The sequence below is a fragment of the Lissotriton vulgaris genome, chromosome 9, assembly GCF_964263255.1.
Source record: "Lissotriton vulgaris chromosome 9, aLisVul1.2, whole genome shotgun sequence".
Classification (NCBI taxonomy): domain Eukaryota; kingdom Metazoa; phylum Chordata; class Amphibia; order Caudata; family Salamandridae; genus Lissotriton; species Lissotriton vulgaris.
In genome coordinates, this window is record NC_141697.1 from 1,108,691,431 (window position 1) to 1,108,835,609 (window position 144,179).

The window sequence follows — 144,179 nt, forward strand, 5'->3', positions numbered from 1 at the left end:
TTGCCTGCTTGTGCCTCTGTGTGCCCCTGCTTGTGCCTCTGTGTGCCCCTGTTGTCTGCTTGTGCCTCTGTGTGCCCCTGTTGTCTGCTTGTGCCTCTGTGTGCCCCTGTTGCCTGCTTGTGCCTCTGTGTGCCCCTGTTGCCTGCTTGTGCCTCTGTGTGCCCCTGTTGCCTGCTTGTGCCTCTGTGTGCCCCTGTTGCCTGCTTGTGCCTCTGTGTGCCCCTGTTGCCTGCTTGTGCCTCCGTCTGCCCCTGTTGCCTGCTTGTGCCTCCGTCTGCCCCTGTTGCCTGCTTGTGCTGTGTTGGTGTGTGTGGAGGGCTCTGTGTGGCTGTGTGTGTAGGAAGCTTTGTGTGGCTGTGTGTGTGGAGGGCTCTGTGTGGCTGTGTGTGTGGGGGGCTCTGTGTGGCTGTGTGTGCGGGGCTCTGTGTGGGGGTGTGTGTGGGGCGGCTCTGTGTGTGAGAGAGAGAGATTTGTTTAAATACCAGGATAATTGCCGGCAGCAGCACCCTTGCCGTGTAATGCCTTGTACTACATCTGTGTTAGCAGTCGCCTCAGGCTGTTGTTTTTTTTTATGCAGGGGACGGGATTTGATCATGCCCATTACGCCGTATTGCTTTTCAAAGGCAACTGTTGCAGAGCCAAGTGGGCTGTTGAAAATTGTGTTTTCTCCACCTGCCCCTGTTGCCTGCTTGTGCCTCCGTTTTCGTGCCCCTGTTGCCTGCTTGTGCCCCTGTTGCCCGCTTGTGCCTCCTTGTGCCCCTGTTGCCCGCTTGTGCCTCTCTGTGCCCCTGTTGTCTGCTTGTGCCTCTGTGTGCCCCTGTTGCCTGCTTGTGCCTCTGTGGGCCCCTGTTGCCTGCTTGTGCCTCTGTGGGCCCCTGTTGCCTGCTTGTGCCTCTGTGTGCCCCTGTTGCCTGCTTGTGCCTCCGTCTGCCCCTGTTGCCTGCTTGTGCCTCCGTCTGCCCCTGTTGCCTGCTTGTGCTGTGTTGGTGTGTGTGGAGGGCTCTGTGTGGCTGTGTGTGTAGGAAGCTTTGTGTGGCTGTGTGTGTGGAGGGCTCTGTGTGGCTGTGTGTGTGGGGGGCTCTGTGTGGCTGTGTGTGTGGGGGGCTGTGTGTGCGGGGCTCTGTGTGGGGGTGTGTGTGGGGCGGCTCTGTGTGTGTTTGTGTGTGTCATTTGCGATAGATAAAGCTAGTGGCATTGTAAATGACAATGCCATTTATTTATGTTAAAAAAACATAAATAAAAATAATGTCAAGAGCAATGCCAATAGCTCTAACTTTAACAAAGGCAAAACCATTGCATTGTAAATGCTTGTTATGTATGCTACCCCGGAATTCGCGTCCGGTGACCCGGAAGTGTATGGGGAGTGCCCACAGAAGGTTGTATCCACAATAGTTATACCAGGCATCCATCTTGGAAGTACTCCGTACACGGAAAAAAGTTTCCTAATTGTCTATAGATGTGGGAAATATGGTTTTATTTAGGACAAAAGCGGCTATAGTGTTAAAGCCCATCATTTATTCATATCGCCAAGCCCATTTAAAAAACATCCGTCCCAATGCCATTTAAACGGTTTGAACTGTTTATTTTCTCATTATATTTGCTGCTCCTATGTGTGTTGCCTTATGCGGTACACATGGCAACAGCAAAAGTCCATTGATTGTTCATGTGCAGGAAGGTGAGCATTCCAGCACATAAAAAATATTCCGCTCAATGCAGACACCCTTGCACAAGGGTGCTTGCGTTGGTGTTAGCCTGATGAGTTTTGCATCCGCACAGAGGCAAATGCAGTGCTGCACCAATATGATGTACATATGATGCAGCTCTGCATTTCTGTAGTTGCAGAGCACTGCATGATGCCTAGCAGGCTGACACTGCGCTCTACCGCTTCCTGGTATATATGCACCATTGTCTTAACGCATGTAGGGTGTTCTGAAAAGATGATGGTAGAGTTGGCTTAGAGCCAGCCTACGTAAGTGGTTTTATCCTTGTCTCTTAGAGACAGGATAGGAGCCCCCCTCCCTTTTTTTTCACTTTCGCCCTGATGAGTACTATCGACCCTCCTGGCCGTAGTTGCAGAAACGTATTGGCAATGCAGATGGAGATGGGGTACTAGACCCCCTAGTCTCCACCATTACTTTTAATATCGAGCACAGCCTGCAATTATTAAAATTTCACGCAAGACTGTGCATTGATTTTTAAACATCACTCACTCACTTTTTCAGCACGGGCCCCCACTTAGTTATAGAAGTGCCTCCCTGTCACCAGGTGTAGGCCCACCCTTTATCAAACACAGTTTTTAAAGGGCGAGGACAGACGATGATGAAGCATGACACCTGGTGGTGTGTGAGGCCAGTCCATACATTTTTTGAGATATCCAGCACCACCTAAATCATCGGCAAAATGTGCCTCAATTAATTGTGAGAATCAGACACTGAGTCAGGGTAGCTTCTTGTTGTGTGATCTAAGCAAAAAGTTGCCATTTGACAGAGATGAAGGCTACTGCAGGGCTTTCCTTGGAAAAGATGAACCCTCCACATCTTCTTCCTCTGATGTGTCTGGTGCCTCCTGTGAGGGTGATGGTGGACACATGGAGACACAGACACATTAGGGGCAGAAGAGGTGGATGCTGTAGGTGCAGCAGCATTCATCTGTGCCACCAGATGAGGCATCACTGCACCGAGGATAAGCTGTAGGGCTTGCAGGACTCCAACAACGTCATAGTAGTAGTCAGCCATGTCAGCCAGGTGGGAATCCTTTCTTCAGCTGCTTGTTCTCCAGAATATTGCACATTGCCCCCAAGTCTTTGGCCACATTACTGGTGCCACTGTGACAAGACAGGTGTTGTTGTCTCTGAGTCAGGATACTAGCAATGTCACCCATGGACTGTTGGAGGGCACAGAGGAAATTCTAATATACAGGCAACTAAAATGATATCATGGGGGTTTAGGTACTTCTTCAATTCGGGGATTATGGATTTGTGCTGTATTTGCAGAGATATCTATAAAAAGAGTAAAAGGTGACCATATGTATTCTGATTTCAATGCAAGGGAAATGGGGTGGACATACCCTCTATCTAGCCTGTGGTTATAACAAACCCCATACCACCAGGCTTGATAAGAAATATTGGTGGCATTCTTCCATGGCCTGGTAATCTGTTGGAAAGCAATTGCAAGGTGTAGGTCAATAATATGAAAATGATTTGAGGAGGAGTCCCATTCAGAAGATACACTACCTAGAAATATATTAACAAAGGTGAAGGGGATTTGTGTGTGAAAGAGATTATTGATTTGTCTCCAAACTTATTTCCCAGAAGTTATGAACATGGGGACATGTAAATAACATATGTTGTAAATCTGTTGGGGGTGCATTACAGGACCAGCATGAGGGAGAGAGAGTAGGGTTTATTTTATGTAATGAGGCAGGAGTCAGTAAGAGTCTGTTATAGATGTAAAATAAAGTTTGGGTAGTATTATCAGCCATGGAAGATTTCTTAATTTTAATCGATACCCTATTCCAAGTAGGAATAGAGAGGGACAGTTGAAGATCAGTTTCACACGAGAGTTCCACCTCTGTTTTATCTCGGATAACTAGAGAAGAAGATAAATGTTTATAAACTTGAGACGCGGACGGGGAGGGAGGTAAGATGGAAAGGATAGTAGGAGGTGAGGATGACAAGGTATTAATGAGTGCCAAACGATTGTAATATGACTGAATCAACGAAATTAAGGATGCGTATTCAGATGCACACGAGGTAGGTAGAAAAAATCAACTTGAGCAACTGAAAAGGTTAAACATGCACTATCTTGATAACGTTGATGTACCCAGTGAAGCCCTTAGACATGCCAATCCTTCAAAATAAAATCTGTTATTGGTTTTAAGATGTTTATTGTACCAAATTGAACAATGCAAACATTTATCTTTGTGAGACAGGTGATTTGTAAGTAAGGGTTGGAGAATTATGTAGGTGTTATTAAAAATGGGAAGAGAAAGTGACAAAGGGCGGTGTGTAAAGGATAAAAATTCTTGAAAGGAGAACGGTTGAAGAAAATTGTTTTCAATGGTAGTCCATAATGGTAATGATGAATCCACATTACCATCTTGTAGTAATAGAAAGGATTGTTTAAGAGAGAAAGTGGTATGATAGGTTTGAAAATCTGGGAAATTGACATCCCCCAACTGTTTTGGTCATTTAAGTTTATGTAAATACATATGAGGTTTCTTATTATTCTACAGAAATTTCAATAGAATAGATTGTTTTAAAATGTGACTTAGGCGTATTTACAGGAATAGTAGAGATATAAAAAAGTGGAATCAACATCATTTTTAAAGTGTCAAGATTGCCCCACCCAGATAAAAACATGGGATTTCATCTGGACATGGTAGTTCTCAAGAGCATTTGTAATTCTCTTAAATTTGTTAACATGGATTATTTGTTGGAAGATTTAAACCATGAACCCAAGTAATTGATTTTCTCTGCTGCCCAACGAAAACCCGAAGAGGTATAGTCCACAGAGAAGCATAATTTGTTTAATGGGATGATTTCACATTTGTCGCCATTTAATTTATAACTAGAAACAGAGGCAAAAGATTGTACTCCAGAGAAGAAATCTGGCAAAGAGGTCTGAGGTTGTGATGGAAAAAGCAAGATATCATCAGCATAAACAGAAAGTTTTAATTGGTTGATGCCATATGTAAAGTTTGTAATGTGAGAGTTTGAACGAACCTTAATCAGGAAGGGCTCGAGAACAAGTATAAAAAGAAGAGTAGAAAGAGGACAGCCTCGCCTTACCCCACAATATAAAGGCAAAGAGGAAGAGATAAGACCATTAGATAAAATGTAGGAGACAGGTGAAGAATATAATAAGGAGATATAATTTATAAATGTGTGACCAAAACCAAACCAGGACAAACCGACTCTATCAAAACCTTTCTCAGCATCCAAAGATATGGCTGATATAGAATCTTTATAGGATTTGGCCTTGGTAAGGACATTAAAGAAAAGTCTAGTGTTGTCTCAGATAAGTCTACCTTTAATAAAACAACATTGCTCTCGCCCAATTTATAAGGGTAAAAGTTTCTCTAAGCGCAAAGCTTGAATTTTTGCAAACATTTTATAGTCTAAATTAATTAAAGAACTGGGTCTGTAATTTTTACAAACTTCTTTATGGGAAGAAGGCATATCAAAGCCTCTTTAAAAGAGCCGCTGGACTTTTTGGAGGACATAAAGAATTGAAATAATTGATACAATTTAGGAATAAGAGCTCGAGACAAATAGGAATAAAATTCAATTGTGAAACCCTCTGGTCCTGGGGCTTTACCGTGTTTAATAGAGCGACTAGCAGTAAAGAGATCTAGTTCTCGGCTATCCTCATCTAACACTGAAAAATCCAGATCGGAAGAAGAAGGTGGATTAATAGAGGATAAGTACTGAAGTATATCCTGCTGTGGTACCGATGACTCAGGAGTGTATAGAGTTTTAAAAAGTTGAGTGAATTCTGATAAACTATCTTCATTTCTGTAAACTAGGTGATTGTTAGTAGAAAGGATAGAACTAATCATGGTGTGTTCTTTTTGAACTTTAAGATAATTGGCTAATAGTTTCCCTGCTTTAATTTGACCTCCACAGTATTTGGCTGAGGATTGGAGCAGAAATGAGTTTGCGTTTTCAGTAGATATTTTGTTGAATTTGAATTTGATAAGCTCATCCAAGCAAGTTTTAGAATTTGTGTGGAAAAAGGAATGTTCTAATTGTTTAATGCAAGCCGTAAGTGATTGCAAAGTAAGTAAAGAAGATTTCTTCCACTGGGATACAAAGGAAATTATAAAGTCTCTGCAGGCTGCTTTAAAGGCATAAAAACAAGTGTAAAATCCTTGGGTCTACTTTAAACAGGAAAAAATAGAAAATGTTTTGTTGGTAAAGAAATACAAAAAAAACAGAGACTATAAAACACAGATCTAGCTGTGGGAAATTCCCTTCTAAGGCCGAAATCCCTCACTCACCAGAGGTGACATGCTTCATGATTTGGGATTCTCCTCTCCTCTGAAGCAGATGAACCATGAACATTATTGGTTCCCCTATCCTTTTTTGCTTATTCACTTGAGCACTCAAGCAGTAATATCTGTAAAGGTTCTGACGAAAGCCATGTCTGATTGAGGGCCATTCCGGCTGAAACATGTTGACCACTATTTTCCACCACACAAATGCGGTTTAAATCCATACCGCTGGTGCACTGTTTTTAATCCTGGCAGTGAGTGCACCTGAATAAATGTTACATTCTGTGCTCCCTAGCTAGTTTTATTCTCACATTCCTCACGTTACACATACTATTTTTCTTTGCGCTGTGCCCTTGCTCACACAGTATTTCTCATCACTGGTGGATTTAGAATATACCGATAGAGTAGATACCGAAAACATCCCTGAGCTCCTCCCTCTCAGAGAGGGAGTTGTAGCCCTCAAAGGAAATTAGTTTTTCCTTTGAGAGGAGAATCTCAAATGATGAAGCATGTCACCTCTGGTGAGTGCAGGATTTTGCCCTTAAAAGGGAATTTCCCATACTAGGTCTGTGTGTTATAGTCTGTGGTTTTTTTGTATTTCTTCACTAACAAAACCTTCCCTCTTATTTCCTGTTTAAAGTAGACCCAAGGATTTTACATTTGTTTTTGTCTGATACTATTGGGGATATAATCCTTTGCAGGTCTTTAAAATTTCCCTAGGACCCTCCTGCTTTAAATCTTTTCGTTGTGTTATTATACTTTAAAAGCATCCCAGATAATCTGTGGAGACATGAGTGGAGTTTCATTTTCAAGAAAAAAAGCGGTGATAAAGGCTTCAAATTGTTAGGTAAATTTGGAGACTATGAAGAGGGAATTGTTGAATCTCCATCTTCGTGTACCCTGAACATGAGGAAGAAGGTCGAAATCTAAAGTAACTGGGGCATGATCAGAAATTAATATGGAACCAATATCACAATGAGTAATATGATGTGTGATGCTTTTGAAGTGAATAGATAAACTAAGCCAGAATGGAAAGAGTGTACTGGAGAAAAGAAAGAGTATTCTCGAAGTGTAGGATTGCATTATTGCCCAGCATTCACTAGTGTTCTTTGTTGAATAGTGGATGTGAATTGAGAGTGCATAGGGGAGGGAATAAATTTAGACTGAGAATTACGGTCAATAATAGGGTCCATAACCAAATTGCATGTATTCATCATGAAAAGACATCAATTTAGATAATATTGTAGGTCAAAAAGCATCATCTGGGGCAGTAGGTGCATACAGATTCAAAAGAGTCAAGGGGATATTATTCAATAACATTGAAACAGAAACCCACCTACCCACATCATAAGCAGCTTGTGAAAGAATCTGTAAGTCAAGACATATATGACATAAAATGACCACACCATTACGATTACCCAGACCGGAGGAGGCAAAAAAATGACCAACCCATAGCCTTTTTAAGTTTAGGAATTTCTTTTTCTAAAACATGAATTTCCTCTAATAAAGCTATATCACATTTTAAATCAGATAAATGAGCGAATACATGTTGATGCTTTATAGGAGAACCCAAACCTTCAACGTTCCATGAAACAACCTTTAAAGCCATTTATGCTAATCAATAAGACAAAGATTATGTAACAATAATTAAAACAATTGGTATAAGTACTATTATTTAGCAAAAAAATTGCAAAACCATACCAGCAAAGATGAATAGCATAGAGGAGGAAATGAGTAGCTATGAAAATCAAGAAAATAAGAGAGAAAGGTACAAGCTGGGAGGAAGGAGAAAGTGTAAAGAAAGAAGAGGAAAAAGGAAAAATCATTAGGTAATGAAAAGGGTATCTGAAAAAAGACAGAGAAATTGGAGAAAAGAAGAAGAGACAAATACAACAAACAAAAAAATATACCATAAATCCCAAAAACATAATAACCTACTACAAAAAACATGAACAAGATGAGGGTGGTGAAGCCATGTGAGAAAAATGGCACAGCTAACCAGATGACTCAGGGCGGACTGGGGAGGGAGGACATCATCCAAGCAGACCAGGGATAACAGAAAATATGTATGAAGGGAATACCGCACCTAATAAAAGAGAAAAACATAGCAGGTAAGTATTACATAGGGAAATCTGAGAAACTTAAGTAGACGAGAACAAAAACTACAATGTCTGAACAACAGAGTATATTAGCCCAATAACATCACAAGATTAAACAGTAGCTTGTCTGGATATATCCATATCTTCTTCTCTGCACTGCTCCAAGTACCGTTGTAGTAAAGCAGGTTCTATTCTTATATATCACTTTGAAAAGGCATGGGTGGCAGAGACCAAATCTGGCATTGACAGTACGAAGTCCCAGTCTCATATTCAGGAATTTAATTCTTCGATCCGCTGCTTCCTTGGTATAATATTGAGCAAAGAAGAGATTAGAGCCTTACCATGAACTACGGGCTTTGGGATTAGCTGCCTCTACGATCTTAAATAAATCTGTATATTCCAAGAAGTATATGATTACTCCTCTAGGTTTAGCTGAAGAGGCTGCCATGGTTGGGATACGACCTAAACGATGTGATCTTTGAATGTTCAAGACAGGAGAGCTAGGTAGACCAAGCACTAGTGGAAGGAATAATTTGAAAAATGAAATGGCATCTGAGCCTTCCAAGCCTTTTGCCAGACCATAAATGCGGAAGTTATTAGTCCTGTACGGTTTTCCAAATTTTCCACGTGTTTTTTAAGTAGTAAAATGTCGGATTTCATTGAAGGAACTTGCTTCACCACAACCTGAACAGAATCTACTTGCTGTTCAATCTGAATAACCTTATTCTCCATTGTAGACCACTTGTCGTCTAAATCTTGAAACCTTTTATTTATTTCCTTCATGTAGGGACTAAGAGCCCATACCTCTTCAAGAAGCACATCCATACTACTTGGTGGAGGAGAGGTAGTAGATGAAGCAGTATCCTTTTTGATGCACTTTCCAAAGGTCAATACAGACGAAGTGGTCAATTTAGGAGTACGTTTGTTGGTGGGAGGCAAAATACTAGATGATGCTACCAATAGTTCCTTATTGGAAAGAGATGAATTGCTTTCAGAGCTCTCTACATTCGTTGAAAGAATAGAGTAAGGATTGTGGTCGGCCAAAGATGAGAATGGTAGAGAAGAACCAGTAACATGGCAAGTAGATTTTGTTCTCCCCATAAAATGCTGAGCGGGATTTGAAAATACTGAAAATACTAAGACAGCGTGTAAAATATGACGTAAAAGCACAGACTCAGTGTCGGAACACAAAGGTGATGTGTTGTAGCAGCCAAAAGAAAACCGTTGTCGAAATAACAGCAGGAATCCCCTTGAAAGTAGAGAAATTAGGACCAGTGAACTAGATAACATTTGTAAGCCATAATTAACTCAACTCATTTATAGTCCATTCCTGCTTGACATAAGACTATAGTGAAACATATGACAAGCATCGAAACCCATGTGGAGAAATAGCGCATTATCTACATCTACCTGGTACCGTCCAAACAATTAAATCTAGTTTATTTGCCAAAACAAAACCAGAGACTCATCGTGGTGGAAAATTCATCTTATGTGATTCACCGTAGCTCTGCATGCAATTGAGGCAGTCTAAAACCGAATGGAAATTCATATTTAATTGTAACATAGACTTTCATGCTCCTTGTCCTACAATTAATCATGAAATTGCCCTTTAATACTGAGGATATAAGGCACTGAAGTATGGTTAGGTGCTAAAACAGTGTGAGAGCTCCTGTTTCTGTCTCTCCTTGAATGCGGGCCGTTTCAGGAAAAAACAAAATGGCGGGCGCAATTCCTGTGAGGGAAATGCTCAGGCCACAATTGAAAGGGAGAAACGCTCACCCAGACTGTGAAAACAGCAAAAAGGACATCCAGTGTCTTTCATCCGATGAAGGAATCGATCAATATGTGACAAAGCGGTGTAGGTCCGCAGGAAAAGCTGCCACTCCGTCCGAGCCGCCACGGAGCTCCCTCAGTGAGCGGCCATTATCTATTGGTATCAAGCCACTCCCCCAGCTATGTCCATGTTGATAAGACAAAAAGATGTGCTTGGATTCCCCTAATATGAGATTAAAATATGTGTTTCAAGTTGGCCAACGCAGATTGACACAGGTCAATCCCATGAATGGGATTTTATATTTAGGGAAGAGCACCCTCCTGTTCATTAACTATCATTGCCTCAATCCAGACACCGTTGCACTTTTGAGAAAAAAGGTTGCCTGTATTGATGCAATGTAGCTTCAAAACTCACAGGCACAGTGGCAAAAAAACCAAGGGTGCATTTCTTTTGTATTTAGTACAGGAGCATGATTTGTCAACAAAGTGAAGCATGATGTTTGCTATTTGAACTTGAACACACACTTCACCTTTCTGTGGTACAACTACTCCAGAGTCACTACATGATAGCCAACTTTCTATATGTATGTCACTGACATCCTTTGTGTAGTATTGTTTTTGTTGTGGGTGTGAAGCATGATGTGAGTTGGCTTAGATATGTCTACTCACACACGTGTGTGTCCAGTGATCCCTCTGTGTGTTTAAGACTGAGGCCAGGACAAAAAACTGACTGCCACACAGTTATGTGACCATGCTGCCAATTTTATTTCTTTTGGCTACAACTCTTGCTTATTTGGTCGCTTGCTATAACCGAAATATTTTGCAATGTGTTAGATGGTAACTCGTATCATGTAGCACAACAGAGAATGCCTTTCTTGTCTTGATGGTGTGAGTTCAGTACATATACTCCTTACACCAGATTTTGAATGGACATGGTGCAGCAACAACTTAAAGTGTTCATGGCAGCATGTGTCTACAGCCAGAGTTCAGATGTGGGTGCCCTCCCATTGTGTTTTCCACAGCAGTGACAATGATCAGTTAATGTAAGCAGGAAGACTTTGGACATTGAGGCAGGCTTCTGCGATTGGTGCATTGTTGCACAGCAGACCTTTGTTGGACATCACAGGGATGGGAACATAGATGATACATACTTTTGTGGTCAAGTTAATTTGATGCATTTGTTACTGGAAGGATGTTTTCAGACATCAATTGCTATGCACTTTCTTACTGCCACTGTTGACGTTACCTTAGGCCCAGTTTCCATGCAGGTCAATATGTGTCTTTTCCATGTCCTCCAAAACCAGGACCATGCTGACAATGACATACTGCCAAAGAAACATTACAATAAGATACTATTATGTGGATAACTGCATTTTGAGTTATTAAAATGCGGACAACGGACATGCATTATTGCAACCTTGTGAATGAGGTCCATTCTCACCCTTCACTTACCATGGACGGAACAGGAAATGTGTGGTTCAAGGAACATTGCAACCAGAACAGGCATGTAGATATTTTCTGATACACATTTCTACAATGCTGGGGCCTTACACTATACTTAGAAATGCAGAACCCTGTTACAAAAGTAGACAGCTCCTTGCCCCTCCAGGAGGCATATTTTGCTCATTATTGGATGTGCCCAACATCAACGCACAGTGCTGGCAAGAGTTTTGCAGCTATTCATGTTTACAACAAGGGTGATTTAAATTGAAAACGTTCTCTCCAACATTTTTAGATGTGGTTATGTGTGCTGCATTCGACTGCACACATGTAAGCAGCAGCTAAGCTATTACAATTACTTGTGGCATTTTTCAAAGGCACTATCGCAACAGAGCCATCACTATTTTTGTTTCAAGCCATTTTTATTGTATTTTCAAGGAAAATAACATTATAATGATAATAACAATAATAATATTATCAATAATAATGGCAATTATAACAACATGGAAAGAAAGAAAGAATTACAAAAGAAGAAGAAGGAAATACTCAGAGGTTATAAATTAAGTGGCAGTTGGAGTTGCAGCTAGGTTAGAGAGAAACAGGTGGTCTTTATATATGACATTCTTCTGTCATTAAGTTACATTGCAGGTGTTCAATTGAGGACATAAAAGTTTGTATATGATGTACAATAAGTACATCATGTTGGTACATCAATTACAGTAGTACAGTAATCACAGTCACATATCTGAAGTATAAACCTAATGTAACAACAGCGATTAACAAGAAATTAGAACAAAACTACCCACATAGAATCCGACTATATAATATAAAGTCATAATGAGGTAGCGTGAGTCTAGTCCTATGAAGAAAGATCCTTATGTGGAGGGACATGCGAAAGGACTCATGTTACATACCCATAGGGAGGGTGGTTGTGCAATGGCAGTCATCGAGAGGTACAGTAGAATGTATGTATTCGTTCATTGGAAGTTATGTGTTTCAAGGAGGGTCATATTTAAAGAAAAGGGCAGCAAGAGACCTCCATAACTTTGTTGTAATTATTCTCAGAGAAAGAAAAACTGTGGGCACACAGAAATACCCCTGACAGTGTTTCCGGTGTGTCTCCTTTTAAAAGACTTAGAGGTAGATTAGCTGGAACTAAACACACACCTCTATAGTTATGTGGAAATAAAAGCTTAGGGCCATATGTATCAAGGCTTTTGTGATTCGCAAAGGCCAAAATTCGCAGAATTTCGGCCTTAGCGAATCACAAAAGGCCTTTTTAGCATTTTTGCAATGTATCAAAAAATAGCATCATAAGGAATCGCAAAAATGTGCGATTCCTTATTTTGCTATAGCATTTAAGGAATCGCAATTTTGCGATTCCTTAAATGCTATGTAAGAAGCATTTTAAAAATGCAAAATCAGGTTTAGGAATCGCAAATTACCACCAACCTGTAGTTGATGGTAATTTGCGATTTCTTGTAAATATGCACAATTGTGCATTTGTGAGGGTGGCATATGACGCACATACATGCCCTTAGAGCATGTATGTGCGCCATATGCGCACACATGTCATTTTCAGGGGTGCAGCAGGGTGTTCTTGAGACACCCCCTGCACCCTTGAAAATTCGCACAATTTGCGATCAGCAAATTGCGATTAGCAAATTTCCCATTCATTTCTATGGACCTCCTGGCCCATAGAAATGAATGGGAAGTATTCATTATTTGCGAATTCGCAATTTGCAAATTCGCAAATAATATATATGCAGGAATCGCTAAAATTCCTAGATTACCTACATACATACCGTTTTGCGAATTCCAAATAGCGATTCCTTAAGATTCGCTATTTTAAATTCGCAAAACGGAAGTATGATACATATGCCCCTTAGTTTCTAACAAGAAAATAAAAAATGATCAAACTATGTACAAACACAAATATGATACTAAGCCTGGTGTGAAAGAGAATTCATGGAATGTAGGGGATTTTGTCTTTGTAAAAAAAGAAACTTGGTGTCCCAAAGGTATGTCAAAATTTGTTGGTCCCAAACGCATTATCAAAGTAATGAAACATTTTGTAATGTTAGAGGGTGGTGATGTTTGGAGCTTGTCAAGACTGTCTAAATGCAATGTTGGAAATTCAAGGAAGGACATTACAGCTCCTGACTAAGGAGGAGGAATTACCCTTCAAATTTGAATGATTATATTTTGACTTGATGTCTTTGTGGGTATTAGGTTGTGATCTCGAGTGCACCTCATGTTGATGTGATGAACTCATTTTACAAGTTACCTTGTTGTTCACTATTGTTCTCTTAATGTAATTAGGTTCATGTTTCATTTTGTTGTTTTAGATTTTAGCTCTTTTATTTATTTTCATTTTCTTGTCATTATTATCATTCCTGTTTCCTTTCTTTGCTGTTCAGTGAAGGGAAGATGTGTTGTAAATATCCCTTTAAGTACTGATGATACATCCAATAGAATGTGGGGTACATCATCAGAACTCAGGGATAGTACTACTGGGTGACCTTAATGCGATCGGTTGCCTGCCCATGTCCTCTGGTAGTTCCCAATAAAAGAGACATTCCTGTTAATTCATGTGGTCTCTATCTTATTTTAATAAACTTCTTATGTGGGGGATGCCAGGGCGAAAAGTGTAAAGAGAGATTATAAGCCCTTCTGAGAAAGGACAACCATTCCTGCCATTTTCTGAAGGTGACTTCTTTGAAATTCTTCCATTTGTTAAGTACTATTTTGCAGGCAAGTGTAAGCATTAGGTCTAACAGATAGCAGTAATTCTCATACGGTAACGTTGGATCTAGAAATCCCAGAAGGATGTAGGAGAATTCCTTGATACTGAATGTTTTGTTTATACACTTGTATATTTTATCCCAGTATGTTTGTGGGATGGGGCAGTGAAAGAGCATGTGAGCTAGATCACCAGCATGTGCATTGCAATTCCAGAATGTAGGGCTGTGGCTGAGTTTCAGCTTCAAGATCCTTTCAGGGGTCCAATATGTTCTGTTTATAAGCATGAGTTTCGTTTGTGAAAGTACTGGAGAGATTTTTTATGAGAAGGGAGTTTTATGTATTTTGTCCCAGTCGAAGGGGATGTTTCTAGTGTTATATTCAGATTCCCATTTTATCTCGTTTCTCAAGTGTAATTTGGGTGGTTTTGGGGACAAACGTTTGTAAATTTTAGATACAGTGTAATGCAGTGTGCCCTGACTTTAATAGGTGGAGTATCCTTGGAAGGATTGACGAGTCGGTGGGTAGTACTGAACGTAACGTGAGCTGTGTTTTTAGTCTCAGAGAAGGAAAGGGGAGTAGCCCTGTAAAGAGGTCTTTGAGTAGGTTTATGCCATTTCTTGACCAATTTTCCCAGAATAACATTTCTTTATCAACTTTCAGGAAAGGGTTGCGCCATAGAGAGGCTAGGTTGGATTTGTACATTTTTACCGCTGACGATTAGTCCAGGCGCAGTAGGGCTCTTTTTATATTCTGAATAATATATTTAGATCGAGGGTTGGAGGAGATATCCAAGGTTAGGAGAGCAGGTAGAGGGATTTTGTCGATGATTGACCTTTCTATGTCAACCCATACGGGGTGTAGTCGGGGTCATTTAATAGCCAGTTAGATCCTTGCTTGCAATGATACGCAGAATGATAGTTCCTAAGGTTTGGAAGGGCCAAACCCCTTTTTCTTTGGAGAGTTGAAGTATCTTCAGGGAAATTCTAGGCCTCTTCCCTTGCCAGAGGAATGTGTTGAAAATCTTGTCAATCTTGGTCAAGAACTCGTTAGAGAGTGACATAGACAACATACTGGCCAAATAGTTTACTAATGGGGTGATCATCATTTTTAGTGTCTCTGCTTGTCCCCACCAGGATTAAAATGTTGGTGACCAACCCTTTAGAAACATGGAAATTGTTTTGATGAGGGCATTCTCATTGGCCTGTAGGGTGGTGATTAAGTCCCTGGTAAAGTCTAAGCTTAGTATTTGATATTATTTGGTTGCCATGTAAGGCTCGAAATTCCAAGTATTTCTTTGTCGCCAAGATTGTTGAGCAGCTCAGTCTTATATTTATTGAGCTTATAGCCAGATACTGCAGAGAAGTCTTCTATTGAGGTCATTAGGGTAGTTATGGCAGACTCCGCTGTCTCAGAGATGACTAACACGTCGTCTGCATAAGCTGTTATTTCAACCGTGTTGCTATTGAAGCTTATTCCAGTGATCTCATTGTTGTTACGTAGCGGATAAAGGAACTGATCTATTGCTAAAAGGAACACGGAAGGTGAAAGTGGGCATCCTTGCCTGTTTCCCTGCTCTAGTTTAAAGGATGAGGAGAGGCTCCCACCTGCTCTTACCTTGGCGGACAGGTTAAAATACAATGCCATTACCATTCAAATAAAATTGTCTCCCTGTAACGAGGTGCCCGAGTTGACCAGTGTACAGGGGGACGGCAAGGACATGGACTGGTGGACATGTACTGATTCCCTTCATCCTTCCCCACAGGACGAACAGTGCTCGTGGGACGCACTTGCGGAAGAAAAGCAGACCGGCCCCTTTAACAGGCCATGTGTCTCGGACGATGGCCCCTCCCACAATGACGTGTACTTCACAGGATTGGTTAAGAAGTCGGATGTCCAGGTAGAGGCGTGTGACATCACCGGAGGAGGAGAGAGCAGGACGGAGGAGTCGAGGAAGACGAACCGGCGAGACCACGGAGCTTTGGACGCCGAGCCAGGACGAGAAGCAGACGTGCCCCAGGAAGAAGCAGACGTACTACGGACTGAAGCAGACGTGCCAGGAGGCCAACGGGACCGCGTTGCGCCGTGCCACACTCCCGAGGGAGGAGTGTGGCTCCGACAGGTAAGGGACAAGTTTAAGAGCTGGGTGGGGAGAAGGGGACTGTTCCCGCGTACAATACCCTCAGCTTCTAGTGAACCCGCACTCCCCTGAACCCTGTAAATACCCTTTCCTCACTACGTTTCACTAAGTCGGCAAGGCTGAGCACTAAAGGTGTCCCTCACTTCCCCGGTGTCCCCAAGTATAAGAACAAGGACAGAAAGTAATTTGTCCTTTCTTTGTTTTGTTCTCTTTCCGGTCATCCCGAGAATTGCCTCCCTCGAAAAGCCCCGACCCCGGGCAAGACGGTCCTTGGATAAGCGGCTGACCCAGTAGGCACCACGGACCCAGCAGAGAAAGACTGACTTTACGGAAAAAGAAACTGTACATGAAAATAAAACCCGCTTTGCCCAAACCTCGTGTCCAGCCCATTACTGACTCCCCTTTTCAAGTGGTGTCAGAAGTGGGATTACCAGACCCCCACCAGCAAACCCTGATGGAACAAGTAATCCAGCATTTAATGGAGGGACAAGATACGTTGGAATGGGCTGTAAAAAACCAGATTACTATAGCTGATGCAGACAGAGAGCTCTTTAAAAATGCCATCAGTGCTCAAATAGATAGCCTCCAGAAGGTGGCACAAGTACCTGGTTCTAGCACTGACCGCAGAGCTAGCGTTCCCCATCCCTCAGGTGTAGCACTTCAAAAATACATTGCCGGAGAAGACCCGGATGCTTTCCTATCCAATTTCGAGAGAGCTGCACAGGTCTGTGGCCGGCCAATAGAGAAATGGCCATTTTTTCTAGCGCCATTATTGAGTGGAGAGGCTCAAGCAGCCTACCAAGTAGCAAATCATGCAGGTAACACTCCTTATGCAGAAATTATGCAAAAGTTATCCTTGACCATCTCGGGTTAGACCCTGAGGCGTACCGTGTACGACTTAGAAAGGAAAGAGGGGTAACAGGTGAAAACCCCAAAACTTTATACTTGAGATTAAAGATGGCAGCCGAGAAATGGTTAAAACCCAATCAAAGAAGTAAAGAAGAGATAATGGATCAAATAGTCCTTGAACAATTCATGGAAGCATTACCCTATGGAACGCAAAGATGGCTCCGCCAGCATTCTGGACTGGCAGTGGCGCAAGCCATAGAAATGGCCACGAACTACTCTAGAGCCCAACCTAGAACTTTTGCATGGGACTCAGAAAAAAACACCAAGCCCACTGTATCCCACAAGACCGAAAGAAAGAAACCAGAACCGCTTCCACCCCTGAAACCGCGACCATTTCGGATGGACAATGTGCCATTTAAGGGACCCCAGTGTTTTGACTGTGGGGATTGGGGACATATAGCCCGGATGTGCCCAAAACGGAAACCTCCAGAAGAACCAATGGAGGTTGGATACGTCCCCAGAGCTGTCATGTACACTGCAGAGATGGGACCTTCCTTCTATGTACGTATCTTGATAAACGGGAATTATATCATGGGTTTGATGGACTCGGGATGACGCCAGTCCGTAGTCCAAGAAAAGTTAGTACCACCTTCTCAAATTATACCGAAAGAACAGGTGCATATCCGGTGCGTACATGGGGATGTAAAACCATATCCTGTGGCCCAGATGATCATAAAACCACAAAACCGAGCCCCTGTAGAAATCAAAGTTGGAGTAATAGACTCATTGCCAGAAGATATCATACTAGGCGTAGATAACCCCGACTTTATGTCACTGTTCAGAGACAGATTTCCCTCCCCCTCTAAACAGGGCGCTGCTTATCTAGCAAAAGAATCTTGGGTACTGGATAGAAGTTTTAGATTCCCGCAGGCCAATGACACGTCCCTCTTTAATGCCTGGGAATCTGCACACGCTGGTAAGACCATCCCCTCCCTGACATATCCGAGGTTTGTGATAAAAAACGAACTTCTCTATAGGGAAGGCAAGGCAGGAGATTCCCCTCAATTGGTGGTACCATCTGCTTTCAGGGAACAGATCCTATATTATGCTCATTCCCATCTAAGCGCAGGACACTCAGGAGCAGAAAAAACCACCCAAAACATAACCAGACACTTTTACTGGCCTGGCATCTATAAAGAGGCTGAGTTGTACTGCAAGAAATGTGAGGTCTGTCAAAAGAAAAACATGACACGTCCCCAAGCTGTACCAGTACAATCCATGCCCCTCATAGGAAAACCCTTCGAAAGAGTTGGGATGGATCTTATAGGCCCCTTACCACGGTCCTCGAGCGGACATACGTACGCCTTGGTAATAGTGGATTACCACACCAGGTTTCCCGAGGCTTTTGCCCTTAAGGCCCCCACTACGAAAAATGTAGCTGACAAAATGGTCGAGTTGTTTTCAAGAGTAGGATTCCCAAAGGAGATCCTTACCGACCAAGGTACTCCTTTTGTTTCAAAATTAATGAAGGAAGTATGTAAAATGCTAGACTTACACCAGATCAGAACATCAGCGTACCACCCGCAAACGGATGGTCTCGTTGAGAGATACAACCGCACCCTGAAATCCACACTAAAAAAAATGCTAACCGTAGAAAATAAAGATTGGGATAAGGTTCTCCCCCTGGCCCTGTATGTTTTACGGGCCCAAGTACAGAGTAGCCTAGGTTGCTCTCCTTTTGAGTTATTGTATGGTAGACAACCCAGGTCACTTCTGGAGATAACCAAAGATGCATGGGAACAGGAAGAGTCTGAGGAACAACGGTCTCTGTTAGATTATACTCAACAACTTAAGTCCAAGTTGGGAAAACTAAGAGATTGGGCGTATTCCCACTTAGAACAGAGCCAACGTAAACAAAAGTTCCATTATGACAAAGGGAAGAGATGGCGAAGACTGGATAAAGGAGATTTGGTATTGGTCTTACTTCCCTCTTCTTCCCAAAAGTTCAAAAGTGAATGGTTAGGTCCATATCCTGTTGTAGAAACCATAGGCAACACCACCTACAGAGTACAACTGTCTCCATCTAGAAGTCAGACGTTTCACATCAATCTCCTAAAAAAGTGGATAGGACCCCCTCCTAAATCAACACACTTCGGTCTGCCTGTAAACAGAAAAACAAGCACTCTAGAGCAGTTGCCTCTAAACCCTGACTTATCGACAAAAGAAAAAGAGGACCTGATGAAAACAATAACTCCTTATTCTCACATATTTTCTGATACCCCCGGTCTGACTCATTTGACCGAACACAGAATACAGACAGAGGAAGGGCAAATAGTCAAACAACGACCTTACATGATTCCTGCAGCTAGAAGAGGGGATGTGAAAAGGGAAGTACAGGACATACTCCAGTTAGGGGTAATCCGACCCTCCCACAGCCTATGGTCTTCCCCCATAGTTATGATTCCAAAAGCAGACGGGTCCACCCGTTTTTGCATGGATTTCAGTGCCCTGAATGCCATATCAGCCTTTGACGCTTACCCTATACCAAGGGTAGACGAGCTTGTAGAGAGAATAGGGGAGGCAAAATACATAACCACACTAGACCTCACAAAAGGTTATTGGCAGGTGCCTTTAAGAGAAGAGGATAAAAAAAGACAGCGTTCGCCACAGAAGAGGGACTATATGAGTTCAATGTTCTTCCATTTGGACTACATGGGGCCCCCGCCACCTTTCAAAGATTAATGAACAATGTGCTGGCCAAACACACTAAATATTGTTCCGTTTATCTGGACGATATTGTAATTTTCAGTCGAACATGGGAAGAACACCTAACCCACGTACTGAACATTATACAGGAACTAGATAAAGCAGGCCTGCATATCAACTCAAAAAAATCTAGGGCAGCCTTTCCCAGGGTTAAATATCTCGGTTTCCTATTAGGGGAGGGGGTAATAGCTCCGCAGGAAGACAAAGTAAAAGCCATTGTGCAAACCCCTTTTCCCTCTACAAAAAAAGAACTGCGGGGATTCCTGGGCCTAATAGGATACTATAGACGATTTATTGAGAACTTTGCGGCAACAGCAAGTCCCTTGACTGACCTACTAAGTAAGTCATCAAAGCCCTCCCACTTGAGTCATCCGTCCATCGAAGCCAAGGAGGCATTTGAATCTCTAAAAAGGGCTATAACAACAAGTCCTGTTCTAATACCTCCCAATTTTGAAAAACCTTTTTCGTTGGCTACGGATGCCTCTAATATTGGTATAGGGGCCGTATTATCACAGGAAGAAGATGATGGAAAGGAGCACCCTATTTTGTTCCTTAGTCGCAAATTGCATCCACGAGAAAGAAAATACCCAACTATAGAGCGGGAATGCCTAGCTATTAGATGGGCCATTGACAAACTGCGATATTATTTGGAAGGTCGTCCTTTTGGGCTGTTTACGGACCACGCTTCTTTACAATGGATGCAAAGAAACTCCTCCCAAAATCCTAGAGTACTCAGATGGTTCTTGTTCCTCTAGCCCTTTTCCTTTATTGTAAAACACCGTAAGGGACGTGACAGCGGCAACGCAGACTTTTTGTCTCGATCGCCTCTTCTCCCCGAACGGGTGAATCCAGGGGGGGAGGAGTGTAACGAGGTGCCCGAGTTGACCAGTGTACAGGGGACAGCAAGGACATGGACTGGTGGACATGTACTGATTCCCTTCATCCTTCCCCACAGGACGAACAGTGCTCGTGGGACGCACTTGCGGAAGAAAAGCAGACTGGCCCCTTTAACTGGCCATGTGTCTCGGACGATGGCCCCTCCCACAATGACGTGTACTTCACAGGATTGGTTAAGAAGCCGGATGTCCAGGTAGAGGCGTGTGACATCACCGGAGGAGGAGAGAGCAGGACGGAGGAGTCGAGGAAGACGAACCGGCGAGACCACGGAGCTTTGGACGCCGAGCTAGGACGAGAAGCAGACGTGCCCCAGGAAGAAGCAGACGTACTACGGACTGAAGCAGACATGCCAGGAGGCCAACGGGACCGCGTTGCGCCGTGCCACACTCCCGAGGGAGGAGTGTGGCTCCGACAGGTACGGGACAAGTTTAGGAGCTGGGTGGAGAGAAGGGGACTGTTCCCGCGTACAATACCCTCAGCTTCTAGTGAACCCGAACCCCCCTGAACCCTGTAAATACCCTTTCCTCACTACGTTTCACTAAGTCAGCAAGGCTGAGCACTACAGGTGTCCCTCACTTCCCCGGTGTCCCCAAGTATAAGAACGAGGACAGAAAGTAATTTGTCCTTTCTTTGTTTTGTTCTCTTTCCGGTCATCCCGAGAATTGCCTCCCTCGAAAAGCCCTGACCCCGGGCAAGACGGTCCTTGGATAAGCGGGTGACCCAGTAGGCACCACGGACCCAGCAGAGTTCGCCAAAGAAAGACTGACTTTACGGAAAAAGAAACTGTACATGAAAATAAAACCCGCTTTGCCCAAACCTCGTGTCCAGCCCATTACTGACTCCCCTTTACACTCCCAGATTGAATTTTTCGAGTGTCGCTTTAAGGTAAGACCTATCTATTTTATCGAAAGCCTTTTCAGCATCCAACGTGATTGCTACTGTGGGTTAGTATGTTAGTTTGGCTTTCTCCAAGGCGTGATATAGAGTTCGTGTATTATTACTAGAAAGCCTATTCTTTAGAAATCCCACTTGTGAAGGGTGGATAAGGTTGGATATGTATTTTTGGAGAATCCTATCAAGGACCATGGCATACATTTTGCAATCTATATTAATCAGGGATGTAGGCCTGTAATTTTTAGGTTGTGATGGGTCCTTCCCTTCCTTGGGTATCACTGCTATGATATCCTCTGCAGGTGTCCCAATTATCTGGCGGAATTCACTTAATTGGTTGAACATGTTTAGAAGAGGGGGAATCAGAACCCGTCAGGTCCAGGCGCTTTTCCTAATTTAAGGGATTTAATATTGTTACCAATTTCGATAGCATTATTGGGCCATTGATTTCATCCTTGTCTTATTCTGAGAGAGCAGGTAGGTCACATTTGCTTAAATAGTTTTGGGCTTTAGCGGTGCATAGGTCATGGTTTTTGCTATATAGTGCACTATAACAATTCAATTCTGTAAAATGTCTGCTATTTTGTCGGGATCAGAGTGAGTGTAGCCCTTACGGTCCAGTATAGAGATCTCTTTTTCTAGTTTTTGAAGCTCGCTGTTGGAGTCCCTATTCATGGCGGACCTCATTTTAATGATCTCACCCCAAAGAGTGCTTTTTAGTGCTTCCCATCTCGTGAGGTCCGAGGTGTCTCCAATTTTATTTACAATAAGGTAGTTATGGATCGCACTTTCAATACTTTGACTGTTTGAATCTATATCTAGTACCTCACTGTTGAATCTCCATAGGGCTTGTTTTTTAAAAGGTTACGGGTCAGTAATTGATAAACTGATGAATGAGTGATCAGAGATCACTCTTGACTCAATGGAAGTTTGATCTATTGTGTTTACAGCATTGTCAGAAATAAGCAGATAATCAATGCGTGAATAAGAATTATGGGGAGATGAATAAAAGGTGTACTCCCTACCTGTGGGATTCTGTAATCTCCAAGTGTCAATCATATTAAAATATTTACATAGATTGTTAATAGCTTTGTGTGACTTGTTGACACGAAAGAAACAGCATGAGTTCCTATCTAAGGCTGGGTCCAAAGGAAGATTAAAGTCTCCCGCAAGTATGTGCATGGAAGTGTCTGAGATAGTTTAAATTTGTTTATTAAGAGCTTCCCAGAAGGCTGAGTCGTCCTTGTTGAGGGCATAAATGTTAGTGATGTAGAATTCCGTGTTATGTTTTGCCAATTTCGTGGCGACCCACCTACCCTGTGTGTCCGTTGTGCTTGAGACTAGGTCTATGTTGGCTTTTTTGGCTACCAAAGTCCGGACACCATTTTCTTTTACCTATTGCATCTGAGCCTGCAACATCACTGTATGACTTATTCGTAAGTGAGTTAAATTGTCTGAAGTCAATTTTAGTCTCTTGTAACGACCTGAAGCAAATGTTTGGTGTTTTTGTGCTGTGCCATCAAATCAGACTGTGTGCTGTGCCATCGATTTCAACAGTGCTAAAGTGACACTAAAGTGATACTATCGCTGATAACTAATAATAATAGTTACTAGTGTTCTCTGTACTATCTGTGCTATACCTCGTACTGTACTAGCATATCCATCTCCATCCTCCAGCACAGCACAGCACAGCACAACAAATGGACCAACAAGTGGACCCTTCTAATAATTGCTGTCCTCTGTCCTATCTGTGCTGTACCTACTGTACTTGCATACCGTTCCCACAGTACAGCACAGCAACAGTGCATCCTTGTATCAGCCAACCAAACCCGTCCCATATCACAGCACATCTCTATTAAACCATCATATTGCCAGCCAACCAACCATTGTGAGGGCACTGCTGTACTGAGGTCATTGAGGTCATTGTGAGGGCATCGCTGCAAACAGTTGTTTAATATGACAGCATTAAGGACACCTCTTCGGTGTCAACAGGTGCACCGGTACCCTGAAGAAGCACAGCTCCTACACAAAAATGACAGACAAAGAGATTAAGACAAACCTCAAAAGAGTCAAGGTGGGCCCACCTAATCCGGACTCACCCGCTAAAGGCAAACAGGACATCAGCACCACTACGGAAACCTTAAGTAAACTTGCAGAAGTCCACAAACTCGCTAAATCAACAAAGGAAAATACTGATAAGATGTAGACCGAGATTTCCGCAATCCGACAAGACATAAGAGACACCAACGTTAGAATAACAGAAACAAAAAGCAAAATTAGACAATTGGAGGATGCGGGGAACATAATGAGTAAATCTTTCCAGTGCCTACCATTACTACGGACTCGCTCACGAAACCGCAATCAGGCCTGGAAGACAGAAACGGAAAGGGGAATCTGCGAATCTTCGGAATTCCAGGAGAGGAAGACCCATCTGGATCGTGCCTCTCTTTTCTGGAAAAATAGTTTATACAATCCACAAACCTGACTTTCAGTAAACCCCTGGAGTTTGACAGAGCTCACAGGGTTCCAGAAAGAATACTCACAAATCAGAAATCTCCGAGACCTATAGTGTGCAAACCTCTCCGTTATCAACATGTGGTGGTGATCCTTGCCTTCATGTGGAAATACAACCACATCCTCTGGAAAAACAATAAAATCTATATCTCGCAGGATTATAGTACAGAAACTGTTGACACAAGTAAGGGCTTCTCGGCGCTTCGCCCCAGATTAGGGGCCATGAACTACCAGTTCGCCTTTGCAGGCCCAGCCAAATATCGCGTCACGATTCAGCGTTCACCACACTTCTTCACCTAGCACTGAAAAAATTCCACGATGGAAAAGATGAAACTCTTATGGACATCTCGGCTCCTGGTTCTTCTGGTTCTTCTGCTGCAAGATCTTGAATTACCATTGTATTGACAAATGCACATCTTTGAATCTTCTGTTTTCTCTCTAAATTGTAAGGTGTACATAATGTAAGCTATACATCTTGGTATGCATCTTGGTATGCAGGTTGTGCAGGTTATGCAGGTTTTCTTGCCACGTGAAATTCTTTGATGAAACCCAGTCGGTGTAACCCAGTCAAGAAATCCATGACGTTATCCAGTTAAGTTAATATTTGCTAAATTGCTTAGTGTCCAGTTAGTGTCCAGTAGCCAAACTAGGTTTCTAGGTTGCAATCCTAGGCTCCTCAACAATCATTGTTGGAGCTGTGTGTATTTCCTGAGTTGTAAGGTAGATAAATCAAATTCCTCTTGTAATTGTGCAAACATCTTAAGATCACCATCAATGAAGAGTTGATCTAAAGTTTGAATACCTGCTGCCTTCCAGAGGGGCCAAGATATTGTTCGTATAATAATGGGTATGCTCTCATTAACCCATAAAGGGGCTTTTCTATGAATACGGAGATGTGAACCCATTAATCAGTGTGCTTGTTGCCAGGACACACGCATAGTTGATAAAATCGGATCAGTGGGATCATTGCGACTAGTCCCTGTTCCATATAAAGCGGAGAGACCCGTTTCTGCTGATAAAAGAATGACGTTCTATATGCACCCATTGCGGCACGTCAGGAGCTTGTGACATCAAATAGGTTATTTGGGATAACTGTAACGCAAGGGCCTAATGTTCCACTGAGGGTAGGCTCATTCCTCCATAAGAACGATGAGCCTTTGATTTCAGTACTGCTAAACGAGGTCTAGCTGAGTTCCATAAAAAGGTTTTCATCTTGGAATCTATTGAACAAAGTGTTGTCTGAGGAATCTGAATAGGGAGCATACCAAGAATATATAGAAAATTTGGGAGAGTAACCATCTTTATGGCCTGTACTCTACACCACATTGAGAGCCCTAATACTTTCCATTTTTCAAAGTTGCGTTGCATTTGTGTGATGAGGGGATTTAGGTTATTCATAATCATCCCTTCTTAACCTTTGTTCACTAAAATACCTAAATACTTGCGGCGCAAGGGTTGCCAGTGAAAAAGGAACCCATGTATGAATGTTTTTATGGTCCCTTCTTAGATGGGTAGTGCTTCACTCTTGTCCCAATTAATTTTGTAACCAGAGAAGGAGGCAATATCATCTATGATTTGGAGTATGGACAGTAAGGAATTGGACAAGTCAGTAAGTTTAAGTAAAATGTCTTCTGCGTACAAATTCTCCAGTCGGAAGTGATATACCAGTAACATTAGTAGCTTGGCATATTGTTGCTGCCAAATGCTCCATAGCTAAAGGGAAAAGGAGTGGAGAGAGGGGGCAGCCTTGACGGGTGCCTCTACGGATTGGAAAAGATTCATTCATAAAGCCCCTGCAGTTTATCTGTGCAGTAGGATTATCATATAGTAGACACATTTTGGCTATAAATTGTTCACCCAATCCAAATTTTTGCAGCACTTTGAAAAGATATTTCCACTCAATATGGTCAAATGACTTTTCCTTTATTGCATAAAGTTACAAAGATAGTGCATCATTTTGGAGGCGTTGGGCAGACCATACCGTGTGGGCTAGAGTGTGAAGATGGTCCCTTGAAGAACGCCCTGGAACAAACCCGACTTGTGTATGATGTATCAAAGAAGGTAAGACTTTATGTTAAAATGAGAGGATAGGATGCTTGGCAAAATTTTGATATCACAATTTAAGATATGGGACGATAACTGCTACAAAGTAAGGGGTCTTTTCCAGGTTTGGGTAATACAGCAATTATAGCTTTATTGGATAATAGACCTAAGGAGGCCTCACGTTCTGCTTCCTGAAACACGGAATGAAGTGAATTAATTACCTCCATTCCCACTCATCGATAACATTCTGAGGGGAAGCAATCTTCACCCTGAGCCTTATGATAAGGTAGGTTGGTTATTGCATACAAGATCTCTTCTTTAGTAATTTCTCCTTTAGTAATTTTCTACCTTTGTCTGATAAACAGGGTAGGTTTGCTTTTGTAAGAAAGGCATCTAATTTATCACCTTCAACTTGATTCTCAACCTTATAGAGAGATTTATAAAACATAGCAAATTGATTAACAATATCCTGAGGCCTAGTTAATGTGGAACCTCCAGCTGGTTTGATAGCCGGAATGGCCATGGCTGCTTCTCTTTGTTGCAGCTGTGCTGCCAATAACCACCCTGCTTTTTCTCCCTTTTCATAATGCCTCCCTTTCATTCTTTGCAGGGCATATTCTGACTTAGAGGTAAAAAGATTATTTACGGCCATACGCGCTTGTTCCAATAACTTACGGTTCGAAATTATAGGATTGGCTGTCTATAAGTGAGTAAAAGATGCATTATCTTGTTCTAGTTCTTTCTGTTGGGTAGCATTTTGTCTATTAGCTTGTGCAGCATCTCGCATGAGCTGGCCACTTATCGTAACGTTTGCAGCGGCTCATAAGATTCTGCCCGAGCCAACGGATCCTTCATTAAGAGAAATGTAGTCGTGAAGATGAGATTTTAAGAAGACTTTACCCTTATGGGTTCTATATCATTGGATATTCATACGCCAGAGCTTGCGTCCTGGTCTGGCTAACCCAATTTCCAGTGAAAGTAGAACAAGGGAAATATCAGAAAGTGCTGCTTCTAAAATATGGGATTCTTGTGTCAACTGCACCACATTTTGAGAAACCAAAAAGTAATCAAGACGAGAAAGTGTACCATGAGTTGGTGAGATAAAGGTATATTCTACATCTGTTGGATGAGAAAGACACCAGTGATCTACCAAGCCATTGTCTGCCATTATATCATTCATCAGAGCTCTATCTGCAGTGTTAGTCTTATTCACAGGACCTGTTTTATCCAGAACTGGATCTTTCACCAGGTTCCAATCTCCGCCAATAAGGAATTGTGAAGCGCCTATCTCCATTAGAAGACGGTTCAGCTGAAGAAAGAATTACCTTTTCGTTCCAGTTAGACAGTAAATTGAGCCTATGCAAATATGAGACCCACCAATTCGTAATTTGGTAAAAACGTACCGCCCGTCCAGATCTGTCCACGTTATTAACACTGTTATCTGGAGAGATTTAGGAATAAGAATCGCTACTCCGCATTTACGAGGTGACTTCGGTTCTGGGTCTTATCCTCCACGAATGCTGCAATGAATCACCTTTCCCACCAATTCCCTACGTAGTTTTTCAGATTCTTTATTGACAAGGTGCGTTTCTTAAAGGACAGCTATATCCATCTGTTTTGATTGTAAATGGGAAAGTATTTTTTTCCTTCTACTATAATGTGTGAATCCATGAACATTCCATGTTACTACATGAAGGGCATGTGAAATAATCATGACAGACAGAAAGGGAAAACAATCAACAATAAGTGTTCACTATAAATGTCAGAGTGTATCAAAATGTGTCAAAAGAATTTGAAAAATGTGTTAGATCTGTTAAAAAAGTATAAAAGGGAAAAGAGAGAGAAAGAAGGAGTAAAGATAAAGGAGAAAAAGAGAAGAAAAAACAATGAATGGTATAGGAGACCCTGGTCAGCAACAGTAACAATATGATCAATGAATTAGCCGAAGAGAGTAATATTAAGTGTTAACTGAGAGAGATAAAAGGTATTTAGAGCTGAATTTGTGTCAAAAAGAAAATATTACGCAATGAGAAGAGATGGGAAGATAAGATAGGGAGGGAAGTGCCAAGTATTAAATGGCACAGGGGATCTCAAACTTTCAGCCGCGGGTCCAAACACACTGGAACACCACTGCAAGGAGGGGCTCCATCAAGAGGACGGGACAATGATTAAGAAAACAAGTCAAAAGGGCAAAACGATGTGTATATCTGAGCAGTCGCTGGTATTGACAAAAGGAAGCGTTATGTTGTAATATCAGAATATCAAAACATATTAGAGATCTAGTAAATTAAAAGGATTATATATATAGTTAATAGAGTTAAAAGATAAAATGAAATTAGATTATCAGTAACAACAATTGATTACTTCATATCAATCTATAATAACAATAGTGATCTTAATACTCATTAATACAGATTAATACAGAAGGCACTTATCATGCGTGTTACCATTAAAATAGAATAAACGAGACAGTCAACATGCTTATCAAAGTTAATACAATTAATATAGTAAGAATAGTTCAACATGTATGATACTCAGCTATCTGATGGTTGGACATCTTCATTCTTCTCAATATCTTGAGTCTAATAAATGTTTCAGTTACCTAGAAGGAAATCAATGTAATCATAGCTATGCCTGCAATCAAAAATGTAAGTAGGAACTATTTCATCCACAGTCTGCATTTGAAGTAGATTTTAGGGGGGAGCGGGATTTTTCCCTATGCTGCTCCTGGGTGAAGGTGGATACAGTTTGAAGAGCGGAAGCTTTATCCTCATGTCTTCGAATAGTCCTTTCAAGATCTCTGCCACGCTGTCGAGGGCTGTTAATAATCCGACGTGCCGTGCCCATTGCTGGGTTGTGTGAGATCTGGGGTCAGAATGCCGAGTCTCCAAGTCTTGTGGCTTCCAACGATCTATAAATAGACGGAGGTCTTCAGGATCATAAAAATCTTTAGAGATTCCATCTTTGGTGATGGGAAAGTGAGCAGGGTCAAAGAGACTATATTTGATGTCCAAATGACATAGTTGAAGTCTTAATGAAAGGAATGACTTACGGCGGTCGTTAGTCTCTCTGGAGAAGTCAGCTGCCATATGAATTTCATGACCATCATATGTGACTGGACCATGGGTTCGTGCAGAGACTAATAGTTGCCTTGTCTGATCATGTCTTAGAAAACAGGCAATAAGTTGTCGACAATGAGATAAAGATGGTTTATGTAGAGGTCCAATACGATGTGCACGTTGTATCTCCAGTGGGGGATCAAAAGCAATGTCCACTAAGCTTGGAAGAATATTAAGGAGGAATGCTCTAGCATTTGGGCCTTCAATTTGGTCTGGAAAGCCGCAAAAATGAATATTATCCCTCCAATTGTGATCTTCCAAGTCAATCAATTTGCAGCCGAGGAATAGCATCCCTTGATCTCTGTTTTGCACAGATTCTATAAATTTCTCCACAACTGTCAACCTATGATCAAGTCCTTCTGCTTTTGCATGAAACCCTGCCATGTCTACTCGAATTGATTTAGCTTCAGCCGCTAAGAAAGATATATTTGAGTCCATTCCTTCAAGTCGTCGACTGACAGCAGAGATTTCTTGCAATATGCGATCCATGGTTTCCCCTTGCGTTGTTAAGTTAGTTTGTGGTAAACCCTCTGTTGTAGAAGGGGTACTTTTTGTAGACATGTTACTGGATTGCTTGAGAAAATCCGCAATAAGGGGCTGCTTAGAAGGTTTGTTTCCATGTTTGGTAATAGACATTTGGCTTATTTTTATCAAGTAGTGCTCTGAATCAATGAATTAATGCAGGGACATAAATCGATTACAGATCTGTGCAATGATCTAATTAAGGAACTATGTTAATTGATAAGTTTTAGTTGAGGGTATCTCTTGCTTCAAAATGTGAGAAATTACCACCCTGCTATGTACTGGAGGAAGAGTTTAATTGTACTTGCCACAATAAACTTGTCCTTTGAAAGAATCAATCCCTGAATATGTCAGTATTTCAGTTTCTATTTCAATGCTTTTATTTCAATATGATTGACAAGTTTTCAGGTCATGATTCATGAAAAAAAAATATTGAGGAAGTGACAACAGGTATTTATGACAATTGGCTTAGAGGAGGGTGGGAAGCGACTTTAATGCCTCCTGAAGAAGTGCAACCACTTAAACAATAGTTATGTGTATGAATCCAGTGTTTTCTTGAGCACTTCAATAAGGTTATTGAGTTCAAATTGAAAACAAGAGTTTAAAATTGTGTGGTATTTGTATATGTCATCCAAGACATAACATTAAATATTCATTCAGTTAGACGAGAACTATGAGCGCTGTATACAAGAGTGAAGCTGTGATTTATTCACTTCATCAAAAGATCCAGCCTGCCTGTGTTGAAACAAGAATTTCTTATTGCCATTTATAAAGCACAATAGTGAAGAAAATATGCTATTTTAAGTCTTTTGTAACAAAGAATGTAATTATATAACGTTTCTTCACAAGCGGTATATCGTTCTTGCTGCCGGTCAAAGTGTTAATCTATATAGCGGTCATAATAGCGATCATAACACTCAGAGCTGCTAACACTATTGAAATAAGAAGACTCCACAAAGTCGTTTTCAAAAACAGTGTCGCCTTCGACCATTAAGTTTAACCGGCATACAGGCCTGTTTGCGTCATACAGAGACCGGGGACTCAATTATGCAGATTGGAATCCTGGAAAGCTGAGGGTGGGAACATCTGGTGCTCAAGAGCTAGGGCTGCAGACAGACCCCCCCAGGCCTGACGTGTCAGTCAACACTCAGTTCTTTGTGTCCACGAACCGCGTCAAAGCCGCCCAGGAAATTCGGCCCATCTGATTCCCAGGCTCCCTGCAACACCTGAGACGACAAAATGCCGATTTAAGCCATACAGAAGAGGTCAACGTCTCCGTCTGAATCCCCCTCACAGCAGAGTTTGGAGATTAGGCGACCAACCGACCATCGTAATCCGCGGCCAGACCACGCCCCCCGCAGAATGGGATTTTGGCAGGCACATGTGCTAAATGTTGCTGCCTAGCTCCAATGTAGACACTCTTGCACCTTTGTGCAAGAGTGCCTGTGTTGGTGCTAGGCTGCTACATTTATCTCCAGTGCATGTTGTGACACACAATTGAGCCGTCTTGCTGTACATACAGTGCAGTGCTGCATTTCTAAAGTGGCAGAGCGCTGCGTTGAGCCAAGTAGGCTAATGCAACGCTCATTCACTATGCTTGTTAATATAGGCCAGAGTTAGGAGACACATGGTCAGTCATTTGTCTTAGTATATATGCATGTGTGCTGGATTAGCAGTCCCTTACAACACTATTATGTGTCTGTCCATGTATTTGTTAATGATGCCAGGAGCTTAAGGGACGTTTGAATTTACACCAAAGTACCTATGTAGCTGGCATTTGTTCTGCACACAGTGTGGGTGGGCACTGAGATATAGTTAGATGGACAGAAGCAACATTACTCCCCCAATTGCCAACACCCGCCCATGTCCCTGGTTGTTACTTACCCTGTTGCTGATTTAGCTGGTCATATTCAGCACTATCCTGCCCTTCTACTCGAACCACCGACTCCTCAAAAATGACTGCGGACACCTATTCCTCGAAGGCATCGAGCTCCTCCTGTAGTACTGGACTCCCACCTCTGGTCTGCAGTGCTGCCTGTCGATTGCTGGCCATTTTCCGCTTAGTCTTGCGCTTGGCATTATGTCAGCTCTTCTTACGGTTGCTCACTGTCCTCTTGACTTTTGCTATTGCATTCACCTTACTGACAATGGACTGCCAAATGGCATTTTTGGTCCCCAACAAAGGTGTTCGACAGGGATCAATTCTGAGTCCCACACTTTTCAATCCTTACATGTCACCTTTAGCAAAAATAATCAGAGCACATGGTTTTGACACAGTGTCGTACGCCGACAACACACAATTACTGATCACTCTGGGCCCAGACCATATCAACACACAGCAGAAATTCATACAGTGTATGATAACTGTAAATGATTGGATGTCCAAAAACCACCTTCTGTTAAATGCGAGCAAGGCCGAAATTCTGCTCTTCGGTAATGCTCAAAATATCTGGTCCCCTGACTGGTGGCAACCCTCACTGGGGCCCTGCCCCTAACCTAAGTTAGCTGTCCGCAACCTAGGAGTCATAATGGACAACAAACTCTCAATGAAACAAGCATTGGAAATGCAATAGTTCTCGCAATAGTAAAGTTGGAGCTATTGGTTTTGTAATTGACAAATTAATTTTAATGTGTGGGTCTTGAAACGTGCAAAAGTAATAGCTTTGTCATTTACAATGGCAATACTTTATACTTTTTCAAATGTAACACCTATAGCATTTGTAATGTCAATGATACATACAATTCAGACCCTACTGCCTTTGACAGCGCTCATCATTTGCCGAGAGGTACAATGGCAGGCAGGGTGGGTGTCTGTAAAGGTGGAGCAGCCAAGGAACTGAGTTAAGGAGCCACCGTGCTAAGAGAGAAGAGCTGTGTGACAACAGTCAAAGCAGCAGAGATAAATGGGTTTTTTCTCTCCCCAAAAAGTTATATATAATAATTCATAGATGTGTGCCTTTTTAGATCCTATTACAATAGAGATATAACACATACTATCACCACGACTGTTCTTTAGGGGAAACATTAAAACACTGACTCAAAAGTGTGTCTAACTACAGCTTCCGTGTTATTACAGTGAGAGGGGAATAATGTAACAGAACATAAGTAATTTCGGTTTTCACACGATCTCTGACCTGATATTTATGAGGAAGATTTAAATCGTTGTATTGGCGAACCGGAGATAACGACGCTAAATGAAACAAGACGGAGGGCGTTGCTGTGGGGAGGGAGGAGGAGAAACGCAACATGGCCGCAGCAGGGGGCGGAGCGGGGAGAGCGGCGATGAGGGAGAGACACGGCCTGGCGGCCGTGAATAGTGTGAAGCAGCAGGGGCCTTTGAAGTGAAGCTAAGCTTCACTTCAAAGGTGTGGGAGGAGTGCGGCTGAGGCAGAGCGCACGCTGGGGGAAGCTTGTGGGGCGGAGCGGGAAGAGCTGCTAGGGAACAGATGGCTGGCGATTTGATGCTGTGCACGTGCATTTTAGGTCAATGCGCTTGTGCATTGACCTAAAAGCGCACGGGCACAGCATCAAATCGCCATTCTAGTTAAACCTCTGTTTAAGCCCCTATAGTCTCGCTCCGCTCAATGCGCATGCGCATTGAGAAGCGAGACCTAACCATGTAAATACTGTGACCCGAACCTGCTATGGCATAATGCGAGTCCTTAGAAAAATCTTTAAATGGATCCCATTGTATTCTCGCTTGCCCCTGGTGCAGGGCCTAATCATAAACCATTTGGATTATGGAAACGCACTATTTGCATCGATAAACGAGAAACTAATATCCAAACTCCAAGTACTGCAGAACACAGCAGCAAGATTAGTGCTGAATCTCCCCCTGCGATCACCTTTGGCTCCCAGCCTAAAAACAATTCACTGGCTTCCAATTAGAAAGAGGATTACATTTAAGATATGCTGCATGGTACATAAAACAATCAACAATAATAGCCCAACATATCTGGCAAAGAAGTTAAGCCACTATCAGCCAACAAGAACACTTCACTTGACTAACAAACACCTCCTGGTAGTTCCTAAGGTCCGCACGGTGAAAAACTGTAACAGATCCTTTTCCAGAATAGCACCAGAGACATGGAATACCTTTCCGCTGCAGCTGTGTCTCGAAACTAACAACAAAATGTTTCGTAAATCCCTAAAAACATGGCTTTTCTAGGAAAGAAAGGAAAAACTTAAAAAAGCCATTCTGTTCTGACCTGTGCCCTCTTTTTCAGCTAGCGCTATGAGACCTACGGGTGAGATAGGCGCTTAATAAAAACCCATACATACATACACACAATGACACCCTGGCGCTGACGAAGAGCTGGTGTTGATTCTCCGTCACCTCCTGAATCAGGATCTCATTTTCCTCCTGACTGAATCGTATTGCCCTCTTCCCCTGAGACTCTGGCTGGTCATCCTGGCTGTTAGGGGTTTAGGGGGGTTGTTGTCTGATGCTGAACTGGGTCCTGCTGCTCCATTTTGCTTTCAGGTAGTTTTTCTTTTTTTTCGTATTTTTCTGGCTTTTTCTTCTTTTTTTTCTCGGTGAAACAGGAAAAAATGATGTTCGACTGACTAACGTGAGTTTTCTTGTTACTAATTGGCCAGCCGTCACTTTTTTCACGTTAGCGTCAAGATGTTTATAGCGGTGACCATAGTGTTTGCGGCAACAGTCTCCGATGCTAGGTGATCCGATCGCTATGTACCGACGTATTGTAGATACGTCACTAACATGGCGCTATGCTGCGGTCAAAAAATTCTTGTAAATATACCCCATAGATTTCTTGCTCCTTTTGATTAAATCTGTTATTTAAATAGATTCCTAAATATATATAGCTTGTAACTTCTTCTAGCATCTTACCATCCAACCAGATTTTATGTTGGCAGTCAAGTCGATTTTGAATTGCATCATCATGGTTTTGGACTTAGTTGTATTGATTTCCAGTTTGTTGGTTGTGACATAATCTTGCATTTCTGTTAGCAGCCTCTGGAAGCCTACTTGTGATAGGCTCATTAATACCACAGGGTTATTTGGCATAGTCGTGCTGGTGAGAATTGATCTGGTCGAGCCTTTGTGCAAGACCAGGCATAAACAATTTAAATAGATGGGGGGCAAGCACACATCCTTGCTTAAATCCCTTATTTGTTCAAATCTTTCTGGAAACCATAGTGCCATCCCCAAGCCTAACTCTTATCCAGGCTGCCTTTAGATCTATTAAGCAAAGGTGTCAGTTTGGCTTTTTCCTTTTGCATTTGTCCGCAGCTAGCGGTAGTGCTAGTATATTTGTTTGTTGCTTCAGTCCCTTTCCTAAACCCGGTCTGAATGAACAGGATCAGGTTTAGCTTATTTTAACACTCGATCAAGTCTGCCAGGATCATGGATGAGGAATATTTTGCTTCAACATCAAGCAGCGCTATAAGTCTATAGTTTGCCGGGTTTGATCTACCACCCCCTTCCATAGTAAATTGGATTTATTTTAGAACCTGACCAGTTTGGTGGAGTGCAGCCAAGTTGTTCCACTTCCCTGAATAACATAGAGAGAATAGTGCCCCAGAATTTTGTGTTGCCTTCGAAAATGGCTTGAGGAATGCCATTTGGTCCTGGTCTCCGTCACTTCTTCCTCTGCTTTTTGTGATTATGGCATCTTCAGTTAGGAAGGTATGGTCGGGAGCATTGTCTACGAGACGGCTACTTTTACTTACTATGCCCAGAGTTGCATTTGTTGCTGTTCCTGTGTCGTTGCCATAGTTAGTCCTTTTGTGGTGTATTCATTTTGTTACTCTGTGTGTGTGTGTTACACAAATACATGACACATTGCTTTTATAGATACGCCTAACTACTCTGTGCCATGCTATTAGAGTGTGAGCACAGGTTATCGTATTATGGACCTAGCTCACCTTGACTAGAGTGGTGGTTCCTGCCCGGCGTGGGTGCATAATTCAGCCAACCAGGAATCCCATTTCTAACAATCTAGCCATGAATAATGCAGACAGCACAAGTCAGAAGCAGTGAGCAGAGGTAACCTCTCTGTTTCTCACCTATATAAAATTCATGTATTAACTCTGAGAAATTGTGAATAATATGTATCAACTTCAGACACCTCGGAAGCAAAAAACACAGGCACTCTACACTGTGTTGAGCTTGCACAGCTGGCCAAGCTGGTGCATCTTGTAATAAAAGAACATTCTGACATCAGAAAGCACCTGTAAAAAGAAAATAACTGACAAGCTTTGAACTAGAGACAACACTCTGAACCATTGTAAATAAAAAATCTACCTCAGTGCTAAGTTTCACAGATTATATATTTGCTCTCAGTGGCAGCCCCTCCATTAGGGTAAAGGAGCACCGACCCATACCACCCTCAAATCAAACGGCTTTTAAACCTGTTTTATTTGGGGGCGGATCCAGGGAGAAGATACTGCTGGTAAGGGAGTGGTAGGCACTGTTACAGTGTGGTTGATGATTTGGATGGCCGTCTCAGGCTGACCGAATTGTCATGCGCACTGAAGCTCTCTCCAGGCACGTTGCTAGGGCTGGAGAGAGCAGACACAGACTCACAGTCTGCCTGGGAGCGCAAGTTGACAGCGCTCAGGCCAATCCTGATACTACTTTCAAGCAGTGTCCGGAATGGCCGCAGTGCAGCCTAGGAGCCTGTAACCAGAAAAGTCTGGAAGAGATCAATGCGGCGGGCGGCGGGGGCATTCAGGTAAGTTATTTTTATTTTTGTCCCCTCCACACTTAGCTCCTCCAGCCCACCCCTCCACTGTGGCAGGGGATGGGCAGCTTCTCTGTACTATGAAAGTAAATTGTCTGACAAATGTAAGCATTCCATATTCTATATTTTTCATACAGAATCCAGCATGCGCTTAGTTCAGCACACGGATGTTTGCATATATTGACGTGTTTTAATTTAGACACGTTTTCCGTTAGCACAGAACATTTGCTTTCTGAAAACAGGCAAATGATGACGCATCTGCTTTGCAGCGATCATGACATAAGGAAGAGTTTCCCACACTTGCTAACACAGTCCTTGGTGCCAATTTTACTTCAAATTCGGATGAATAATGAGTACTGTCTGGAAGTGGCATTGTGACTTTTCTTGGAACTAGCAAAGAATAATTATACTAATTTATAAATCCTTGTATCTCACAAAAAAATTCCATCGTAGCACATCTTGCTAATTAAGGTAAAGCCCTTTCTGGATAAATTGCAGCTACACTTTGACCTTGAATCACTGTTACTGAGTTTAGTCTGATTCAGCAAGCTTTCACATGCCTCTCCCAGGTAGATATTGACTAAGGAGAGTTAAAGGGACCTACTTAACCTCCAGGTTACTATTGTTTACATAATATCATTAATAACTCTCAGACCACTGACATTTCGAGTGTATTTTCATTTTTATGTGCTGTCATGATTCTTTTTTAGGTGGAAGGTTATATGCTGGATACTCATAAATGGCACCTGTAGCCATTGTGACAAAACCTTTTGATGATATAAAATAAAGATCAGAAGTGGGTTATATGGAACTTGTTGACTCTGTGTTTCGGGTGAATATAAAGATGCATGCAGGTATAACGTTTGAGAAATGGAGCTTAGAATTATCTTTATGATCACCATGCCAATTTTGACTCTGATATATTCATCGGTGCACTGTTGGAAGAAACCGAGGGGCATATTTACAAGGAGTTAACGTCACCAGAACTTCACTTTTTGCAACAGAACTTAACGTGGCTTAACGCTGCCTTGCAAATAATGCCCCAATTCATGCAACACTTAGGGTAAAAGGGACGTGCAAGGGGTGTTGCAGTGGGCGTTCCACCACAACGCCCATTGTATTTTGACTCTGCCCCATATTTACAAGGTATGGGGCAGCACCAAAAATAAGACCAGGAAATACCTGGTCTTAAACAGGGGATACAAGGAGAAATGTTTTATTTCTCCTCGCATATTGCTCTTTCCACATGTGCTGCATTTTGCAGCACACATGGATAGAGCAAATCACCTGTTAAGATTCTTTATGTGTAGGAAGGTGGCCCTTCCTGAACATAAACAATCGTCCCTGCAGCACAAGTACCAAAGCCAAATGGTGCTAGATTGCCTGCGCCGGCACTAGGCAGCTTTTTAGCACCAGCACTAGGAGAAATGCAGGGATGCGCCGTATTTTTGTGAATAAGGGGGCGTCACTAATTTTGGAGTAACACCACACTCTGTCAGTTTATTGTTAACCCCTTCCCTGCTGGGCACATTCCCCCGTTGTGCTGGAGGGAGGGGGCACGCACAGCTCCCCGGTGCTCATGACGAGCTCAGCTCGTCATGCAGCACAGTGCTCGTGTGCTATTGACAAGCTGAGCTCGTCATGACCACACCCGTTTCTTTAGAACGTTCACAGAGCAGGAGAATTTGCCCAGCGTGCGAGCGTTCTAAAGGTCATGACGAGCTCAGCTCGTCATGAGCACACGAGAACCGTGACTCATGACGAGCTGAGCTCATCATGGTCTCAGAATCTCCATGGAAAACACTATAGCTTGGTAATTAATTGGTTTATTAAGCCTCCAACTTTTCTACCAATCCATGCACTGTACCCTTTATCACTGGTCTGAAATATGAACACTAGCTACGAAAAGATTGATAGAGCCATTTAAATGAGAATATGTTGAATTATTACCTACGGTATACCTTTTCAGTGCAACAGCCCATAAACAAGCTAAAATTTGAACAGTAAATGCTTGTTTTATTTTATATTTCCAATCCATCCATTGATGCATAGCTGCTGTCCTGTGGTCTGTTCTGCATCACATTTAAAACCAGTTTTAGGTTATCAATCAACAGGAATTTACATTCTGAGACTTGTAGATTTGGTTTTATCATTAAAGGTGTGGTGATACATTTTTATTTAGATATTTCAGAATATGGCATGGGATGGGCATTCTAGATCCCTTGCCCCTAAGGACTTTGTTAATGTTCCAAACCAAGACAGAAAACAAGTTGAACTGCAACCCACTTTGCAATATTTAAGATTCAGGTAACAATCAATACTGAAAGAAACCACAGGGATCATTAATGGAAACCAAATTCTCTTTCATATTCAAAAGGCACACCCAAAAAAACTAGGAAAAAAATGATATATTTTAATGATTCATTTGTAAAATCAAAATCCTATCCTACCACATGTGATGTGAATAGTACTTAATACAAATATCAGCAGAATAGTAGTCACAACGTTTACCAGGAGTGGGAACAAAAAGATATTGCAACAATCCTCTTAAAGTCATAAAGATTATTCTATATCAATTTTAAAAATCCCGCCCTCACTCATTTAGCTCACTCAACTAACCTTAGCACCAAACAGAGGCCTAATTTGAGTTTCAAAGATGAATAGCACCCGCATACTTCCTCTGAACAATTGAGCCAGTAAACGTCTATTATTCTTGCGCGAGTTGAATGGAGAGCTGTTAAAACCGCAGTGTGAAGGCTAAATGTGCCTCCTTGCAGGATAAGGAATACAATACAATTCTGCTTGAGATCTGTCTTGAGGCTCTGTAACAAAGTCCCCTGAATCTTTTCACATTCCGTTCTTAACTTATTTAACAGGTCTATTCATTATTGAATCTTTCAGAATTAACAGTTAGCAGAATAAGGCCTTTGCACCCTTTCAATTACTATACATTCTCTGAAACCTTGCATTCGTATTAAAAATAATAACTTAGCAGTTTCCAATGAAACTTACATCTATTATACAAAACAATCTTTGGAACAGTAGATTTTAGTCAACTAATATGAATACATTCAAGCAGACCTGTTTATCATGTGATAAGAGTTCATAACATGAATAAATGTTCATTCTATGTCAGGACCAGAGGCGAGGATTATGCTGATCGTTCCTCATTTTTATTTCTCCAGCAGCCTAACACAATTAGGGAAAAAAATACCTTTCCCATGAACACTTGGGAAAAGCTGAAACAAATGTCAACCAATCACAGCTCATGCTAGTCCCAAAAGTCTTCTGTCTGCCATTACGCTTCTTCTTTCTTTGCTGCTCCAGTCAGCCAAGCTAAGTGCTCTCAGGGCTTTCACTTTAGGCCTGTGAGGGGGGTTTTGTGGCATGTATTTGTAATTACTGTAAATGTAAACAGGTTTTTCTTCCATAGCTAGACGCAGGTGCACTGTTGCTCTCATCTGCACTCTTTACAAGCGTTATCACTTGCTTCTCTCCTCATGGATGGTGCACTGCCAGGTCTAACAATCTGAAAGTAACTGGAGCAGCATACCAGTGCATGAGTGAGTGTGACAGAGGCTCTATTACCTGTTCGATCCTCTTAATTAAAGTATTCCCTGACCACCGCCTCGAGTCTGAACACCCTCAGGGGTCAATATCTCCTCTACTGTTGCTTGTGGTGAGCTGAGAAGCACTACCCTTCTCCTAATGACATCCCTTAGTGCCAAGTCGACTCAGATCCATGTGGTTGAACGTGTGTAATCCCTGCTTGTAAGGAGGGTGTCTGGTGAGATATAGTGGGCCGCTTGGTGTCCGGGGCATTCACACCTATTGAGTCTAGTAGACTTTATACCATCTTTCACAGGGCATATCACGCAGCCATACCTAGCCCTTTTTCATCCACCAGTATGTAGCATATGTAAGAGTCCAATGAAATTTCACTTGATGAGGAATACACCTCATATTTCCCCTTCGATGATGAGCTTTGTGAGGCGGTTGATGCTTCCATTCACAAAGCAGTGTCAGCTGCCATGGCCCCCCTTGAGAAGAAATTAATGGCATGGTCACCGCAGTGCTTCAACCCTCTATCTGGGAGGGACGAATTACCAAGACCCTCAGGGTCTCACAAGCTCGGGTTGGCCTGGCTCAGCGCCTCCTAAAGTGGGAGAAAAATGGTGTCACATGCCAGGAGTTGACCTAGATGCCTTTGATTTTCTGAAAAAATCTTTCCTTTCCTCCCCTCTAGGGGACACCCCTACCAAGCCCCATCCCAGGAGGTGCTGGTACTCAAGTGGAACATTAGATTAAGGGTCATTGTCCCTCGGCATGATTTCCACGGAAACTCAGATGGGCGCCCATCTTCAGGAACCCCGGTGGTTCCTCCTCACCAGAGATCAGTCACAGACTCGTGGTCGGATATGTTAGCCCCAGAGGACATCCCACACCATCGCTCATCCGAATGGGTCCATAGGGACAAAGTGGCCACCTATGTGGCCAGACGGCTTTGCAAACCCCTAGATAAGGAGATTCACAATAGCCTACGGGCAGAATACCCCCCTGTCCGTCGCTATACAGCAAAGTGGCATGTGCACCTGCAATAGATGCTACAATGGCCACATTCCTGGAGAAATATGTGTTCGACCTGAAGGGTATTGACTGGACCTGGCACTCATGCCAGAATAAACGTCTGGATGTCATTGGTCCCCCCAAAGAGTATGGTTCTCCCATTTCCCCTGAGTTACTCTCCGGCTGGGAAAAGAGGGCTGAAATTTTCCTAGGAAATGCCAACTGTGCTATCTCTACCAAGAGGCGCAGATCCTAATAATCAAAGTGGACCTTAAGCTGGGGGACCCGGCCACATCCAAAGCAGGTCCAATTGCACAAGGGTCCTCTTTGTCGAGCCATTTATCAAAAGGCTTGGTAAGTTTGTGGCTACTTTAATCTCCTTGGACAAAGCCCAGGCATCTAGGAGGAAAATCTTCACCAATAAAATTTTCTTTGGGGCCGGCATAGTCAGGGGGCACTCAACCGGCCACATCCACTTCCATGCCTTCTCCAGAGGGCAAGCATCCAGATGCAGGCACTGGTAAGACCCTAACAGATTTTGTGGTTTCTTACTCTCCAGAGGCTATAACCAGTGCTGTGGGTGAAAAGGCACCTTCAGAGGCACTGGCTCCACTGGATTCGGTAACGGTAATTATTTGACCTTCTTCCTAATTAAGTTTAGGGGGCAAGTTTATTGGCAGACTTTCTAGCCAATTGGAAACTCCTGACTTTGGACGCCTGGGTGCTTCAGATGTTGACGGGTTTTCCATATCGAGTTCTACGGCTCCCCAGTCCAACTTTTACTTCCTCGCGCCATTGCCATGTCTGCTCCGGACGCCTCTCTGGTGGATGACAGGTTATCAGAACTCCTCACAAAAGGGGCAATTATTTCAACACAGGTGCACTTCTGCAGTTTAATGAGCAATGTTTTCCTGGTGGAAAAGAGGGAGGAAGGTCATCACAATATAATAAAGCTAGGGCAGTTTAATGATAGGCTGGTGTTCCGCCACTTCAAGATGGAGGTGATTTACCTCCTCTGGGACATCTTGAGGTCAAACGACTGGCTTGTCCACCTGGACCTCAAGGATGCTTACCTTACGATACCTATTTTTGCCCCTTACTCGGGTTTCCTTTAGTTCCAATGGCGTTCCCTGGCATACAAGTTGACAACTCTCCACTTGGCCTGTTGTCAGTCCCATGGTGCTTTACCAAGGTGCTGAAACCAGTCATGGAGCATCTTCTGGACAGGGGGATCCGTATGATAATCTAGCTGGATGACATGCTTCTAATGGAGCAGTGCCTGACGAAACTGTCAGAACAACGGCAACTCTCCATTGACTACTTGAAATCCCAAGGCTTTACAATCAATATCAAGACATCTACCTTGATACCTACTCACTGGATCAGAATTCTGGGTTTTATGATAGATTCAGTAGCATGACCCTAAGCCTGCCATCCAGACAAGTTACCAAGATTGAACATGCTCTGCAATAGGCTCTCCGCTGACCAGGATTCCTGTTGAGACAGATCACTTGCTTAGTGGGTCCGCTTTCATCTTCCGTCTGGGGTATTTTTCCTGGCCCACTGTATTACAGGGCGTTGCAACACCTAAAGGCTTCCCATCTTTGCCAGAGGCTTACATATTTTCAAGTGTACTGAACTCGGAGGAAGCAAAGACAGAGATTGACTGGTGGTTATCCCACATGTAAGCCTGGAATCAGAGAGCAATTATCAGCTCTCAGCCTTACTTCGTCATAGAATCAGATACCAGCAGGATCAGCTGCAATGCAAGATGTGGATGGTTTTTCAGAGGAGAAGAGTGGTCTGCACAAGAACAGCAGTTGCACATCAACTGTCTAGCGTTGCTGGGGGGGTCATTTGTGGTCCAGTGCTGGACAAAGGACAAGGCCCAATTCTCTGTGCTCCGCAAGATGGACAACAAGGCTGCAGTTCATTACATCAACTACTAGGGAGGCATAAGGTCTGGTATATGTGCCATCAGGGTATGTTGTGCAGCGGATGGTGTCCCTGTAGATGATAGCTATTAAGCATGGGCGAATTTTGCGAATCTCGCGTTCACGAATTTTGCGGATTTGCGAACTCGCAATCCGCAAAATCCGCGAATTCTCGCGAATTTGCGGATTTTTTTTTGTGTGTTCGCGCGGGTTTCTGCCAGGTCGCGAGGGTTTTTGTACAATTTCGCAAACGCGAACTTACCTGTCGGGTCGCAAGTTTTGCGAACTTGTTGTTTCTACGTGTCCAGCTTGTTTGGGACACTCTTCTTCATCACTGCCGCCCTCTGTCACCACTGCCACTCTCTGGTTTTCCCATGCCACCCTCTGGCTCACCCATGCCACCCTCTGTTTCATCACAGCACCCTCTGGTTGTCCAGTGTACATTATTGTGGCAAAGCAAAGCACACCTTCCCTGCCTCAAGTGACCTGAATTAATTTGGGGCTGATTAATGTGTCACAGAATATTTTTTTAGCTGGCACCTGCTTCCTTAGTGCTTCCTGATTAGTGATCTTTTGCACTTGCTAAGTGCTTTCATTGTTGCAAAATTAGTTACAACACCTGCCCTGCCCCAACTGACAATAATGAATTAGGGGCTGATTAATGTGTCACTGGATTTGAACTTCCAGCCTGGCTCCTGCTTGTCTCCCTTAGCTGTAATTCAGGACCTTTGTGGCATATGTGTAACTATTCTGAGGGTCAGAGCAGGGTCACATAATAGTTGCAAGTAGGCAACTGAACTCTGGAGGGGCCCCTCAGGAAGCACTACAGGAAATGGCTACTAATGATGAGCTTGAACTTTTGAACCTGGTAAGTAGTTTCAGTTTTGCTAAGATCATATTTCTGCAATTTAGCGCTTATTCGCGGGGCGCGAAGTTGAACTGGGAAGCCGCGAACTCACGCGAACAGTGCGAGCAAGCCATAAAATCTGCTGCTCGCGGATTTGCGGATTTTGCGGGAAATTCGCGAATCTCGCGGATTGCGAATTTACCGAAAATCCGCAAAATCCGCGAGCAGAACGGATTTTCCGCCCATACTTAATAGCTATATCACCTCTGTACTTGCTGGTTTGGTCCTCGTGAGTTCTTTTGTACCCTTCAGGGATGGCGTTGGTGATGTCTGGTGTTTGGCCAAATTTCTGCAAGTAAGATGATGTTCAGTATGAGAGAAGAGATCGTGTCCCAGACCTCCGTGGTGTGTTTCCCGAGTGAACATATGTTGAGTAGGATGCACTGGCGTTGTGACATGGTGGTCTCGGATCATGTAGCGGGTGCAGCTCAGTGTCGCTGGTGTCGTTGACTGCTTTGGTGCTGAAGATCAGGCAGGAGAATGGTATTCTAGCGGTGGGCAGGGATGTGCAGCAACAGTGGTTGTTGGTGCGTCCTGGTCCCAGTCCTCGAAGGTCAGCTGCAGTGAATCGTCGTAGGGAAGAAAAGCCAGTGGACTGGCGCTGGGCACGGTCCAGGCGCGGTCGTTTGGATTATAGACTACTGAAATGGTCAACTCACAATCTGTGACTGAATGATATAATCTATTTTCATCTGATTGTAGCGGCTACCATGTGCCACTATATGCCAAAGCATTTTAATGTCCCTGTCCATAGTCGCTTTAGTAAGGCCTGGCCAACTGTTATTGCCACATTTTCTTTTTGAAAGCATTAACGTTTTCTTACATATATTTCTTGCAGTATGGATAGTATCACTGTTCTTGGCTTTAATAGCAGTCATTAGAGCCCCTTTGGCCTCTTTATATTCTATATTGTACCATGAAATGTTCCTGAGAACGCAACCAGATTAATTTGTTTCCTTTCGAAAATAAGTTATTCGGGAACTGAAGAGATGTTCGTGAATGCTAAAAAATATTCAGGACTAAGATGGTTAATTGGTGTTTGCAACATTGGTTACCTTCCTTCAGCTAAATACCTATACTAACTAGCTAATAATTCCTGATGTGACATGAAGGTAGCCAGTTTTGCAGCAAGTTTATTATTCGAGAGAATTAATTCTGTCCTAGCCAATGGGTTGGGTGGGGCTATCGTAGAAAGCAATGAGCACTATCTTGGCATTCAACAATTATCATGTCTATCAAATCCTTACATAACCTTATATTTAGCAAAATGTAAACAATCCGACTTGTGTGATTTGGCCTATTCTTAGTGTGCCGCCAATACATAGAGAAAATTCTTCAATCGCATACCCTGAGGCATAGTGGCAAAGTTTGTGCATACAAGTGGATTGAACTGGTAGATCAATATATTATGGGTAGTATAGCCCACAATTCATCTTATGCCTCAATTACAGAGCATTTAAAAGAATCCAAAAGTTCAACAAAAAAATTAAGGATTTAACCCAAACATTTTCAAGGTGAATTTCTAAGTGGCAACGTGTTTCGGAGCCTGTGTTCCTTCTAGCAGTTTGATTATAGACATTGGAAATATAACATATTTGTCCCACTACAGGTTTTCTACAGGTCTTACGAAGACAGATAGAGTTGTTTTGAAGCAAAGGCTTAAGCCCCCACCCAGTTCCATACCCTTTGAAAGTGCATCTATGCATAGTTAGCAAACCCTGAATGGAACACAGTCTTCATACACCATGGCCCGGATTATGAACCACAGCATTATTTATTATCCCTGATAAATAACAATACCACGGGGAATGTTATTTATCAGGTGCATACATAATAGGTTTATGGTGAATAACATGTAGATTTTGATTGTAAATGCACTAAAATCTGCATGATACAGTAAATATTATATGTTTTCTCCTGCTAAATTTTGGCTGGGCTGACCTGCCGAAATGTAATGAAGGTTGAGTTATTTAGCATGTCCAAAAATTATTGCGTGTGTTAAATACCTTCACATTTGTATTTGCAACCCATATGTAAACAGGAGTTTATGCATGGGTCGTAAAATTACCAGGAGCTTGTAATCAGACCCTAAGGGGTCCATTACTATGTTGGGCGGATTTCCTCTGCCAGGCTGGCGGTGGCCACTGCCAGCCTGGCGGAGGAAATCCGCCCGACATCTATTGCCCAATTCCCCCCCGCCATATTAAGATGGCGGAGGGGACCGTGGCGGTGTGAAACACCGCCCGCCTGTTTTCCGCCCGGTCGCCTTGCGGCCGGGGCGGAAAATGATTAATATGGAGGCGTGTCTGTTAGACCCCGCCCGCCATATTACAATGGGCTTTTGCTGATGCTTTTCCGTGGCGGCAATGCCGCCATGGAAAGGCATGTGGAGACTCCCTGCGGGGGCCCCTTGCGGGCCCCCTGGGAGTCCATGGCTTGGGGGGTGCACATGGGGGGTACCTATAGTACCCCCCCCCGCATTTCTAAGTGTGACATGGCAGGCACCGCGCGGTGCCTGTCATGTCGCGCTTAGAAAAATACAACTTGCACTTTTACCATTGCGACGGGCGGAGATTTCTGCTCCACCCGCCGCAATGGTACATATACAGGATGCGCCCGCCTGTGTGGCGGGCGCATCCTAATGCCTTGATCGGAACCCCCGCCCTTATGGCGGGCGGTCCTGGGTCCCGGTATGATGGCGGGCAGACTAAGTCCGCCCGTCATAATAATGACCCCCTAAGTCTCTTGAAAGATACAGATGTCAAACTAATCTACATAAGCACCCCAGTCAGGATCATCTGATTGGGATTGCATTCCAGCTGTGTACCAAAATTAAATGATGATTGTGCTCGCTATAGAAGATATAGTGTTCATAGTATTGTTCTACTTGACACTTGTTAATGTATTCTGTTCTATAGTGTACATGTAGAGGACAGATAATGTAATTTACACACTTTACTTCACAATTTAACGTAGGAAGTCCCTGTGTCATGCATAGTATCTTTGTTCAGTCCTTCTACCCCAGCGTACACCGAATCCCCATCCCACAAGGATACACCAGAAGGGGCAGTGTCAAGCGATTGGTTGAACTCGCTCTTAGGTAGCTAGATTTAAACTGGATCGAACTATTGCCAATAGGGGTAGATGAAGCTCTAGGGCCTGCAAACCATCAACTAACTTCACACCAGATGGTGTTAACTCAATGCAATCATACTCAGCTGGCCAATAGTGTGGCATTTTGCTATTAAAATCTCTCACCTGGTAGCAATGGCCAATACTCCTGGCATAGTGTACAGATTAGTTGATCAAGAAGTCTTCATCCTCTCTCTACCATCGAGTTGTTAGCCATAAACACAGATCATCTTCTTGCGTTACATTAGTAGGTAGCTATACCTTTACTTGAGGCTCCAGCATGTTGAGAGCCTACATGTATCACCCAACTATGTCCTCTTCTTCCTAGATTGAGGGTTTATGGGAGCGGATGTTTTTTTTGTTACTTGAAGGCGGCACATTATATCTGAATCTTTGATCCCCATCCATGCACCTAAAGTGATGAAAACTGTTATGGTTGTCAACTGGGCTTGACTCCATTGTGTCTGTGCCTCCGCTCCTAGAAGGCGAATGTTCAATTAAACTATTTCCACGTTTGGTCCCACCAATTACTGATCTTTCAGTCTGTGCAATGGAGACCGCTTTATGTGTAGCTGAGACCCTATTAGGGCTTGCAAGGATCCTTTTCACCATTTTAACAGCGTAAAATATCTTTTATTTTTTGTAGCAAATTATTGGTAAGATCAAACATCATTGCTTTTACATTCTTGCTTTCTTCTTTAAGCTTAGTGTGAGGTCAAACAAGGAGCCCTCTGTTTCATTGCTGCGTCCTAGGATTGGGTTTTTCCTTGAATATTTGAAAGGACTGATCGGCAGGTGTCATGGAGTCAACCTGGTTTTACAATTTACATTTACTTCAAAAGGGACATATGGCTGCGGAGGTTGTATTTGCGGGCCCTCGGTTCCCAGCCGCCCCATTTCCTCATGGATTTTTGCCACAGCTATAGTTAAATTATGAGAACCAGAATGCACTAGAAGCCTCACTTTTTGTTTGAATAATTTTGATACTGTCATTTGATTTTTAGATTGCCGTGTGTTTAGAGCCTTATCAGAATTAATGGTCGACTCATCTTCCTCAAATAAATCGTATATATTTCATCAAAGTGCAATGATGTAGTATTGTATTTGTCAGGGTTTTTTTTTTTTACTTCGCCCTCTCCAACTGTAACTTAGCTGCCGCCCTTTCCCCCATTATGGTAGTTCATCAAATTCAATTACGGTACAAAATAGTGTATTAGAAGTCCCACAGATAGTTTACCTAAGAAAAACATAATACTATAGCAGAAAATGATACGTCTCAGCCAAAACAACAAAGTAGGTCATGATTCGAGTCATAATTAGATTTAGCAAGCAGTCCTTAAAACATTGAATTTTATGTTTACACTCGGCCTTTCTCACCTTTAGTTAACAATCAAAACTGAGCCAAAGGAAGAAAACAAAACCAAGGGGGTTCCAGCCAGGCCTCATCCAGGTGATGATGGGCAGAAGGGATCACCTTTCACTCCCAAGCAGCCTGAAAGAGTCAAGCTCTTTAGCGTCAAGTCAAGTCAAGTCAAGTCAAAGAATTTATATAGCGCACTACATACCCAGAGGGTCTCAAGGCGCTAGGGGAGGGGAGAAGGATTACTTGTCAAATATCCACGTTTTAAGTTGCTTTCTGAATGCTAGGTGGTTCTGGGTAAGGCGAAGGTAAGTGGGGAGTGAGTTCCATGTTTTAGATGCCAGGTATGAGAAGGATCTTCCTCCCATGGTGGTCTTGTTGATGTGAGGTACGGTGGCGAGGGCTTGGCTGGAAGAACGTAGTTGGCGGGAGGGGGTGTAGAAGGACAGACGTGAGTTGAGGCATTCTGGTCCGATGTCGTAGAGTGATTTGTGTGCGTGGGTTAGCAGTCGGAAAGTGATCCTTTTATTGACGGGTAGCCAGTGGAGGTCTTTCAGGTGACCAGAGATGTGTTCGTTACGCGGGATGTCTAATATGATCCTGGCTGAGGCGTTTTGGATTCGTTGGAGTTTCTTCTGGAGTTTAGCAGTAGTACCTGCGTAAAGGGTGTTTCCGTAGTCCAGTCGGCTCGTGACCAGAGCATGGGTGACTGTTTTTCTGGTTTCGGTGGGGATCCAGCGAAATGTTTTTTTGAACATGCGAAGAATGTTGAAGCAGGATGAGGATACGGCGCTGACTTGTCTGTTCATTGAAAGTGAAGAGTCCAGGATGACGCCTAGGTTCCGTGCGTGGTCTGTCGGGATGGGTGCTTTTCCAAGGGCTTCCGGCCACCAAGAGTCGTCCCATGCCGAGGGGGATGTACCTAAGATGAGGGCTTCTGTTTTATCTGAGTTCAGTTTCAGACGGCTGTGTTTCATCCATTCGGCAACTTCTTTCATTCCTTCATGTAGGTTAGTTTTGGCGGTGCTGGGGTCATTGGTGAGAGAAAGGATCAGTTGAGTGTCATCCGCGTAAGAGATGATGTTGAGGTTGTGTTGGCGAGCGATGGCCGCGAGGGGGCTCATGTATACGTTGAAGAGGGTGGGACTGAGTGAGGATCCTTGTGCTACTCCGCAGATGACTTCAGTGGCCTCGGACTTGAATGGTGGAAGGCGGACTCTCTGGGTTCTACCGGTGAGGAACGAGGTGATCCATTCAAGAGCTTTTCCTTGTATTCCGATGTTTCTGAGGCGTTGTAAGAGGGTGCTGTGGCAGACTGTGTCGAAGGCTGCAGAGAGGTCGAGGAGGATGAGGGCGACTGTGTCTCCATTGTCCAGTAGAGTTCGAATGTCGTCTGTTGCTGCGATGAGGGCGGTCTCAGTGCTGTGTTTTGCTCGGAAGCCAGATTGAGAGGAGTCGAGGGATTTGTTGGCTTCGAGGAAGGTGGCGAGCTGGTTGTTGACAGCTTTCTCGATGACTTTGGCCGGGAAAGGGAGGAGCGATATGGGGCGGTAATTTTTGAGTTCGGTGGGGTCCGCTGTGGGTTTTTTCAGAAGGGCGGTGAGTTCAACGTGTTTCCAGCTTTCCGGGAAGGTGGCGGAGTTGAAGGAGCAGTTGATGACGTCTCGGAGGTGCGGCGCTATGACGGAGTCTGCTTTGTTGAAGATGTGGTGAGGACATGGGTCTGTGGGGGATCCTGAGTGGATGGAGTTCATCAGGCGGATGGTGTCCTCAGTGGAGATTGGGTTCCAGTCGTTAAGGGTGTTTAAGGGGGAAGAATGTTCAGCATATGGTTGGGTGGGTTGTTCTCCTGGTTGGTTGTCGAAGCTGTTGTGGATGTCTGCAATTTTGTTGTGGAAGAATAGAGCCAGGGAGTCGCAGAGGGCTTGAGAGGGGGTGATGTCGTTGGAGTTGGCCGAGGGATTGGTAAATTCCTTGACGATGTTGAAAAGTTCCTTGCTGTTGTGGGCGTTGTTGTCTAGTCGATCCTTGAATGCTGTTTTCTTGGCCTTCCGGATTAGTTGGTGGTGTGTGCGGGTGGCGTTTTTGAATGCGTCCTTGGTGGTAGTGGTTGGGTCTTTTTTCCAGGCCTTTTCCAGTGAGCGGCAGAGTTTCTTGGACTTCTTAAGATCATGGTTGAACCATGAGGCCTTCTTGCTGCCAGGTTTGCTTTGACGTTTTTTCAGTGGTGCTAGAATGTCGGCGGTGTTGGATAACCATAGGGTGAAGTTGGCGGCGGCTTGGTCTGGGTTGGAAGAGTGGGCTGGGGTGTTTTGAAGAAGCGATGAGGAGATCTGGTCGATGGTGATTTTGTTCCAGTTTCTTTGCAGAGTTGGTTGGAGGTGGTTGATGGGTTTAGGTTTGTTGTAGGTGAAGTGAACGCAGCTGTGGTCAGTCCAGAGGAGATCCGTAGTGTGGCTGAAGGAGACATGATTGCTGGAGGTGAAGATGGGGTCGAGTGTGTGACCTGCGATGTGGGTGGGGGAAGTGACCAGTTGTTTAAGTCCGAGGTTGGCGAGGTTGTCCAAGAGGGTGGTGGTGTTGCGGTCGTTGTTCTTTTCAAGGTGAAAGTTGAGGTCTCCCAGAAGGATGTAGTCTTTGGAGGGGAGCGCGTGTGGAGTGATGAAGTCCGTGATGTCTTCACTGAATTTAGCGCGGGGTCCAGGTGGTCTGTAGAGGAGGGTGCCTCTGAGTGTGGTCTTGGGGTCGATGTGGATCTGGAAGTGGAGGTGTTCAGAGTTGGCGAAATTGACGTCTGAGCTGGTTGAGATGTGGATGGATTTCTTATGGACGATAGCGATTCCTCCTCCTGTGTGGCCGGTACGGTCCTTGCGTGTGATCTTATAATCTTCAGGGATGGCAATGGTGATGTCTGGGGCAGAGGAAGCGTTCATCCATGTTTCTGTTAGGAAGGCGATGTCTGGAGAGATGGTGTCTAGTAGATTCCAGAGGTCAATGGCGTGTCTGTGGACCGATCGGGTGTTGAGAAGGATGCATTGTAGGTGGTTGGGGTCGGGTATCTGTGGTGTGGTCGTTGTGGAGATGTTGTCGGTGCCGATGAATTTGCAGGAGTAGCAAGAGAAAGGTCCATGGGTGTGTCCAGGAGCGGCTTGGACGCAGTTGGGGGCGTGACCGGGGTTAAGAGCTAGGAGGGTGGCGGCATCGTAGGTAATGCGGGAGGGCTGGGCAGTGCGAGGGGCAGGGGGTCTGGAGCTGGGCGCTGTCCTGGCGCGGACGGGCGTAGACGGGCTTACCTTTGGCGCACCTTCGGCGCGGGTTGGGCGCGGTCGCTGCGCGTAAACGCTGCGCGCGGGGACTCCTGTCATATATGGATAGAGGAGGGGGAGGGGCGAGGGCGTCTCAGCTGGGAGGCGGGGCGGGCACACGAGGACCACAACAACAATCAAAATGGAGGCGGAGGGGGGAGCACAGCGGAGCGCTACAGGCAGACGCGCGACCAAGGTGAAAACAGCAGTGAATATAAATAAAAATGCAAGTCAAGCAAAGCGGCAGGCAGCAGGCAATGACAATTGGCAGTTTCACCGGCAAAGCAGCGCTACGATACCAGTACCAGCAGGGGAGCACAGGGAGCGACCACTCAGCTCGAAGAGAGGAGTGAGTCACTGCGCTCTAAGGCAGGGAAGCGCTATTTCAGGTCAGTGGGAGGGCGTCTCAGCTGGGAGGCGGGGCGGGCACACGAGGACCACAACAACAATCAAAATGGAGGCGGAGGGGGGAGCACAGCGGAGCGCTACAGGCAGACGCGCGACCAAGGTGAAAACAGCAGTGAATATAAATAAAAATGCAAGTCAAGCAAAGCGGCAGGCAGCAGGCAATGACAATTGGCAGTTTCACAGGCAAAGCAGCGCTACGATACCAGTACCAGCAGGGGAGCACAGGGAGCGACCACTCAGCTCGAAGAGAGGAGTGAGTCACGGCGCTCTAAGGCAGGGAAGCGCTATTTCAGGTCAGTGGGAGTGCGTCTCAGCTGGGAGGCGGGGCAGGCGTGTGAGTAGCAGGTGAGAGGGTCCCACCTCCTCTGCCACCTCCAGACAGACAAAGTGATCCAGATGACTTCTGGCCTTGGGGTCCCTAGATGTAGCGGTCTAGTTGCAGCTAGGGTTCCACCTTGGGACCCTTAGCCCAGAAGGGCTGACACACATTGTATCACTCTCTGGTCAGACGTGGCCAGAGGATCTAAATAAACGGGCGGAGGTCGCTCGGGACTTCCAGCCCACTGTAGCCTTCTAGTTGTCTGTGTGTGTTACTGGGCTCCATGTCCACGAGCCCTGCATGCCCTGCGTAGCAATACCACACTAACCAAAGGTCTGTGCGTCCCACCTAACGGGAGTGAGTCAAGAGCTTTATGGCATGAGTAGCAGACGGGAGTGGCCCGTCTCCTCGATCCCCTTCTGCCATCCAAAATAGTTTTTATGAATTTTGGAGCTTGTAGTCCCCAGCCCAAGGCCTGAGTGTCCTGTGCAGGGGGAATGAGTCCAGCGTTTTGCACATGGGAGCTTAGATGTGAGGAAAGATCTTTCTTGTATCTAGCCACCTTGGCTTCATGTGTTTCCCATAGAGAATGGAACAACTTTTCTTTTTAAATGTTCTCCTGAAGGAGAATGTATTAATGATTCAAAATGCATTTAGTTCCAGAATAAAATTAATTGTAGTGGGTTGGAATTCGACCTACCTCATGCATATGAATGAGGAACATATTAGAAATTTCATCTCACTATGATTTGTTGCCATCACAAGTGAGGTGGCTTGCTGCTGTCATCAGACCACCAAGTCTGTGATGGCTTTGAAATAAAGCAACTATTTTTTAATGTAGATCATTTTCCTTAAAAGAAAACGGGATGAGTTAAAATAAATAATAATTTTTAAGTTTTAAAAACGTAACTTGTCTAGTAGCAAGCTGTGGTCCCATGGATCACAGCCTACTTCTTAATGGTTGATTTTTCAACATTCATAAAGGGGAGGGGGGTTCCCTTGGGGACCCCTTTATATTTGCAAATGTGTTACCACTACCTTTGTGTAGTCAGTAAAATACTAATGTTAGCGACCAGTTGTAATCACAAAACATTAATACCTACCGCAACAAATCGGTATTTAGAAGGGACGCCCTACTTCCAAATATCAATTCAGTACGGTTTTCCAAGCCTGTTTAATGATTCAAAAAACCTTTTCTGAATCGTTAAATGGCTAAGCAAATTTAGAAAAAGGTTTCAGCGTTCACAAACCTTGACTTATCGCACCAGAGGATTTGCGAATGCTAAAACCCATTGTACTTCTGGCCAATAGCTTTTCTGATATATCTAATATGTCTCAGAATTGAAAAGATTGAGCCACCCACGTACATATCATTATGTTTTGCTGCAAGGTGGCAATTAGGTATATTGCAGATGCTACAAAACGATGATGTGCGTATGCCACAACGGGTTTACTGTGTCTAAGTTGAGCTCTTGAACTAGGTTCTACATTTAGGATATGTTCTCCCTCATAGATGGCTTGATAAACAATTTAGCACATTATCAGCCTGATTCATCAAGCTGATTTGCGCTCGCAAAGGGCCAGATTCTGAGAATCTGGCCCTTCGCGAGTGCGATTTTTGCATTTGGGATTCATCATCCCAAATGCAAAAATCGGTAATTGCGAATTCGCAATTTAGCGAGGAATTACATTTAAGGAATCTCTATTTGAGATTCCTTAAATGAAATTCATCATCCATTTTAAAATTGCGAATTCGCAATTTCGGCCCGCTATTTACCGCGAGGTCAAACCTCGTGGTAAATAGCAAAAACTTAGAAAAATGCTTTTAAAAGCATTTTTCTAAGTTGCATGTTGCACACACACATGTCCTTTGGACATGTGTGTGAGCAACACCTGTTCAAATTTTCATTTAAGGGGTGCTACAGGGTGTCCTTTGGACACCCCTGGCACCCTTTAAATCGCTATCTTATTTGCGATTAGCAAATTGCTAATCGCAAATAAGGAATACTCCCCATTCATTCCTATGGGCCTTTTGGCATAGGGCACCCCCGAGCCTTGCTGGAGCCGCGTCGCGCTTGGGCCGCGACTCCAGCAATGCGCCGCCTTTCCGCCGGGGATGCGACACGCATCTGCCCATTTGTGCACCACGGTGTGCTGCATTGTAAATGCGATGCATCATTGGTGGCGCACGGGTGGTTTGACCTGTCTCAACATTTCTGACCCATCCCTGCTGATTAGCAGAGATGCACCAGAAGTTGTAAATCTGCCCCATAGTATTCTACATATTGTTTGCAAAAACGTTGCCTCACTGGAGTTGATAACAGAAAACCTACAGACAACGGAGCAATATTTTCCCACAAGACATGTAGCCCAAAATATTTAAGTCATAAAATACTTTTGCTTTTGAAATTCTGACATTCACCTTTTGCCAATGACGCCAAGCCCTCCAGCCAGGAGTCGGGGTAGTATTGGTCTGCGAGAGTTTGTGAGGTACCTTCACCTCTCTTGCACATTTGAGGAAAGTTCTGGAGTTGACAAGGACTTATTAAAAATTGTCATCTCACTGAGAGATATTATTACACACAGAGGACCAAGGAAACACATTATTTTCTGAATCACGAACTTGTGGATGTCGTATGGTTTGTTTTTTTGTGAGCCATGATTGGGGGTCTTGGGGCTTCTGGTGACAGTTTTTAGTGCGCGCTGCAGTGAATAAATTTGACTATCCTGTTTACTTCTTTCTCTCCCCGTTTCCTCAGAACCGCCACCTTACTTTTCCAAAACTTTTGATGGCTTGTTTGATTACTACTTGTATAAAAGTTAACTATGTTTACCTCATCTCTTAGTAATAAATCGAGCATCAAGTTTGCCTGGCAGGCGTGTTGCCAGTGTCGTTTCATGGAGGGCGATCTGATGAGATCCACTGTCCCTCGTTCTTTCGGTCTCTATACCTAAAAATGATTTAAATCTAATATAAGATGGAAGATACTGAGAAAAAATAAATGGATGCAGTGGCAATTGATGTGGTAGTAAAGAACATTGATTTTATGTGTAAAGTTGTGAAAAGACAGATAGGAAATTCACTGCAGGATTCTTTCTGTAAGCTTACATTAATCTTTTAATCAGGGTTGTAATGAAGGGGCGCTTTGAAAACTTGTTTTTAGAGCAATGGGTAGATGTGTTTCTTTTCGGTGTGGCTCATCTGGAGGTAGTCGAAAACGCTAAATAAAACATTTGCATTGTCATGGTTCAGTCAATGCAAACAAAATGAAAGAAACGTCTTGCCATATTTTAATGTTTTCTTTTATTAAATGGTTACTTCGCGATCCATGCACTATAAAATAAAAATTAAACTGTTTTCCTTTTAAATAAAAAGCTGGTTTCCATGTTTACAGCACTTGGGCCAGTAGAGAAATTGTTTGTGGTCGTGGATCCCAAAATCGCAGTGGGAGCAAATATGAAGTAGACCAGGAATAGCCAACAGAGACCGCTTATTGCATACAGGCCACGCCCTATTTATAGCACAAGGAGCTCAGTACCTCCAAGGGCATTTTGCAAAAAGGCCATGGCACATAAAGAGGCATAGCATACTTATTCATTCAGAAACATGGACAGAAACGTGTACATCCTCAATTCCTGCACTAAAACATAGCATAACTTGTCATTGACTATCAAGTGCATCTTTGATTGGCTGCTTGAAACAAGATTCACAGGAGTTCTGCTGCTGGTCCTGTGTGCGAGGATGCTTCCTAGAGTTCTGGGAATGTGAGGTGATAGCAAAAAAAGTATAAAGAACAATATGCTCCTTCCTAAGGAGGATGGACTGCTTTCTTAGAGTCCTGCCTATCGCCTGCTTCATCCCAAATTGAGCATACTAGGAATAGATAACCACGAAGTCCACCAGGAGCTGAATATCCTTGCTCTTAATAACATATTGATACCCCTACCATCCAGCCAATACTTTTACTCATTAAATCAATATGCAAAACACCAAATGCAATTACCGGAGCACTAAGCTGACAGTCCTACAAGATGGACATTCTTAGAATAATACTGCAAGTAGTTTCCCACATAGTAGCTAAAGGCAGGAAGAGGGAGATTGTGCGAGATGTATTAGCCAAAACCATGCTTAATCAATTCATTAGCTCAAATAGCTGCACCTGCTCCTCAATTCTAGCAAAATTGGAAAAAGTACTAGAAGTCATTCAAACATTAATTTCCAGTTGCAAAACCAACAAGCATACATCTCTGGGTGACACAAGCCCCAGAGCAGCAGGGGGTGTGGCCAGCAGCATGGCCGGCTAGGACGTGCCTCGCCGGAGCTCCGGCCGGGCTGCTTAATAATCCAACGACAATCGATACCCCGGAGAGCACACCCTTCAACATGCGGTGTGTGAAAGCTGCAGGCACCTGGAGAGCGCACTGAGGAGGCGACATCATATCGGGGCTGCCTGAAACTTGGAGGACCGGCAGCCGAGCCGGGAGCGATCGTTGGGAGCAAAATGGCGGCAGTGGTGTAGGCGGCCGCGGAGATGGAGCGGAGCGAGCCCGTGACCCAGACGAAGCAGCGGGGCAAGGTCGGAGCTTAAACACCACCCGGGCCTGGCCTGAGTCCCAGTAGAACCGCGACTGTGGTGCCTGGTTTGTAGCCGGAGGTGCTTTTTGAGGTCCGGCTGCCTTTACCAAGATGGCGGCCGGCTGACTTTGGCCCGGTACCTAGGAAGCGGAGGCAGAGTGCGGCCGTCCCCAACACTGCGGAGCGGTGGGAAACAGCGGCTGACGAGAGCGGTGCTACGGAGGGGCTGCCCATGTGAAGGGGAAGACGCGGATGAGCACCGCGGGACACCGGAGACGGAGTCGTCAGTGTGCGCCTATGGAGGCTGAGCTGGTGTGGTGACGGCGGAGGAGGTGAGCCCGAAGGGACAACGCACCAGCGACGGGGGCTGCCCAGTGAGGAACCTCGTCTTGACTGTCCGGCTCGCCCGCAGCCGCCCCCGCGCCCGCACCCCAACCCTCCCCCGGCCGCATCCCTCCCCCCCCCCGCCCGTCCCGGCACAAAACGGAGCACCGCACGGGTGACGAGTGCGGTGACCTGGGACCATCAGCAGCAGGTGGCGAAGGAGCGGCGAAGAACAGAGACACCGCTGGGGGCGGCCCCGCTGGGCGGCCCGGTGCGCCGAGGATTGAGCGGCCCGACAGTACGAGGAGTGGCGGGGGCCGGGCGGCCGTCTGCGGGGCTGTTAGCAGGAGGGCGGTACACCCGGCAACGCGGGGGCAAAGTGTCCTGAAGGCGCTGTGGAGGAAATAAGACCCGTGAGTGGAGCCAGTGTCCACTCGGAAACCATACAGCCTGGGTAGCCGAAGTGGCAGTGGCAGAGGTGACTGGGGGACAGCCGGAGGGGCACACGGCAACTGGTGGAGGCCGACGAGACTGGGACGCCTTCCCCTGCCATCTGACGCCGCCGGGCGCCCGCCCTTGCACCCGAATCCCCCCCCCTGCTGGCAGAGCGGTGCGGACGGTAGGGCCTTCGGCCTCGGGGAAGCTCCCAGGCGCGGTGTGAGGGGCAGATCTTGGCATGCCTGGGTGTATGTCGCTGGGAGAGAAGAGATACCAACGAAACGGAAAGGGGCAGCCAGGACGGACCACGCGGTGCGCACCCTCGGGTGAGTGCCCACGATACCGAGGAGTGGCGCGCGGGGGGCCTGGCGGTGAAGGGGCCCCGAGAGATATTTCCTCACAGGCCGCCGAAGCTCGAGTTAGGACTAAATTGAGTACGGCTGCCTCCAGATTGAAATTTCCCCAAGGCTCGCACGCTTAAAAAGTTGAAGACAGACTACCTATAGGGACAATCCGGCCAGGACGAGGATCATCATGGGAAGAGAGACCCAGTCCCTAAGCCCACTAAACAGAGCCCCATGGACAACTATGCGACATCAAGACAGGCCATAGAGCACCGGCCGGAGACACCCGGATCGCAATCAGAAATGGCGATGCTGCTGGCGGCCTGCCAGGCATCCAGGATGACATCCAGGAATCCCGGGCGGCACTGGAGGTGAAGATTGGAGAAGTGGGCTCCGAGATAACGTTGCTGCGACAGGACTTTCGAAACCTGACTGATAGGGTGGCAGCGGCCGAAACTAGAGTCACTGAAAATTATGCATCGATCACAGCCCTAAAAAAAGACACGGCGGAGCTCCAGGTCTCACATCGTCACTTGCAATGGAAGGTGGACGATGCCGAAAATAGATCGAGGCGCAACAACCTTCGCTTTCTGGGCTTTAGGGAAGGAATTGAAGGGAGGGATATGGCTTCCTTCCTCCATGCCTGGCTAAAGAGTACCTTCCTGGCAGCACAGTTCTCCTCGTGCTTCGTCATTGAGAGAGCACACAGGGCGCTCCTGGCCAAGCCGCCAGAAGGGGCAAGACCGAGGCCAGTCATAGCGAGATTCCTGAACTATGCAGATAGGGATCTGATCCTACGAGAAGCCAGGAAGCTGGGAGAGATCCGCTTGGAGAATGCAACCATAATGATTTTCCAGGATTACAGCCAGGAGGTGTCGAAACAGCGCCGCTCTTTCAATTCTGTAAAGACAAAATTAAGATCCTTGAACATTGCTTACATGCTCCTTTTTCCCGCAAAACCCAAAGTGATCTACAAAGATAAGTCATTTTCTTTGCATGCCCGGAGGATGCGTGGCAATGGCTTGAAGAACGCCCTATCCTGAACAGTAGAGAGGCGGCCGGGCGGGAAGCAATGGACAGATCAATACGGGAAAGGACACGCTGGGAACTGTCGAAACCGCAGCGTAGGAGGTCGGGCAAGATGAGGAAACGTAAGCCGGCGATGCCCTATCAGACCCGTGGTGCCAGTGAAAGAAGGGGGGGCAGATCGACGTCTCCTGGAAACGAATCAGTAGCGGGCTCCAGGTTTAGCTGCCTGCGGAATGGCATCCGTTCTGAAGGGGACGAAGAGGAAGAATCGGAGGGCCATGCCTCAGGAGGAGATGAAGACGACGGCCTTGGAGACTCAGTTCACCCATTAGTCAAAGACATACAACACTTGGAGCAGGACTCGTCGGGGCAGGGGCCCATAACGGACACTCAGGACTCACACTCATAAATGTTGATGCCCAGGGACCAGTGAGATCGCAGCCCGGCCAACGGGAGCAAGCAAGTTGACACGCCCTTCAATGTTGTTTGAGTTGCCTATACAGTTATTTGGTGCGTGATGGGAGGGATGTGTGGGAGGGCGACTGGCCTTCTCCCGTGGATAGTTTGGTCCCAGGTTGGGATGTGACTGGAAGGGGAGGGAGGTGGGGAGGGGGTGGAGGGGGGGGGGGTTTCTTATTCCCTCAAGTTGGGGTCCAAGAGGGTTGTGGGGGGGAGGGAGGGGTCAGTTGAGAAGCAGCAGCAACACACCATGCCACACCTTGAGCTACTCCTAATCCAGGGACCTACCTGGGAAGAGGATTGTAATGCACAATGGCAGATACACTAGATGCTCCACACATAGGTGACGCAGGGGTCACCGTATTAGGATGGAATGTGAATGGCCTTGGGTCAAAGATCAAGGGGGCCTGGTAAATGCCTACCTCAAGAGACTAGAGCCTGATATCATCCTTCTTCAGGAAACTCACCTTAGAGGCAATAAGTGCGCGTTTATAGCGAGAGGCTGCCACGTAGTGTTGGCGCATGCAGGGTACACAACAGATTCCAGGGGTGTAGCGATCCTCATTAAAAAAACAGCACCATTCACTATCACCCATACATGGCTAGACCCGCAGGGGACCTACGCGGGAGTGCAAGGGGTCTGGAAGAGGTGTAGGTACACGATCCTCTCAGTGTATGCACCCCAAAGCTACAGGCACGCACCCTCAAGGCGATCACCGCTATACTCATGGACACGGCTGACACGATACAAATAGTGGGGGGAGATTTTAATGATGTTATGTGTGAAACACGGCATTGGTCGGGGACAAAATGTACAGTAGGGTCCAGTTCGGCCTTAGCACGGCAGATGAATGTCATAGGCCTCACCGATGTTTGGAGATGGCTTCATCCAACACAGGAGGCCTACTCCTTTTACTCAGGGGCCCACAGGGTCTTTTCAAGACTAGACTATATCTTTGTGTCCAGGCAGGATGTTACATCGAGGGATTTGGCAGAATATAAAGCAAGGGGACTCTCAGATCACTCTCCGCTGTAAGCACAGTTGGGGCGGTAGAGGGGAGAGAGGAAGGCGGAATGGCGCCTAGCGGCCTGGGACATCCAAATGCCGGAAATACTGTGGGGCATCAAAGCGGACATTAGGGTGTACGTGGCCGAAAATGAGGGTACAGTTGACTCAGGGATCACCCTTTGGGAGGCGATGAAGCCGGTCCTGAGGGATCGCGTACAAAGCAGGCTGGGAGAGGTAAGGCGAAAGCAGCAGAACAAGGTTGCAATTGAAGAGGCATCTAACTTAGCCCTAGAAGCGGAATACCAGCAACGGAAGGAGGACATACTACTTAGGAAACTGTTAGACAAACAAAGACACTATAGGGAGATGGTTACCGATGAGGCATGTACTCAGGCGTTGGCGACTCTCCACCGATTTTACGACGTGGGAGATAAGTCTGGCAAACTCCTGGCATGGCTGAGCAGGAAAGAAAGAGCGGCGAGGTGGGTGGATCAGATTACGTTGGCGGAGGACAGACGGGTATGCACAGACGAGGCCATAGCAGATGATGGTTCCGATAATCCTTTAAGGGGAACCGAAACGCCGTCGACCTGCTCATGCACCATATACAGATGTTTTGATTGTATAGATTGGTGTAATGGTGCTTATTGATATTTTCTGTGCATTGTATTCGTAAGCAGAAAAACGTTTGTTTTTGCCTTCAAACCTTTCCTATCTTCACCAACGGTAATTACCCCGCGAGTGTTGGGCACAGGCTTGTGTACCACACAGGGGTTCTGTGGAAGGTATCCTTGTTTTACTTTGTTAATCGTTGTTTATTCAGTAAACTTGAAGGACCCCTGTCCGGCTGGATAAGTCTTTCCAAAATATGGATTTGATTTCGTCTATATTTATTGTTTGGTAATTCTTCTATGCACGGGATCATTGTTGTTTAAGAAAACTGCTCCCCGAGGTCCCTGACTGATTGTTTTGGGGTCCCTTGTTGTTCAAAAAGTCTCTGTCCCCTGAGGCCAGTACGGCCTTGGAGGCAGAGGTGACACTGGAGGATATATCGGAAGCCATAGCCTCGCTGAAACCGGGGAAGGCCCCGGGGCCGAATGGCTTTCCGGCGGAGTTCTTCAAGCGGGCGGCTGACCTGCAACAACGACATTTAAAAACCCTATTCGTGGAGGCATATCAGGCGGAGAGCCTGCTGCCAGACCTCGCCTTGGCCACTATTGACCCGATATACAAGGAGGACAAGCCCAGGGATGATTGTGCCTCCTACCGCCCTATTTCCCTCCTCAATATGGAGACAAAGATTTTGGCCACTATTCTGGCTAAACGTCTGAGACTGGTAATTACGGATCTTGTGCATATGGACCAGTCCGGTTTCCTCCCGGACAGGGCGACCAAATTGAACCTCCGCCGCACTCATAATTGGCTACAGGAGGTTAGAGGGAGAAGTGAGCCCCACTGGTTCCACTCCCTAGACACGGAGAAGGCCTTCGACACAGTCCACTGGCCTTTCCTGATGGAGACACTGCAAAGGTTTGGCTTTGGCCCTAAGTTTCTGAAGTGGGTTCGGCTCCTATACTCAGCCCCGAGGGCACGAGTGCGGGTCAACGGGAGGCTGTCCCGCGAATTTCAAATCGGCAGGGGCACGCGCCAGGGATGCCCACTGTCCTCCCTTCTATTCACCCTCACAATAGAAATATCAGCGATAAGGATTAGACAAAACCAGGGGATTCGGGGTTTCACATGGGGGAACTCCGACACCACTCAGGAGAAAATATCTTTATATGCCGACAACGTCCTGTTGTTTGTAACCGAACCAGACACGACAATTCCGGAACTGTTCAGGGAGCTAGCCGGTTTCGGTGCGAGGGCAGGCCACACTATAAACTGGCACAAATCAGTCCTATATGACCCACAAGGTCTGGAGCGGAGGGAGTGCTTGCCAGGGCTACTCATTCATACCAAGGAGGGCTTTCAATACTTAGGAGTATATATAACTCTAGACAGGGAACTATCCTTTGCCAACAATGTTGCCCGAGTTATGGTATGTGCAACGACTGAGATGGATAGGTGGTGACAGCTCCCACTCACCCTACTAGGCCGCGCGGCACTCTACAAAATGGTTCTACTCCCGAAGTTTCTATACGCACTTCAGAACGAGTATTATCCGCTGCCAGCCAAAACTATGAATAAAATCCATGCGGATCTGCGGGCATTCCTGTGGCTGGGGAAACAGCCGAGGGTGGCTTTATCCACACTACAGCGCCACCAATACAGTGGAGGGATTTCCCTTCCCAACCTGGAGGCGTATTACTGGGCGGAGCATCTCGCCTCGATTAATGAGTGGTTGCACGCGGCAGCAGATCACCCTACCTATGCACTAGAAAGGTCCATGGGCCATATGTATCATACTTCCGTTTTGCGATTTTTAAATAGCGAATCTTAAGGAATCGCTATTTAGAATTCGCAAAACGGTATGTATGTAGGTAATCTAGGAATTTTAGCGATTCCTTACTATTCCTTGTTTGCGAATTCGCAAATTGCGAATTCGCAAATAAGGAATACTTCCCATTCATTTCTATGGGCCAGGAGGCCCATAGGAATGAAGGGGAAATTTGCTAATCGCTATTTGCTAATCGCAAATTGTGCGATTTTTCAAGGGTGCAGGGGGTGTCTCAAGAACACCCTGCTGCACCCCTGAAAATGACATGTGTGCGCATATGGCGCACATACATGCCCTAAGGGCATGCATGTGCGTCACATGCCACAATGAAAAAAGCCAATTTGTGCTTATTGAAAAGGAATCGCAATTTACCACCAACTTTCAGTTGGTGGTAAATTGCGATTCCTTAAACCAAATTCGCAAGAGAAAAAAGCTTCTTACATAGCAATTAAGGAATCGCAAAATTGCGATTCCTTAAATGCTGTGGCAAAATAAGGAATCGCAAAATTTTGCAATTCCTTATTTTGCTACTTTTTCATACATTGCAAATGTGCAAAAATGGCCGTTTCCGATTCGCAAAGGCCGAAATTCAGCGAATTTCGGCCTTTGCGAATCGAAAATAGCTTCATACATATGGCCCCAAGTTGTCTAACAAAAACATACTATACTATTTATATGGAGGGACAGTGGGAAAGCAGTCTCTACCGGCCACGAGGATCACACTGGCAGCATAGCATAAGGCTACAAAACGTATGGGGTGGAACAAGCGGCCTACCCGACAGACGCCATTATGGCACTGTACGTGGCTGGGGGAACTCAAAAATTGAGAGGCTTCAGACGGTGGGATGATATAGGTATTTCAACAGTGGGAGACGTGATCGCGAGGGGGGAACTAACAACCTTTCAGGCGCTTAGGGAAGAATTTGGTTTGCACAACACCCAGTACTACAAGTATGCACAGCTGAGACATGCATGGAGGGCACAAAACATCACACTTACGGACATTCCAGAGTACGCACCACTGGAGGATAGGTTGCTACAGGAACAGATACTGGGTGGGGCGGTATCCCTCACGTATAAAACATTGACCAACAATATGTTAGGTGATATACAGGATCTACGGAGCAAATGGGAGGCAGACGTGGGAGGCATTGAAGATTTGGATTGGGAGATTGTCCTCATGCACCCACGCGAGGTGTCGATTAAGTCGAGGCTCCGCCTCATACAATTGAATGTGCTCCACAGAACCTATTTTGACAGGATGCGACTTTTTAAAATGGGGAGGATAACGGACACAGCGTGCCTTAGGTGTCGCCGACAGAGTGGCGACTTTTTCCACACGCTTTGGGGATGCGAAGCCATACAAGTATACTGGGAAAGCATATTCACAGAATTAGATGAGGTATTGGGAGTGGCTTTACCGCGTGACCCTAGATTGTCTTTGCTGGGCATGACAACAGAAGTGGACCTGGCTCGCCCTTTGATCATCTTTTTGGTACTTGCTTTGGTGGTGGTGAAAAGGGATATTGCAAGACACTGGGGAGCGCCCGAAACGCCAGATATAGAGGAATGGAGGAGGGGGTTGGACTTGTATATGGCCGCCGAGAGAGTGACTTACAAAGCCAGGGGGTGCCCCAAAAAGTTTCGGAGAGTGTGGGCAAAGTGGAGACAATACCATGGACTGGAGTGAGGTCGCAGAGAAGAAGAGTGGGAGGTTAGGAGGGCCCCCAACACGGCGGAACGGACGGCAGTGAATTTAGGGGCCGTGTACATACTTGGCTGACCAGACTACGTGTGAGCGATGGAGGAGATCTCAATAGGGGGAGGTGGGGTGGGCCCGGGGGGATGGAGGAGGGGTGGGTGTGTAGGCTGCTGTCCTGGGTTTTTTTTTTTTTTTTTTTCTCTCTATGTTTCTGTTGAAGATTTAAGTGTTCTATCGATACTTGTGGAATCCAAAAAAGAAAAGTTGCGCAACTGACGGACAAAGGCAGAATGTTGACGCCCTGCCGAGTGGTGATTTTTTTCATTTGTGATGCTGTCTGATGCAACAATAAAAAGAATAAAAAAAAAAAAAAGAATGAGCAGCAGCTCCAATACACCAGCAGAAAAGAGCCACACCACAAACCCTGAGCAATGAGCAAAGAACATAGAAGAACCCAGTTTGGATAGTTGCAGTCCAGATATGCAACAGGTTGATTGAGACAATTGTGGTAATTGTAAGAATAAGCAGATGTGCTGGGATCTTAACAGTATGGTCAAAATATGGTTGTAATAAGGATGACTTAATCTGTTTTTCAACAACGATTTCTGGAATTAGCTGAATGGTAAGTTCCTTTTGCTCAACCTAGAAAGTTCAATTTTACTCTTGATCCCCCAATAGCCTCAAGCTGCCAAATATATAATGACCATATGCATCATATAGGAACCAGAAAAACAGTACTAGATTTTATGAAATGTTTTGCCTTATTGAAGGTTCATAACACATTCATCAAAAACAACTGAAATATATATATACTATTCTTCACCGCACAGATTATATTCGCATCCAGATTTAATATACATCTCACAATTAAATCGCATCAGCTTCAACCAAGACATACCCTGTCTATTCTCTGACTATCCAGTACAGCTGTCTCGTCTCTTATTCGGTAACTACTCCAAGACGGAAATGAGAAGCTGGACCTTGGACAGGTTATTGCTGGCAGACAAATAATATAAAGCTTACATGTCTAACATTCTTCTCAACGTTAAAATAAAAAATTGGATCATCTACCTCTCTCCTGATTTTGGATGGAAACTGTGGCTCTGGGGGGGGGGGAACAGTTTCATAAAGCACAGAGGTAAGGAAGTCTATAGCAGCATAGCTTGTGTCCACAACCTACTTAGGGATGCTGCTCTGCTAAGAACTGAGATATTCCAAAACTGCAAACAACATACATTTCACATACTCTGTGCAAACAAAATGCATTACCGGAAATTGATCTGGGATAACAAAAATCAAGCTGGGAAGTAATTTTCAAATTTTTAAGTACATGTCAAGTGCCAATAACGGACGCCCTGCCAGGCACAGTATTGTCATCAATTATGCCAGCTCAGTTGTCATCAGTAATGTTATCAATGATAGCACATCATGAGGGTTTTCATATGCCAAGTCCTAAGCATTGCATGGGGAGAGCAAAAGTAATAGTTACTTGTAATAACTGTTGAAATTCAGGGGCTTATTTACAAGGAGCTTTCACATCCAATGTTTCATATTTTTTCACACATTGGCGGCACAATCAGTACTCCACATTTATGAAGTGACGCATCTAGGCCAATGCATCACATTTTGGAGTCCTGCACTGAAATGTGCCTGTGTCTGAATCGGCTGCGTCACGTTCGTATTAATATATAGACTGTAGGCTTCCACCGTAATTTCCAAAGTAAAATCAACTCTTTGCTATTTACAAGTTTAGTGAAAAGTGACGCATTGCCAGCAAGTGGTGTGTGGAGGCCCAAATATGTCAAAATGTCTGTGCCTCTGTAATCCAGGCATAGGAAATGATGCACTAGCTTTGGCACATATAGAGATGTCAGACAGAAAAGGGTGGCAAGCACAAATACATCATGGATTTTACACTGGGAGTCGCACGGAGATGACCACCACCACCCCAACAACCCACCCCTCCCCCGCTCACCACCACAAAGGCAACACAGAGAAAGGGAGCATGTTTATCAGCAGCAGACTTCTCTCATTGATCTCAGGGAGGATGAGGTTATCACCTATTTCCTGCTCAGGAAAGAGTCCATCGTCCAACTGCTACACCACATAGCACCAAGGCTCCTGCCACCAACACCCAGGTCCACTAACATCCCTCCGAAGGTCAAGCTCGGAAAGCAGTATGTGCAGTGGTTCCTCTGATGCTCCCGGACTAGAGTTAGGACACAGCTCCCTGCACCACGGTAGGCATCTAGACCCTTGGCGCAATCAGTTCGTCTGCGGAGTAGGGTCTTTAGATGCAGTAATACAACACCTGCTGGACGAACGGGGACCTGAGGCCTCTTCTGTGTGTGTGTAAATTGGGCCTCACAGGCCTGCGACCAGCAGGCAGAGGCCCGCACGTGAGAGGCTGAAGAGGCAATATAGTAGACTGTTAGAGCATGTCTCTCAATAGACTCTAGTCAAAAGAGGAGCATTGAGGACCGCGGGAGGGCCAACAGGCGTTGGATGGCTGCCAGGTGACTTACCACAGTAACAGGTGGAACTACGAGAGATGACTGGAGGCGCTAATCCTTTGTGGAGCAATAATTCATGGCAGTAAGGGGAGGAGAGATTATGTCTATGCACTCCGAGAGTGTATTGTGCGGTATCAGTACGATGTCACCTGGATACAGTACTATCTTGCATCTGAAGAAATCAACGCTCTGACACAGATAAGAGTTACCAATACACCTAGGTCTCAGGAGTTACGGGACCTTCACAATTAACAGGTTTTTTTTTATTCCGGTATGTCTGCTGCTGAAAGTAGCTATTACCTCCATGTGAAAGTTTAGAAGAAAACAAGTAGGAATCAGCCTGGAAACAGACTCCCGCATCTTATTCCTTTAATACTTACTCATTGTTATTTCCGTTCCCCCAACAACAAAACAGCGCTGTGGTGTCATTGTGTTGGAATCTGAGATCCCGGCTCCTCCATGCAGAGTGGCCGTTTTTTTTACATTGCTCCCCATTGGGCGGCGGAGGTTATTCCGGGTCACATCACCCACTCCAGAGCTCCGGTGCCCATCTCAAGCCTCCAGCTCCTGTCAGGAAACAGTCCTTGCATATGTCGCACTTGAACCAGCTGACATCATAGGGCTGCAAAACATCCTCATGCGACCTAACTTTATGGGCATACTACGAAAATAAGGCAAATGTTGTAGGCATAGAAAAGGGATATTACATTACCACACAGGCAGCTGTCCTGCATAACAAAATATACTGCATCACGCTTAGGGGACAGGGGAAGTGAAGGAAAGTGGGTTTCTGTTGCAGTAACCCCCACTTTTTGAAAGACTACTGATGCACTTTTACTTGGTGTGCCCTGCGTCCCTGCCAATCAGGGTCCCAGGGCATTTGTTCTTTCCACAAAACAAACACAATTGGCATATTTGGCCACAGGTCAGCCACTGGTAAATGGTACCACAGGTACCATGGGCACTGTGACCAGAGAAGGCCTCTAAGGGCTGCAGCACTTATTGTGCCACCCTTAAAGGTCCTGTACCACCACATTCACACACTGCCTTTGCATACTGCATGTTTTGGTGCAGAACAAAGTGAAGAGTCGGCATGTCACACATCCCTGTGTGCCGTGCCTACAACCCTCTGCCCTGGCATAGATCAGTCTCCCCTCTAGTTAAGTGCACTCACTATACCAGTGGTGAGGGCACCGGTGTATGAGCCCTGTACCACTACAGTGTCTAAGTCCATTCTTAGACATTGTAAGTGCAGGGCTGCCGTTAAGAGTATATAGTGCTGGGAGTTTGTCATTATGAACTCCACAGCACCATAATGGCTACACTGAAAACGGAGAAGTTTGGTATCAAGCTTCTCAGCACATTAAACCCACACTGATGCCAGTGTGGGATTTAATGAAAAATGCACACAGAGGGCATCTCAGAGATGCCCCCCTAAAACTAACCCACCACTAGTGCCAAGGCTGAGCAGCTGCTAGCCAGCTGCCATCAACAGACATGCTTCTGGACCCCTGGGCTGGGAGCCTGCTGCTCTTGGGGGCCTGAAACAATACACATCCTTGGACGAGGTACCAAATCTCTTCACCCAGGATAGGCAGAGTTCACGAAGGAGAAGCTTCAAAGGCATACCGCCTTTGTGAGCCTCTCCAGACCATTTGCTGCTTTCAGCAACTGGTCTCCACTGGTTCTACCCCCCACTTTGGGCGGGAGAACCGGCGGGAAAAACAAGTGAGGAAGAGTGGTGTGCCCACCTCTGCTAACTCCACCCCTCAGGTCGGGGAGACGATGTGAAGCACAACTCTGAGTCTCTACCATCTTGAGGATAGGGGGATCCAACCAACCAGGGACAGGCTCGTGCCCCCCTCCCACTGGAGGTTGGCACAATAGGGGGTATATCCACACCAGGGAAGGGACCCATTGGTCCCTGCCCTCTACCTACCTGTAAAGCCCCTAAATCTAGTATTTGGGTCCACCCTGACCCTTGCTTCCTCCGATCCCGAAACAACAAGAAGAAAAGAAGAAGGACCGAACAGCCGAGCAGCCAGCTAACAAGAGGAAGAAACCCACTGACTTGGCCCCAGCCCTAAAGGCCTGACTCCCCTCGAACTTTCTCCTGTGAAATCCCGGTCTGTCCTGCAGCCAGCAACCTCAAAAACCCAGGAGGACCTGAATGCCTTCACTCCCAAAGACTGCTTCTCCCGTGAACACCAGATTTGTTCAACTGCAACCTCTGGCAGCAGCCAGAGACTGCTAATCCAGCCCACTCTGCACCTGCCTAACCCGGCCCGAGCTCAGGTGGAAAAACACCATGAGGAGGTCACCCCGGCAATCCTGAACTGAGATCCAATGACCCCTTACCTGCCTCAAGCCTCCAGACGACACATGCGGTCTAAATCCAGAAGGCCCCCTAACCACGACCAGGAGCTGTTAAGAAGATCTGACCCCAAAAGTCCCCCCTGCACCCGACACCCCACGGCTTTGTGTGCCCAAACTGATGGTGCATAACCAACCCTTAACTTTTCAACTTACCTCTCGAAGTGGTGGTCGCACCGAGAAGTCCTTTGTCTCCCTGCCTGCAGTGCTCTTGCAAACAGGAGGTTCTCCATTGAAAACAACAAGGTGCACGTCGTCAAAAAAACACTCTGCACCCGGCCGCCTCAGTGCCACTGAGGGTGCACCTTTTGTGCTAGTTTGTTTCCCCATATGCCCTCACCTAAACCCTGGGAGATATCCCCCCACAACCCAGTGGCATGCTTGCCAGCAGCCATCAACCGAAGGCCCCCTATTCCTCATTGGATAACATTGGGCCTCAACACTCTGCACCCGGCCGCCCTACTGCCTCTGAGGGTGTAGCAAGAGTGCATCACTGACCCTGGGGGACCCCCGAGTCTAACCCCAGAACCTTAACTCCCGCAGTCGATAACTTACCTGTGAACCGATAACCTGATTTTCCTCTATAGGATAACATTGACAATTTTCTTCAAAAAAAATTCTGTGTGGAGTTTTGAAATTTAAAAATATTCTTTAAATTGTGCACGAATAACCGAAACGTATTTACTTACCTGTTTGCAGGTAATGGCCCAGTGCTGAATCTAGGTATCCAGCACTGAGTTAGACAAGTAGCATAAAAATAACTTACCCGTAATTTACTGATAAAGCCTATTCATTTCAATGTACTGTATTTGCGACGTATTGCAACCTACTGCATCCCCTGTAAATCAAACAAAGTACAATTCTTATTGCATTTTTAAACTGTTCTACAATCAGCAACCTATTACTGTAAAGTATTTAATGCTTACCTGTGCCAGGCTTGCTTGGTTCTAAAAATAAAACAACAGTATATATTTTTATACAAAAGCAATTGGCCTAGAGTTCAGTTCTTCAGTGTGTGAATTCATTTGCTGACTGAGTGTGTACATCAAATGCTTAACACTGTCCTCTGATACCGCCTTACTGCTCGACCACTCTACCACAAATAGAGAGTAAGGTTCTATCTAACTTTAACCTTTGCCTACCTCTGGGGTCACCTGGACTCTATACACACTATACCTCATTTTGGTGTAGGATATGTAGAACCAGTTTCCTACAGGAAGCACCAGAAAGCAGACGGCGGCCACATAAAAATAATAGTACTCCAGCATTTATTAGCAGCACTGGTACCCGAGGAGGCGCGATGCCTGTTATGCGTGATTTTGCATTTCAGTGCGGTGATGCGGATCACCACACTGAAATGTAAATGCGTTAGTCTAACGACAGATGCGTGGTACTTGGCAGGCTGAATTAGGTGGCGTGGATCTGGACAAGCTGTGCACGCTAAGGCTTTTATGTCATGGGGTATAAAGTGGACGTTCATCTATTTTTCTTTGTAAAAGTAATATGGGCTGTTTCTTTACCTTCCGTTACATTTCTGAACAATTTGTTGAGCTAAATTGTATTGTTGAATTGTGTGTATGCAGGGAAGAACAAGTGTCTAGCAGACATGCAAAAAAGTATCCTACGTCTCTGTATTAACTTCCATACTTCTAAGCAGTAATTCCAATCCTAGAACGAGTTACCTGTTTGCTTTACAACGACAGTTAGTAAAACAAGTGCTTTTCAAGCCTGTATAAGTAGCAAAGGTTTTAAAGGGACTTGTTTTTATGCAAAGTATTGCTTTTCCCAGTTCACGGAAGGGATAAAAAAACATCTCCAGATAATAATTGGGTTGACAGGAAGGTGAAATAGTAGAATATTGATACGTGTGGATCTGGTGAGGACTGCGGGCAGCAAGTGCTTGATACGCTATTTGCATAAGAAAATACTATATATTTTTTACATTATCCTCCATTAGTTATTAGTAAGGAAGGGGGAAGAGAAGCGTTCACTGACAGCATTTAGTTAGTCTTACGGAGAAAAAGAATGCTGTGGTCTGTGGTAGATGCCACCAGAAGTCATAGGTATATGTACCAGGAGCTGCCATCGAAAGGAAGTGGAAATGCGCTTTAGATGTTGCAGGTATTGATGGCTGCTGTGTGGTTGCAGACTTCACTGGACTGACAGTGGGTGGGTAAATGCTACGTTGTCACTATAGGTTTAATTACATGAATCGTGCATTCTCTCTGGTGCTTGTCCTTTGGGTACTTGCTGACCGGTGTTACACATGGGATCAGGTTTGCCTTTGACAGGTGGTATGGTTTAGTGGGGTGCATAGAGTAAATTAAACGTTGGTGTGAGGAAACAAAAACTCAGACATTTAATATTATTGTGTGCACATGCAGAGGATGAAAAGTTTCAGGAACAGTTTTGATGCCGTAGAGGCTAGCAGGAAGAACTGTTTTGGGGTGATCAGTTGAATAGATTGTTTAACATGTTTTAAACTACTACAGAGGCATTGGGGATGGCAGCAGCTGAAAGGTTCTGTCTTTACTGGTAGGCAGTGGTTAGATGGGGACCGACCATCAGTCTTTCTGTGAGTGGTGGACAGGGGAGAAGTAGGCGGCGGTCACAGGTTTGCAGGGACATCCAAGGGGTGGTTTTAAAGCGGGCGGAAAAGCATAACGGCAGGTTATGTAGGGGTGAGAGTAGAGTGAATGGATGCACTAGTAGCAGGCACGAAGGCAGTGGTCTGTGTTTGGAGGTGGTTAACTGAGCAGTCTTCTCTTGAAGGTGGGTCATCAAGTAGGAGGATGTTTTTGATGGTCTGGCTGGAGGCAGTGTTATGTAACTTTGCTGGAGGGCGCAGCAGCAGTATTTACTGATATATGTAAAACGCCTGATGAAAGGGCATATGTGACCAATGGAGGAACCACAATCCTTTTTTTATTGCTGGGGTGAGCCCCTGCAGTATGGCGGGTCGAGAGCTGGTTTCGTTACGCCACTGCATGAGTACACACAGTTTTTGTCCTCCCACCTGAGACTGCCAACCGTGCTAGAAGTGCCATCTCTAGCGTTCAGTAATAATGCACGATGCACACCCCATGCAATGCTTCACATGCACATTATCCTGTAGTACAAGACATTAGAACTGGACAGTTCCCAGTTCATTAGAATATCTTGGGACAATGTGCATTGATGCTGTAAAGCAGGCACGCCCATCCTCATCCTGTAACAGTAACTCTGACATTAGCACACTATAAGTGCTGTGAGCCACAGTGGCAGGCACAGTACTTGATGCCAGACTCCCTTCAACCTAAAATAACGTGGCACTGCACATGTTTTATGCTCCAGCTCTTCCCACACTACATTTCCACGGCAACAGCACAGTTGCCACAGAGCTGCTTCTGTTCTTCGTCACCACCCTGAAAATCAATCTTGGGCCTAGCTGCACACATTGACACTGATGTGCTACTCTAGACTATTTTATCAATGAGGACCCACATTTTTGATACTTTAAAGTGAGCCCAGCAGATATGGGTTGCAATATACTGCTGCTGTGCCTGCCTACACCTACAAGTCTTACTCAGGAGAGCGGAGGTATGCAGTGGCACATAAAAGGTGTAAGTGAGGACCTATGGAGCACATCTACTTTTATGGCAGCTAATAGCTGCCTTTATGTTGGAGTTAGACAATAAAATAACGCGTTATTGTTAACTCTGAGCTAAACATCCACCCAATCACATGGCAAGGATGCCCTGGTGTGTTAATGGGAAGTATTTGCATTGCATAGAACTTTTTTAACTGAGCTCTTGTGCACAATAAATATAATTGGAGGTGCGGGGAATGAGATTTTGATACCCCTTTTGATCACTTAGATATTAATCTCATTCTTTAATTTGGATCGGTTGTTATCTGTCATTGAGTAAAAGACAAACCCCGCATAGGTTAGATAAACCCCAATAAACTGACGCAACTCTGAAGAACCACTTACAACTGATGAAGTTTTGAAAGTTTTATATAAAATCAAGATTAAATGCGTATACAATCCTCTCAGGATAAATCTCAATCTGTATACAAAAGAATACAATCAAAAATCAATTCCAAATCTCCAGATTAAAGCATCGATACAATGTGGTCCTGTTGCGTCATCTACAAAAGAATAGACAAGTTAATTCTGTCCCTACTCTGTACTATGTGACATCCCTACTTCGCAAGTTCCTAACCTAAAAAGGTGTCAGCAATTTGACTTCCAAAGAAGTACAAACTCTCTTAGCCTCTAAAGGTAATTTCTATTGAGAAGCAGTACCCTCTCTGCCTACCCATCCGCTCTCTAAGGGTCCTCGGCCTACTGCTCTCTTGCGCTCTGATCTCTCTCTCTCTCTGACTTCTCAGAACATCTGCTCAAGTCATCTGCGCTCTGAGCTCTTCGCTATCTTCTTTCCGGGGTGCTGTCCCTAAAATACACAATCACAGTATGGGTGGAACGCCCCTTCGACGCCCACCACGGACTTTCCCCATGATGTCATTTTCTGCTCTTTCCATGGCTTCGTCTCTTCGCGTCGTCCGTTAAGTTGACCCTTCTTCTTAGACGCCATCTTCGTCTTCTTGCTGGTGACTTCATTTGACACTTTCGGAGCAAAAGTCTATCACCTCAGCAGAACTTTAATCTTTACGACTATATGTATAACCTTTCTTGGTCCTGTGAATGGTCATTTCAAAACAAGACTCAAGTTCCAAGCGCCCCTTATCACGTTTAGGCAATAAACTTCGTCCGGCATTGTCACCTTAAATCTCGCAAGAACTAGACTCCTTGGCTCGCACGTTCACATCAAGGCTATTCACAACTCCTGTGAGCCCACTAAATTACAAACAGCGGACTACACTCCTGCGAACCCTTGGTCAGTCAGGTTAAAATCACACATGACCTAAACCCTTCTAACATTCTTACAAGAAGCTTTCTACACAGTATAACCTTTAACACACATTTATATATAATCGCATTTAGTAAATCGTTTGCTTAAATGAATACATTGTACATAGAATATAAAGTTATTCTCGTTCGTTACATCGTTATGTATGCTCTCTGCACATTTCTCCATATACATTTCTCGCCGTTTCTCCATTTAAAGTCACATACGTACATGAATTCTACTTTGCACGTTCTACAATTCGTAAGCATTTCTACACATTACTACATTAGCCCACTATGTATACGGGCCTTCTAAATCTAATGCATGTTCAAGATTAAATACAGTTACATTTCCTGTATTACTTTTGTTACATCTGTTAACTTTATGCTATAAGTGTCAACTTCACGTTACAGTATACATTTCATTCCTACGTTTATACTATATGCTTCTAAATATGGCTCGGATATACGTTTTATTCAAATTGCGCTCTCTCAGTTCCCCCCTTTGATGACTTTTAGGAGTCATCACTAAATGCAATTTGAATATCACCTTTACACAGAACTAGTTACAATATTCCCTCTTTTTATCGTTTCGAGAGCTCTTAAACTTTTGTACTGTTGATCTTGTAAAGCAGCTAATCTCCTTTCTTGTTCTTTCATGGATCTTTGTAACCGGTTCGATCTATACCCTTTATACAATTTCACAAACCCTAATAATGTGATTATGCAAATCAATACTATTAATACAGGTTTTAATATATACCATATTATGCTTTTACCAAGGTTGGCAAACCAACTTCCAACCTTCCCTACTCCATGACCTACTTTTTCCCAAACATTTATTTTTGATAAATCCTCGATTTCTTTATGTATCTGTGTAATGTTCTGTATGACTTTCTCAAGTGGTTTTGAATTGTCAGGAATGTAAGTACAACATTCTTGGACCTTCAAAGCCTTGCAAACTCCGCCCTCTTTTGCTAGCAGTACATCTAAAGCAAGTCGGTTCTGAAGAACCATTGCTCTAATCGACTGCATCTCTCCTTCTACTAACATTAATGACCTTGCAGTACTTGCAGATAATCTATCTACAACTGTAGCTAGTCTCCTGATCTTAACATCGTTAAGTATTAAACCTAACATAGGAAACATCGCTCCAAATATGTCTCCTACTACCTCTGCCTCTCCTACTTCCCTTTTCGTTCTTGTCGAAGCCTTTCCTTCTATGATCGCTAAATCCTTTGCATGATATATTTTGGGGAAGACAATTGCCAAGTAACACGAACCATACCAATTGTCAGGTAGTTTTACATAGGCATTTCTTCCACATACAAAATATACATTAGGAATAGCTTGCATCCCTTTCATGAAATCTTTCGTATAGTACTCTAACCTAAAAGCATGTTCGCAATTTACTTCACCTACAAATACACTCTCGTAATATGTCTTGCTTCGAGTTAAACATAACTTCCCCTTCTGAGTTCTATCCAAAGCTATTGGACCATTGCTACCTTTCTTCTTGTGTGCTTTCTCTTCTTCGGTCCAATCTGTTTTCCACTGTCCTGACATTTTTAGAATCTTCTGCCTTCTGTATCTGTCATCTACTTGTCCTATGAACTTTTTCTCCACCTCTGACACTTTGCAAGTCAGATTATTTCTGCGTGCGTATGATGTATCTAATGTATCCCAAGGAAGAAAGAATTTAGCTAGTCTATCCTCCTTTTTATAATAGTCCCACTTATTCATTTGTTTATAATTCGGAACTTCAGGCAGTACCGAATCATAATTTGAAAAGTAGTACTCAAATCCTTCTCTACCATAAAATATACTAAGCAGTAAAATACATGTTATCCCATAAGTCAGTGGGAGATGATGATATCTGATGCCCTCGTCTACAGAAGCCGGCAATTGCATACAAACGTAGCAATCTTTGGCCTCCATGGCATCGATATATTCGTATAACAATTTGGCATATGCATTTGACCTAAAATTTCCCTGTGACTCGTCTACGTGTAATCTACGAGCTTCATCTGCCAGTAACGCCTTTTCACGGATGACAGTGCTCTCCTCCTTCTTCCCAACAAGAGCAGGTTTCAAAGTCATTACAGGCTTTACATCTGCTGTTTCTTCATCACTCTCATGTCCTACCATGTATGATACGGTCACTACTGTAACTATGAGAAAAATTACTAATGCTATTAGTGTACCTACTATGCATCTAGCTTTTCGGTTTGGGTTGCCGTTCTCCATGTTATCAAAACAGCGTAACTCTTTCTTTTGCGAAAAAGTTTTCTTTTTCAGTCTTGGTTCGCTTTATTTGCTTTCTTAGTCTGTAAAGTGCTCTTTATCAACAAAGTCTCTTTCTCGCAACAATGTCTTTTTCTCTTTGCAACAGGCAACCCTAACCCTTCTCCGTCCTCTAAATGTAATCCCTAATTTTTTCTTCTTTCCACTTGGCGCTAGGTTATCTTCTTCTTTATAGCTTATATACAAAGTCTTTATGCATCAACAATTATTTTCGTACCTGCAGCTTTCACAACAAGTTCCAATAATTCAAAACGAATGACTTTTTCTTCTTCTTCTGGTATTTGATGACCAAATGTTGGAAACTGTAATCTATTTAGCACTAGATCTTTGATCCGACTCAAGTATGGGGGTATGGGAAGTGTGAAAGTTAGTAACCCCTCAGTCTCGAGTCCAGGCGTCAACATCCATATCTCCACTGCCACAAATGGATCGAGATCGATTACCTTCACTTCTTTCACTCTCCCAGATTTCTGTCCCCAAGACATCTGCTAGATAAGTCCACTCTGGGGTGGCGTACCTTCTGCAGGGCACACGTACCCTTCTCGATCTTCTTGGACTCTCAGTGCCTGAGTCTTTACTTTCTTCTTCTTGATCCGACTCTTCAGAGATCGGGACAAGGGTTCTTTCTTGATCTGCTTTTAAGCTTGGCCTTCTCCTTCTCTCCGGCCAACTAGCTTCGTCACTCCTTGTCCTCCTACTCCTTGTTCTTGGACTTGTCTCTTGGTCACTCTCAGCTTGTTCGGTATCTGATTCGAACTCCCAATTACTGTCTTCTCCTGAGGCGACTTCGGTCCCACTAGTGTCCTGACCTTCGTCGACCTGTTCCGACACAGGCTCAGCCTCTTCGATCACCTCTACAGCTTGGCTTTCCCCCTCTGTGGCTTCTCCACTTTCCGCTGGATTCTCCTCCGAGAGAGGAGCTGTTTCTTCTAGAGGTGTTGGCACTCTTCGGGTGTGTGAGGCATGTATCCAGTTTGGCAGGCCTCCACACTTCACTGCAGTGTTCGTCACAAGTATGACTTGAAACGGTCCTCTCCAGCGCACGTCTAAGCAGTTCTTCCTGATGTGTTTTTTCACCAAAACCCAGTCCCCCGGACTCAGGTCATGGCACAAATCTTGTGCTGATGGAACCTCTGCAGCCTGGACCTGGAGGGACACAGAATTAATGGCATCAGATAGTCCCTTGCAGTAGTCCAAGATCAAATCGTCTGTGATGTTCAACAACGCTGCAGTCGGAACCGATGGCAATCTCATAGCTCTCCCCATTAGCACTTCATGTGGAGAGAGACCTGTTTTCCTATCGGGTGTGCTACGTATGCTCATAAGAACCAATGGAAGTGCGTCTGGCCAACTCAGGGATGTTGATGAACAAACTTTGGCAAGTCTGGACTTGATTGTGCTGTTGATTTGCTCTACAATCCCTGAAGCTTCCGGTCGATAACTGCAATGGAGTTTCTGATCGATACCCAAAGCTGAGCACAACATCTTCACTATTTCGCTGTTAAAATGAGTTCCTCTGTCCGATTCCAAAGAGGATGGCACTCCAAACCTTGGTATCAACTCTCTAAGTAACAATTTCGCTACTGTGAGTGTATCTCACCTACGTGTCGGGTAAGCTTCAACCCATCTAGAAAATATACAGACAATCACTAAAACGTATCTGAGCCTGTTGCATTTAGGCATTTCAATAAAATCCAGCTGCATTCTATTGAAAGGCCCCCCAGACCTCCCAATGTGACTCAATGTGACTGGTGTTCTCTTTCCTACGTTTAGCTGCTGACAGATCGCACATCGCTGACATACTGCTTCTGCCGCTACTCTAAACTTTGGATTAAACCACGTCTGTCTGAATACTCTCACCATAGCATCTCTACCTATGTGTGCTGATCCATGCAATTTCCTTGCCATTGGACTAACAAGTTTGTTTGGTAAAACTGCTCTCCCATCTGCAGATATCCAGAAATTAATTTCACTTTTAGTACATCCAGCTGTTTCCCAGCCCTTTTTCTCATCCTCTGGTGCATTTTCCTGAACACTCTTTAGCTCATCCCACGTATCTACAGTGTCTAACAATATTGTCAATTCAGTTCTTTCTTGGATTCCCCCCACTTTTACATCGGTGTGAGAATATCCCTGTTCTGCGCAGTAACGCGCTACCTCATCCGCATAGCGGTTACCTTGCGACACAAAGTCTACGTTCTTCGTGTGCGCGGCACATTTGACAACTGCTATGGCTGACGGACCTTGCAATGCCTCTAACAATAATTTCACGAATTCTCCATTCCTAATTGGAGAACCCGAGGAGGTCATGTAACCTCTTTGAGACCATAACTGCCCATAGTCGTGAACTACCCCGAAACCATACTGGCTATCGGTGTATATGGTGACTCGAATTTTGTTACCTGCTAAACAGGCACGCGTCAAAGCAACAATTTCAGCTACCTGAGCGGAGTGTACTCCTTCCAGGCAGGCGGCTTCCACAACTCTGGTAATAGTACAAACTGCATAAGCTGCTCTCAGCTGACCAATATCGTCTCTTACACATGAACCATCAACGAAGAATATTTCATCGGGGTCAGTCAATGGCTCATCTACGATATCTGGTCTCGGTTTGGTGCATAGTTCCGTCACATCTAGGCAGTCATGATCTGTACAAATTTCATCATCAATCTCATTTGGAAGTGGCATCAAAGTTGCAGGATTCAAGACGGAGCATCTCTTTAGGGTCACATTCTCGGCAGCCAGTATGACTTGCTCGTAGCGTGTGAGCCTGCTATTCGTCAGATGCTGAGTCTTAGTCCTGGTCATTAACAATTCTACAGAATGCGGTACGTACACCACTAACTGATGTCCCATTACCACACTTTCACATCGTTCAATGCTGACACCCGTTGCAGCTACGGATTTGAGACATCCGGGCAACGCTGCGGCTACTGGATCTAATGTAGCCGAAAAATACGCAACTGGCCTACGCGCATCTCCATGTAACTGGGCCAAAACTGCTAAAGCGCATCCCTCTCTTTCGCAGCAGTAAAGCAAGAATGGTTTTGTGTAATCAGGCATTCCTAAAGCCGGGGCACGACATAAGTCCTCCCTCAGCTGCAAAAATGCCATCAAACAATCTTTGTCCCATGGTACCGGATCACTTACTCCTTTGTGCGTCAGTTGTAATAACGGTTTTGCCTTCAGTGAAAAGTTGGCTATCCATTGTCGACAATAACCGACCATGCCTAGAAACATCCTGACTTCTCTTTGTGTTGTAGGCGCATTCATTTTCATAATCGCCTCTATTCTGTCTGGAGACACCTTCCGCTTTCCCTTTTCAATCCTATGGCCCAAGTATTGCACTTCAGTCTTACAATATTGCAATTTACTTGGAGACACCTTGTGTCCGTTCTCGGCCAAGTGATTTAACAAGGTTATGGTGTCTACTCTACAATCTTCCTCAGTTTCTGACGCAACTAGGAGGTCGTCTATGTACTGGACTAGAACCGAATTCTTGGGCAGTACTAGACTTTCAAGATTTCTCTTCAATAGCTGGTTAAAAATCGATGGGCTTTCTGTATACCCCTGAGGGATACGACACCATGTTAAAACGCGATCTTCCAGCTTAAAAGCGAAAAGATACTGACTCTCTTCATCTAAAGGAATCGAAAAGAAAGCCTGGCACAAATCTATTACGGTGAACCATTCAGCTTGGAACGGTATCTGGAATAATATCACTGATGGATTCGGTACCACTGGACAACATGAGACAACAATATTATTAATCTTTCGAAGGTCCTGCACTATTCTGTATTTTCCACTAGGCTTCTGTAAACCCATAATCGGGGAGTTACATGGACTTCCCACGATCTCTTTCAGTATTCCCTGTTTAATCATGGATTCGATCACAGGTTTTATTCCTGCAATCGTCTCCGGCGTCAGCTTATACTGTGGTATTCTCGGATACTCGGCGTTGGGTCTTACCATGATCTTTACTGGTTCTACCCCTTTGATCAGTCCTATCTCTTCTCCAGTAAAATCCCACACTTCAGCTGACACTTTCTCCCTCAAGTCCTGTGGAAGCTCCTCCACTGTCAAGGTAGGGTATAGTTCCACGCATTCCTGTGAGTTTACAACCTTAAAATCGGCATCCTCATCATTGGTCTGCACTTCTACTCCTTCAGGTGTGCAATGTATTGTGCAATTTAGTTTACACAACAGATCTCTTCCTAACAGACACACAGGGCTAGAATCACAGATTACGAACTGATGTTCATCACTGTAATTCCCTATTTTCACTGATACTGGTTCTGTCAGAGGATTCGTCATCCTCCTGTTTGCGACTCCTACCACCTGTATCGTCTCTCCCGACATTGGCAGACCTGGGACTACCGCTGATCTCAACGTGGATCTAGTTGCCCCCGTGTCTACCAAAAAGGTCGTAGGACATCCAGCCACTTCAGCTTCTACGTATGGTCCTCTCTGGTCTACCTCCAGGGCTGCTCCTAGAGTACAGTCTTCTTCCCTATTCACTCGTTGCCCTGTAAGAGGATCAACGTAGTAGCATTCTTCTCCTCCTACGAACAATGGCATTTGTCTATAGGTTTTCCCTCCATTTGTAATGCGAGGCGGTTGAGGAAACGGGGCTCGAGGAGTCTGAGTCCCCCCTTTGATAAACTTTCCCTTCGGGACTGTTGCTCCCTTAACCACGTTGTTCTGAACCTCTTCCTCCTCCTGTTCTAATTCCCCTGTCTCAACATTGTAAGGACACTCGCGTCTCCAATGTCCCACCTCGTTACACTGATGGCACCTCGTTGTCCTTTTCAGTGTCGCGATATCTATTCTCGGTCTCGGTCTTTCTTCCTCGTCTCTGCTCTGATTATTCTGTTTCTTTACTGGTGTTCCTGTTCCCTGTTGCCGCTGTCCACCCTTTCCAGCTGATTGCATCTGCACCAACATCAGCTTTTCTTTAAGTTTCTTTGCTTTTGAGTCTATCTCGTCGCTACAGTACCTTGCATACCTCAGAATCTCATCTAACGGTTTGTTCTGCCAACAAATCAAATGCTGTTGTATCATTAGGCTTATGTCTGGTCTCAATCCTAGAACAAACTTCGACACAAACTGTCCTATGTCTTTAGGATCCATGACATCCAACCCGCTATACTGTTTAAATGCTTTCAGCAATCTCTCGTAGAACTCGTGAACTGTCTCTTTAGGTTCCTGAGTTGTTCGATCTATCTTAACCCAGTCTATGTCTTGCACTGGCACTTTCTCCTTTAGCCATGCAATTACTCTCTCGTATTTTTCCATGACTCTATCTGATGGACCATTCGTCCTGGCATCTCCCGGAGGCTCACAAGCGGGCCATTCAACACTAAGTTTGCATGCCGTCCACAAATCTCCGGGTACTACGATATCAAACAAGGTGTTCAAATCGATCCACAGCACCTTAGAGATCTTCACGAATCTCTCTACCTGCTTGTACCACTCTACGGGGTTCTCTCTAAGTTTTGGGAAAGAATTAGTGAATGCCGCTAAATCCCCCCTACTCCAGGGCACATGGACGTAGTTTCCGTTCGCGATTTCTCGCAAAGGGAAAGCTTCCATTCGCATTAAGTCTGCATCCTGTGACTTCACAAGTGCACTCCTTCTGACAGATCCCCTCTTGGACCATTTTTTCTCCCATCTATCCAGATCTTTCCAAATTCTAATACACATGATCAGTTCCCTTATGTGTACTCTTAGCCCAATCGTTCTACGCTCATCTAGATCTCGATCTGTGCAATTCAGCCTATGGTTGGCCTGTAAGGCTTTAGTCCGCGACATGTCTATCATATACTTGTCTGCCAATTCAGATAATTTCTCATGAGCTGCCCTTGCTTTCCGAGTAACATCCTTAGATAAAAACAGTATTTCATCTGGGTCGTACAGCTCTAACCTTTCTATTGCCACAGTGCCATCAATTATCTCATCCAAGTCTGATTTTAAACTCATTACGTCAATCCGTCTTGCTTTGATTTCAGCTCTCAGTACGTCAGTCCTAGGTTGTTCTCTTACGTCCCTCTCACCTCCACTATGCGCCCTACGCCTAAGCACAGGTGAGTTATGAGGAGTTTTTCTTCCTTCTCTTTGTTCCCACCTCTCTAAATCCCAAGCCTTTCCATCTTCCCTTGGGGTGTGGTGGAACATTGCTCCATTCCCCATCACTACATTCCGTCTCCTCGGCTCGGTGTCTCCAGATACGATATAGGATCCACCGTGCTGTTCTAAACCATTGTAACTCGCTTGCTGTCTGGTGTCGCTCAACAATATGAAGGGCCCTTTACGGTCCTCCATGTTCCCGCGATCTCGTTCTTGTTCACCAGAAGTATGGCGAGACGTTTCGCGACTCCCTATATTCTCATGACTTCGTTCTTGGTCACCGGACGCATGTCGAGACGTTTCACGACTCTCCGTGTTCCCGTGATTCCAATGTTGCGCATTTGAGTCTGGGGTATGGTGAGTGCATCTGAAAGTATTTCGATACTCCTGCGTCCTTCGTTCTCCCTCACTAAAGGTGACGCGAGGCACTTCCCCACACCCTGTACTCCTATCGTCACACATTTGCCTATTGCCACTGTTAGTATGGCAAGTATCTCCTCTACTTTCTTGACTCCCTCTCTCCCACTCCGGGCTGCTTTCGCCAGCTCCACAATGAGAGAGGATCCTGTTATCCTGGTCTCTCCACTCTGCTCCTGTTTCTAATTTCTTATTCTCAGCTTCTTCGGCAGTATCCCATTCTCTCAAATATTCCCTTAGTTCCTTATAGGATTTCGGTGTCGGTCCCCTTAAATCCATCTGTCCTCTTTGGCCCCCCTGTTCTACCCAGGGACCCGTTGCAGAATCTAATGGGGTGCTCCGACTCATTGGTCCTGACAACTGCCTTTGGGAATTGGTCGTGTTATTCCTTCCCCCTGTCTCTGCCCTTTCTCTGTCCCATCGTGCCTGTTCCTCCTGCTGGACCCCTTCTGGGTTGTAGATTGACACTATAGGCCCTATGGTAACAGGTACTTGTAGAGCATCTGGCATTTGATACGACCTTGCATACTGCGTTTCTGGCATCTTCTGGACCACGAATCTTCCTACTACTCTCTGTTCGGAACTAGATTGAGGTACTTCCTCACCCTTCTTGGCATCCCACTCTGTTACTGGAAGCGATTTATATTCCCCCCATCTAGCTCCGTCCTCTTGTTGTAATACAGGACTTTCAGCTCCTCCGCTGTACGGAGGTGGTCTATCTGTTAATAGCCTCTCTATCAGATCCTCTTCTGTCTCGCTATCCTCATCTTCTTCTAGAGGTTTCTTTTCCCCCGTAACCTCTAGCATCGGGTACAGCTTGTCTGCTTCTATCTTTTGCACCCTCCACTTTTTGGCTTCATCGTCCCATTTAGCATCCTGCACTGCTTTTACCGATCGCCTTACTCTTTCCTGGCGTCTCTTTACGCTCTTTTCGTGTGCTGCTCTAAGCCATGCACTAAGGGCTTCGAACTGTGTTGGCCTCGGTAGAGGTCTTGCTGCAAGCATTACTGCTTTCAGTTGGTTCAACACTTCTAGCTTAAACGTTCCGTATCTCGGAAACGTCAGTTCCTTATTCCCTTCCGTTAGCTTATTCCACTCGGAGATCCATAGTATCGAGTGTAAGCCTACATTCACTGCCATATGATAAGCTGGTGTGCCTTCTGGTGGAGCTTCTTCTCCGGCATATAAGTTTCTTCTATCTCTCTTAAAGATTGCCCTTAAACGTTTAAAACACTTCATTTTTGATAGCCTACAATTTTCCTCTACTCTCTTCCTTATTTACGTCCCGATAACAAACCAACCAATCCCTACGCGACTCTCGCTAATCGGCCTATCCCAGCGCGACTCTACGCTGACCGACCAATCTCAGCGCGGCTCTACGCTGACGTCACTCGTTCCCTTTGCAGCAGTTCCCCTCCGTTCTCAACTCGTCTCACGATCTTGCATGCGTTTCATTCATACACCGAAAAATGACTACTTCCGTCCAAGCGATCACTTTTCTCTGACTGTACGGCCACAGTCTAACTGTAATTGTCACCTCAACTGGCGAAACGTCTTTCCCTCTTAAGGTCAGACCCTTGCCTCAACTGATAGGTTACTTACACACAGTAAACGTACGACCGGCGTCCGTTACTCATACACTCACTCTTACGCTCCCCCTATCATCGGTCTGTCGGGCGATCAATGGTACCTCATGACCCCCTTTCAATGGTAGACAAATTACTCTGGGTGTTCGATACACCCGAACCACTTAAGTCCTTCTCTGGATCTTAAGATTTCATCCGGTTGCGCGCGCTCACAACCTTCCCTCAATCACACTACAGGCATTCAACTCCGCTTGACATTACAACACAGGTACAACACAAAATACCGCAATCTTACAACGCATGACCCTTATACTCACTCTCGACCGACTCTGCTGCTTCTCTCTCGACGCACCGTCAGCACCTTCTTCGGCAGGGATTCTTCTTCTGGTCGTCGATGACTAGGGACCTTGGGGTAAACTAAACCTGACCTAGGTTGTCTTCCTCAAGAAGAAAACCATCTTTCTCTGCTACCAACTGCGGGGAATGAGATTTTGATACCCCTTTTGATCACTTAGATATTAATCTCATTCTTTAATTTGGATCGGTTGTTATCTGTCATTGAGTAAAAGACAAACCCCGCATAGGTTAGATAAACCCCAATAAACTGACGCAACTCTGAAGAACCACTTACAACTGATGAAGTTTTGAAAGTTTTATGTAAAATCAAGATTAAATGCGTATACAATCCTCTCAGGATAAATCTCAATCAGTATACAAAAGAATACAATCAAAAATCAATTCCAAATCTCCAGATTAAAGCATCGATACAATGTGGTCCTGTTGCGTCATCTACAAAAGAATAGACAAGTTAATTCTGTCCCTACTCTGTACTATGTGACATCCCTACTTCGCAAGTTCCTAACCTAAAAAGGTGTCAGCAATTTGACTTCCAAAGAAGTACAAACTCTCTTAGCCTCTAAAGGTAATTTCTATCGAGAAGCAGTACCCTCTCTGCCTACCCATCCGCTCTCTAAGGGTCCTCGGCCTACTGCTCTCTTGCGCTCTGATCTCTCTCTCTCTCTGACTTCTCAGAACATCTGCTCAAGTCATCTGCGCTCTGAGCTCTTCGCTATCTTCTTTCCGGGGTGCTGTCCCTAAAATACACAATCACAGTATGGATGGAACGCCCCTTCGACGCCCACCACGGACTTTCCCCATGATGTCATTTTCTGCTCTTTCCATGGCTTCGTCTCTTCGCGTCGTCCGTTAAGTTGACCCTTCTTCTTAGACGCCATCTTCGTCTTCTTGCTGGTGACTTCATTTGACACTTTCGGAGCAAAAGTCTATCACCTCAGCAGAACTTTAATCTTTACGACTATATGTATAACCTTTCTTGGTCCTGTGAATGGTGATTTCAAAACAAGACTCAAGTTCCAAGCGCCCCTTATCACGTTTAGGCAATAAACTTCGTCCGGCATTGTCACCTTAAATCTCGCAAGAACTAGACTCCTTGGCTCGCACGTTCACATCAAGGCTATTCACGACTCCTGTGAGCCCACTAAATTACAAACAGCGGACTACACTCCTGCGAACCCTTGGTCAGTCAGGTTAAAATCACACATGACCTAAACCCTTCTAACATTCTTACAAGAAGCTTTCTACACAGTATAACCTTTAACACACATTTATATATAATCGCATTTAGTAAATCGTTTGCTTAAATGAATACATTGTACATAGAATATAAAGTTATTCTCGTTCGTTACATCGTTATGTATGCTCTCTGCACATTTCTCCATGTTACATTTCTCGCCGTTTCTCCATTTAAAGTCACATACGTACATGAATTCTACTTTGCACGTTCTACAATTCGTAAGCATTTCTACACATTACTACATTAGCCCACTATGTATACGGGCCTTCTAAATCTAATGCATGTTCAAGATTAAATACAGTTACATTTCCTGTATTACTTTTGTTACATCTGTTAACTTTATGCTATAAGTGTCAACTTCACGTTACAGTATACATTTCATTCCTATGTTTATACTATATGCTTCTAAATATGGCTCGGATATACGTTTTATTCAAATTGCGCTCTCTCAGTTGTCAATAAAAGCGCACCATGTTTTCCATACCAAGGCAACAGTTTCTATGTTCTTGATTACTCTACACTTTAGTTTGCTACCTATATACATTTCGTATTTGTTTACATTTCTCACACGTTTTGATACGGCAATTGCCCGTTTTCTCTTACATAACTTCACTAATGCATCTGAAGGGCCTGCGAGTCACATGCCTTTCTCCCTCTGTGGTTTTTAAAAGCCATTTCACACAGCAGTGATTGTAGTTTTTAAAACCAAAGATTTGTAGGCAGCTGTGTTTGAAAATCATACCCAAGCCAGAGTATTTCACACAACAGGTCTTTAAATACACTTTGCATCTTCTCTCTGTTGTCTCTCACGTTTCCTGTCTATTTTTATAGAAATTACTAACCACTTACCTTCGCAGGCAATTTGCAGTCTGATTATTTCATTCGACCTTCTTTGGACCGTTTCTGATGAGCTTTCTCGATTATTATTTCGCTGCCGTAGTATTCTCTTCTGTGGAACGTTTTTATAGATTGTATTCATTTCTTTAATACTTAAAATGCCGAATTTCTCACACATTGCACTGTCTTTATATGCGCATCGCACTACACCTCCTCGAAACTCCACGAAATTTGGCGGAGTTCTATGGAAACGCTGTGAAATTTGGCAGAGTTTTACGGTAACTCTGCAAATTCCGTGGAGTGAAACTCAGACAGCTATGCCGAGGCTCAGGTATTACCCTGTGCACAAGCCATAGATAGGTATTACATGAGATCTCAAAGATTACCACTTATAGGATGGGTTTTGATGTTGTTTACTCCCTCTTATAACCCCTGGGATAGATGATTTGCACCCTAATATCCTTGTTAAATTCTAATAATGATCTGCCCAAATTCAATTGTGTACGTTTGCCTTTTTTCAGGGCAGTGAGCAAGGATGAGCTCTTCATTATGAAAGGCCAGAAGCCTTTCAGGGTAGATTATCAATACACTCACTTAAAATCTGTAGGACTAGCCTGAATGACAGTCAGGCAGTGCCCGATGGGCTGGTCTGGCAGTTGAGTGTGTGGGCCATTTTTGCCTGTTTGTGGAATTGTTTTATTGTCTGCTCTGCCGGTTTTTACTGTTCCTTTCCATAATACTAAAACAAACATTGCTGCAGGCAGCTCGAAATCCATGCAGTCTTTCCTACCTTGCAAATCACTTACACAGCATGTCTTTACAATTTCACAATTTCACCAGTTTGGAAACATGGGCCACTTTTGTAGCTAACTAATTCAGTAATGGGGTCCACCTTTATTTTGGTGCCCAGGCCTATTTTCTGACCCTGATTACCAGAGTAGGCAGATGGTTTGATGTTGGTTAGCCCCTCGGTCAAGCACTGAGGGTACAACATCTGCACTATGACAATCATTATTAGGTTCACATACTAGAGAGTATATATTTTTTGCCAAATGTAATTTTGCACATATTTGTAAGTGTATGCCTGCATGCCTGATGATTCTTGTTGGAACTGGAATGTAGCCTGCATGATAAGCTGGTGTGTATTCCTGCATGAGTGTTTGTAAACAATAGGATCCACCCTTGAAGGATTATAATAAAGGATTACTTAAATCCAGGGAGATGTGCATTTCCTACATTGGTTGGAAGCACATCGTGTTACTTAAATACCCCTCACACACCAAAAGGGCCCTTGGTGTCATGCTTCATCATACAGGTCTTCGCGCCCCTCTACGGGACACGGCGTGCTGCTACCTGCGAATACGCAGGAGCGCTGTTCCTATTCACTATGTGTGGTGTAGAAGTGAGTGAGAGGAAGTGTCAGGAGTGAATGATAAGTGAATGTTAAAAAATACCTAGCTCCTGTGGAGTAGAAAACTTTAATATTCCATGGTGCCGGTATTGCTAAAAAGGTGTGAGTCTGAGGTGTGTTGTGTCAATGTACAAGACCTCCTGTGCGTGTCAACATGTTTCAAAGTGTGCTGCTTTTTCTTCAGGACAGGTTATCAGATCCCTACCCTACTCACATATCATGTGTGACAATGTCATCAATGGTTAGCTATTAATTGTACAGGTTGTGAGTGCTACATGTCTGAGAAACTTTTTGTCTCAATTTAAATTACGATCCCATAAGGAAATTCCTTTGGTGTAGTTTGTTGTATGGAAGGTGCGTGCCTCATGAGCCTTTCAAAAACGAGGGGACAAGGTGCTAATTGCGCTATGTACCAGGGTACTACCTCGTACTGACGTCCCCTCCTCACGGCTCAGTAGATAAAGTCTTGTTCGGCCGGGCAGAATCGGAGACGCACACGTGACTAGCTTGCAGTGTGTGCGAGGCATTAATATCCCACTTCAGCTCTATGATCCTTAGACATGGATTATAAACGAGAGAGAACTTGTGCTATTCGGATTACTCATGCGTCGTAACGCCTAACACTAAGGTTTTGTCGTGGACAGGTGTGACGAAGTTGACTACATACATATTTTATACATAGACGCTCTAAAGAAAGTTTCACATTACCAACTTTACACTTCCATGGTCCTACCATGATGATGCATGAGTGACCAGACTGAATGGAAAACGGGCATCCTGCCTTTTTGCAGAACCAGGTGACACAGTTATCTAACATGTCCACTTAAGGGAAAGCCCTGTCCATGGTGATTTTAATGTCCAGCGAATGTTAGTGTATTTCCTGAATTCCTGGAGATCAAAGGAGGAGACCCAAATGCTGAAGTTAGGAAGATGGAGCTACTCTTCGGAATGTTTTAGGATACGTTGCAAGCAGCTCGCGGGGGTGGATGAGGGGTCGGGGGTCGCGGGGGAGGGTCACTGGGGGAGGGTTGGTGGGGGAGGGTTGGTGGGGGGAGGGTCGTGGGGGAGGGTTGCAGGAGGGTCATAATAAAAAATCAAGTCAAATAACTTAACTTGAGGCCGGGTCCCGCGTTGTCTCTGCTCCTGCTCTCCTGCTTCCGACTCAGACAGGAACACAAATATCCTCCTGATTTTTTAATGGTGAGCCCATGGCTTCCCTCCCTTAAGCCAATCACAACATTGTGTTGTGATTGGTCTGAGCGCTGTGACATGGCACTCAGCCAGGGGCTGGATGGGTGAGCATGTTCTCCATGCAGACTGCAGTGCGCATGACTGGTTGGGTGGGCGAAGAGAGCTGACCAAACAGTCATTGCGCAATCAGGAGTGGGCAAACCACTCCTCCCCTGCACCATAAGCAGAGCAGCCACACCTGCCTGCCAAGGAAACATAAAACGATAATAACTAAAACTTATTACCATTTTATGTATTTGCTTCTCGCAATGCGAGAAAGCAGTGGGGCAACGCTCCTTCGCCATAGCGGAGGAGCTGCCACTGTACATTGCTGAGTACTCATTACTCAACACTGCCATTTTGTGGATGGCAAGCGAATGTAGGAGAGTAAGCTGATTCTGTTGTTTGAAGCAAAGAAGGTTCAAGGCAGGGCCAGCTCGATTATCAATCTCTGAGAGCTGCATCAGGAATCGAGATGTAGCCAGCTGCAGAGTCTTAACCCTACATTGTGCTCATGTTTTGGTATACTCCTGCTTGGAGCCAGCATCATCACTACCTGCTGTGAGAGCCATCACTTAACAGTAGGTAGGAGTCTAAAGGTGGAACGCAAGCTGTCCTATTTTGTTTCAGTTCCAGGTTCTTCTTGAGCTAGGAATCGAGAGTTCCATAGGGTACTCAAGGAGCTAGTGTGAGGAGGGGAGACTGTCCAGGAGAAGAAGTCTAGTTGTGTTTCTGATGACCACAACAACCACAGTCCTGAGCTGCATTCTCACAGACGAATATGAGGCAGTGTTGAGAGACTGGAATATTGTGTCTTGCACTACCACTGCATTTACTCTGAGTGCCAAGTTAGAAGGTTCCAGTTGGTTTGCAGTGCATTGATAAAGTGCAGCTGTACCTACTAAATCTCTTCTTATATCTGCTTGGGTAAAACTATTCAACTGAATGTGTGTGTTTTAAGTAGGTTTGTCTTAAAGTGCTGAGCTACTTCCAAAACTGAGGAAGCATGGAACCAGAACAACTAATGAAGTCAATCTGACCCCAGTAATCATGTATCATACCACCCTCTAGGAAACGTTTCTACTGGGATGTATCAATCAATCAATCAATCAACACATTTGTAAAGTGTACTACTCACCCGTGAGGGTCTCAAGGCGCTGGGGGAGGGGAGGGGGGGCTGCCATTGCTCAAACAGCCATGTCTTAAGTAGCCTCCTGAAGGTCAGTAGGTCCTGGGTCTGCCATAGGAGGATGGGTACGGTGTTCCAGGTCTTGGTGGCGAGGTAGGAGAACGATCTTCCACCGGTGGTCGCTCTTCGGATGAAGGGGAGGATGGCGAGGTCGGCGTAGCAGAGCTGGCGGTTCGGGGTGTAGAAGGTGAGTCGTCTTTTAAGGTAGGCCGGTCCGATGTTGTGTAGTGCTTTGTGTCCGTAGGTGAGGAGCTTGAAAGTGATCCTCTTGTTGATGGGGAGCCAGTGCAGGCCTCTCAGGTGGGGTGAGATGTGGCTTTGGCGAGGGATGTCGAGGATGAGGCGTTCAGAGGTGTTCTGTATGCGTTGCAGTCGTTTCAGGAGTTTGACTGACGCTCCCGCGTAGAGGGCGTTTCCGTAGTCCAGCCTGCTGCTGACGGGGGTCTGGATGACCGTTCTTCTGGTTTCAGTGGGGATCCACCTGTAGATCTTGCGGAGCATGCGTAGGGTGCTGAAGCAGGAGGACGAGACGGCGTTGACCTGCTTGGTCATGGAGAGTGTCGAGTCGAGGATGACTCCCCAGGTTGTGTGCATGGTCAGTGGGTGTCGGTGCTGCTCCCAGTGTGGTTTGCCACCAGGAGTAGTCCAAGGCTGACGGGGTGGAGCCGAGGATGAGGACCTCCGTCTTGTCTGAGTTCAGCTTCAGTCGGCTCTTCTTCATTCACTCGGCGACGGCCTTAATTCCTTTGTGCAGGTTTGCTTTGGCGGTGAGGGGGTCCTTGGTGAGGGAGAGAATCAGCTGTGTGTCGTCAGCGTTGTAGATTATGTCGAGGTCGTGCAGTCGGGCGATGTGGGTGAGCAGTGCCATGTAGATGTTGAACAGTATCACTGGCGTAACGAAAAGTGAGGGGGCCTCCCTGCACGGTACTTAGGGGGGCGCCCCTCCGGGCTCAATCAGGAGCTCTCCCGGCCAGAGTTCAGTGCCGAGGGACCCCTTGGAGCTAGGGGCCCCCCGCACCGCATGGGCTGCGGGGGCCTGTGTTACGCCCCTGAACAGTATCAGGCTGAGGGATGGTCCTTGGGGTATGCCGCAGATGATCTCAGAGGCTTCGGAATGGAATGGGGGAGGCGGACGCTTTGGGTTTTGCCGGAGAGGAAGGAGGTGATCCATTCCAGAGCTTTGTCTCTGATCCCTGCGTTGTGGAGGCGTGTGCGTAGGGTGTGGTGGCAGACCGTGTCAAAGGCGGCTGAGAGGTCCAGGAGGATGAGGGCTGCGGTTTCACCATTGTCCAGCAGGGTCCTGATGTCATTGGTGGCGGTGATGAGGGCAGTTTCGGTGCTGTGGTTGCTGCGGAACCTGGACTGGGATGGGTCCAGGATATAGTTCTCCTCGAGGTAGCAGGTCAGTTGTCTGTTGACGATCTTCTCGATGACATTCGCAGGGAACGGGAGCAGGGAGACGAGCCGGAAATTCTTGAGGTCTCTCGGATCCGCCTTGGGTTTCTTGAATAAGGCGTTGATCTGTGCGTGCTTCCAAAGGAGATGTTGATGACTTTGCATGAAGGATTATTATTTATCTGAAAGTACACTGAAACTTTAAACTGTTTGCACCATCAGCACTTTATCACCTTCATGTATTATATATATAAAACAATCTTTGTTTGCTTCTTTTTACCTCCTGAGTTGTCAAAACTGAAGATCTGGCTTTCAGGTGGTAAAACAACATTTGTGCATGCAACATGCGCAAATAACACTTGAGAATGTTTACAGGCGTTGCCACTTTAAAGCCAGACTGATTGAATTTGGAAAACAGTTGTTTACAAGTCCCTATGGGGCATGAGTTCTTCTGTCTCTTGCAAGTCAGCATGAAAAACATAATCAACGCAGTTCCTTACAAAAGTAGTATTTGTATAATGTACTAAATGTGTTAGAAATGTTTTTGTTCCATAAAAGATAATGTTGGTCCCAAAATGTTGTTACATATGAAAGGGCCAGGCCCATTAGTTCTAGACCCTTTCTAGAGAAACACTCCAATGATTCTTTTTAGTAGCACGAAAGTGTGAAAGGGAGAAAATCATTAATATACAGTCAATTAGCCAGCAACTCTATTTGATGCATAAAAATTCAAGGACAATTAAATAAGGTTAGTTATTTTATTACAAAGCCAAAAACAACTGGACATAGAGACACCTCAGCAGGAGGGTATAGAAATACAAAGGAATTAGCATGAAGTCAAATCTATGTGTCCAATTTAAATGGTGCAGCATGAGCAAAACTATTACTTCAAGAAGTAGGTTGAGAGAATCAGTAAGCACAAGTCCAAATTTCTCTGCCTCGAGGGTGGGTGAATGAATAGCATTAAATCTATCCCTACTTTATCACTACGATGACATCCCTAAAAGAGCATTTCAAATGAAAGAAAAAGTTGTCAGTACGTGGAGTCTTCCCAAGAAGCCTCTCCACCATCAATGGGTGAAGTAGCATACAACCACTAGAGCAAGACAAATAGCTTGTTCTGGGATGCTCCCTCTCCGAAGGTGCGAAAGAAGTGGGCACTGTCCCTTATTTCAACAATCGGTTATCCACCGGTAGCTTTCATATAATGCATGGTGTGTGCCTAATCCACAATGGGCGCAGTCATAGGAGTACTTTTCCATAGTGTTCTCCGTGTACATCACTCTTAACAATTCATCCTTGGTTCCCATGCCTTCTGTCATGTGAATCCGTAAAGTATCACCTCCAATCCATGTAACTTCTTTTTTACTTTAGCAGCTACTAAAACGAAGACATTACTTTTTTCCTAATGAATGCTTCTCCACCTGCAATGCAAACATGAGAAAGAACAGATTCCACAGTGCATATGAAATTCAAACTATTAATTCTAAAGGGAGAGTTGTCAGGGACTTGCATTTTTGGCCTACGACTTCAGCTAATGAAGAACATGTCACTCTAAGCATTACAAATCTGCATAACTCTATAGCGTTTCGACTAACACATCTTACCAAATTATAGAAATAACATTGATAATCACATTTAGTATAGGAGTAGAGTCAACTTCACTGCACGAGTTTTCATGTTAACGTTTTCTGCTAGTTACATTCATTCCCAAAGTTAATTCTCCATACTACTTGTCAGTAAGCTAAAATATGTCAAGTAGTTACGTTAATACATTTCACAATTCTAATATCACGTTAATATAATTGCAATATTACACGCAGGTGCACTCTACACCTGATTCTGATGCACGCCTACAAATGAAATGAGGTTTCTGCTCCATCGCACATAAAACATACAACTATTTTGGGATTTTGATAACCTCCTGATTTTTTAATGGTGAGACATTGCTTCCTGGCCACCCTATAATAATAATGTAAATTAGATGCAGTAATTGACACTAGTTTTCTTCTGTTGCCAAATCAGACATAGGATATGTATTTCAAGCACGTTTAAAGGGAATCAATTATCCGTGAACTGTCCATTTTGTTATTCCCTCACCAGCCCTAGAGTTTGACATTCTGACCTCCCGCGTTTTAATCTTCTATAACCTTATCTAACTTGTTTGCATTAATTTTTTTGCTGTGAGGACTGGAAAGTTTTAGAACACTTAATTGATTTCTTCCATATTGCCTGTGCCAAAAATACAGAACAGAACTACAAATGGGTCTGAATTGTTTATGAAAATAACATTTATAGTTTATTTCGCACACTTGGCCAATGTGTTTAAATCTAGGTTATATAAATTAGAAAATATGTGCTTTGTATATTAACGCGAAACAGAGTGTTAGATACAGTAATAGTGTGTGCTCGACCATGAGAGCAATTTAGAAATATAAACAACTTGTTTTAATACAGTGCATCATTTGGCACTGTTGAAGTTTCTAATTCTGTAGATAAGAGTGGGTGTTACAATTACCCAAAATTAACGGTTTTCGATTTAAACAAGTCGATAGGTAATCTGAGTTGCCGCGCCAGAATTCAAACTGGTTACTCAAGAAGCAAAGTAGACGCCACTGATGTGCGTTTAACTCACTGAGCCATCTTTCACGGTGTGCTATCGTCCATGTTTTTCACATGTGTTGTGAAACTGGTGACAAAGTCTGTCACTAATGAAAGCATCCAGCCTTTTGAAGGCATTTTATGTGATACTGCTGAATCACCCTTGCTAGCCCAGTTAACACGTCAGTTACTACTGGTAAGCCAGGATAAGTTTGGTCTGGTTCTGCTCCTGCAATTGTGATCTAGTTGCCACGTGGAGGCACAATTGTGTGAGGGAAGACTTTTTTTTAATAGGGAACCATTTTGAGTCTAAAGTTGCACTGGTTCGACACATTGAGAGGGTAGGGTACTAGTGGGGGGGCAGAGGGGGCACCAACAAACAAGGCTAGGGATTACATTCGACAGGTTTCAAAGGAGAAAAGAAGAGAGACGAATTTAAAAAGTGTTTACAGAGCAGCTTGAGTGCTTAGGCCACATTCTGAGTAAAAAGGCCTGAATATTTCATTCTCAGATTCTGTAAAATGACATCTGGATTAGTGTTGGTGGTCAGTGTACTCCAAAGAACAATGCAACAGGTATTTAGACAGACACCCAGTATCCTGTGTTTTTTTAGAATAACATCCTGATAGCTGGAAAGGGTGCAGAGGAACATGGGGCCAGACTGAGATCACCACTTCAACTGTTTCTAGTCTCAAGGACAAAGATCAAGTCCAATCAATTTTAGGACTGATTGAATTCTGCTCCAACTTCATAAAAATTCATTAAGAGAGTTATTACATGGTGTGTGACAGAAATGAGACTAAGAAGATCTTGTTGAAGAGATGATTCCAGGAAGAGAGAAATACTCAGGACAGACAGGGAAAGGAGTAGTACTGGCACACGGAAAGCAGGACGGTAACCGCACCACCACAAAAAAAGCCTATTGGTCTGGCACTGACTGCCAGCCTCTTGCTAATGGCTTTTAAAAAAAATGTTTTTTTGTAAATCTTTATTATAAATAGAGATAACCGAATAGATGTAAAAATAGAAAGCCTTTCAAAAATACAGATAGATAGAGAGAGTTGTATAGAAAGAAGGATTAGTGTTTGATAGATAGATAGATAGAGACAGACAGACAGACAGACAGACAGACAGACAGACAGACAGACAGACAGACAGACAGACAGACAGACAGACAGACAGACAGACAGATAGATAGATAGATAGATAGATAGATAGATAGATAGATAGATAGATAGATAGATAGATAGATAGTTAGATAGATAGATAGATAGTCAGACAGACAGACAGACAGATAGATAGATAGATAGATATTGGTTGCATAGATAGATAGCTAGAGACGTTTGCATACACAGAGAACGTTGCATGGGGAATGGATAAACATTTAGACAGATGGACAGATAGAGAGATAGATATTGTTGCGTAGGCATGCATGCATAGAGAACTTTGCATTAAGGGATAGATAGATAGATAGATAGATAGATAGATAGATAGATAGATAGATAGATAGATAGATAGATAGATAGATAGATAGATAGATAGATAGATAGATAGATAGATAGATAGATTTGCAAAGGTTGATAGATAGAAACATTTGAAAAGAGAGAGATAGAGTTGCAAAAAGGTAAATAGTGTGGAAGCAGATTCCACAATAAATAATTTTGCACACGAATTGACACTAGAAAAAAAGCAAAAGTAATGCCTATGCTGTGTTTAGTATAGAGTAGTTCTCTTCACATTGACAAGAGTGAGGCTTTGGGCCTACTCGTGTCTTCCATTTGCACATTTTAATTTTAATGCACATCGTTTTCAAAGCTGACACCAATCCATGTTCCCCCTCCGTGCAGCAGCACCGCAGAGCCTCAATTGTAACCGTTACTGGTTAAAAAATGGTATGAAATTCAGTTAGTTCAATGGTAGTGCTCACACTGTAACATTTATAAAATGTTAGGATTTGTATTGCTGATGTTCCTGGACAAGACGGATTTCACAACTGCTGTAAACTGAAGGCCAGTTCCTTCAGTAAAAGTAGATGATGTTTAGATTCTGAATGTGGTATTGATTTCGGTGTAAGGCATATTACAGTGTTTTTACTAGATGTAGGGCAAATGTTAATACTACCCGGTGATCTGTTTTTTATTTACCTATTGGTTGTGTTATGTACCTTTCCTTGGCGCTCCACAGTGACTGCATAGTCTCTCTACCTACATATGTATTAGGGTTTACATCCCTGATCCCTGAAACGACCGAGGACTCCTTTCCGATGCTCTTAGGGAGCTGATGAGACCATGTTGGCTGGTTTATCACTCTGTACTTAATAGTTTTAAGGTTCTCCCTGCCTTCCCGAGCAGTCCATATGACTAATGCTCCAAAATTCTCATATGGCATGTGCTAGATGTTGCATCCATGACTGTAGGGTGACAACAGACGTAGAGCGCTAGGACCCTGCGGGTCATAGGGCAGTGACCAGGTCACTGGACACCACATCCTGTAGGGGACAGGAAGTGGACAGATGACTGAGGACAGACGAAGAGGACAGACGTGCTGTGACACGCTGGTACTACAATTGAAATAAAGGAAGTGATCAACCTCATCCGGCGGTCTGTGTTCCTTATGCCGAATGCAGCCCTAACAACACAACATCTGGCTACGAGGGAAGTGGGGAATCCACACGTGTGAGGATCGCGCCGTGTATTCGAAAACAACATCACTGGTAGCAGAGAGATGCAAGGAGCTACACGGGAGCCCACCCCGATCAGCGTCCAACGGAAAACGGCAAGGCGCTGTAAGAAGCATTGGACGAACAGCGCTAGTGCCCCCAGTCAGAAGCGCGAGATCCTCGCGCTCACCCTAACAACACGACACTAGACTGTTCTAAACTGTATTCGGTGCTGGCTATTTACTGGATATGGGCTTAGTGTCTGCTGCCAATTATATTTTCCATATATTTGCATTTTGAGCATTTTATTTTAACCAATGCCTTTGGCTTCTGTATTGATCTTTAAATGTAATGAAACCTCAATGGTTTGTATCTTGAAAATGTGTCCCATGTTTGGATTATGCAGTGTGGATTTTCCAATGTGGATTTCTCTGGGTTTTACTGTCATTTCTTTATTTGGGCTCTCATCTTTAAAGAGCCACCCATCGGACCTTTTGAGGCAAAAACCGCCAACAATAGAAAGGTAAATAGACAGACAGACAGGACAGGACAAACAGACTAAATCGGTTTACAAGTATAACTGTCGTCCAAAATCAAAATACATACCAACATGACATGTATGTAAATGTATGTATAGGCATTTATATAGCGCACTACTTACCCGTAGGGTCCCAAGGTGCTTCGACCGCTGCGAAACCCTTCCTGGCTTCCCTGAGAGATGGTCCCTTAATGGGTATCTCCAGGGTGAGACCAGGCATCCCCGGCGGTCTGGTGGGGCCGTTAGTGAAGATGAGGCAAGCTAATGCCCAGAGTTGCCGAGTGTGAACGCTGATCAGAGTGGGCACTGAGGCGAGAGAATTATCGAGTCCGCTGACCCTGGTCCAGAAACCTGCCGCGCCGGGAATCCAACCCTGGTCCCGGGCTGTCCTCTGCTCTCGGGTCTGCCGCCTCTAACCAGTGAGCCACACTACTTCACTGACACGCAGTTATAAATTCACATCAATACCTGCATACTAAAAAGAGGATAACTTCATACAGAACAGTTTCAAATGGACACAATCTGGTATGCTGCAAAATAGCAGCACTCAGATAAACAAAGGCAACTCCAAAAAGATGTACCACAGCATTAGCAAGAGACATAATCTCATAATGCTGGAATGTGCCCAACTTAAAAGCTGAATGAAGAACTGGTAGAAAGTGTTTTGCTAATTACATCATGATCTGCACACAAGAGCAACACTAAAGTGATAATCAAGCTAAAACAAAAACAAAGGAAATTACCATGTTTGTGGATGTGCTCCTTGTGAAAGAGCATAATGCAGTCACTGAAAGTGAAGTGTGCTTCCTGTTCTGGATATCATATGTCCAGGCAAGTTATTCCATTTCTACAGGAAGTCGAAGCCATGGCTATGCTTTATCAAACTATGCACAATTATTTGTGGGTGAAGATGTAGGCACTAATTCAATTGATCGTTATTCAAACGTCCCTATTCTAAACTAAGTCAAATGAATTGTAGGACTGGATAAAAGGTGTCAGTACAGAACTCATGAAGAGTACTAATGAGAGAATCAAGCTTAAACATAAAGCTTTAGCAAACTAAGCTGGAAAGTAGTCTCAGGTCAAAGATCAGCAGAACAAGGAACAACTAAGACTTCCAATAAAGAGATGTCCAAAAAACTCAGTACAGAGAGTCAAGGAAAAAAGATTCAGTTGGCTCTGCATCAAAGACGCTTCTGCCCTAACTAGCACACTAGCATCAAAATAAGTTTTCTTTATTGGAACATTAATGGTTTTTTCTTCACGTTGACCAATAAGATTTCAGCACGCTCATGGGAACAGGTCTACTACCCATTTTCTCACCAGAGTACAATTGCCGTTCAACCATATTCTCTTGAATGTTGCGGGCAAATTTTTTCTTGTTCGTAATATCGTCTTCCCTGAATCATCTTCCCCGGCGTCTACATGTTCTGTGGTGTGAACGTCACTATGAGGTGTCTAATACAACAAATGTCTATTCATGAACTAATAAACAGTAGCTTCTGAAAATGCAACATCTGCAGTAAAGAGATGAAAAACAACTTGAGCAGTTGTCGGTTAAAGTGAAATACAAGCATTTTAACATTAATGGGTCTTTTGGTTAAAACATGGTGTGATACATGTGTCAATTCAATACAATTCCAGGCTTTATTACTAGGTTACAAGCCTATACATCCTAAGTATCATTGCCTACTACAAGTTGTTTGCATTACATACTTCATTTTTAAACATAAATTCTGCACACTGTATTTTAATAAAAGCATTTTGTAAATAATTGAATTTGCGTTAGCAATAACATTCGGGTATTTTCAGCTGTTTCATCCTTGTATGTTTCGTTTGACTACTACTTTATTTTGTTGCTGCTGACTCCACAGCAAATACTTTGTCTTCTTCACTAAAATAAGTAATTTCTGGTCTTTGGTTCCCAGTCTCAGATTTCTCCTGTTCTTTCTGGTGATGTTTTTGCTGACATGTTTACATTGTTAATGTTTTGCAGTGATCTTGTGCTAAATTTATCTATAAAATCATGATAGTTACATTGTGCTGTTTAGTCACTCAGAGCAGTAGCAGTTAATAATGAACAATTTGCATGTACTTTCTGCCTAAGTCATTATTCGGGGACACTTAATTGAGTTTTAGATAATCAACTAATCAAACAGTAGATGCACAATCACAACTAGTACATGAATGTTGCAAGTCCTTCATCCTTAGTCCACCTGATTCAATGCCAGTGTTGCTGGTTCTTCTAGTATTTACTAAATGAGGCAGTCAGTTAAGTATTTAGTAGCATCTCATTATATAATCAACAGCCAACTACTAAAATTCAGTCCAGAAGATTTGAAAAGAATATACAAAAATATTCACACTCACCTCCTCCTCCTTGCTGCAATGTGCCCTCTCCAGCCCTTTTGTTATTTTTCAGATAAAGAACAAGAGATGTAAGATATGTTGACCCCCTACTTGTCTCTTTCTGCTGGTGTCTTGATGGTGTCCACCCACACCAACTCTACCTCTATTCATAGAAGTAAAGAAGTACTAGTGAGGCACTGAAGTGCTGTAGAGGAGGAAACACAATCAGTCAAGCAGCTTGTCAAGGAGTGTCAGACAGAGTTGCTTCAAATCTTTTCCCTTTATCCTGCAGCTCTCACTAAGGGGGACGTGGCTTACTGCCAAAGATGGCGGCAGCATGATTACTGAACTCTCAGGTCCAGTCCCATAATCTACTTATTCCTTATACCACATTGACACATCTTGCCACCCTGAAGTACCCCAGATGACCCTCAATTGTGGCACCCCTGATTTCTGGCCGCAGCGGACACTGGCAGATGACTGAGTGCTTCCTGATGACATTGGGCCTACCCACGAGGCGCATCAGCCTGCGACGGAGGGACTGGCCCAAGCGCGGTTCGGTCGATGGGGAGATGGACCCGACCTGCAACCCTGCAGAAGTCGCTGTTCACCTGGCTGCCATATGGGGCATCGCCTGCCCAGGACGAGGGACAGACTGGAGCTATATGCCGGATGCAATAGGAGCGGCCTTGGGGATAATCGGCAGGGCCCAAGACTGGTGGGCTCGCCAGGCGGCACATACCCCACAACAGTGAGACTGAGGCAGAGTCCGCACCGCGGCAGCGACATTTGCGAGCATATGCCCTGACATTGCTGATTGGCGACTGCAGGCTGGGACCGAAGCTGCACCCACAGCAGGCCCCTTGGGGAATATCCAGAGCAAGATGTGAGGACCCCCTGGTGCTGCGGGTCTGATATCACCGCTACCCTCAGCTTTCTGCATCTGCCGCACTCCCATTCCCTAGTGCCTGGACACCTGAAGGAGCCATGTGGCTCTGACACGGTGCTTACACTCATGCTCCCACCATCTGCACCTGCCTAAAGGCGGACTTGCATTAGCAACATTACCCGTGCTGGGGCTCGGTGGGTCTCCCTATAGTGACTCTACACTCTGCCACGCTGCATCAGCTCCTTGTGGTAATCGTTATGGCACAGAGGGAAAAGTGGATACTATCATCCCCTACCCCATACAATACTATGACTGTCTGATTGCAGTGGGTGCAGCTGACATTACGGAGCGAAGCCTGGGACCTTTGGGGTAGCCTACTCATGACGCACTGTATCGCCAATTCAGCCCATCCAGTAGTCTGACTCAGGGCAATACACTTTACCGCATACATTTAGGGCCAAACAGTTCTCTATTTGGCAGGCCAGAGCCTGCGGAGCTGACCCCATCTCACAAGTCTATGTTTACACATAAAAAAACAGAAACCTATGCACACTCTAATTAATAAACAGTGATGTCAGTGTAGACACTAGAGACAATGGAGACAAAGCGTTTAATTTACAAACTAATCAATGGATTTCTTGGAATCAGTCGTTAGAAAGGGTGTCTTTAATGTTCATGAGAACCAGCCGACACGTGTTTCGTGGCATGTGGGACAGTCTTCCCGCGACTCCTCAGGGCTAACGAAAATTGAAGAGTCGTAGGGAGAGTCACTCTGTCGGTGATACTTCCGACCCAACAGGGCCCATGACTGTTGGCTGATAAAGCGGTAATAGGAGAATTCTATCAAAAGATGTATTCGAAGTGCGTGATATAGCAAGGTGAATCAATGACGTAGGACACTCCAAACGCGTAGGATAAAGGGTAGTGGAGATTTCCAATAACTTCGACGTGTGTGTCTCCACAGAGTTAGGGCGTTGAAGAAGTTCTTCTTCAATGCCCCGTGTGTGTTATTCTGGGCCCTGGGAAGCACCAGAGACAAGACGGCAGACCTGCCAGATTATTCCCGAACACATTCCGTAGCATCCGACTGTGCCCCTGTGTTAACTACGGAGGACTGCATTCCACAGATGGTTCCAGGCCCTTCAATGAATAAGATGGTTATCATACTTCAAGAGATTAGAGACTCATGCAATGCTATTAAACAATGATTGGGCACCCTAGATCTTGATCTTCTCAAAAATGACCACAAAAAATTGAGTGACAAATCCAATGAGCTGGCTCTCACCTCTCTGACCCGCTGGCAAAAGTAACAATCTACGGCCATGGCGCACCTACAGCGGCAAGTGGAAACTGTACAAGAGTGTGCAGAGGATGCAGAGGGGCGAGCATGCCATAAGAAAGTCAGGTTAATTGGTATACCGGAAGGAGCGGAAGGCCCTAATTCAACTCAATATATCGAGGATCGGCTTCACGACTGAGTAGCTCCGACAGGACTGTCCGAACTGTTCATGGTGGAAAGAGCACATAGAGTGCCTGCAAGGAGACCATCCCTGGGTGAGCCACCTCGACCCTTTGTGGCCCTTATCCTCATTTGCAAGGTCAGGGATGTGCTTTTCCGAAATGCAACAGAAATTGCACCAATCCTCATGGATGATGCAAAATCTCATTGTTTCCTGATTACACGCTAGCAGTCCAATGTAAAAGATCGTGCTTCCAAGCAGTGAAACAACAGTTACGCAACATAGCAATTAAATTTGCTCATTATTCCCGGCCAGGCTCAAAGTGATCCACATGCAGAAGGCTCAATTCTTTGGAGCCCTTGAACTGGCATGGGACTGGGCTGAGCACCAATTCTCCCACTCAAGAAGAACCTAAACAACCACATTCCAGTTTCAGTTTTTAACGTCTTTATTTCGAATTTTCTTCATAAAAGACAAGCATAATAATACAAAACATACAACGAGAAAATACACATTTTAAACAGACAAAGAATTTGTTTAAAAATCTCAATTAAATATACATAAAAAGACGTCCATGAAAAGATTAAAACAAGTATATAAGAAAACATTACATTAGTACTGCCCAAGTAAGATAGGTTATGGCAGGCTATTTTAATCTTTCAGCTTGAAATACTACGAACATACCTTGTTCTGATTAGCCAGGCCCACCCGAGGAATTTTGCAAGCCCTATGGATAGCCATTTGGCTGTGTTATATCTCAGGATGATCAGTGCTTCCCTACTCGCCCGGGTGTTTAATCTTTTACATATTGGCTTTAGCCACTTATGGCGTGGTTCGTAATAAGCAGAACATACAAATAGAAAATGACCTATGGATTCTTTGCTTCCAAAGCAACAGGGACAAGATGTGGACACTGAGTTCTGCCATCCACTAGTGAAATCCCTTAGTGGCAAAGTACCTATACGAAACTGATGGTAAAGTTTCCTATCTAAACTTTTTAAGATAATGTCCCAATAGGTCTCTGTATGTGGAACTACTTTGTGGATCAGAAACACGCCTGTCAGGTTAGGTTTCTCAGAGAGCACAACATATTCTTCTTTAACCATGGACCAGAAGAGAAGTTTAAAATCTTTCTTTGACGGGAAGATGTGAGTACCCGGCTCAGACCAGAGCGAATAAAGACCCATTCTAGTAAGAGTGTTCTTGATAGATTTAAACCAGGGTATATCCCCTGCCCCTTGTTGTGCTCTTACATCCTGTATCTCTTGGGCAAACATGGCAAGTTCCGGGGTAGACCATATGAGTCTCCATAACGACACCATCCTATATTGGGCTTGATGTTTAATGGAATAAAAGCCCATATCCAGCATGAGTGGTAATGCTGGCGTTGAAGGAGGGAGACTGACTAAGTTCCACACTCCCCCATATGTCAGCCCCGTAAAGTATCGCAGTACTAATTTTGGCGCTATAAATTTTAAGCACAGGTAAAACTCTTTTGGTCAAGGAGCAACGTTGCTCTTTCACTAAGCAACCAGATAAACGAGCAAATTTTAGACTAAGTGCCGCTATTTGTTCTTTCCAGCGTAACCTATAATCTATTGCAACACCTAAGTATGTCATAACCTCAACCTGTTCTAGGCTAGACCCATTCATCGTTACATGGCCCCTCAACGGTTTATTTTTTGTCAGGACCATGAACTTAGTTTTAGAGACATTAATCTCGAGGTCATTTTCATTGCAAAAGTCCACAAATTTATTATTAGCCACCTGAAGACCCATCTGAGTTTTAGCTAGAATTAGGGTGCCATCAGCGAAGATTAAAAGGGGAAATTTGGTCCCACCCAATGTTGGTGCATCTGTCGGGGTAGCTGAGAGGAACTTGACCACCTGGTTGATAAAAAGTAGGAATAGGGTAGGGGCCAGGACACAGCCCTGTCTCACTCCACGGGTCACAGGGAAGGAGTCCGTTACCTGACCCTGGTGACCCCACCTAACTCTGGCGAAATTGTCCTCATGCATCCTGATTGTAAGTTCTAGAAGGGCAGTAGGAACACCCATTCTCCTTAAAGCTGCCCACATCTTTCCTCTGGGGACCAAATCAAACGCAGATTTGAGATCCACAAACGCTGCGAATATGGTGCCTCCTCTTAAGAACACAGTCTTCCAATAGATCATAACGAATCTAAGTATTTGGTCAACTGTGCTGATGTTAGCCCTGAAGCCAGCCTGCAATGGGGACAGGATGTCGACTTCTGTCATCCAGTGCTGGATTCTGCCTAGCAGCATTCTGGCGATTACCTTTTGTAGGGCGTCGATAAGGCTGATGGGTCGATAGTTTCCCGCATCAGTCTTATCCCCTTTTTTATACACAGGTAGGATCTCCGCCCCTTTCCACGAATCTGGTATTCTGACCCCTCTAGCTATGGCATTCGCTAAGATGGTTATATAAGGGACCCAGTGTACATGAACATACTTAAAAAGGTCCGCAGGGACACAGTCCATTCCAGGAGCTTTTCCGTTCTGCACTAGTTTTAGAGCTTTAATAGCTTCCATTTCTGTGAAGACAATCTGATCATGTGAGGGTACCACAGTCGGAACACTGGTATCTTCCCTAGTGTTAAGGGAGATCCGTTCTGCGTTACTAAACTGTGCCGAGAAATGCTTAACCCATTTCTCGGCAGGGACGTAATTGACAGGTACTTGCTGGTCCCCAGTCCCTCCCCATTTCACGACCTCCCAGAATTTTTGTTGGTTAGTGGAAGTACTGGCCTTATACAAGTCTAACCAACGTTGTTCATCTCAGTTTATTTTTGCCTGCTTAAGCACCTTCTTATAATTTACCCTTTCTTGTTTAATATCAATAGCTGATTTAGATTTAATAGCAGCTATCAGGGAGCTATGGGCAAGGCGGCAAGTCTTATTATACCATTTCGCTCCTGTTTGAACCGGGCCATTTTTCCTTCTTTTTACTGGTTCAATAAAAAAAGTTGTAATTTTGTTAAAAAGGGACTCATGAATCACCCCAATTTGTTCCAATGACGTACCTTCGTTTAATATAGGCGCCATCAGATTTGTTGCTGCTAATACCTCTTTTGAAACCTTATCTATAATGGTGGGATTATCCAGAAACCTAGCCCAACGTACCCTCCTGCAATCGTTCGTAAGAACAGCCTCAGCAGTAATAAAATTGGTTACACTATTTGTCTGTGGATCACCATTTATTAATAGGTTTATTACTAGAGGATTATGATCACTTTCTGACCTTGTGACTATTTCCATATCCTCTAGTAAGTTCCAGAACTCCATCCTAATTAAGAAGTAAACAATACGGCTTGAATAATGGGAGTTGTCAAATGTAGCATTTCCCATCTGGTCAGATTTTGTCCTCCCATTCGCTGCTCGTAGATCCCATTAGAGGCAAAGACCTAGCCACTGCATAACAGCCTCTGTTACTTTTTTGACAGGTGGAATAGTTAAATGGGGAATGTTCCAAATTTGATCAACTTCCCCATATCCCCCATTTTCCAAATTGGGAATCGGTTCAAAAGAACAATTGAAGTCCCCTGCCACCATTACGCATTTATCTCTGTCAATGATATTCAGTAGGGAATCTAAATCATCTGCCGTTCTCATAGACTTCCCACCAGGTCGCCCTCTTGCGTATATATTAATCAGGATGAGTTCTTGGTTATTTTTACTGCTTAATTTCAGGGCTAATATGTCATTACTAGGTGTAGGAAGGTCTAAGATTTTAAAGCCTAAGGATTGTCTGATCCAAATAACGAGGCCTCCAGAGGGGCGACCTTTTAAACCTTTGCAGGCTGGTTTATAATCATTGAGGTAACCAGCCCGATAAATGGCATCAATTGACCAACTTTCCTGTAGTATAATTACATCGTGTAAATCCACAAAAGACCCCCAATCAGCCTCTATCAATTTCCCCTTCAACCCCGCAATGTTCCAGGATAAGATCTTAAGGGTATGTGTAGGTATCTTTGGCAGAATATCAACTGGATCCACATTCCCCCCAAAGGTCAAAGGTCTAGGAGTGTGGCTTAAGGTTTCACCTCTACCTATCCTACTCGGGGCGCTTTTTCTATGCTCTGGCACGATCCTGTCCAATATAGATATAAAATTGGTGGGAGAACAATTCACTGTGACTCCAGTCAGCCCAGATACCGAAGGGCCATTATTAAGTCAGTCCACACCATCCAGACCTGATAAGGGGGCAAACCGGTTCGAGAGGTGGGGCTGAAACAATGGGTAGATAGGTGTTTCAAAATGAAATCTATCTCTAGGTCTATCCCTTCTAAAGTAATGGAACGGTGTTTGGGCTCTATTGGAGTTTAGTGCGGGATAAAAATAATGCAGAGATAGAGTCTGTACATCCCCAAGTCTACCATATCTTGGTTCCTACTAATGTATTCAGCAACCCATGGCTCTCTGAAGAGGATTACCACACAATCCCCCTCAAGATCTTTTTTACTTTAACATACCCAGTCCACCCTCCTAACATTAAGGATCTCTATATTCGAGTTTGGAGGAAGTGGGCGATTTTTGTTTAACCAAAATGTTACCTTGTTGTAAAGATCTTTGTGTGTTTCTCTCTTACCATCCCCAAGGGGAGCCACACCAGTTAAAATGATGGTATAAGGTAGTGACTCAGGGGGGAGGTTCACACATTGTTTTCTTGGTACAGATTTAATCCTGGGCCGTGTACTTTGGTCAAGATGACTGGTAGGGATAGGATGTTTCCTAGCAGGGGGATGTGGTGTAGAGACTACCGTGACCTTTTGCTGGGGTATACTCTCAGTTATTGGTTTTTTCTTTATAACAGGAACGGGTTTTTGCTGCTGAACTTTTGTGGTAGGTGGTCCCGTTTTCAATCTATTACCCCCATCCTTATTTGTCACAATGTTATTCTTCGGAAGAGTCGGGGCTATTGGGGCTATACCCTTTGAGGCTAGGGTGGCGTGAATTCTATTAGTTGCCACTATATTTTCTTTTACCAGTATATCTAAAGAGTCCATCTTTGTGTTTAGTAATCTGGTCCGTTCGAATAACGGTAAGAGTAAGGATTTAATCAATAACTCTATTTTGGCCAGAAGTATTCCTTCTACAATGTTGACTGTGGTATTATGTTCCTCGGGTTGAACCACTGCTATGGAAGTGGGTATCTGTGTGGGGGATATAAAGGTAGTTCTCGAACCCTCATTGTGTTCCCCTGAATCGTGCGGATCTACCCTTTTACGTTTACCAGGATTGTGGGTTGGCGGGCGTTGGGAAAGGATGGATGAATTTGCACGCTCAGTACTTAAGGTAAGATTGGGGGAGTCTGAAAGACCTGTAACCTCACCAGACAAGTCATGGTAAATAGTCCCACCATCCACCATGTTATCGTGGGCCGTGACAGGTACACTATCTTTACTAACCCCCTCTAAATCCAGAGTTTGACTTGCGGATGCAGTTACTACCACTAAATCCACATTAACATCGGAGCTATCTTCATTCAGTAGGGAAAGTGGGACAGGAGAGACAGCCTCATTAATTTTACCAAGTGAGGATCGCTTGCCTGTAATTAGGTCAAGAGATAAACGTTTTTCGGCAAGAGCTATTTCCTTCTCCAATATACAGGTGGTGCGTTTAAAAAAACTGATCGATCGTACCTGTAAAGGTACCATTGGAGGTGGAAACCTGGACTTGCCTTTCTTTACCTGACCGTAGGGTCATTTTGGAGCCGTGCACTGACAAATCTGGCACTAACCACGAAGTACAAACAGACAATCAGTTCAACAACCCACAATCAGAAAAATGAGTTCTACCAACAGTGTGGCAACTACAGTGACAATGACCTAGTAATACACTAAAAAAACACCAACAAGTGGATATCAAGTAATATAGGAAAAATGGGAAAATAATGTTAGGGGGGTAGCCCGACCCGACCTCTACCGGCCCCGGACGGCCACAGACGGTCCCGCCCTTGTCCCGGGCTTCTCCCGGTCGCTCCCGCGCAGCGGGTCTATCCTGATTGTTTATAGGTTACGAAAGTAAAGGGGGAGGAGCCTGCAGGGAGAGCTGGCCAGGTGGTTTGAGTTAGGGCGGGCGGGCGCTCCTGGGACAGGTAGTCCTGTGCCTCCCCGCCTGCTCGCAGCCCTGCAGAGTCAAGGAGCTTCGGATCGCTCCACGCCCAAAGGTTCAAAAAAATGCTGGTTGACACCTCCCTCGCGACGCGGGACCCGCGCAGCGGGTACCGCTAGCTGTAGTAGATCGCTGTGTTGGGAAACAGAGACCAATCTGCTTACAGTGAAAAGCCAACCGCCACAGAGGTATGGGTAGTGGTAGTGGTCCGCCAAGAGTCCCACAATCACATTCCACAATGTCCAAACCGTGGCGACCGGCATGCAACAGGTGACGGAGGGCACTCATTGGCCCCTGAAAGGGCATGGCTCCATCTCCACAACAATCAAGGGAGGGTCAAAGGGCCGCACTACTGGCCACTTCTTCCATCTGTGTGAGCTGGCCTCAGCCGCAGCCCCTCATTGGCTAGTGCATCAGAATCAGACTCAGGAGGCAGCTCCGCCATGGTTCCATTATTCACACGGCAGATGTCTAAATAACTATTGGGTTGAGTGCTATGTGAGTACCTTTTTACATTAGTAAAAACTTTGACATCATGTAGGAACAATGGTTCCTTACAATATCAACACTACTGACTTGTGGCTCTGCTGCGATATTTCCTTCCCCTCTCTAATAGATGGGCTTCTATCCATTATCATACGTATTACTTACCTTGCATACTGCCAACACATGCTCTGCATTCTCAGATTATCTATTGACGGCAGTTTCCAATGGGATCAAGGCCTTTTCTCCTTAATTGTCCTCTCCTAAATTACTGCAAGACCTGATGCAGATGGTATGCTTAATGCTATAATGATCTTAATGCCATGTAAAAACCCCCAAGCTGAACTTCCAGCATGATTTACCTTCTCCTTCCGATTTCCTCGGGTGTGGTCTGTTTTGATTTCTCCTATTGCTGGGTTCTGGGCATGGGACGCTGGCATTCTCCAATTGGACCGCCTATACAAACTGAGAGACCCCCATAGGCTGTGGTGCATGGACACCAAGGGTCATTGCACTAACTGTTTTAATATGTCCTTATTTGTTTTATTGTATGGTCGAATAACATTGCATCGCTGGATCGTGTATTGGGGGAATTTATTTCAATGTTGGACTCAGTCATCTATCATATCCAATGGAAATAATGTGGGGACTATTGTGGTAATTGTTATTTCTGCAAGGCGTGGAGGATGTTTCAACTGATACGATGCCTACAGAGTTAAATATTTAGAACATCGTCACTTGGAATGAACCGGGTATGGGCTCTGTGTACAAATGGCATAGGGTCCTAGCCCAATTGCATAGGCACTGCCTATATATATGAGATTCTTGCAAGAGACCAATCTTACCATCCCAGAGGCTCAGAAATTATGTAAATAATGGAGAGGGCAATTATACCATAACTCCTACTTGCTTGTAAGGTGTGCTGAGATATGACTCTGCGCCGGGGTCCCATTTGCAATTTTGGATACTCAGGGGTGCTACATACTGCTAATGGGTGAATTAGATGGGGCTCAACTTGTACTTGGCTGCATCTACGTGCCTAATGCGAAGGAGGATGTGTTCTTGACTCATCTGTCAGTGATGTTGGTGGACTGGACACCATACCCATAGGTATTTGGTGGGAATTTTAACACAGTTTTGGACACGACTCTCACCCACTCACATCTCTCCTATGCGACAGGTGAAAATATTGAGACAGTGGCTGGAGGGTTGGACCCTTTTGTATATATGTAGCTGCCACAATCTCGGCATAAGGGAGTACTCATTTTATTCTCATCCCCACACTATATACTCCCCACTTTGATTGGTGTCTATGCTCTTCACACTGTTGTATAGCATTTTAGGACCCTAGTGTAATTTTCCCGATTCATGCCCTTATATAGGTATAAATCACCATGTCCTTATATAGGCATAGAAATCATAACCATATTTAGACATAGCTCATGCAGTCCAAATACGGCATGGCTACTTCCACTAGTTCCAAAAATCAACAACGATTTCTTGGAAAACTGCTTCAGCAGTTAGGGACTTCCCCTTGTTTGAATATTGATTTGTCCAAGAACTCATGGAGTTTTCAAAGAACTGAGACTCTTTGATGACGTTATTATGTCCACCTTTACGTCAAACTCGGCACCTTCAAGGTATAAATATGCCCACACTTGCCCAAGCAAACACACGGAAGTTTGGAGAAGTTCGACTATCTACTTGCCCGACCCATCTCGCTACAGCAAGTGCCGAAAGAAGCCGACCCTCCAGCAGACGCACTGAGAGAGTCTTTTCTCCTGCCGAGAAATCCAGTCCAGTGTTTCCAAGCTCCCCTTGCGGGGTGTTGGGAAATCGAGTCCTGAGACACAGAGATACCAGACCTCCTTCATTCTAAACCAATTACGGAACAGATTAGACCTAAAGAGGAATCTTGGACAGATTCTTGGCAAAAAAATACTAAAGCTATGCTACATCACACTTACTTCTTCCCTCGTACTAGACTTAGGTAGGTACATCGGGGTAGGTGTATTTTAGAAGCACCAGTTGAGTACTTTTAGTCTTTATTTATTTATGTATGTATTTTATGGCTTAGAAACCATACCATGCTTTTACAGTATTATTTTATAATGCTCTTCTTGCTGTACGCATTATACTTTACAGCCAGTATTACGATTGTAGCAGTTCATTTCTTCTGCATGAGAAAGAAGACTGTTCAATAAATACTTTTATTGAAAACGCCCATCTCTCTATTTCTCTGCACCTCTGGTGAAACGAAGTATGCACGAATGACTGAGTAAAGTATCTATCTATTGTTTCCACGACTCTGAAGATACGTTTTATCTTGGAGAAACAAAGTTGTCATGTTTATGCGGTTGTCAGGAAATAATCCCTTCTTGTTTATTCGAGAAAGTTTCTAGTGACCTCTGAGCTAGCTGGCACTCACAATTAAGTTTCATATATTCGATAGAGACCTAGTAGACATAAGTCCAATGTCACATCTATAGGATATATTATTCCAATGCGCAGAGCCTATTGGGAATATAGGAACTACACTACATCACCTTCAATCTAACATTACCCACACCACCGTTTCAGGGAAGACAATATGTGATCATAATCCACTTGAAATAGCGCTGTCATGGCGCTGAGTTCCCCCTCCGTTCCAGACTTGGCGCATGCAGCCCGCATTGCTCAGGGATAAAGTGTTCAGAGACAATCTTGCCACTTGCATTGGCACATATATTTCCGCAAACTCATTTCTGGCACCCTCCCCTCTAGTGGAGTGGGAGGCCTTCAAGATGGTGGTTAAAGGTACGTCCATTGGTGCTTTGGTGGCGGTTGGAACAGAGGTCATGTGGGAGCTCATGTAACCAGAATGCAGGCTGGGCCCGCTGGAACAGGCTGCGGTTGAGAATGCTAAAGCAGCAAAGAGGCTGCAGGAGGCTAGGATTAACCATACAGTGCTCTTTGAACGCCTCTGCATCACAGACTACAAGGTATACACTCAAAGAACACATACAGATGCTGATAAATTGGTGCACTTCTGGCCCATCTGATCCAGCCGGATCCCTCACCCACACATATTCCATCAATAAAAACGCTGACCCGTGGAATAGCTAAGACGCAGTTAGATATCAACACAACCTTTCAAGGTTTTCATAAGCTAAAGAACACTACCCTAACATCCCCTGACCCGGTCAATATTGCCTGCTTACGCAAAGCAGCACTGCCCAGAGTAATGGCTGATGATTAGAACGCCCTTGGTGCTCCTATCTCAGCAGGTTAGGTACGCGAAGCCATCAAGGAACTCGCCCGCAATAAAACTCTACAGTCAGACGGGATCCCAGTTAAATTCTATTCCAAGTATGGAGCATGATTGATCCCTCAGCTAGAAAAAGTATACAATTCTTTCCGCGAGAATGGCTCACTCCCCCCCTCTACCAGCGAAGCAGTAGTGACTTAGGGCTAGAAGTAGGTAATCTCATTTTACCGATTCCTAAATAACTAATTTTACTGATTCGGTATTTAGGAATCGGTAAATATGATGTAGGTAAAAAATCAGTACAATTTACAGATTCTGTAATAATTCTTATTACCGATTCGGTAATAAGAAATACCTTCCCATTCATTCCTATGGGCCTGGAGGCCCATAGGAATAAATAAGGAAATAAGGATTCGGTAAATTACCGAATCCTTATTTCCAGCCTCCTACATTAGAAAGGGCTAAATACCGGTCGGTAACGGGAAAATCACTGATTTTCGGCCAATACCAACTGGTATTTAGCTACCTACATCCGGCCCTTAGTTGCTAAAACCCGCCAAAGCATCTATGGAGGTCATCTCATACAGATCATTGTTATTGTTTAAGACTCCAGCTTTTCCCAGGGTTATTGCATACTGATCAATGCGCTTTACTCTCCAATGCAGCACTTCCCTTAATATCCATTGATTATTTTATATAATGGATGCTATCCATGTGCAGTACCCTTTGCTGACTGTTTATTCTTGGATATCCATCAGGCTTTTGACACACTGGGATGGGACTTCATTCGAGAGGCATTGGATAGATACATAATACCCTGACATAAATTTGATGAGTGAAATTATTATACACAGCGCCCATGGCCAGGTCCAGCACAGAGCCTTACATCTCTGACTCGTATCAGATATCAAGTTCGACACAACAGGTCTGCCCCCTTACGCCGCTTCTGTTTGTGCTGGCCAAGGATGCAATCGCATAACTGCTTCGTCGGGAAGCTGGGGAGGGGGGATCCCCACAGGCCTGGAAGTTGCCGACGAATGGGGTGACCTGGAAGCCCTTGTGGTTAAGGCATATTTTCTAGCTGGACAGTTGCAGTGGCTGTCCTACTGGTTGGCTGGATGTAACTTGTTGGAAATAGATTACACTGCGGCACAAATTAACCAGGGCCACCTCCATCATTTAGTGTGCCCAGGTTTGGCCATACCCTCAACAGTTTATTGTACATAGCCCTGACCTATTGTTTGATGGCATGAAAATACACTGACTCTATTGTGCCATGTGCACCAAATATACCACTGCTCGGTCTCCCTACACCCTCAGGTACACTGATGGTGCACATGCTCGGCCCCGGGAGCATGAGGGGTTACTGACGGTGGGCTCCTTGTTTCAGGATGGCGTGCTGATGTCACATACTGATTTTACATATGGGCTACCAGAAACTTTCTTTGCCACATATGCCAGCATTCTCGGTTATGTTTGACTTTACTGGGCTTCCAAAAAAGAGGGAATCAGGAACATATTAGCTGCTTCAGGCGTTATATACTATGGGGCATGACAGAAATCTAGTGTGCTGGCTCTACCGTGGGCTCCGGGCCCATCTCATGACACAGCTCTTATGTTTGAAAACTAAATGGGAGGCTGTGTTCTTGGACAAAGAATTGGCCAATCTGTTGGATTATCCCCAGAAAGTCTTGCATAACTCAAGATTTAAATTCATCCAATTCTCTATATTGCACAGAGCTTATTTAACCCCGCATAGACTTAGCTCTATGTTTCCAGCGACCTCTGGCATGCGCTCGTTGCCATGCAGAGGACGCCAATTACATGCATATACTAGGGACTTGTTCCTTATTGTCTATTTATTTGGCAGAGATTGAAACAGCCTTATCTGAACTGACTGGCATTGCTCAGTGTCTCTTAGGGCTTCATTCTAGACCGAAGAGCTCAAAAGTGGCACAATGCTTTATTGATTTGGCCCTATTACTGGCGGAGCAGCTGATACCCAGACACTGGAAATCTTCGAGGGCTGCATAGGTAGTTCAGTGGCGGGAGGAGTTTGCGCACTGGGGTCTAGAGAAAAGCAAGGTACTACAGTAGGAGGAGTATAGAAGTCTATGTAGGAAGCACATCTCACTTGAATGGGATGCCCTTTTACAAGGATTCAAGGTGCAGGACGAAGTATCGGAGGAGGAAGGATGAATATGGGTGTCCTTTTCTATACACACTGGGGACATTTGACCACACCACCAGGAAAACCTCCTTCTCTCTCTCACTGCTGCCAATGGCCCAACAACTACTGCTATTCCTATACTTAAGGGATACTGTAGCCACCCCCCTAGTTTAACAGTTGCACCCTATAATTGCCCACTACTATGCAGAAATTTGCAGGACTTCATACATACTTCAATGCACGCTTCTTCATATAACAGATAGGTGACACCGGTTTGTTAGGTATGGAGGGAGGGAGAAGGGAACTAGGACTGCATTACTGTGAAGGACCATTTTTCTGTGTCAAGATCTGTTCATGACCTTCTATTGTGCCTCACAAGCACACTTTACCCGTATATCATGCAACGTTTGTTAATGTATGGACACAGTATGCTGACTGTTTCATGACTTCACAAAGTGCAATAAAGTTTGTGTTAACAAAGAATCCTCAGCTGTGGAGGGTCCCGATTGACTGGATTCCAGCGTCTGCTAGGGGCTATGTTTTTCCTTTTTAGAGGGTCCGGGATTGGGGAGTACAGCGACGATCTGAATGAACTAATATCGATGATTTCCGGGCATTGGCTGATTTGTTTTTCTATGTTTTTTTAAATCAATAAAATTTGTTTATCAAAAAAAGAATCCTCCCCGCAGTAACTTGAGTAGAGCTAGCACAGTGGATAGACTTCTGAGGCTCAAGCACAACTATTCACTTTAACTAGCTAAAAAATGCTCTATGCTCGAGGCCTCCCTTTTCATCTTTGCTGTTGTAGACTGGTGATTGGCAGGCTTAGAGAACCCACGCCCCAACTTTTCCTATGGGGGTTCCCTAAAGAATCTTATCAAGAAAGACCCACCAATCCCTTCCTTCTTTCGTACACTAATACGTCTAAATCTATAAACAGCTCAATAAACAGATGAAGCAGAGCAAAACAAAACCGAAACGATCTAATAAATACGTATTTTTATTAAATCAGGATCGAATTATTTATATCCAATGTCTAACAATCCTTCTTCTATGGACACGTAAATATTTCATTACTATATCATAATGTGATAAATAGACATGAACAAATCATTCATAAATTGACTAATACCAATCCCTAGTACTCCCTAAAGAACCCTAAAATTCAATCATTCACCCACATTCATCCACAGTTAATACGATTGAACCAATTGAAAGAAACTCAACATCATCATGGTCTGAACATGCGGATAGACACATAATTAATTTAATCTTGCATTGTTTTTCAGTCTTTTAGAAGCATGGGTTTTCGACCTTAAATAATCTGATATAGTTTAATGAACATAACTTCACAGCTTTATATAACAAACGCATGCTTGTATCTGACATAACATGAATTTTAGTAAAACCACCTTCTGGCACCTATGAGGAATCACCAGCGCAGAGTGAAGTTCCCATAAACTCGGATTACTAGGTTCTCAAGGGATGGAGTGGTTGTGTGACTCATTCTGCACTCCATGTGCATTGCTCAGCAGTCTATAACGATCATTCAGTGCGGAGGGCCTGTTGCCTGTGAGGGTTTTCCAGCATCCAAAGTGTCTGAGCGATTTAGTGTGGGCAGGCATGAGCGCGTATTGCAGCGTAGCATGGTAGGGCTTAACTTGAGCCAGTGGGTTCCGGTGCTCAGCACCAGCACTTAATCATCAACACCGGTGCTTTTCATGAGCACCATCAGCCACAGTCCATGCAGGTCACAGCGGTGGGGCTGTGGGGTTGGGTAAGGGGGGATTTCGAGGGACGTTGCTGAGGGGAAATTAAATAAATAAATAATTTTCCCTCTGCATCGTCCCTCGAAATCCCCCTTACACGGCCCGCCGCTGTTACCTGCACGGACTGCGACTGAGCACCAGTTAAGGGCATATTCATTTACTGGGAAATTTGTCTAGAATCACAGGATGTTGAGTCAACTCTGAGACTCGAACCTGGTACCCCAGCTCTGAAGAGTCTGCAGCTGGCCATTACCTCATATACTCTCCCCCACTTTCATGGTTAGTAGTTGGTTCTGTTTTAGGCAGAGTTAGCAGGAGAAATGGGCTGGTGAAAGCAGCTTCCTGAGGGGAACCTCTGCATTTATTTTTTATTTTTTTACAAATTAGCCACTGACCATGGGTTATCAGGAGGAAGAATATAGATGGGGACATCCATTCCAAGACACACCAAATGGTCTTATTAACAGTCTTGAAGTCCCAATCATCAGAAAAGGTACTAGATGAAACAAAGTCACTTAATGAAATCTTGAACTGGTGTAGAATCTTCAACAGCTCAGACAGGCCAAAAATGTCATATTCTGTTTTGTCCCAAGCTATACCATCAGGTACAAGAACGTCTGTGATGTTCACGGCTGACAAGTCTCTTTGTTCACGATAGGATGATTTGTGTGGTTTATGTTCTTACTTGCTGTGTCCATTTTGACATATCTTCCATTTATCAGCATACCCAGAGTTATTACCAGAGCTAACCAAAGTAGAAAAAAAAATATTCCTAACACAATCCAAAATTCAATCCATGGTGAAATCAGATAAGTCTTTCCCAGGTGATGAAAAAGTCAGCTGCTTTTACTTCGAAAGTTCTTTTTGATGGCGTGGTTTCAGGTTTGCAGGGATCCTCAGAAAACTTATCAAAGGTAATGAAACAGCCAGATGCAGTTCTGTCAATGGTTGGAATAGCATCAGGATTCTTTGAAATCGCTGGAACCACTTGATCACTTGTTTCTTCGTTGTAGACAGGTGTTTCATGACAAACTGTTATTTGGGTCTCAAGAGCTACAAGTTCCATAGCTTTGTTGCATAGTCCTTCTTTTCTCACTGCAGATTCTTTAAAGGTGATGAGTCTCTCAGTTTGAACCTCTTGGATTGTAGCTAGAGGAGTGAGTTTGCTACTTGGTCGGAGTCCACTTGGCCTACTGCTTAGTATCGGCCACATAGTGTGGTTTGATCAGGTCAATCAACACAAACCTGTTCTCCTTTTTGCCAGCAAGGGGCGGCAGTAAAACTGTTCTTGGTCCGTGGATTGCTAGGACAGGTACTGGTTGTCTGTAAGAAGGCCCAAATTCCTTCTTGTCCGCGATCTTCTCTCTGACTAGATCCCCAAGCTTTGGGATCCAGACAGGCCTTGCTGGGATGGTTGGTTTTTCCCCAGTGGTGGTAGGCTTCAGGAACACGTTGCTTTGTTCTAAATTCATTTAAGTCCTGCAAAACAACCCAATGATATTTGATATCAAAATTCTTTTGTTCCACCACTGATGTGTGACAATCAAGGTCTGCAACCAACATTCTTGTCCCAAAAAGGACCTCATATGGAGTGATACCCCCTAGAGAACTTCTTGGCAAGTTATTAAGGACTACGTTGGACACTTATAAGATGTTTGACCCACCAGTCACCCGAACCTAATACCCTAGCTGTTATATATATTGCTTTATGTCCCGTTTTTATCTCTCCACAACCGAATTTCCCTCAGGATCGAATGGACTAGAATACCGCAATGCAACAACCAAATTGGCCATGGCTTCTTTGTAAGCTCGAGAGCTAAACGTAGGACCCTGGTCAGAATGCAGCGTGCCGACTGCGTATATGTCGATAAAGACTTGCAAATTTTTTATAACAGTTTGAGCAGCAGCCGAGCTCTGAGGCCACATCCAAATGAATCTTGATTTAGTGATTGTGGTACTGCATTCGTCCATAAGGGCGCCTGCGTGAGAAAGTCTAATACTCAGCCGCGGCCAGTAGTGGGAGTACCGGCCGGGTGGTGAAGTGGGAAGGGGGAGGGGCAGGGTGGGGGGAAGTAATGTATGGATTACAGATTTTAACAGATAAGTAAACATATAAATAAATAAAACAAATTTCGTTGCGCGCACTGCATCTCATTTGGTGATGCAGTGCACGCAACGAAATTAGGGCCAGATGTATCAAAGGGTTTTCCCCATTCTGTGTCTATGGGAAAATGTGTTCATACATATGGTCCTTAGTTTTATTTAGAGGCAGAATTTCAGTAGGCAGAGGACATTCTTGTTCGTATTGTAGAAATGTTTGTGTTTTCAAATATGGATCAAAAACGTTTTCAACATCTGTTGCAGTAAGATAATTAACCCATTGTATCCATCTCAGATGTAAAGCTTTACGATTAGGAATGGTCGCTTTTGTCCTGTACCTGCCTCTAAGGCAGGTACAGGAGTTTCGACCATAATGCGTTTCCCCTGTGCTAGGGCTCTTTCTTTTGCTACAGTGGTCTGAACAGCTGTCAGAATTGTTTCTGTTGAAGTGAATTTTCATTTCTGCCTGTGTATACAAATGTGATTTGTATGCGATTGGTACTTTTTCACCTTCATTAAAAGTTAAGTAGGTGAATCCGCATTGACCCGGAATGATTCGGATCACTAAGTTGCGTACGTTTACGTGAGTTTGTAAATGTTTCGTTGCTAACATGTCTGTTTGTAGCAAATTCAAAATTTATGTGTGTTTTTGTGCCCAATTTACTGTTTAAAAATCAGGTTTGATTAATTCGTAGAGAGGTTTAACCCTTTCTGCATAGTTTAGAATGTATGTTCTTCCGAAATTTAGGAAGCCTAGAATCGACTGAAAGTTTTTCAGCTTTTTTGGAGGTTGGAGCAGTGCACATTTTTCTAGAAAGTTTGCTGCCAGGCTTTTGCCTTGACTTGAAAGTTCATTTCCTAAAAAGAGGACGTTTAAATGGGCAATTCTAGATTTTTTGTAATTGAATTTATAACCCTCATAGGCGAATCTAAGTATAATGGTGTTAACCCTATTCAAGTGCCTATCCAAGTCATCTTCTGTCAGATAGATGTCATCCACATATGACAATGCTTCATCATCATAAGTGTTTAGTAACTCTGTTACTCTTGCTTAAAATAACCCAGGACTATTCTTGAATCCTTGAGGGAGACAACAGAAGTGACACTGTGTCCCCATTATTGAGAAGGCGGTCAAATACCTACTTGCAGGTGCAATATTTTGATAAAAGAAACCATTAGAAATATCCAATGTGGTTTTATATTTTTTACGCACAATGTTATTCATTAGTGCGGTACTGTGTGCATTCTGCATTGCAAATGTTTTGCAACAGGAGTTTACATTTCTGTAATCCAATACTAGACAATATAAATTGTCTGGTTTGGATACAGGAAACAAACGATTGTTAATTGACTAGGTGCATGTTTCAATCACCCCTTGGTATTCAAGTTGATCTAATATCTCCCTGACCTGTTTTTTAGCTTCTTGCTTAACTGGGTACTGCCTTTATGCAGTTGGTTGATTCTTTATGGTGAGGCGAGTCCTCACCCCATCCTATATAATTTTTGCATAATGCTGGGGGTTGGGCGACATCCCATTCCCTGACATAGGTATACTTTAAATGAATTGAAATATGGTTAGAGAAGGCTGGCATAATGGTGTCTGCTCCATGTGGGCACTTCCTGACAAAGGCTGGTGGCCAGTCTTGTTCAGCCAGAAGTATATCGTAAACCTTAGAAAGTCAGTCCCAATCAAATAAGCGTCAGTTGGAAAAGCTAGAGTGTCTTCATTTAACACTCGTGGAGGGAAGAAACATTTTAAAGATGTGTATTCTACCTAGGGTACTCTATTATTTCCAGACAGTACCGCTGGAGTTGTCACGTGTACAACTAACAACGCTGCAATCTATTGCAGATAGGTTTTTATGGGGTTGGAAATCTCCCTGTCGGGCGTCTAAATTCTTGACACTTCCGCTTTCAAAAGGTGGATTGGGAGTTCCGAATTTTGTTTTTTATTATCTAGCCTGCCTTCTTCAGAACATGAAAATTTTGGTGACTGGGGGTGAACCACCAATATATGAAAGTCCTAATATTTATTCAATGTTATTGGGATGCCAATCTCGACAAGTGCTGCTACGTTTCCTCGAGCCAAGCTACTATAAAAGAACCAGATTTAAGACCGTATTAGCAGCATTTAAAGGGTGGCGATGGGTACAAAAAATTTTTTTCTCTCAATCGTATTAATTTCTATACCCCTTGTGATTCAACAGAATGATTCCCCTCTATATTTTGGGATAGTAAGATGAGGACATGGGCGGATAAAGGTATTGTTCGTTTAGGCAGTATGTTTGATGCCGGCACTATGGTTACATTTGAAGATTTAAAAGCAAAATATGCGAATCCCCAGAATGATTTTTTTAAAATATCCACAGCTACGGGATTTTATTTCTAAACATCAAAGTATTCTACCTGTAGGCATTAACGACTTTCTTGAAGTCTTGAATAAACCCGCTAAGATTGGGATTTTATATAATAGTTTGCTGAGCACGCAGCGCAACGATATTGATGTACATGAGGGGAAATGGAGTACTAGACTTGGCATTCCTGACTTGTTTGTTCAAGAATCAATCAATATCGCTGCCAAAATCATTTTGACAGCCAATTTACGCTGTCAACATTACACATTTTATTTAATCCATACCACACACCGGCCAAGATGTTGAAGTGGGGTAATATCCATAATGGGAAATGTTATAGGTGCCAAACCGATATGGCGGATATTGTGCACATATTTTTTGACTGTAGCGTATTGAAACCTTTTTTTGTATCTATTGCACAATTTCTATCAAATACTTTAAATTTTGATGTGCTGATATCTAGAGAGATGATGATGCTTGGATTATGTAAAAATATGGATATCTTGCCATTGTATTATCAAAATCGATATTTTTTTATGGCTATGTCAGCAGCCCGATTATGCATTGCCTCTATGTGGTTGAAACCCGATGCACCTTCATATGAGATGTGGCGGGCAAAGTTTTATAATGTGTTCTATTTGGAATATAATTTATATCATATCAAATCATTGAAAAAAAACAACTGGGGATCAAAATTTGGCAGCCTATGATTGATCACTTAGAAGTTTAGACTAATTTATAGATTCATTGCTCAATCATTTTCATTCTCTTTTGGGCTTGTATGTGCCATGATAGCTTGCTCTTACTATGTTCTATTATATTTGTAGCATGTTTGCTAATGGACTGATATCTATATGTGTTTGTATTCGTTTTGATTATGCTATGAACTGAATGATAATTAAAAAAGAAAAATGTAAAAAAAAAAGAAAGTCGCTTCCAAAAGAGTGCTTTCACTTTTCTTGGTATGTCTCCCTCCATCCAGAGAGTTATTTCATATAACAAATGTGGAGAGCTAACCCTGGTATCTGCAGTTTCAACTTTAATGTCCTCATTCAAGTCCACTGTCTCCAGTAGACCCTACAGGTTCTGGCAAGCTATTGTTACTTCTGCTGCGCTGTCCAACATTGTCTGAGCCCATTCTCCATTCTTGAGTTGTATCCTCAAGATCCTTGGCATGTCTGGTTTTTAGACCTGCTACTTTCTTTTTGGTGAATTGAGTTTTTGGTTTACCTTTCTGAATGTGTTGATCGTCTTTGGACTTCACACGTTCTTTGTTTTCTGACCGTGCTCTTCTTTCGGATCTCTGCAACGAAGTCTGAAAGGTACAAGAGGAACGTGTATCAGTATCTTGATACCTGTCTGGTGGATCGCCACTGATGCAGTTTCTCCTTTAATATTCGATATTTTTATTGGTGAGACCTGGTTTAAAAATTTCAGTAATTTCATTCCTAACTTTAGAGCAGGTTCTGCCCCTTATTCGTTTTAAATCTGTTTCAGGACGTCAGGTATTACCGCCATAGATGGAACACCATGTGTTTTAGTGTAGATATCAGAAAAGACTGTACCCCAAGTGGTGCAGTCCTCCAGATGTGGTGTAATCCCCATTTGTAAACAGATTGTTAAAATTCTGTGTTTCTCATGAGGGTTAGTATTAGGAAATACTGCTTCGATTTGAGTAATTTTTTGAGCTACCCAGTATGGAATTTGTTCACGTTTTGCGGCTAATTTACCCATGACTGCGTGTAAAGTCTGTGGTGTAATTTTTAGTGTATTCCCCTGGTGAATGTGAATTATACCTATATAAGGGCATGAATCGGGAAAATTCATACAGGATCTAAATCGACATAGAACAACTCAACTAATTTTTTTCATTTATTTTTATTGACATCCTAAATAATGGCGGACGCACAGCTCACTGCCCGCAGCTCACCCAACTAATTTTTTTATGTATTTTTATTGACATGCTCAATAATGGCGGATGCGTGTCACACTGCGCGCAGCTCACCCAACTCATTTTTTTATTTTTTTTATTTACATGCTAAATAATAGCGACCGCGCTTAACGAGAAGCGCAGCTCACCCAACTGGAAACAAGCATTTGCAATCAATTGGGCTCACATTTACACGGGTTTGAGCTATTGGCATTGTAAACGACAATGCCTTTTATTTATGTTTTGGTTTTTAAAACATAAATAAAAGGCATTGTCATTTACAATGCCAATAGCTTAAACTGGTGTAAATACGAGACCTATTGCATTGCAAATGCTTGCCTTTTAATTCCCTCACTACAACCAGACCGATAGCACTGGGAAGCCCGATGTGGGGTAGTCATGCGGATGAATACAATAGAATCAAATAGTAAGTCTGGATTTTCATCCTTGTAGCCTGTCTCTGACAATTGTCATATATCATATTAATATTTATTATCATCCTTTTTAATATATATTTCACAATAATTAGCCTGATTATTAATTCTTAAAAGCTACACAACATTTGTAACTAGTTATATGCCTCCAACAAAAAGGGATTTATAAATGTTCTCTGACTTTGCCCGTGTAAATTCTCACAAACGATATCAGCGCGGCACATTGTAAACACAATTCCTGATGCCCTTCTGAATTCGCCCTTGTGCACCAATTCATGAGAATGTCACAAATGTTATAAGTCATGGAACCTGGTCTGCAATAGCGTACTTCATGCTCATAACCTGAAGTATGCCCCTTCTTTCATCCTAAACTCAGTGCCCGATTATCAAATAGGCAAAGTAGGCACCGGCCTATGGTCCCCACCCCTTTTAGGAGCCGCGACAATGGATCAAAATAATATTGATTTGTTCTTGAAAGAAAATTACTATCAAGCTTTCTTAAATTATTTCCAAAAGATAGAAAAAAAACTGAATCAACTCGTAGAAACTAAATCTTTACATTAACACCTTAGCTGCGTGTAAACATTTCTCCCCAGTGCTGCGCTGTCCATTAGAACTAGTGCTGAATGGACGTTCAATGGTCGTGCGCAGCACTGGGGAGGTAGCGCTGCTGACGACCATTGGCCGTCAGCAGCACTTAAGGGGTTAAAGACTCTATAGAGAAACTACTGTATTCATGTAATGTACCCATGTACTCACTACTCACATGCAATTATGGCCACTGAATACCACATCTTGCAAAAGGTAGACTTCCAAGATATCCTGAAAAATTTCACCACAAACAAATTGAGTAAAGTAAATGTTTAAGGTTTTGTTGGTTCATAAAAAATATAAAAAGTCACCTTTTGTTTAATAACATTAATAATTGTCAATGTTTAGTTTTGTGTAATAAAATCGGTTTATTAAAAGTGTTGGTTGGTAAACGTACACACGTATTAGGAGATAATTTGCGGGGGAGGGGCTCCCACAGGGTTTAATCCGGCACTACCCACCCTACCCACCTATGACTAGCATACAATCTCTTTCATCACGTGTTACAGGCCATTCTTTCAATTCACTATATAAGCAATTTCTTTTGATACATATTTCAAGGTAGATGTGTCTTTTAAAGGCAAAGAAACACTACAGGAATTCACTCGTCAAACTGTAAAATTTTGTGCATGAGACAGTTTGGAGTTATGATTAAACATCTTCAGACTTGCAAAACAAGCAGAACATTTCCTAGTGACATTAACAGACTGTGGAAGCAGTCCCTCTGCCGTGTTTCTTCCTTTCACTGAACAAATTCATAAAATATTGATCACGCCAGCAGCAGTAGCATTTTAAACCAATATATGTTAGGCGTGCAGAAAGCTCTGGGGTGATGAACCTTCCTTAAAAAGAAAAGAAAGGCTTCTCAGCTCTTCTAGCCTTGGAGACATTTCCTACTTATACAATGTGAGACTCTGAAACCAAAAGTAAACGGTGTCATTTTAGCATAAAGGATGTCATCAGGAGAATGTTGCAAAAAACACAGTTGATGGACAGAATGCAGAACAATGTCTTACATTCACCCCAGTACAAGGATCTGGGCCTAAATCCATCGTTTTTTTGCACTCCACACCACCCTGGGTTAGACACTGGCTATATGCAAATCAGCTCTGACCCTGTGCCTCATGGGAACAGTCCAGTCCGAACTACCAAGCCATGTCTTTCCCAGACCGGAATCAAGCATCCAAGGACCGGTTTCTGGCTATCAGCCTTCATCAGCCTGGATAGCTTGACTCCAGTGGTGTGGAGAGCCTGGAGAATGTAGCTCAGTCCGAGATCATTCTCTTTCGTGCTCTTGTGTACTTGAAAGTCCACGGAAATAGGGCACTTAACTGTAAGTGTAGATTATTGAATCTTGTATGAGATAGTGGGTACTAACAACGCCATCGTTACACGTTTCCTCCTAATCCCCCTTCAGACAGAAACTTCATTCCCACCTTGAATGGAATTACACAAAAGACGGTAAAACCTGTACCTCAGAGTTACTCTTCTGAATACATTTCGCTTGTTGAAAATGGAATTGCATCTAGTGAGAAGTGCTCAGAATGAGGAAATGCCCGCAGACATTGGTGCGTCAAAACTAATTCCTGCGGGTAACCCTTATTCCAATTGACGCAAGAGCGTAATGATGAGATACTACTAAATTGAGTAGTTACTGTGCTCTGCTTTATTTAACCCCTTTCCTGCGGGGCTCATTCCCCCGCTGTGCTGGGGGAGGGGAAGCCCGCGCGCAGTGCGCAGGTGCTCATGCCGAGCTCAGCTTGTCATGAGCCATGGTGGCCGTGCGCTCCACGCCTGTTCCAATGGAACATCCAGCACAGCATGGGAATTATCCACACGTGGGCGCAGCGCAACGGTCATGAGGAGCTCAGCTGAGCTCTTCATGAGCATGGGAGGGGTTAATCCTGGGTACAGCATTATCGTACCAGTTTATAACCAGGATTAGTAATGCCCCGGTTACTTACCGGTATTCTTTATTACTCCGAGTCCTGGTCTTCCTGGCTGCAGTCCTGAGTCCCGCCTGTCTTGGCATGGCGGTTGACTATTTCCTGTTTTGCTGTTGTCTTTTTGGTGTGGTATGTTACAGGAAGTGATTCATTAGTTCCTCTCTTTTGTCGTGGCTCTTGGGTAGCAGGGGCTAGCCTGGTGGAACTTTTGGGGTTTCAGCTAGGGAACTGGTTCTGCCAGAACCAAAAAGTATCTTGTGCGTAAGGACTGCATCCAGGAAGACGGACAAGGAGGAAATGAGCCTCGATCTGAGACTGAACTCCAAATACTCAGAAAAAGTACTCTACCAATACTTAACACAATTCCCTTAGCATGTTAATGTAGAAACCTGACAGTGAATGGCATCAACTCACCAAAATGATAGTGGAAGCAGGTTGACTGAATTCCTGTTCATATTAGCACAAACAGTCTGATGCAGCCTGCCAGTCTCCCTTACCCTGTTCTTTGAAGCCCCAAGAACCCCTTAGCAATGTCAAACATGGATAGAATTGCCATGCAACCCTCATTTACCGTCTACGGTAGCAGTCCAAAGCTAGTTCTGAGAGGATGGGGTGAAAGTTGAGGTCTGGTACAGAATAATACATTTATAATACATTGCATTCCGCAATCCCTGTTTAAACGCCTGTCTCTAATTTTTTTATAATGGGCGAATTGTGACACACCCTGTCATCGATTATTAAGAAAAGACGTTAGAACTCGACTGTGATAAGTTATTGCAGTCGAGTCCTGACGTCACAATTCCTGGAAGGTGAAAGGCAGGGCAGGCCATGGAGCAGCAGCAGTTTAAAGCAAGGTAAATGAAATGTTGCTTTTCCTTCTTCTAGCTTAAAGTGACTAGCAGAAAGAACATGATTATTTTTTGCATTCCTTAGATAATTACAGAAAAGTTCAAACTTGTCTCCATGTTTCTACACATTCTGAACTACTGCAGCTTTTTTTTAACTGACTTGTATTGAACTATTTCTAAGATATTTTGGAACAAATATCTAACAGGTTTTTGATGTATTTAATTTTGCAATAGAGTTTCTATTTTTATTCTTCATATTTGTAAACATGCTCTCACTTTCATATGAAGGAGCTACGCAACAAGGGACTAGGGGGCACATGCATCATTGTAGGAATTTGCATTTCCTAAATAGCGAAAATTAAGGAATCGCTATTTAGGAATTGCAAAATCCTATGCATCAAGAAATCCTAAATTTTTTTAGGATTTCTTAAATTTCGGAATTTGCGATTCCTTAATTGCGAATCGCAATTAAGGAATGGCATTACATTGATTCCTATGGGCCTAGAGGCCCCTAGGAATCAATGCCGTTTGCATTTCTTTTTTTAGGAAATCGCAATTTGTTGATGCATTGCAAGGGTGCAGAGGGGGGTCCAAAGGACCCCCCCTTGCACCCCTGAAATGTTTTTTAAAGTGCATGTTTCACACACACATGTCCTAAGGGCATGTGTGTCTGTAACATGACACTTTTCAAAATGCATTCTTGTGCTTTTTGAAACAATTTCGCAAATTAACACGAGGGTCAACCTCGTGTTAATTTGCACTTCCTATTTCAAAATTCGCATTTTTTAAAAAAATGATGCATTGCATTTAAGGAATCACACAAATGCGATTCCTTAAATGCATTCGCATTTTTAGGAAATGCAAAAAAAAACGAATTTTGAAAAAATGTTTCATGCATCCCAAAAACGTATTTAGGAAGTGCAAACGGCCGAATTTACCGATTCGCACCGTTTGCACTTCCTAAATAGGTTGATACATGTGCTCCATAGTTACTAGCCCCAGTGCGTCACTCTTGCACCGCTCGAAGTGGAGCAACTCAAAAAAGAGATTTATGAAGCCACGTGAGGCCACCCTGCATGGGTCATAATCTCGAGTAATGTAACGTAGAGCAAATTGCTGCATTGCCTTACTGTGTGCCAGGGAGGCATTTTCATGGGTGTTGCCTGACTGTTCCCATGTAACATCCATGGTTTTTGATGCATTACCATATTTACAAGAACAGGTAAACCTGGGAATGCGCCAATAAGAAAGGCTTCGCCAGGAGAGGCATAACGAGGAGAAACATCTTTATTTCTTTTCGTTTTTTCCTTTTTTTTCAATGTATGCTGCAGTCTGTCATTTTGTCGGATGTGTGATGGTTCAGACGAAGAGCCAGGCCTTGAGATCCTTCCTAAACTGGGGCAACGATGAAGATTGCCTGAGGTGGAAGGGTAGAGTGTTCCAGGTCTTGGCGTTGAGGTAGGTGAAGGATCTTCCTCCGGTTATGGTCTTGTGGGACGAAGGCTGGGGTGATTTGGGTGGGGCAGAGTTGTCTGGCGGGTGTGTGGAAAGTGAGGTGGTGGTTCAGGTATTCTGAGGTTTGCTCTGCATATCCTGATGGCTCATCACCATGCTGATAAGTCTTCCTTAGCTAGAGTGGTGGGAGGAGTTGACACTTGCACCTGAATAGGGCTGTGCTTGCCCCCTCACAAACAGCTGCACACACCCCGTAGTGTGTCTAGAGCCAGGAAGGGCAGTGTCCTGAGCACGAAAATGACCCTTCTTTGAAGTCTCCCTACTTCAAAGGCTAAAATGGGTATAAGTACTGGACATATGACACCATATGTTAAGAACACTTCTGGACTAAGGACATTCTGACAGGAAGAAGAGTTCTTGTGCTATCAGGAGGGATTGCCACTTTGCTGCTTGCTTTGCTGTGTTGGCCTGCTCCTTCTTACCTGGGAGTGAGAGGACTGAACGTTACCCTCTGCACCCTGCTTTCTAAGGTTCTCCAAGGGCTTGACTGAGTTTGCCTCCTGTGGCTTAAGTCTCAGGGACATCACCGACTTCACCTGCATTTTGGTACTAGCACCTGAGCTCCTCTGATGTGAGTCCTGCCCTGCCAAGTGGTGCCAAATCCAGTCCTGGGACCTTGGAGGTGAATTTGGTGTTGCAACAAAGAAATTCACACATTGACTCCAAAACATCAGTTTGGAATCGGTATATCTATGCGGAATTCATGCATCGCTGACGCCAAAGCTGTGGTCCCCACTCGCCGAGTGCATGATTCATTGATTGCAATTTACAACGCAGCCCAACTTAGTTGCAGCACCTCTGAAGAATTGCCACTGTGTGAGCCTCGAGCACTGCTTCAGCGAAGTCCGTGATGCACCTCTGCAACTCTGATGTAGCCCCAGCCCTGCATGGCATTCAACCGACGCATCGCCTTCAGCCCAGAGGTTTGACCTTGACACTGTAGAATTGACGCATGGTTCTGTTGACATCAACGCATCATGAACGCCGCCTCACCTTCAGGAGCTGAGGCCTCGCACCAGCAACTGATATATCACTTCCTCTGTGCAACGCATCATCCCCAGGCATTAAAGCTTCAACAACCTTGCACCGATGCATCACCTCCTCTGCGCACTGCGTCTTCGGTTTTGTACGCATCCAAGGTACTGTAAGGTGGTATGCATGACTGCTGTATCCAGCCTGCTCTGCATCGTGGTCAGACTGAAATTTGGATTGATCCCATTCAAGTGCGACCAGATAGCCCCAGATGGAGCTATTGACTTCTAAGCACTGCATTTTGATGTAATCTCAAAAAATTAATATCTTGACTTGTGTATGTTTGATTTTTGTCTTGTTTTACTCAGATCAATATTGCCTATTTTTCTAAAGTGGTGGTGGTGGTTGTGGTGGTGGTGGTGGTGGTGGGTGGTGGATGGGTGGGTGGGTGTGTGCGTGGGTGGGTGGATGTAAATACTTTACACATTGCCTCTAGAGTTTAGCCTGACGTATCTGTGCCATAGTACCAGATGGTGAGCACAGGTAAACTTTTAGGGTGTACTTCACTTATCCTGACTAGAGTGTGGGTCCCTACTTGAACAGAGTGCATACCTCTGCCAACTAGAGACCCCTGAACAAAACACAAAGGGGTAGATTTACCAACATTTTGTACTGTGTTTCTGTTGGAAATGGCCCTTTCTGCAGAGACACCCCAAACCGTTTGCCTTCCTCCTTCCCTTTTTGCTGAATTTGTTGTTGGCTTTAGGACTCAGGGCACTTTACCAATGCTAATATGCATGTGCTTTTTATTTAAAACATGGTAACATTGGTTTATCCATAACTGGCATATTTAATTTACTTATAAGTGCCTAGTACTGTGCACTACATGTGCCGAGGATCTGTGCATTAAAAGCTACTAGTGTGCCTGTAGCACTGATCGTGCCACCCACTTAGGGAGACCTTTAAACATGTCTCAGGTTGCCACTGCAGAGCTTGTGTGAACAGTTGTGAACTGCCTAGTCGACCTTGCAAGTTTCTCAGATAGACTTTCTTCCAGTAAATTTCAACCCGATAAGTCCCATAAGAGTTTTAAGTCTGCCATTCCCTCGCGTCCTTTATTTGATTCATGGAAATTGTGTAATCCTGATGTGTTGGAATATACCTTTTTTTCTAATGTTCATCACACCCGCTCTAGGATTGACTATATTATGGTTAGTAAATCGTTAATCCACTCCCTGTTTTTACCTCACTTGACCTCTCCCTTATTTCTTCCAAATTTAGTCGTTGGAAATTTAACTCCTTTCTTTTATCTGACCCGGCTTTTATGAAGAAGAGTGTGGAGTTTTTTGAAGATTTTTTTTCCTTTAATAATCCCTCTGACACCTCCATTCCTAACAACTGGGATGCCTTTAACGCTGCTTTCAGGGCGTTTACTATCTCCTATGTTGCTAACAAAAAGAAACTCAATAGAAAAAAATATGAGGAGCAACTTCAGAAAATCAAATCCCTGGAACATATATATTTTTCTTCTAAATCCCCCTCCTCCCTTCAAGATTTAATTTCTGCCAAAACAGACCTGAATAAGATTATTATAAATGAAGCTTGTAACACTCTTCTCAAAATTAAGTCCAAATTTCATTGTGGCTAAAATAAAGCAGGGAAAATGCTAGCAAACTATTTGAAAGTAAAGTCAGAACGTAAAAGTGTAGGTCCAGTTTTTAATGATTCTCTAAACAAACTAGTTTCAGCGGATGAAGATATTGCTGAAGTTTTTCATAATTATTACCAAGCCTTATATACTGATGATACGCATCCTTCTAATGTTAATTTAACATCCTTTTTTGATGGTCTTCCTTCTCCCCCATCCATTCCAGATGAGTTTGCTCTCTTGGAAAAAGAAATTACTATCCAAGAAGTAACTTGGGCCATTAGCTCACTTAAAAAATCTAAGGCACCTGGTCCAGAAGGCCTTCCCGTGGAATTTTATTCCTCTTTCCATGCCGTTTTTGCTCCAAAACTCTTACAACTCTTTAACTCGTGTTTTTTTGGATGCGAAGGCCTCTGGATGCTTTTTGGATGCGTTAATCATTATCATTCCCAAACCTGACAAGGATCACTCCCAATGTAAAAATTATCGCCCTATATCTTTAATCAATTATGATTGCAAAATTTTTGCAAAAATGTTGGCTTTACGTCTTGATTCCCTTATCCCTTGTTTAATCAAAACTGATCAGGTAGGATTTGTAAAAGGTAGACTTGCTGCTGATAATGCCCGTATGTTCTCCAATGTCATTTCTCACAATAAAAAAAACTTAAAATCCTTCTGGCAGCTCTTTCCTTAGACGCGGAAAAGGCGTTTGACCGCATCAACTGGCAATTCTTGTTCCATACCTTACAATGGTTTGGCTTTGGTCCCTCTTTTATCTCAATGGTCAAACTCCTCTATTCCTCACCACGTGCTAGTATTTTTGTTAACAATCAATTTTCAAAAATGTTTTCCTTATCTAGAGGTACTAGACAAGGATGCCCCCTATCCCCCCTATTATTTATTTTGTGTCTTGAACCTTTCCTAGAAAGAATTCGATCTAATCCCAAGATTTCTGGGTTTAAATTATCCTCTACTGAAACTAAATTGTCAGCTTATGCAGATGATGTGCTGATTTATATGTCTAACCCTGAATCCTCTCTTCCTCCTTTTTTGGAGGAGTTCCGTTTGTATTCCTCTATATCGGGTTATAAACTGAACCTCTCCAAAACTGAAGTTTTACCACTCAACGCGTTATGTTATCAATACATGTTTAATAATACTGACTTTGCGTGGTGTCCCACCAAAATTAAATACCTAGGTATTTGGTTTGCACCTTCCCTGAAAGAAACCCTCAAGCTTACCTTTACTTCTCTCATACAGAAACTCCAATCCCTTCTTCAAAGTTGGTCTCCCTTATTTCTCTCATGGTGGGGTCGTTTGGATACAATTAAAATGATGATTGCTCCACATGTTTTATATACTGTCTTTATGCTCCCCTTTAAAATTCCCCTTTCATATTTCTCCGGTATAAATTCTCTTTGCTCCAAATTCCTATGGAATAATAAACACCCTCGTATAGCCATGCATAAGCTGATGCGCCCTAAATCTGAATGTGGCATTCGTTTCCCCAACTTTAAGACATACCATTTAGCCTTCCTGATTAGACAAGCTTTTTCTTTGCCTATGACTTTCATGATACCCCCGTACCTGCCTGGGTTCTCCTTGAACGCTCTCTATTGAAGGATTTTTCCTTTCAGCATACTGTTTTTATGTCAAATTGTTCTTTTTTGACTAAATTCCCTATTTTAAAATACTCCCAAACTGTGTTATCCAATGTATTTTCCTCTCACCTAACCCCATTGCAATGTTTTTACCATCAGTTGTGTGGTATAACAAATTCCTTCGTTACAAAGATAAAACATTTTATTTCAAACACTGGAAGGAAAAGAATATTGTATTTGTTCATCAGTTTTTTGTTGATGGCTCTCTCCTTCCATTTTTGGAATTGCAAACCTTATTTGACTTGCCCTCTTCTTCTATTAATGAATACAACATTATTACGTCTGCCATTCTATCTCATTTAGCTTCTTTCTCACCTCCAGCTATTTTTCCTTCTTTTGCCCCTACCTCCCCTTTATATCCTTTATTCTCCAGCCATCAACCCAAAGCTGCTCATGTTTATACAATTTTGACTTTGAATATTGGTGATCGTCCCAAATCCTCTGTTGAGATTGCATGGGAATGTGGCCTGGATACTAACTTCTCTGTTTTGTTGTGGGATCATATCTGGTCCAAACTGTTTAAGACATCTATTGCTGCTCGAATTACTCAATCTTTGTTTTTTATTTATCATAGAGTCATTCTTACACCTGTTAATCTTCATAAGTTTTCCCAAACTTCATCTACACTGTGTTGGTCATGTTCTAAAGAGACTGGAACACTTAAACACTTATTATATGCATGTCCCCTTGTCCTTTCATTTTGGAAGGAAGTTTGGAAGACTTGTATGCGCATATTTTCTTGTTCCGCTCCATTATCTTTACAGAACGTTTTTCTAGGCTCTTTATCCGATGATGTTGATATTATATCTTCTTCTGCCAGATTGTTAGACCTGTTGATTTCTATTGCATTCAAAGTCATTCTATCGTGTTGGAAAGATAATTCTAAGATTTCTGTTCATACTTGGTGGAATGTTGTATGAGATGAACATGGGATCTCTATTGCTGCCTCTTCTTCTATTCCCCTAAAAATTAAATCTGATCTTTTTTGGCTTCCTTTCACCTCCTATCTTTCTTCTAATTCTCCTTCTTGAATGCTTTCTATTTAATCCCACATACATTTCCCCTTTTTCTTTTCCTTTTTCTTCCCGTTCTTTTTCTTTTTCTTTTCCTTTTCTTCTCTATCTTCTTTCTTTCTTGTTCTCTTTCTGCTTCTTTACCTATTTCTTCCTCCCTCCTTCCTGTACATCCCTCTTATCAATCTAGTTTTTATTGCATATGTTATGTATTCCTTATTTATACATATTATTTGCCTGCTTTCTAAAAATTCATAACATATGTACTGTTATTATCTTTAAAATATTCAATAAAAATTTCTTAAACTGAAAAAAAAATTAAAGTAATTTAAAAGGAGGCTTTAAAAGGAGAAATGTCATAATTTCTCCTTTCTTTTCCAACTTTGCATGCGTGCTGCACTGTACATCACACATACAAAGTAGGAAATGTTTTAAAACTTGTCTAGGCCTAGTATTTTCTACTGGAAGGTAACCCTTCTATTATAAAACCTATGTTAGACTCATCACACACCCTTGCACTATGGCACAAAGGTGTGTACGTGGTGCAGGCAGCAAAATTCTGTGCCAGCGCTAGGAGGAGTGGAGGAGAGTGGCATATCTCTGTGATATGGCACTCTCCTGCTTGCTCTCTGTCACGCAGTGCAGCATTTTTGGCTGCTGCACTGAGTTCCATGAAATGTTGGTAAATCTACTTCTTCATCTCTTTGTGGATCTGCCAGGCCCAGAATGGATTTTTTCTCATTCAACATTTGCCCGGTGGGCTGGGGCCTACCGAGGCTGTTTTTTTAATTCCCAGGCTGTGCCGGCTTTTGGGCAGTGCGACTGGTGCGGTCGCACTGGGCGCTGACCGGTGGAGGGGTGCTTACCTCATGGGGGTGCGACACATTTAGCAATAACTTATGATTGGAGAGATGAGGGGCACTTTTTCCCAGTGGTAGTGAGAGAATCCAAGGAGGTGGTCATGAGTGTGGGGGCGCCAAAAATGATTGTTGCACCGGGTGCCACCAGCGCTAAAGCCGGCCCTGTTCCCAGGGCTGCTCCTGGCTCCTCTCTCACTTTATTACAGAGAAAGATAATGAAGGGAAAGAGAGGGGATGCGGAGAGAGAAAGAGGAAGTGAGAGGATAGAAGGAGAAAGACAGAAAATTGATGGCTGGAAAGATAAAGTGCGGAAGGAGTGAATAGAGCTGGTTTGAACATTTTTGCCAAACAGCTTTTTGTTCCGAGTCGAGCGCTGGAGTTTGTGCTTGTATGTACAACAGTGCAAACAATAACACCTTATGTCGAAAATTCATATTATAAAGTGACAATTGCAGATGAAAGAGGGCAACAAATAGTTATTGCATGTGCTGCGGACAGCCGAACTCTGAAACACAATTGCATTTTTCGTGTTTATGAGCTCTGCTGTCAGCAAAACATGCACTGATTCAGAGATTTTTGGAGTTAATGTATGTACCGAAGACATGAAAAACAAGAGCACAAGCCCCTTCTGGGTCGGCTCAGTGCTGTAAATGGGATTTTGACATAGCCCTTGATGCGCAGCTTCGGGCAATAGAGGAAACTAAAAGAAACCATTAAACTGGATATATCTGCTACCTCTCACTGTGACTGTATTAAATGTAATGGGAAGGTAACAATATTTCTGAACAGCCTTGCCAAGGTTTAGAGGGAGAGAAGCAATGTGTCTGCATTCAGAGAGTAGGACCTGACCCTTGATAATAGTAGGCAGAGAGGTGGGCCAGTGCTTTCTTAGTCTTAGACGAAGGATTCTTTGTGGTGTAGTAATTAGTGGTTGGATTTCAACAGTATTCTGGGGTGTTTGCCTTGAAGACTATCTGGGCTGTACATCGCATTTTTTTAATTGATTTTTGGCTCAACAAGGAGTTGGTAAAGTATTTTCATGGTTGAACTAAGCAGCTGTAACCTCTGGGGTTGGGGCATACCATCGCGGCCCGGTTTGGGACACACTGTATTGTCTGCACTGTCTGATGCTCAAGCCTAGTCTGTGTTAAGTTGTCTCATTCATATAGTTTTGAAGCCTGGGCCTTACTTTCACTGTATACTTCACCTGCAGTGGTGGCACGATAAAAGGAAAACAATGGGAATAAAAGGTATGTAAATGTCAGAAACATAGAACGTAACAATAAATCATCCGACAATGAAGTCATGCAAATGCTGAGGGGGTCTCCTAGCCCGAAAGGGTCTCTGATAAGGTTGAGCTCTATGGAGATCGGGTGAGTCATCATTTGTGTTAATTGGCCTTTGACCATTGCTCAGGTTATCCCCACCGGGGCCTGGTGCCCTCACTCGTACACCTGTGCGAGCACTGTTGAGCAATTGACGGTCATGGGCCAACATGAACCCAGAACATGAATTCTTAGTAACCACTTTGCTAACCAAGGTTTTAGGAACGTGGTCTCGTGAGCAGTACTTTGCCACCCTATGTAGGTTCCACTTCTCACCATTCTCTAACACAACATAGAATGGGTGTGCTTCCTTTACCAAGAAGGGTCTTCGAAATTTGCATAAGCCTCTTACCCAACGTCCGGAACAGACTTTGACCCAGTCACCCGCCATTATGCTGGACACATTCTTTTCCTTGTCATGCACTCTAAAGCAAGCATACTCAGGAATGCTCACATCACATCCATTCTCTTTCTTTCCTTCAAACAATTCTCTGATCCACAGAGGCACCAGTTGGAAGCTGGTTTCCTACCTCGCATGGCGACAAAGGGAATAACTCCAGTGGTTGCATTTTCTGTCGTGCGATAGGCCCATACCAACTCGTTCAGAGTCTCTTCAATGTCAAGATTATTGGTTATTGCCAAACTTATCGCGCCCTTGATCATGCGATTGGCTCTCTCGACAATCCCATTGGATTGCGGATTGTATAAAGTTGTGAACGTATGTTTTATACCACACTCACTCAGAAATTCTCTAATCTCACCAGAAGTCAGCTGAGTCCCGTTGTCCGTAATAAGGACAGTGGGATGACCCTCCTCTTTGAAAATCATGCGCAAAACCTTAATGGTAGCTCGAGTGGTTATTTCGGGGAGTAGATAGACAATGAGCCACTGAGTATGAACATCCATTACCACTAACCAAAATCTTTTGCTGGGATGGACAATAAAATCGAGGCATATGCTGTGCCACACTACACCCGGGTCATGGATGGAATTAGGGACAGATTAGGGTCCCACCTTGAGTCGCTTCTCACTTTCGCAGCACTCACTGCACCTCTCCACCCAATCGACCATCTCACCTTCCATACCAGGCCACCAAAATTCGTTTCTCAACCATTTTCTTGTAATGGTTTGGCCCAGATGCCCTTCATGCGCCAAGTCAAAGAGTCTTTTGTGAATGTCAAATGGGGGAATTATTTTGTCTCCACGCATGATAACTTGATCAGTAACGGTAGACAATTCGTCGATGACTGCATTAAAAGGTCTGATGCTGATGGGCAAGGTGCTTTCCCTATGCCTACCCTTTCAGATGAGATTCATAACATTCATAAGAACTTCATCCTTAGACATAGCTTCTGCTGGGGCGAGATTTTGATCGATACCTTATCACTATTGATCTAAAACCCCGTTCTGGTCGACTGAACCTTTGTTGCCTGTCATTGAGGGAAGAAAGTGCATCTCTTACCAAGTTAGTTCACCCAATAACGGACTCCGCTCTGAAAGATCACAAACAACTTCTAGCTTTCAAAGGTTTATTATAAAGTTAGGATCAGCTGCAAGTACAGGCATCTCAGAATGAGATTCACAAGATACACGGGCCCAACTACATACATGTGCTCTCTGAAAACCCTCAGACGAGCAAAGAAGACTACGAGTACAAGTTCTAAGAATAACAAAGCTATAAGCATTGACACGTATTGAGATCTCTCCGTCATTTAAAGTTGGAGGAAAAACACAGGTTAGGCTGTCCCTACCCTGCTCTGGATGGTATCCCTACTTAACAAGGTCCCAACCTATCAAAAGGTGTCAGCGGTGAATGACCCCCTAGGGAAGTCACCCACTCTTAGTCTCTTGGTGAAAACCTATAGTTCTCCAGTCATGACCCCTCTCTGCCTACCCATCTGCTCTCTAAAGGGTCCTCAGGCATCTGCTCTAACTCCTCCCAGGGGTGCTGTCCCTAATACAAAACATACAACAGCATTTGAGACGCCCCTCGTGAGACTCCCCTCACGTGGTGTATCTTCTGGCTTTTTCCATGATGAGGCCTTGTGCGTTAGAGTTGACCTTGCTTCTCAGACTCTTCTCCGGCCCGCTGATACCCCTTAAAACATTCCGGAACCCTCCTCCGTGTCTGGGCCGTCTCCTGAACAAACCTCTATTCATTTCATTTATAATTGGATCTCCCCTTTCTCTTGCAGACAGACATCTGCAGCCAAGATCCCAATTCTCATAGACTTCCAACAAAAGTTTGCAACATTTCTCGGCCCAGACCAATACGTGTAAATCAATGTCTATAAACATTTCAGGCCTACAGCATTTCTCATAATGATTATACCATTCAAATCCTTCATTAATTAGTAGCATGTTAATACTCAATTCTATGATTCGGTAAACACATCTATAAAATATGGCCCATTAACGCTACTACTAAAAGACATTAGTGCAATCCATGTCGTGAAAGGAAACACCTTTCCCATCCCTTCCAGCTCTGGCCCTGAGGCCTACCACGTTCTACGTTTTTAACCGCATGCCATCTTACATTTTAGCAGCTACACGACATGGATTCAGGATTAATCACGTCTAATAAAGTTATATAATTTCACACATTTCTGCCTTAGTTCCACTTCTACTTAAATCACTAAGTTAACTGCACATCTCAGAATATAAATGCATATAATATCAGCACTCATGGCATTTCTCTTCATGACTTGTGCTTACTACGTGTAAGTGTGATGTACTTATACATTTAGGTCAGTTTGCGCTCTTTCAGTTCCCCCCTTTGATGACCTCTCGGGGTCATCACTAACGCTTAAACTGCAGTGATTGCTAGTGCACCTCGTTTCTGCGTTTCCAGAGCCCTCAGACTCCTGTACTGATTATCTTGTATGGCAGCTAATCTCTGTAGCTGTTCCCTCTGGGCCCTCTCTAACCTCCTTGCTCTGTACCATTTGAATACCCTCACCAATCCCCACAACACGATCCCACAGATCAATATTATGATGATAGGTTTCAGCACATACCACACAAAGCTTTTGCCTAATGTGGTGAGCCAACCTCCAGCTTCACTCATTCCATGGCCCACTTTTTCCCAGACATTTTCTCTACTCAGGTCTTCGATCTCCTTGTGAATATCAGTTATGTTCATAATAACTTTCTCAAGGGGCTTTGAATTGTCTGGAATGTAAGTGCAACATTCCTGGACCTTCAAAGCCTTACAGACTCCGCCCTCTTTTGCTAATAGGACGTCTAATGCAAGACGGTTTTGAAGAACCATGGCCCTTATCGATTGCATCTCTCCTTCCACCAGCATTAAGGACTGAGCAGTGCTGGCAGACAACCTGTCTACGACTGTTGCCAGTCGTCTAATTTTTACATCATTAAGGATTAATCCTAAGAGAGAGAACACAGCTCCAAATACATCTCCAACCATTTCTGCATCTCCTATATCTCTCTTTCCTCTTGCTGATGCCTTGCCCTCGATGATCTCTAAGTTTTGGGCATGATATATTTTGGGGAAGATAATTGCCAAGTAACATGATCCATACCAGTTATCAGGTAGTCTCACGTAGGCATTTCTTCCACATACAAAATACACATTTGGAATCACTTGCATTCCCTTTAGGAAATCCTTAGTATAATATTTTAGATTGAAAGCATGTTCACAGCTGACTTCTCCCACGTATACATTTTCATAATACGTTTTGGCTCGGTGAAGACATAGCTTTCCTCTCTGCGTTCTATCTAAAGCTATTGGACCACTACTACCCTTTCTCTTGTGTGCCTTCTCTTCCTCGGTCCAATCTGTTTTCCATTGTCCTGATTTTTTCAAAATCTTTTGTCTCCGGTATCGATCATCCACCTGCCCTATGAACTTTTTCTCGACTTCTGACACCTTGCATGTCAGATTGTTTCTACGGGCATGTGAAGTATCTAAGGTAATCCAAGGAATGAAAAACTTGGCCAATCTGTCTTCACTCTTCCAGTAGTCCCATTTGTTCATTTGCTTATAATTTGGGACTTCTGGTAACACTGAATCATAATTGGAGAAATAGTATTCAAAACTATCCCTCCCATAAAATATACTAAGCAATAAGCTACATGTAATGCCATATGTCAGCGGGAGGTGATGATATCGAATGCCTTCATCTACAGACGCCGGCAACTGCATGCAGACATAGCAGTCCTTAACCTCCATGGCATCCACGTATTCATATAAAAGTTTAGCATAAGCATTTGACCTAAAGTCGCCTTGGGACTCATCCACGTGTAACCTGCGAGCTTCTGCAGCTAATAACGCTTTCTCTTGAATGTTTTCCCCTTTCTCACCAGCAACGGTGGGTTTAGGTGGCACTACAGATTTCGCATCGGTTAACTTTGCCTCTTCCTCATGTCCCTTTACATCGGAGACTGTGACTACTAAAACTATTAATATTATCACTCCTACTATTAGTGTGCCTATTATACATTTGGCTCTGCGGTTTGGGGTGCCGGCTTCCATTTTGTCAGATAGTATGGCTCTCTCTTATCTCAGCACAAAGTTCTTCTCTTCTCGTTCCTTTACAGTCTCTTTTACTCCTTTTGTCCTTAGAACCACACAACTGGAAGCTGACAACCTTCTTCGCAAAAAGTCTTTTTAAAAGCTTCAACACAGACAACCCTAGCCCTTCTCCGTCAACTCAAGGGAAGGTCCCTAAGATTCTCTGCTTCCTGGGCGCTAGGTAATCTTCTTTTTCTTGCTTATTTACAAAGTCTCTAAGCATCTACAATCAGGCTTGTGCCTGCAGCTTTGACAGCATAGTTCAATATTTCCAAACGAAGAATATGCTCTTCATGGCTTGTTATCTTTGTACCAAAATCGGGGAATTGCAATTCTGTGAAAAACATGTGCTTTAACTTGCTGAGGCGGGGAGGGCTGGGGAGTGTGAAAGTTAGTGACCCTTCTGCTTCGACTCCGGGTACTTCCACTGTGATGATGGGCTCAGAGCTGGACACCACCACCGCTCGTATCCTCCCTGTCTCCTGTTCCAAAGACATTTGTCGCCAGATATGTCCACTCAGGGGTGGCGTATCTTCTGCTAGGCACACGCACTCTTCTTGACCTTCTCAAGTCCGGTGCTTCAGCGCCCTGAGCACCTTCTTCCGGGTCTGAATCCTCTGATATCGGAGGAAGGGTTCTCTCTGGAGTTGACCTCAGGCTAGAGCTCCTTCTTTGCGGCCAGTTAGCTTCTCCACGTGCCCTTCTACTCCTCCTCCGTCTGGTCGGTTCACACTCTGTCAGACCGGTCAGTGTCGGACTCGTACTCCCAGCTACTTTCTCCTTCAGTAGCGTCGTCTGTTTCGCTGTTGTACTGACCGTCCTCAGCTTGGTCAGACTCGTTCCCTGCTTCTGCTGGCACCTCTACAGCTTGGCTGGCCCCCTCTATGGCTTCTCGGTCCGCAGCTGGACGTCTATCCGAGAGAGGAGCTGTTTCTTCCAGAGGTGCTGGAACCCTCCGCGTATGCGACGCGTGGATCCAATTGGGCAGGCCTCCCACCTTCACAGCAGTGTTCGTGATCAGGATGAACTGGAAGGGCCCACGCCAACGAACATCCAGGCAGCTTCTTCTCACGTGCTTCCGTACAAGCACCCAGTCTCCAGGGCACAGGTCGTGACACAGGTCCTGGCACGATGGAACCTCGGCAGCCTGCACCTGAAGGGACACAGAATGAATGGCGTCAGACAGCCCCTTGCAATAGTCCAGGATCATATCATCTGTGATGTTTAACAGTGCGGCAGTTGGGACAGACGGCAACCTCATTGCTCTCCCCATCAACACCTCATGAGGTGACAGCCCCGTTCTTCTGTCTGGGGTACTACGGAGGCTCATAAGGACCAATGGCAGAGCGTCAGGCCAACTCAAGGACGTTGATGAACACACTTTTGCAATTCTGGCTTTAATAGTGCTATTGATCTGCTCCACAATTCCTGAGGCCTCTGGTCGTTACCTGCAATGCAATTTCTGATCTATGTTCAGAGCCGCACAAATCATTTTCACAAGCGAGCTGTTGAAATGCGTTCCCCTATCTGATTCCAAAGAGGCCGGCACCCCGAAGCGCGGAATGAGCTCCCTAAGCAGTAACTTGGCTACTGTGAGGGTGTCGCACCTACGTGTAGGGTATGCCTCAACCCATCTGGAGAATACGCAAACGACTACCAGGACATAACGGAGGCGGTTGCACCTTGGCAGTTCGATAAAATCCAACTGCATGCGGTTGAATGGACCCCCTGACCTCCCAATGTGGCTCAGTGCAACTGGTGTCTTTTTCCCTACATTCAACTGCTGACAGGTCACACAACGCTGGCACACTGCTTCGGCTGCTACTCTGAACTTAGGATTATACCAGGTCTGCCTAAACACTCTCAGCATAGCGTCTCTCCCTAGGTGTACGGGACCATGGATTTGTCTAGCCATTGGGCTCACCATCTCATTGGGGAACACTGCTCTGCCGTCTGCTGAGACCCAGAAATGGGCCTCACCCACCACACATCCTGCCTTTTCCCATGTTTGTTTTTCAAAATCAGGAGCATTTTCTTGCATGCACTTTAGTTCGTCCCAAGAGTCAACAGTTTCTAGTATCATAGCTAATTCAGTTCTTACATTTATTCCACCCACTTCCACCTCTGTGAAAGAGTACCCTTGTTCCGCGCAATACTGCGCGACTTCGTCGGCATATCTATTGCCTTGTGACACGAAGTCCATGTTTCTGGTATGTGCGGTGCACTTCACAACTGCGATACCTGCTGGACATTGCAATGCCTCTAACAACAAGCGCACAAACTCCCCATTGCGAATGGGAGAGCCTGAGGAAGTCATGAAACCTCTTTGAGACCACAACTGCCCGTAATCATGAACTACCCCGTAACCATATTGGCTGTCGGTGTATATGGTGACTCGAATTTGATTGCTTGCCAGGCAAGCACGCGTTAAGGCAATAATCTCGGCTACCTGAGCGGAGTGTACTCCTTCCAGGCATCCAGCTTCCACAACTCCAGTAATCGTACAAAAACAGCGTAAGCTGCTCTCAACTGCCCAACTTCGTCTCTTACACATGAGCCATCAACAAAGAAAATTTCATCTGGGTCAGTCAGTGGCTCATCTACGATGTCGGGTCTAGGTTTGGTGCATAGTTCAGTTACATCGAGGCAGTCATGGTCTGTACATTCATCATCATCATCGATATCATTTGGGAGTGGCATCAAGGTAGCAGGATTCAAAACAGAGCATCTCCTCAGGGTCACGTTCTCTGCAGCAAGGATAACTTGCTCATAGCGCGTGAGCCTACTGTTGGTCAGATGCTGTGTTTTGGTCCTGGTCATTAACAGTTCAACAGAATGGGGCACGTACACCTCTAACGGATGCCCCATGACAATATTCTCACACCTCTCGATGCTGACACCTGTTGCGGCAACGGATTTGAGACATCCGGGCAACGCTGCGGCTACTGGGTCTAAAGTAGCCGAGAAATAAGCGACTGGTCTACGGGCATTCCCATGAATTTGGACTAACACAGACAGCGCGCACCCCTCTCTCTCACAACAATAAAGCAAGAATGGTTTATCGTAATCAGGCATTCCCAAAGCCGGAGCACGACACGGGTCCTCTCGCAGCTGTAGGAACGCCATCAAACAGTCTTTGTCCCATGGTACCGGATCGCTCACCTCCTTGTGCGTCAGTTTCTGCAAGGGTTTGGCTTTCAGTGAAAAGTTTGCAATCCACTGTCGGCAATACCTCACCATCCCCAGGAACATCCTGACTTCTCTCTGTGTTTTAGGCGCATTCATCTTCATGATGGCCTCTATCCTGTCTGGGGACACTTTTCGTTTGCCTTTCTCAATTCTGTGTCCCAAGTACTGCACTTCTGTCAGGCAGTACTGTAACTTTCCCGGGGACACCTTGTGCCCATTTGCGGCTAGGTGATTTAACAAAGCAATGGAATCCTCCCTGCAAGCTTCTTCTGTTTCTGACGCCACAAGGAGGTCGTCTATGTACTGGACCAGAACTGACCTCTGGGGCAGCACTAGACTTTC